Source organism: Phyllostomus discolor, chromosome 4, assembly GCF_004126475.2.
Source record: "Phyllostomus discolor isolate MPI-MPIP mPhyDis1 chromosome 4, mPhyDis1.pri.v3, whole genome shotgun sequence".
In the NCBI taxonomy this organism is placed as follows: Eukaryota; Metazoa; Chordata; class Mammalia; order Chiroptera; family Phyllostomidae; genus Phyllostomus; species Phyllostomus discolor.
The window spans coordinates 106599009-106731117 of NC_040906.2; the positions used below are offsets into that span (position 1 = coordinate 106599009).

Here is a 132109-nt window from a genome sequence, read left to right on the forward strand (position 1 = left end):
TCTCTCTGCTCTTAGCCGCCTCAGCCCCCCCCCCCGCCCCCCCTCTTCTTCCTTCAGTTTTTCAGTCCCCTCCTCCCTTTCTCCCAGGGACAAGCCTCCCCTTTGCCAGGAAGTCGGGTGAGGAGGAGGTGGTTCAGAAGGAAGTGTGATGGAATGCGGGTGGCAGTGGGCACTCCATGCCACGACTTCAATAAATGTACTAGGAAGCAAACACCCGAGCACCCGAGAACTGGTCAGAGAGTAGGCGAGCTGGGACTGTGAGTCTGAAGGTAGGACTTCATGAGCGAGTTTGGCGGCGACAGCGCGGCGGGCCACTTTTAGAGGCCAGCAGCGGCCTTGTCATTGTTGGCGAGGTGCGCTATTAACTAGCGAAGGTAGCTTTCTCCCCCGCCTCCTCCTTTTTTAAAGAAGTCGGAAAGAGCCAAGAGTTTTGGAGCCAACTTCTCGGGAGGGAGCGGCTGAACTGATTCGGAAGTTGGATCTCTTTGTACACAGGAATGCGGAGAGAAAAAACAAAACCCACCCCATTGCTTCATTTCCCCTCCAAGCCCGAGCACTTTCTATTGTGCAATGAAAAGGCTGTTCACGTTGAGAAAAATGAATCCCAATTTGCGAAGGAATGAGAGCGCCTCTGGGTGCGAGACGGCACTCTGCTGGGTGCAAAGACGGCGAGGTGGCCGGGCGGGGAGCGGGGCGGCCGCAGCCAGGGCGCTCTCCCGGGTCCTCCAGTGTCGGCTCGAGGGCGGACTGGCTGCCCTTTCCCCGGGCGCCCACACTGGCTCTCAGTGACCTGAGGACGGAAAAGTAGATGGTCCAGGGAACCGAGAGGGCGGGCTGCCCCGGCAAAGGCTGGGTCTCGAGAGGTGGCGGTTCCGCGAGTCTGTTTGGGGACTTTCTGGAGCTGAAGATCATCCCGGAGACGCTGCTGGAAGCCAACACGCCTCGGAGTTTCGCCGATCCGAGGGGTGCAGGGCGCGGGAGGCCGGCCGGCGCACGTGGGTGTCGGGGGCGGGCCGCGGTGGGGGGGGGGGGTCCGGGGTGTGGTTTCCCCGCCTCCCGGGCGGGATTTGCATGTGTGTGTGTGGCGGCCCCAGACTTCCTGCTCCTTCTACGGCGCAGGTACGCGCCGGCCGGTCGGCGGGCGGGCGGGCAGTCGGCGGGCGCGCCAAGACCCGGCACCTCCTCACCCGGACGCCACCGCCGGCTCCCGGCCACGCCGCGCCGCCTTCCGCTCCGGTGGCCGCTAGCCCGCCCCGGCCGCGCGGAGCTCCCTGCTCCTAGGTGGGGACGCGCCGTTCCCCTCCCTGCTGGTCATCTCTGCCCTCCACGCAGAGCCTCGCCTCGCGCCCTTGGGCCCCTCGCACTGCTTCGGCTACCCCGAGGGCCGCAGCCATGAGCGAGATGTCCAGCTTTCTCCACATAGGCGACATCGTCTCTCTGTACGCCGAGGGCTCTGTCAATGGCTTCATCAGCACTTTGGGGTGAGTTCGAGGGGCCACGGACGGGGAGGTGGCGCGGCTGGCCCTAGTGCCAGTTGCCTGCGTCCTGCCTCCGGCCTCCGACAAACCCCCCGGACGTCCCCAGCTTCAAAGAGCAGGGGAACGACTCGCCTCCTGCTTTTAGAGAAAGGAAGTTAAATGTTTGCCCAGGTAGGAGTCAGTGCCCTGCCGGAGTTGGCAGGAGGCGCCATCCTGCGTGAAGCCTCCACCCACCCTCGAGCGCTCGCAGCTTCTCTGACAGGGCGGAGAAACTTCCTCTGCAGGTGGTCCTGGGGTGGGGGCTGGTGGGTGCCTGGGGCCTGAGTTGGGGAAAGGCATCCGGGCTGGACGTGACTGGCGCTGGACGTGACTGGCCCTGGGCGTAAGGCGGGACTGTGGGGGTGGGGGGCTCTGCCTGGAGCCTGTAATTCTCTACTTCGGGACCTATTGCACCTTTGAGAAATCGTACCTTTTCTTCGTAGCTCTCTCCTGCCCTGCCCCCTTCAGTAGGAGTGTCTTCTCGGTCCTCCCCTTCCAGGCGTAGAGGCCGGCTGCCCCCCTCTCTCCGCCTCTCCCTGTCAATTTCCTGCGCAGCTCATCTGGCGCCCCTGGGTCCCTGGTCCCAGGATCTCTGGAGCACTTTACAAATATTAATTAGTCCTGACTGCCACCCCCCAGGGTCTGGGATGGATAAGCAAGAAATCAATTCAAGCGCCCCGGAGAGGGTCAGGCCTGAAGCAGGCCAAGGGAGGGAGAAGTAGGCAGAGGGAAGGAGTCACTGCAGAGAGCAGTTGGGTGAGTCGGGGGTGGGGGTGGGGTGGAGGAATGTATTCTCCCCCTCTCCCGCCAGGCCCTAGGTCAGGGTCTCCTACCTTTGTCCCATTTTTAGTCAGGAGACCTGTGTTGTCGCATGCTCCCCACCACCCCCAGCTCCCCTTTAGGATAAACCCACTCTCCTTTGCTAACCCTGCTTCTCTGGACACCAGCCAGCTACCAGGTGCCTCCTCTCTGGGGGCTTTGGAGGACAGCCATAGCACCTCAGCCCACTGGCTCCCCGGGCCTGGCCTTGTTCACCCTGAGCTGGGGGGTGGGAGTCACCTGGCCACCTTGGTGTCTCCCGGGGTTGTTGGGAGTTTAGCTTCAGTCCAGTAGCAAAGGGAGTCAAACAGGACCGAGGGGTTGGAGGGCTGGCTCTGTTGGCAGGGAACCGACTAGGAGTTCCCGCAGATCCTGCTCTCCTTATCTCAGCACACTCCCGGACTCTCTCGGTCCCCTCCCTCTCTAGGTCTGACTTCTTTTGCTCAGTTCCCCTGAGAATGAGGATGGAGGCACACCTGGGCCTGTGCCTCCCAGCCCCCTGCAATGACCAGGTTGCCCCTCAGGTCAGCACTGCTGATTGAGGCCAAGGCCTGCCCCTTGGTAGGCACACAGGAAACACCCCTGCTAGTGCTAAGAGGAGGGGAGAGGGTGGGGGCTGTCGGGGGCATGGGGCAGATGGAAGTCCTCATCCTAGTGTCTAAAAAGCACTGGAGGCTTTGGGGAAATGCCCATATTCCATCTTCTCTTTTGCTTTGGGCCTGGCTCAGGGCTGAGCACCCAGTGGGTGATTTTTTTTTTAATCCTCACTTGAGGATATGTCCATTGATTTTAGAGAGAGAGGAAAGAGGAAGAGGGTGGGGGGGGGAGAGAGAGATATGAGAGAGAGAGAGAGATATCAATTGGTTGCCTCCCATACATGTCCCGACAGGCATCAGACCAGAAACCTAGGTATATGTTCTGACTGGGAATCAAACCCACAACCTTTCGGTGTATGGGATGACATTCCAACTAACTGAGCCACCCGGGCAAGGCATACAGTGGGTGTTTTTAAATACCTCTGAGATCTAGCAGAATCATCTTCTGCCCTCCCTGCAGGTTTCTTCCCCTTACAAGGGATTCTCCGTTGCTTCCTAATAGTTCCCTCTTGCCTTGGTCCTTCCTGTCTAGGAGCCTGCTTTCTCCGGTCCACTTTGAGCTTGGGCAGGGCCTGGTGACTTGCAAGAGCCCCTGTACTCTAGGGCGCAGGTACCCTCTGCAAACACCTCCTATAACTCCCAACTTTCTACTGATGGATGCCCACCTTCCCGGCCTGGCATTCCAGCACCAGCATATGCTAGCACCAACCTAGTTTTCTGGCTTTATTCACTTACCCCTCAGGCCTTCCCAGAGGTGTACCACACTGCTCCCAGGACCTGGAACCTACCCCGTGGTCTCTTTACCTTTGTTCTGTGTGGCCCCACCTTCAGCAAGTCTCCACATGGGTAAATCTGACCCACCCTCTAAGATCTAGTGCAAAGTGGCCTCTTGAGAGACCCATCTCCTCTGCCCCAAACCAGTAGAATTACCCCTTTTTCCTCTGTGCTTTGCACTGCTTTGTACAAACTTCTGTCTGATGTTAATTGTTTTATTTTGCAATTAGTTGGAGGTTTCTTTGTCAGGTCACCTAATGCTGGGCACTTTGCCAGGATTAACTGATAAATTACACCGTTTGTCCACTCAGCATGCCCACAGGCACTGTGCTGGGCACCGGGGACGCGTGTCTGATGAGGGAGCTGTGTGTCTCACGTTCTTGGAACTTGGCGTCAATAAATGAATATTTGTAAGCACTGTAAGTCATTGCTACTCAATCTACTCCTTGGTCAAGCTGCATCAGCATCACCTAGAAGCTTGTTAGAAAAACAGAATCTCAGACCTCTGCCTGTCCTGCTAAATCACAATCCGCATGCTGGTCACCAGGAGATTTGGTGCCTTACAGTGTGAGAAGCGCACTAAAGTGAGTCTGCTCCATCCTCACCAGGACCTTTCTGCCTCTGCCCTCAGCTCTGGCCCCCTTTTCCCTCCACTCTGCCTGTGGGCGCCCATGTCTGTGAACCCTGGAGGCCGATTTGACTAGTTCCCAGGCCAGCCCACTGCTTGATGTCCAAGAGGTGCCCACGAAGGGCTAGATGAGATGAATTTTTTGGAGATGGGGTGGCCTTGGAGGGGAGAGGGGCTGGCTCCGCTGGGAGATGAGAAGGGGGGAAGTGTTACATGAGGTAGTTTGGGGCAGCCTTCAGATTGCAGCCAGACTCTGCAGGGTCAAGTGGAGGAAGCCAGTTAGATCTGCTTGGATAATTAGAGCTTCCAGTGAAAACTGTACATTAACTCTCAGGAGGGAGCATGGGAGGGGTCTGGGGAGTGGATACTCCGTCAGGGCCTTGGCTGGGAGGGGAAAGCAGGCCCAGGCCTGTTCCGGGCAGGAGGGCATGGCCAGGGCCACTGTCTCCCTCCTCACCCCTGGTGTGGCAGCAGACACCGGGGCTGGAGAGGCTGACTGGGGCTGGTGAAGGTGAAGGATTTAACATGGCTTCTGGTCAGTGGCTGCGGGGAACTGGCCCTGAGTGTGCAGTATGGGCCCCTTGGAGTCGTAACATCTGAAGGCCTTGAAGACCTCATTTGATTGCTCCGAGGTGTGGCCCGCAGACCACAGGGGGGTGCAGGTGAACTGTTCTTGAGGCTGAGCTCCCAACACTTGTCACAGTGCCTCTGCGTACCCACACCTGGGTGCTGGAGCACAATTTGGAGGCTCTCAGGGCTCCTGGACCTGTGTCACCAGGGCCAGATGATCACAGGGAGTAGGGTCATAAGGGTCCCCACTTGGGGCTCCCTGTCCGCCTTGTAGCCTGTTCCACTTCCCCAGGAGGGTTGGCACTGGAGGTCAGGACCCAGAAAATGTGGAGGAGGCAGGGTTCTTTGGAAAAGACAATGGTGCTGGGAGAATGGGAGGCAGCTGGAAAAGGGGAAGACGGACTATGAGATGGGCTGACTGCATAAAAGCCATGGACATGGGTCTGCAGGAGCTGAGCAGGGCTGCAGAGGACAGGGCAGTGTGAACACCTCATTCATAGTCTTTTCAGGGCTCATTGACTCAGTGTGAGAAAACCTCAGCAAATGTGGAGAAAGCCCCAGGTCAGCAGTGTTGGGACCCTTGAGTCTGGAGCCCAAGGGCATGGCTCTCCTGCCCTTTTTCACTAGCTCTGGGTGATTTCGGTAAGGCTCTGCTTTCTCAGAGTGTGTTTCCTTCAGCCTGGATGTCCTCTGTGGTGCTTTGTTTGCATCTGAGAATCCCCTGGGGGTATTTAGAAAAAGTCCGGCTCCCAAGTCCCATTTCACACCAACTATATTGCCACTTCCAGGGCTGGGGTGTGAGGGTTGGATTGTTAAAGTCTCCTCAGGTGGTTTTAATGCTTACCAGAGGCTGGGATCCCTAATCTGAGGCCCCCCCTAGGCTACAGGCTGTGAGGAAGTCTACATGTTGGGTGTGCCTGCCTCTTGGTCCAAAGAATCCATCTCTTAGCCTTCATCAGACTTCATTAAGTCATTCAGCAAACATGTATTGAGCACCTACTATGTGTTGGGGCACTGTTCTAGTCACCAGGGGATTGGTAGTAACCGTGCCAGAGTTCCAGCCTGTTCTAGTCTGCACAGTGGGGAGATGGTCCTTAAGAGCCCTTTGAGCCTTCTGTCTCCGAGACCACGTAATTCCAATTGGGGGCACCGCCCTCCGCAGCAGACCACATTCCTATGGGGCAGATGCCAGACCTGTCCTTGGCTTTCACGTAACGGTGATTTCACTGGAACGAGATGATTTACCCTGTCCTGTGCACTAAGGCAAGGGGGGCTTGGCCTCAGCCGGGCCAATCCATGCAACGAGTTTTTTGAAAATACCTATGTTTTCTGATGAAAATGTAATATATGCTCCATGGAGTAAATCTGAAAAACTCAAAAATTATCTGTAATAATACCACTGCGTCTGATGTTCACATTCTGTATATGGACCCAGCCTTTTCCCCTACACAAATAAACAGTTACAAAATGATATGAAACGGCACATAGGTCTTCATACCTGTCTTTCTGGGGACACATTAAGGTGTGTTTTCCCAGCCAGCACACCATCATTAGGGCTGCATGGCATCCCGTGGTATGATGAACCTGAATTTATTTAAGTAACTGAGTGTTGGGCATTGAGGTCTGAAGCCAGGAAAGTTGGCCTGTCACCACCAGAACCAATAAGCAGAGACAGGGATTCAGTCTCTGTGGGCGCTTTATTCAGATGGCTGGAGATCTGTGAAAATGGCGGGTTTGTTCGCTAACGGACTGTCTTAAATTCCATTTTAAACCAACCCTTTTTATAAGGAGAAGAAAAGTGTAGGAAAAGGGTTTGGAATTCAAGGGAAAAAAGCATAGGTAAGAGATTTGGGATTCGGGAAAGAGGTTAATCAGATAAAAGCTGCAGCCCAGCAGTTTCCCTGACATCCCTTCAGCTGTTGACCGGAGATTTTCTTCATCCATGTCCTGGGCGGTGGACTGGCTCGGACCCCACCTGGATCGCTGTGGTCTCCTGGAGTCAGGGTGGGCCGTGCTTGCAGTTCTTGAATCAACAGCTTTTCACATGCATTGACTACTAGGCTTATTAACTATTAACTTAAACTAAAATTTCCCAATCTTGAGTGCCCCATCAGGTTGCTTCTCAGTTTTTGCCATTACAGACAGTCAGCCCTGAACATCTCAGTCCAAACATGCCAGAACACTTGTCCAAGTGTTCTCTCGGGATAAATTCCTAGAAGTGGAATTCTGAGACTGAAGGGAAGGCACATCCCTTACCCCAGAGGCTGTCTCTGGTGGTAGGGTGTGGAAATGGGGGCTCTGTGCTCACGGGGTGTAACTCGGGGTGGGGTGTGACTCGCTTCACGTCTCAAGTTTGAGAATCTTGTACTGGGGGTGTGGAGAGTAAGACCAGCTTCTGCCCTGGAGGTTGGGTGTGGTGGCTGTGGCGGGGAGGGGCCTCGCAGGACAAAATCAGGCCCATTTCCACCGTGGGGCTTTAGGGACCCAGGCCTGTACGACTCCTTGGCCTAAGCAACGCCGCTGTTGGCCTCTTGCTCACGCTGCCCTGCTCTGACTTCCTGAGCCCACATCCCATCCTGGCTCAGTGCAGTTGGGCTGTGGGGTGGGTGGGCAAACGCCTGGGATTGGGGGTGGGATGAGGAGCCCATGTCTGGAGTCCCTGTGGTCCACCCCTGGGCCTGCTCTCCCTACTTCATCCCCTGTGGAGCTGGGGGTTCCTCTCAGGGACCAGGGCTGTGAGAGAGGGTGGGAAGAAGGCCCGGTGGAAGGGGAGGAGAGCCGAGCCCAAATCTCCAGTAAGCTCATCACATGTGAGCCCTGAGCCCTGACACCCTGAAGGTGTCATGCTGGTCATGCCAGGAGTGGCAACGGTACCCAGCATTTTACCCACAGTGAGGACCCCTGCCGTAGTGAGGCTAGGTGAGCAGGGTCACAGAGCAGGCGTCTTTAGAGTGAAGGCTTAGGGCCTTTACACCCAGGGCCGTGGGTGCAGAAATGAGGCTGGGCCTTGACACCGCAGTGAGCCCAGGGTGTGGGCTGGGCTGGGTGAAGACACTGCAGAGCGGTGCCCGCTTGGGCAGACAGGCCAGAGCAACTTCTTGCAGGGGACCGAGTGGGGGAGTAGAATGATTACAGTGGGCCGTGAAGGTGTGTAAGGTATTTTTTTGGCTGGCAGGTGGGCAGAGCTGGGAGAGGCAGGGATCACAAATCTCAGCCTGGGGCAGCTGCAGGTGCTCTGGGTGACACCTGTGCACGTTTGGTTTGCAAATCACTGCCAGCCAGCCAGCCATCGCCCCTCACTTCAGCCTGAGCGAGAGCCTTCTCCTCCGGGAGGCGGTTCTACAAATGGGTGATACAGGTCACCGGAAGGAGAGTTAAGTCTGGGTCGCAAGGGATGCTGCTGCTGGCAATGGGCAGAACTCACAGAGCTTTTACAGTTGGTGGCTTGGGCCTTCACTGTCACTTTGGCTCCTCACCACCAGCCTTGAGGCATGAATATAATTCAAGAAAAGGAGTGAGAACAATCTATTTTTTAAATGATTTTAATTTATTTTTAGAGAGAGGGAAAGGGAAGGAGAAAGAGAGGGAGAGAAACATTGGTCAGTTGCCTCAGTTGCCTCTCGGCTGTGAGCCCTGGCCTGCAACCCAGGCATGTGCCTTGCTGGGGGGTTGAACCCAGTTCTCAGGCCAGTGCTCAGTCCACTGCAATATTCTTTGAGCCAGAGGATAGAAAGGACAATTTAGAACCCCTGTATACTCACATCTTAGACTTAAAAATAAAAATTGTCTATAATTTGGCATGTTTGCTGCATCTCTTTTTTGCTGAAGTATTTTATGGTAAATCACACACATTGCATGTTTTCACCTCTAAATACTTCACTGTATATCCCTAAGAAATGAGGATATAATCCCACTTCGTTTTTTTATTGTTGTTCGTTCCTATTTATGTTGTCCCAGCAATCCATAACTCCCTAACAGCACCCATGTGCAGTCCACGGGCAGATGTGCCCCCTCGTCCTCTGTCTTTGACCCCTGGTTCCTTTAATTCTGGGTCCGGTCAAGGTCTACATGTTACGTTTAACTCTTATGCCTCGTAAATCTCCTTTCATCTAAAAGAGTGTACTGACCGTCACCTCTTTTTTTTTTAATCATCACCTGAGGACATGTTTGTTGACTTTAGAGAGAGAGAAAGGGAGAGAGAGAGAAAGAGAGAAACATCGATGTGAGAGAAAAAAAAATCGATCGTTTGCTATCTGAATGCGCCAACCGATGGAACATGGTAACCTAGTGACCTGATCAGGATCGAACCCGCAACCTTTTGGTGGATGGGGACAACGTTCCAACCAATTGAGCCACCCGACCAGGGCCCCACCTCTTTTTTCCCCTACCAAGATACCGACTTCCTGAGACAGGCTGGTTGTGCTGTAGACTGTCTCACATTCTGGGTTTGTCGGGGCTGCTTTGCTGCCTGTCGCCGAGAGCTCTGTGGAGGTCTGGAGTTGGACGGGGCACGCCCCAGTCTACCGGGACTGGCTGAGTCCGGTTCCTGCTAGTGGAGAGCAGGAGACAGAAAGGCCCTGGCCCAGAGGCTATTGTGTGAGGGGGCAGAGTTGGGGGGCTGGCTGGATGGCTACTTGCTGCACCCCTTCTCTGTCTCAGCTTTCCCTCTTGTCTCTGCAGCTCCCTGTCCCTCTTCTCCTTCGCCTAACAGATAGGTGTTTCCACACTCCCAGCAGCCCTGTTGAGACCCCAGAACTTGCCAGAGCCCACGAGTCAGAAATCTGGCCTCAAGTGGAAGCAGCACCCCGAAGACTTGCATACTAGCCAGGGAACTTTATTTCTATTGGGCAAACTTTAGTCATTTGTGCTACCTCTGTTCCTCACTGGCAAGACTCTTGGGGTTCTCTGCACGGGTGGCTTTCTGTCCTTTCTAGGCTTAAGCGCTTTGAAGGGCTGAGGCATGCTTGTGTTGAAGTTGCACATACAGTCAGGGGGGCACAGGGTGGATCCTCAGTAAAGCAAGATAGTAGCGGTTAAGTAAATGGATGTTTGTGCAGGGCGATAGACTTCAGTTTCTTTTCTCTGATGAGCCAGGGACCGTAGCCAGTGAACCTGAGCTCCTGACCCAACATTCCTCCCCACTCCCACCTATGGGTGTGACTTTGGGTATCCGGAGAAGGGGCCCCCAAGACTCCTCATCCACCACCAGCCAATCCCAGTATTCTGACAGTGCCTGCAGAAGGAGTGGCCTTCCTTGGCTCTGGCCTAGACCTGGGGGTGGTGGCCAGTGCCCTGGACTGACAGTCAAGAGACCTGGGGTCTGGAGCTGGCTGTTCCCTTTGCTTGTCGTGTGGCCTGCACTACTCAGTGCCCCTCCATGCCTCAGGCTCTGAGCTGGATTGGAGAGGGGCTGTCTAGGGTCCCTCAGGCCTTTGCCCAGTCTGTAATTCCTCCTCCAGTGGTTGTTTGGTCAGGGCCTTGGCAGGCAGGGCTTTGATTCAGGCCTCTGGGACAACCCCCCACCCCACTCCTAGCTATTCCTTCCTCCTCCTTATCTAATCTTTCCAGTTAGCACTGACCCGCCCCACTGCCTTTTCCATGGCTCCTACCTGGATCTCAAAGTCCACCTCGGGCAGAATGGGGCCACCTAGGTCCCTGCATACATCTACCTTCCTCTCGCCCCATGCGCGTTCTGGGGACGGTGCCCTCCTTCATGCTTTTGTAGAACAGAATTGTCAACCAGCTCTGAGGGTCCTGCAAGGGGTGGGGGCAGTGCAAAGGTGTGGGATGTGGCTCCGGTCTTCAGGGCACTGACTTGGTGGGTAAGAGCTTCTTGAGTGTAAGGACCACACCCAGTGCATAATCTGCTCCCAGTGAGGTTTTAATGAATGAATGGGGGCCTGAGTTGTGTATGTGGCCTGGGGGCCCTCTTCTCTGTGAACCTCACACTGGATGGTGGTAAGAATGGTAAGAATGCCATGAGGTATTAGATGTAAAAATGACTTCTAAATTAGAATGTGTTCTGCACTCGGAGGAACAGTTTTTCTAACATGATTGAGGCTGGGGTGCCACCTGCCTGTCTTTAGATGAGGGGCAATATCTGTGGTAGGAATGGGCCTGGATCTCTGCAGGAACTTTAAGTGCAGCCTTGAAACTGGCCAGACTGGACCGGGCTTCTGCGGGCAGGTGGGACAATTTGATCAGTGGGCTGGCGGAGGGTGGGAGTAGGCCCTTCCCAGGACTTTCAGTGCAGCGCTCCGGAGTGGGATGATGGAGCGACGGGGTCTCCTCCCCCTAGAGAGCTCGTCTCTGATCACAGCGCTAAGTGCGTACGGGAAGCCCGACACCTGTGACGAACTCGTTTAATAAACACAAATGCCCCTGTGAAATCGGGTGCCACCAGAATGGGGAGGGGCCCCTCAAGGCGGCCCTCGGTAGCCAGCCGAGGGCGGGAGGGAAGGAAAGCGCGAGCGCAGACGGGCGCATCGCCCGCCTGGGCGCGCGCCGGGCGGAGGCCCAGCGTCCTGGCTGCAACTTGCAGTCAGAGGCAGGCTGTCTGGCGGCGAGTTTCGCTCGGTTGTAGGGGGCTGGGGCGAGGGCGGGACTCGGAGGCCTCTGCGCGCGCTAGTGTGTGTTAGGGGGCGGGGCCTGGTGGAGACCTCGTGCACAGCGACTCCCACGAAGCTGCTCCCTGCATTTGGGTCCGCCTTGCACTCTGAATCAGCTCTTCTTCAAAAACATACCCGTCTGGTGTCCCCGGCACGGGCCTCCGGCCACACTCAGGGCTCTCTGCAGCCCATCTGATAAGGACTTTCCTGCTTACTAGTTAAATGGCTTCACGCGACACCCTTCTGGCCCACTCTACCCCCTCCACCGCGCACCACCCAATAGCACCTCCATAGGAAGCCTCAGCCCTAGTGAGGGGTGGAGGGGAGGAGGCCCTGCTGGGGTGCTTGGGGACTTTTGGGACTTTCTCAACCTGTTGCAGACGGTGGCATTTTTTTGCCTGCAGGCTAGGTCGGGGGCTGCCCTAAGTATCGAATGAAAAATGAAAAGATGAGGAGTGCAAGGTGCCACCCTTAGAGGTTCCTGGGAAGGGGTGCAGAGCAGTAGTCCAGAGTTCCCAGGCCATGTTGATTCTGTGAGTCTGGGACCCACACGGGAAGGAGTGAAGGCTGGAGTGTGGAATGTCAGAGCTGGGAGGAACCTCTGAAAGTCCCACCTGCTGACCTTGTTTTCCTGATGCCTTAGGGAGTCCCCACATGGCTTGCTTCTCGGCTTGGTCCCTCTTACAGACCATTTCTGTGCAGGTTTGGGATGTTCCCAACCTTGTTTGAGATTCTTCTCCTGCCCAGTCCCTCCCCTTCTCTAAATGGCTTCGGCATGTACTCCCAAAATGCGTTCTAGACCCCTGGGCTCTGGGGAGGGGCTGAGTTGGAGACATCAGGGCTTCAGAAGCTATGCCAGAGTGGGTGGGGACAGATGTACACCCACATAATGGCCAGGTGGATTTGTGCCAGGGAGATTACAAAAAGCAAGCTGAGCATCTGAATTTGTATGTCTTTTTTCAGGGCATATGTGAGCCAGACAGGGAGCTCCCAGGGGAGGAGAGGGTCCATGGTGAGGATGGGGTTCTCTGACAGGGAGTCTCTGGGAGGGACCTCCACAAGGCTCGTGCACTGGTCAAGATGGGGGCTGTGGGGTGCCACCCCAGCCTCTCCATTCTTCCCTGGGGCCACTCAGCACCCCTGGCAGTGCCAGGTCCCAGGCCCTGGCCAGCGCTCTTTCCCCTCCCCCACCAAAGTTTATCTTCCTATGTCCCCTCCCCTCAGGGCTTTGCTAAGAGACAACCAGCTAATCTGATTCACTAATGTCTTAACAAGAAATTCTATGAATTATTCAAGGCTCTGCACAGTTCCTGCCTGTTTTTTCATACCTTCACTGATTGGCCAGGCTCTGACCTCTTCCTTCCCCGAATTCCCACAAAGTCCACAGCTGGTCCCACCAGTTGGCACCTATGCATTATTCCTTCTATCATTAACTTTTCTGAGTATGTGACTTGTCTTCCTAATAAGATTTAAACTCCCTGAGTCAAGGACCCTATTTTTTTGCTTTTTATGTACTTCCCTCAGCAGCTAGTAAAACAAATTAATTCACTCTGTGTGTACTTCATGTGTACCTGGTCCCTGCCGGGCAGTGGTCTAGATGCTGGGGTATGGAAAGGAGCAAAATGGGCACATCCTTGTCCTCATGTACGTTCCACCCTCATGTATGAGGCTGGGGTGACAGTAACCAAAATAAGTAAGTACTGCATATAGCAGGTCCATGGTGATGAATGCTGTGGAGAACAGTGAGGCAGGGAGGTGGATGAGGAGCATAGAAAAGAGCCATTTACAATTTTAAAAAGGATGGGAAGGGAGGGCGTGCAGGGCCATTTGAGCCAAGCTGTGAAGGATGTGAGGGAGGGAGCCAGCAGGTTACCTGGGGGCAGTGGGTTTCAGGCAGAGGGAAGAGGCAGTGCCAGATGTCTGGGAAAGTTTGAGGGGCCTGGAGGAGGGCTGTGGCTGGAGCAGGGAGGGCAAATGGGAAGCAGGAGGGGATGAAGTCAGAGAGGTGGGAGGGGTCTTTCAGGCCATTGTGAATTCTTGGCTTTATTCTGAGATGAGTGGGTCTAGAGTTCTGAGCAGAGGACTGCCCTGATTTTGACCTACCTTTTAAAAATATATATATTATATTGATTATGTTATTACAGTTGTCCCATTTCCCCCCTCCACTCCCCTCTACCCTGCACACCCTCTCCCACCCACATTCCCCTCCTTTACTTCATGTCCATGTGTCATACTTACAAGTTCTTTAGCTTCTACATTTCCCATACTATTCTTACCTTCCCCCTGTCTATTTTCTACCTACCATCTATGCTACTTATTCTCTGCACCTTTTCCCCTTCTCTCCTCCTCCCACTCCCCTGTTGCTAACCCTCCATGTGATCTCTATTTCTATGGTTCTGTTCCTGTTCTAGTTGTTTGCTTAGCTTGTTTTTGTTTTAGGTGTGGTTGTTAATAATTGTGAGTTTGCTGCATTTTACTATACATGTTTTTTATCTCCTTTTTCTTAGATAAGTCCCTTTAACATTTCATATAATAAGGGCTTGGTGATGATGAAGTCCTTTAACTTGACCTTATCTGAGAAGCACTTTATCTGCCCTTCCGATTCTAAATGAAAGCTTTGCTGGATAGAGCAATCTTGGATGTAGGTCCTTGCCTTTCATGACTTGGAATACTTCTTTCCAGCCCCTTCTTGCCTGCAAGATCTCTTTTGAGAAATCTGCTGACAGTCTGATGGGAACTTCTTTGTAGGTGACTGTCTCCTCTTCTCTTGCTGCTTCTAGGATATTCTCCTTCATTTTAATCTTCGCTAAGGTAATTATAATGTGCCTTGGTGTGTTCCTCCTTGGTCCAACTTCTTTGGGACTCTCTGAGCTTCCTGGACTTCCTGGAAGTCTAATTCCTTTGCCAGATTGGGGAAATTCTCCTTTATTATTTGTTCAAATAACTTTTCCACTTGTTGCTCTTCCTTTTCTCCTTCTAGTACCCCTATATTTGGATTTTGGAACATTTAAAGATGTCCTGGATGTTCCTAAGCCTGTCCTTATTTTTTTGAATTGTTGTTTCTTCATTCTGTTCTGGTTGGGTGTTTCTTTCTTCCTTCTGGTCCACTCCATTGGTTTGAGTCCCAGTTTGCTTCCCATCACTGTTGGTTCCCTGTGCATTTCCCTTTATTTCACTTAGCATAGCCTTCATTTTTTTCACCTAACTTGCGACCAGATTCAGCCAATTCTGTGAGCATCCTGATCAGCAGTGCTTTGAACTGTGCATCTGATAGGTTGGCTATCTCTTCATCACTTAATTGTATTTTTTCTGGAGCTTTGATCTGTTCTTTCATTTGGCCTCTTTTTTTGTCTTGTCACACCTGTTACATATAATGGGCGGATCCTTAGGTGTTCACTGGGGCGGGGCAACCCATGTCACTGGGTTGTGACACTGTATGTGGGGAAGGGGTCTGAGAGGGAACAATGGCGCTTGCTCAGCTCTCTGCTGGATTTCAGTCTCTTCTGCCGCTACCCCCAAGCAAACTGGGCCCTTCTGGTGCTGATTCCCAGGTGGGTTGGCTTGTGTACATTCTAGGACCCCGTGGGTCTCTCCAGCAAACTCTCTTGTGAGGCTGGGAGTCTCTCCCGGCACCTCATCCCCCACAGATGTTTTCAGTTGGTGTTTTTGAGGCTTTATTTCCCCCACGCTGGAGCCCTGGGTTACATGGTCTGTCTTGCTTCCCAGTTTCGCCAGGTTTATCGGTCTGGATGAGTGTGTCTATTTTAACTCCTTGGTTGTCAGACTTCCATATAGTTCAATTTTCTGTCAGTACTGGTTTTTTCATTTCTAAATTTTTGTTGTCCTTATTTTGGTTGTGTGAGGAGGCACAGTGTGTCTACCTATGCCTCCATCTTGGCCGGAAGTCCTTCCTTGACCTACCTTTTAAAGGGATCCCTCTGCAGCTGGGTGGGGAACAGGCTGGGGAGGGGGGGAGGTGAGAGGATGCAGCAGGAGACCAAGGAAGGGGCAGTTACAGAAATCCAGGTGAGGGCTGGTGGGGGCCTGGATGTGGTGGTGGTGACAGTGAGAAGAGGTCAGGTTATGCACATATCTTGCAGAGCCCACAGGGCTTCCTGACAGTGGGTGCGGGTGGAAGATAGGAGCCAAGGACTGGCCCTCGGTTCTTGGCTCAAGTGAGGAAGGAAGGACGGGCCGGGATGGGGAGGACTTTAAGAGGAGCACGTTTAGGTGGAAGACCAGGGGGCTCAGTGTGGAACTACCTAGCTTGCGATGCCCGTGGATGTCCAAGTGGAGACGCAAAGTAGGCAGTGAGATTTCCAAGTCTGGACTTAGGGAAAGAGGAGCGGGTGGGGGCCGGGGTTGTGGGGAGTCATCAGTGAGTGTGAGTGGTGCCTGGAACCCATAAGTGTGGCTGAAATGACCAAGGGTGTAAGTTCAGATGGAGAAGGGGCGAGAGCCAAGGGCTGAGCCCATGCTGGAGGCTGGGGACAGGGAGGGACACCTAGAGTGTCCTTCCAGTGCAAGCCGCCCTCTCACTGTGACTTCCCCACACAGTACCCAGGTCCCACACAGTATCCAGAAAAATAAACATGATTTGTAGTACCTGGCCCTAAAGTACACAGAGGTTTATACCATGCCCATTCTGCATATTCAACGTTCAAACCCGGTTTCCTCCTCTGTGAAATGGGGCAAGTCTTGTGGGGAAGTTGTTGAGAATTCAGAGGTACCAGTTGTGAGGTGCTGAGATAGAGCTGGCCTTTGAAATGGTGGGTTATCATCATTACTTTATTCTTGAGGCTGGGGTGGCATTGAAGACTATTAAATGTAGAAGCGAATGGATGAATGGGTGTGTGGGTGGGTGTCCTCCAGAGAGTCGGGATTGACCCCAGCCATGGCTGTAAGCGGGTAAAGGAGAGGGTGTGAAACGGGGCCTGACTGAGGTTGGGAAAGTACGAGGTCTGTTGTCCTGTCTTTGAGACCCAAAGGCTTGTCCCCCTAGTGTGGTGTCTCATCTGTCCATCTGCCTCTGGTCTCTCTCTGCCTCTGTTTCTTGTCTTTATCTTTTTCTCTCTTTTTGTCTTTTCCTTCTCTCTCTGTCTCTCCCTCCCTCCCTCCCTTGTTCTCTGTTTCTCTTTCTGATTTTGTCTTCATCTCTCTTGGTTCCTTTCTCTCTCCCTCCTGCATCGCCCACTGCCCTTTCAGATCTGGAAACCAGGGTGTCCAGGTTATGGCAAGAGTTGCACCCCAGAGTGTGACAGCCTGGACTGGCAGCAGACCTCACAGAGCAGCTCTAGCTCCAGCGGGGGTAGAGGGGCTGCGTGTGTCTCTGTGCTTTTTCCTGGGGGCTCTCCCACCCCCACTCCAAGAGATCTTGCCTTTTCACCAGGAAAGAGAATGACTTGCTGGTGAGGGGTTGTCTGTGATGGAGAGGTTTCTTTGGAGGCCTCCCTGGTGCCCTGGAATCCCCTGCACTGAGGGAGGGATGCTGTGGGGAGATGGGCTTCTTTTCTCCCATTGACCCAGCTGCCTTGTCCCCCAGGCTGGTGGATGACCGCTGTGTGGTGGAGCCTGCGGCTGGGGACCTGGACAACCCTCCCAAGAAGTTTCGAGGTAAGACCTCTACCCCTGCTGCAAACTCGCCTCCCAGGCTGCCGAGTCAGGGACCTGGGACTGAGTCATTCAGCCTTATTCAGCCCCTACTGCCGGTCAGAGGAGGCTGCCTGAGGCCTCCCGCTGCTGTCTGAGGAGCCCCAGGGCCTGTACTGCTGCCCTCTCCGCCTTGCCACTTCTTCTCTTTCCGGGGCCACGCCCGCTTCTCAGAGCACACCCACTCTTGGCGAGGTCTGCCCCTCCACCTCCAGCTCCCCACCAGCCACAGGGCTTTCTTTGTCTGCTTGGCTGGGCGTTTTCTGGGGGAAAAGGGGAGGGAGAGCGAATTTCCCCAGGCGTTAGGAGGCCCAGGGCGAGAGCTCTTCTCTGTGCTGAGTCTCCTCATCTCATTGGACCTGATAGTCTCCAGGTCCCTTCTCCTGACCCTGGCTATGTCCTCAGCTCCCTGTGGTGTGGATGACTCCTGCCCCAAGGAGCTTGTGGAGCCCAGACCCTGCCCTGCTGAGTGACCCTGGGCGCTGCCTTCCCTCTAGGCCTCTGTGTGCTTGGTGGTCAGTGGGCTCCTGAGCTCCGCCCCGAAGGCCCTAGGGCCCTTGTGAGGATAAAAAGAAATCCTGCTGTCACTGTGCCCAGCCAGGGTAAGGTGTTCTTGTGAGTATCTGTGAGGCGGAGACAGCCAGACAGATGCATCCTGGGCATGAAGGGCAGGGTGGGAGCAGGTAGGAACATGCCAGGCCACGGCCGCCTCATCTGCCCACGTGGCTTCTCCTCTGGGGAGAGATTAGCTGCAATTGTCCTGGGGAGGGATGCTGGGGCGGGGCATGCAGGATTCAGGGTAATCCTGTGGCATCCTTGGCTGTCTGCCTTGGGCCTTGCCCGTCCACTGTAGTGCAGAGAAGATTGGGAGGGGGTTCCTTCCAACCTGCAGAGGGTTCCCATGTCTTCCCTTCAGCTCCTGCTTCCAACGTGGGCCTGTGAGTGGGAGCTCTTTGCTTGGGGGGGTCTTACTTAGGGGCATGCCTGGATATGTAGGAACTGCCTGTGGCACTGGACTTTTCTCACCACCATAGACCCCTCTGCCTGCGTCCTCTCCCCCTCGTTGCTCTTATTTCTTCCAGTCACACCAGCCTCTGCTGTTCCTCACGTGTACCAGGCATGCCCCCACCTCTGCACCTTTGCACCTGCTATTCCCTCTGCCTGCAAGGTTCTTACCCAAATACCCACGTGGCTCATGCCCTCTGCAGCGTCAGGTCTCATATCCTCAGTGGGGCATTCTCTGACCACTCAGTATAAAATTGGTCCTCCTTCCCAATCTCCTTTCTCTGCTTTTTTTTTCTCCATAGCATGAATCTGACATACTCCATGTATTTTAATGATTTGTTTATCATCTGTCTCCTCCACTAGAATGTCAGCTCCACCAGGGCAGGGATTTCTGTCTGTTTTATTCACTGTTTTATCTGCAGTGTCTGCCACGTAGTGAGTGCCCAGTGCACATGTGAGGAATAACATCATGTCCTAGCCACTCCTCTGGCTGCTGCCTCTGCCTGTGCCACCTCTCTCAGGCCTGGCTGCTCTGGGTCCTGTAGACATGACCCACCAGAGTCCCTGGTTGAGCCCAAAAGGCACTGGGCCCAGGCTTGGCGGGCTAAGGGGTACTGGTGAAAGCCTGTGGCTTGAGGTGTGACTCTGACCACACTGCCCCTGGGTCCTGAAGGTTATGAGTGGATAGAGCAGGGGCTCGGGAGTCTCCTGCAGCCAGAATCAGGAGGGCTTTGAAGCTGCCGCTGGAGGGGGCAGATGCCCTCTCCAGCTGAGGGTCTTAGGTAAATCTGGGGAAGAACTTAGTAAGGGAGAGAGTGGTGAGGGCCCTGAGGGTGAACTCCCCCCAGGTCAGAGACGGACTGGAGCTGAGAGGAGAATGTGTGTGCAGTCAACTTTGTGGTGTGACAGCTGGTGACAGAAGTTGATGTGGCACAGGAGGATTTCCCCTTTGGTTTCAGTGGATAGAGGTTGGGGTCAGTTTCTGATGACGAAAATGCCGCTTAGCAGGAGAAATGCTTCTTTGACTCCCTGCCCTTCTCCTATCACTCCTTCCTGCTCCTGCCTTTCTCTTCCTCTCCCTTTTCCCAAAGTCTGTGAGCAGGGCCCTTCCTACAGTCCAGAAGCGGCACCAACGCATTGGGCCCAGCCAGCTCCCTGACTCAGTCTCCTGCCTCCTCCTGCGTCTCAGCCCCAGACCCTGGCCTGTGGTGCTGGAGGGAAGCAGGCAGAGGTTCCTCCTGGCTGGTGGGTCCAAGTTGGAGCATTAGAACTTGGGACGAGAGATGGAATCCAGCCTCTTCAGTTTTGACACTGAAGCCCAGAGAAGAGAAAGGTGGAGAGACAAAAGCTGCTCTCTTTGTCCCCTGACTCCTGGGGCCCTGGGGAGGTCCCAGCAAGGACGTGGGGCGGTGGCAGGCATTTAAGAAGTTGGCTAGAGGTGGTCAGGAACGGCTGTGTTGCAAGGCCACCCTGGGGTGGCCTGGCCATTGTTGGGACTGTGGGCTGTCCCTCTTCCCTCATTGCCCTCCAGCAGTTCTAGGCTGACTCTCCTTTTCCTGCTGAGGGAAGCCCCCACCCAGCCTCCATCTGCCCCTAATTGGCGCCTTGTTTGTGGTTTCAGTGCTAGCCATCTTTCAAGGCTGTCCCAAGCCCCAGCACGTTCTGGGAATTCTTTCCAGAGCCTGCAGAGCCCTGGGAGGCCCAGGCTGCTGGTGTCCCAGTGTGCAGAGCACCCGAATCCAGCCTAGGCTCCTGGACCTCTGGTTTGCTGCCGGGGTCTTGGGGTTGTGGCTACTCTGAATTGTGCGCTGCTGGCTGGCCCAGGGTCTGGGTATGTTCCTCCCATGAGCCCTTTCTTTTTGTCCGACTCCAGGCTGGGGCCTCAGGTGACCCGCACCTCCGCCTCTACCTAGGGGAAGTCCGAGCTCACAGCCTCAGCTACAGCAAGACCAGAAAAATGTGCAGGGGTCACTTGCCCTCCTAGACTGGTGGGGGTGAGTGCTGGGGAGGGGTTGATGAGGTGGCCTCCCTGTGCAGGGGTCCCCCCCGCCCTGCCGCATCCTTATGCCTCTGGTCTACCTGTCCACCTTCCAAGCCTGGTTTATTGGTATTTGTATTATTATTTATTAAGACATCAACTCGACACAAAAGAGAAAAATAACACATACCTATGTACCTACCACTGTGCTCTATCAAATTCTTTTAACCATGTTTATTTCAGATCTTTGCACCTTTAAAAATATAACCGTCGTGCCAATGGCCTAAACCTTCTGTGTCGTCCCCCTGACCCTCTCCCCGCCCTCCCTCTCCGCAGGCAAACCCTCTCAGACACCGGTGCGTCACTCAGCGGCCTGTTTTCTGCTTTTGCTGATAATACATAGGGCTGTGTCCTAGACTGTTATGGGGACTGCTTTCTGCTTTTACACCGCTGAATGATAAAGGTAGCCGTCTGTCCAGTCTTTCCTCACTTTTTCATTTTGTACTCTTTTTGAGGTTTATCTGTGTTGAGGAGTGTGGTTCTAGTTTATCTGTTTAGTTGTTATGTAATAATATTCCACTGATGAGCAAACTACAATCCATTTATCGGTTCTCCTACTGATGGCCACTCAGCTCATTTCCAGTTTTGGTCATTGTCCACTCTGCTGCGGCGATTGAGTGTCCGCGAACGTGTGTGTATCCTCTCGGGCTCACGCGTCTGCGGGTGGGGGGTCCTGGGTGGGAGGAACGGCCCTGCTGCCTTCCATGCGGGCTGTGTCCACTCACCCCTCACCCTGCCCGCTGCCTCCCTCACCCCGAAGCCTGACAGCTAAGTGGCTTTGGCCGCTTGCTCCGCCTCCACTCGCTCACTCTCCTTTGTCCCGCTTGTGCTTCTTCCAGCCCTCTGGGTGTGAAGCGCCATCTGACTGTGGTTTTAATTTCTATTCCTCTGACTGCTAGTGAGATGGAGCATCTTTTCATATGTTTATTGGCCACTTAAAATTTGTTCTTCATCTTTTTTCCATTAAAATTTTTAAAAATTTTTATTTTTAGAGAAAGGGGAAGGGAGGGAGAAAGAGAGGAAGAGAAACATTGATGTGAGAGACAAACATCCATCAGTTGCCTCAACTGGCAACCCAGGCTTGTGCCCTGACCAGGAACTGAACCAGCAACCTTTTGCTTTTTGGCATGATGCCCAAGCAACTGAGCCACGCCGGTCAGGGCTTCCCCCCACCCCCTTTTATGAAAGTAACACAAAGACCAGTTCTGGGATGGAGATGGAAGCAATGGTGCCCCACCCCAGCCTCACTCGCCTCCCTCCTGTCCTGTCTCCTGGGACAACCATGTCAGAAAATCTGGCTAGGCAATTTATTCATACAGTTAAAACCTCAAAACATCATGCAAATATAGGTAAAGAGTCTGCTCCCTCTCTATTGTCCCTTCAGGTAACCACTTCCCTTGGTTTCTCCTGTGTCCCCCAGTGGTCCTTTATGCAAATACAAACGTGTAGTCAGATGGTCCCTCTCTCCTTACACAGAGGTAGCATTCTGTGTGCACTGTTCTATTCTTTGCTGTTTTTACTTTATGAACTATGCATGTGTTCTATTGGAGAGATTTCTATATTTGCATATAGAAATCTTGAACTCTTCCTCTTTTTTTTTTTTTACACAATTTATTGCTTTGTGGTAGGTCAGAAGTTCGACACAGGTCTCACTGGGCTTAATGCATGGTCCTCGCAGGACTGCACGTCTGTATTTTTTTTAACCCTCACCTGGGGATGTATTTACTGATTTTAGAGAGGGTGGGGGAGAGAGAGAAAGAAACATTGATCGGTTGCCTCCCGTACATGCCCTGACTGGGAATTGAACCCACAACCTAGGTATGTGCCCTGACCGGGGATTGAACCCACAGCCACCTGAGCCACCTGGTCAGAGCTCCTCCTCTTTTTTTTCCTTTAAGAACTCATTTTTGTTCCACATCTTGGACAAATTGAAACTAGTATTCCTATCGATTATAGTTTTAAGCATTTAAAAAATGTTCCTTTTTAGAATTGTGGTAAATATTCTTAATATAAAGTACCATCTTGACCATTTTTAAGTGTACAGTTGAGTGGCATTAAGCACATTCTCCTTGCTGCGCAGCCGTCACCACCACCCATCTCCATAAAACTGAAACTCCGTATCCATGAAGTAGTAACTCCCTGTCTGTTCCCTCCACCCCTGCCCTGGCACCCACCATCCTACTTGTCACCTCTATGAACTGTACTCTTCTACGAACGTCATGTGAGCAGAATCATGCAGTATTTGCCCTTCTGTGACTGGCGTCTTCCCGGTAGCATGAGGGCCTCAGGCTTGCACGTGCTGCACCCGCATCTCTTCCTGGCCGAGCTCTCACAGCCCCAGAGCATTCCCCTACCTGGCGGTGCCGTGAGACGTAACCTGCCCCTCTGAGGGACACCTGGGCTATTGCTAATCTTTATCGTTCCTGCCAGTGCTGCATGGAGGACCCTTGTCCTGCGTCATTTTGTACGAATGCAGGTGTGCTCTTAGAAAGGAGGCTGCTGAGTCCGAGGGTGGGAGCCCCAGTGATATCGAGCGAGCCCGCCAGTTGCCCCTGCCGGGGCTGCATGGTTTTTGCAGCCCTCGGGCAGTGCGGCAGCTGGGGGAGCAGTTCCCCTGGGCTCTTTCCACTGTTTCTTCTGCCAGCTGTGTCCGGGTCTCCACGTGTTCGGATTATTCCAGAACTTTGCTCCCTTGGCCTGCTCCTCCACTCTTCTTTCCCCTGCCCTCCCAACAGCCACCGTTGCTGTTGTAGCATCTCCACTGTCACCTCTGTAGACCCGAGTGTCATAGTTCACCTGTTTCTCATTCTGTGCACTCCACAAGCATGCTGCCCTTGTCTCCTTCCTGTCACTGCTGCACACACACTCAGTTTTATGGCATCGAGACAGAATAAGCTTCACGTTCTCTTCCATAACCACCCTGGAGCCTGGTTGTCTTGTTCTATAAGTGGAGTCTAAATGGTGAAAAAATTAAAAACTGCTGTTTGCATGATTTGTACAGGCTTACACATTATTGTGACTGTGGAACTGCATTCTCTGTGCTGTTCTGGTCTTGAAAGCTCCTATTGGTGCTTTTCAAACTTTCCTGAATATCAGAACCATTTTGTGTTTTGGGGGGGGTGGGGTGGGGGTAATGCCTTTAAATGCGTGTTCCCAGGCCTCACCCAGATCTGCCAACCACCCCCCCTCACCCCTCCCAGGACCTAGGACTTCCTGCCAGATGATTTATGCAGTAGCAGCAGTGGCTTTTGGAGTATTCGCTACCTTAGTCAGTTTCAGGGCATGGCACTTGATTTTCTTTAGTAAATGAAGATCCTCTTGTCTGTAGCCTTGCAAGCCAGGTGCCCCTCTCACCCACGGGCATGTGCCCTCCAGCATGCACAGTCTTTGCCATAGGAGCCCCTGGGCCCAGACTTTTCTCCTGGCCTTTGATGCTGGGCTCTTGTGTGGGCTCAGCCCTCCTCTCTGCCGCTGCCCTGCGGTTTGGTGAGAAGGAAGATCTGGCCCCTGTGCGGTTCTGACACGGCTGCTTTTGGGTAAAAAGCACAGCACAGTAAAAGCATGGAGATGTGTGTGGGCTGGTCCACAAACATTTCAGAGGGCTCTAATTATTTATCCACTCAACAAGCATTTTCTGACACGTTTGTGGGTAGGGCTTTAAGGGAGGGGTATGTGAGAGGAAAAGATGAATTGGACAAGCTAGTGAGTTTCCAAGAGAGCTAGAGAGGAGTCAGGAGCAGGGAGGGATCACATCTGGCTTCAGTGCTCTTGTGAGATCCCGGTGCGATGTGTTTCTTTCAGACACGGCTTCCGGCGCAGCGCACTGTTGGGCTGCAAAGTCCCTCTGGCGGGGCTCAACCATCTTTTAAAAAATTGGGTAGAATAGAATTAGAATGCATCAACCATAGTAAGGGTTGTTAGCATTTTATTAATTCTTTCTTAAGCTCTGTCTATGTTGTTAAATACGTTCAGTGAGTTTTAGATTTGGTTATTGAAGTTTTTTATTTATAGAAATCCCATCTGGTTCTTTTTCAGTCTGCTGTGTCACTCTGTGTAGTTTCCTATTCTCTCCAGGGATCCTCAAATGTTTTTTTTTTTTTTTTTTTAATTGATTTAAGCAGAGTAGGCATTTCTGGTTTACCAATGTCTGTCTGATGTCTCTTCACGTCTGGTTCTGGTGTCTGTGTTGTGAGTTTGTTCTCTCTTGTGGCATCTAGTTCTCTGGTTGTCTTTGACTGCAGACTTGCTGCATTTGAAACATTGGTACTGCGTGATTGTGGAGTGGCAGGAAGTACCCTCTTCCAGAGAGGGCGTGCTGCCAGATTCCTAGGGGCACCCCCGGTTCAAGACCATCAAAGCCAAGCTCAAGTCTGGGGTTTTGCACCACCCGGGGGTTCCAGCAGGGCTGAAGGGACTGTTCTGAGGGGAGGATTTCCCACCTTCTGTGGGTGTAGGCTCAGATTTCTGTCCCTGTCACTGGTGAAGCTGTCCTAATAAAAATTAATGTCTTCTGGAGTCAGCAAATACTCTCAGGGTGAAAGTAGCTTAGGGGTGTATCTCCCTGGTTTCCCCTTTGATCTTCTGTCCTGGCTGGATGGTTCCTTACTGTCTCACCAGTTCTTTAAGAAGTCTTCAAGTAACATCTGTTTGAAAAATCCGGTTGTCAAGTTGTTTTCCGTGTCATGATGGCATGTAACAAGCCCCACATTGTTCCATGAAGTGGTGACCTGCGTATGTGTTTCCTAGGTCAGCTGAGCAACCCGGGGCGTCATCTATCTTTCCTCCTTTTGTCTGGTCTGGGCCGGGAGTGCAGGGGGGTGGGCTGTGGGAGACCAGGGAGCTCGGATCGCCAGGGCCTGTGGGCCGCCGCTGGCTCCAGGCTCCAGGCTCCAGGCTCCCTGTGGGCCTGACAGCTGCTCCCCTCAGCCTCAGCGAGAAGACCTGATTGAGGCTGCGCGTCTCACCACCTCTCCACCCTCTCTTGCCTTCTCCTCCACTCGCTTTATCCTTTTCCTCCCTTCAAGGCTAAGTTCAAGCCCCTCATCGCACATGAGGGAGTCGTTCTGTGCTCCATTCTTATATTTTTGTTGCTGTTGTGAGGGAGTCATTCTGGATTCCTGTGTTCATGTGGCAGATGCCCCTGAGCCCTGGTCCTGGGGCTGGGGACACAGTCTTGGGCTCCACTCAGCCCTGCCCCTCTGAGCCTGCCGAGGGCGGCAGACACAAGAAGAGCGGCTGTCAGGCCCAGAGCTGGCTCCTTTAATATTATGAAGTGGAATCCAAAAGTAACGCAGTCTACCCATATCCATATTTATATAATATAAAGTGGGGCGGGGTCCAGGGGCTGAGTGAGCCTGGAGCTGGGGGAGGTGGTAGGGCCAGCGTTGTGCCCTAAGTGTGACAGGGAAAGACATAAAAGGAAAGCAGCGTATGACATGGTCCCCCTCCTCTCTCTCTATATGTCTCTATATATTTATATACAGTAAAATAAGCAAAACTACAGTGTAGATGCGTGTTTTGGAAGTAAATGTTGGGCCAACCAGAAGGCCCAGGGAAGCCGGCCCCCGAGCCACGAGCTCACAGCCACAAATGCAGCACTGGTGCTCGGTGTGGCCGTGAGCGGTGCATGTTCTGAAACAGGAAAAATCTCCTGGTAAAGTTTGAACAATACAAAGTATGATGGTCCTCCCTCAGTTTATATCGGAGTTGCATCCTGGGAAAATTCCATGCAAAAACGACCGTGTGTGTGTGTGCATGCACACACACCACTGTGCGCCCAGGGCACTGCCTGCAGCTGTCCACCTGCAGGTGCACAGAGGGCAGTCCAGCAGGTGTCACACCGGATGGTCTTTATGCCAAAGGCATCTAGCAACTCTGTCCTGACCACTCAATGCCAGCTGTGACCTTATCACTGGGACAATCAAAATCACACCCCTCACCCCACTATTTTCAAACTCCCCCTGGTATGGCCCCACTCCCCCAGCTCCCGCTGGAGGCCAGTGGTCTCCGACAAGGCAGTGAGATCTCCGGGGGTCCTAGGAGCTCCAACTCAGCCAGAAGAAGCGGGAGGACCTCCTGGAGTGGGAACACCCCAGCTTTTTCTTGAGGGCTCAGCAGAACCGCATAAAGACACACTGTCTCTAACAAACTGAGTGGGTGTTTCTGGAAGTGAGGCCCACTTGTGCTGGTCATGCCGGGGTGGGCGGGGCAGCGCAGCCCTGGGCGGCCCCATCTGCTTTCGGAATGGCCATTTCTCCCTCCCTTCACAGAAGTTCTGTCTTCTCTGAGCTTTGACTCACTCGGTTTCTCCTCCTGATGGCACTAGGGGGCCTCTGCCTGCTCATGGGCTAGACAGAAAATCCGGTTTCACTTTTAGTTCCCAGGGGCTGGATGACCAGTTTATCAGAGCAGGGACATAGCCCTCCTTGTAGAGGGTAGGTGAGTGGGGCTGCAGGAGAGGGCTCCCTGCATCTGATCTGCTCCCATAGTGGCCCCCTTCCAGGTCCCGGCACACCATCTCTGTCCTGTGTTCCACGCTGCTGGAGCACTGTGCCACTGAGGAGGCACAGCCTCCAGGTGGTGAGCCCACCCCCTTGCCCAGGGTGTGATTCCTTCCTGTGACGGGGAGCTCACTGCCTCAGAGCACGGCCTATGCTCTCATCAGAGAGGCGCTGTCTCCTGTGCCAGCATTTCGCCACAGCCCCGAGTCCTCCATCCCCTCCCACCACACTTTAATATAGGGTTATCCAGCTCATGCCTCCTTTTGATAAGTAGAAAAACCTGACACCCTTCCTAGAGTTTGGGCTTATGAAAGCCATTTAGTGTTTAGTGTGCTTTCCAAAATAAAAATTGTAGTGGTGAATTTGTTCCTGGAATTTTTTTTTTTTGGTAGGAAAGGAAAGAGGTCTTTATTAAAATGTTGCACAGTTTGAGAGGCTCATCTCTTCTGCAAAACACAAACAAAAACCAGCTCTTCCCCCAAACGCCAAAGCCCAAAACAGTGCCCAGAATTCCCGCCCCATCCTTATCTGTCCTCCGGAGCCTGAGGCTGCTAAGTGGGCAGCTTCCCGGGTTGTTTCTGGAAGCTTGATTGACCCTGTCTTAGGTCAAGTTCCCCAGGACGGGAGAATTGTTGAGGAGAGGTCTCCGGAGAGTGAAGGAGCCTCGCTCACCCAGGGCAGGGGATAACAGAGGAAAGGGGTGGTTTCAGGGGAAGAGAAACCTCAGCCTGACCCCACTGGGAGCTAGGGGCAACTGGCACACACAGTCTCCCCAAGGCTGGGCTGTGACCTCCCTGCCTCAGCCCCTGGGTGGGCTGCCCCTTGTGGGGGGGCTGGAGGATGTAACTTCTCAGTCATCTGTGGGCAGGATGGCAGCTGGCCAGAGAAAGACGCAGGTGTGAGCTGTCAGCTGCCAGTGTCCACAAAAGCTGGGCACAGACAGGCCAAGGGATGGGGGCCCAAAAGCTTCTGATAATCTCCTGTGGGGCAGAGGGCAGGTGTCCACATCCCAGCTGAGACCCTGCTTTCAAACCTGCACCTGGGACTTTCCATTCTCCTCAATACAGGAGGCTCCAGGTTCTTGGGGGTCCTGCCTCTTCTGCCTCCCCACCAGGGAGCTGAGGTGGGGTTTGAGGGCGGAGCTGTAGGTCGGGGTTTCCCGAGGGGGAGCCCTGAGCCCGGCATGAACCCGCCTGCCCTGCTCTTGCCCTGCCACAGACTGCCTCTTCAAGGTGTGTCCCATGAACCGCTATTCGGCCCAGAAGCAGTACTGGAAGGCCAAGCAGACCAAGCAGGACAAGGAGAAGATTGCCGATGTGGTGCTGCTGCAGAAGTTGCAGGTATGTGAGCTGGTGTGTGTGCAGGTGTGTGCCCGCGCGTGCATCAGGACCCAGGGTGCACACACAGGGCCTCTGCTCACCAGAGCTGATGGGCCCCATGGCGGAGTTCAGTGGTTTTAAAGCCCCAACACACAAGAGATAGGTGTTTGCAGCCAGGTGAGGTGGGGGGTGGGCAGTAGTGTCCTCTCAGTGACCCGCTCATCTACGTGACCCCTTTGTGCCACTTGGAAGAAGGTGCCCCCACCTTCAGGCTGGCACAGCCCTGTTCCAGGGCACGTGGTTCAGCGAGGCTGGAGCTCAGCTTACACCAGCCCTTCAGCCGGACGCCGCCGTGCAGCGAACAGCCTGTGCTGCTGGGCACGGAGCTCCACCGGCTCCAGGGAACCTGATTTGAGAACTAGCCTTAACTCCTCCCCTTGTTTTACAGAGTTGGGGCCTGGGGTCCTTAGAAGGGCCTGGGCTGTCCATGGTCATTTTGTGATTTTGCAATAGGGACTAGACAGCACCTGGGTCTCTGAGCCACCTTGGGTTTCTTGGACACTCGGACGGTGCCTGGTGCGAGGGCCTGTGGTTGCTCATGGGCCTCTCGGGGCAGTGACCCAGTCCATAGTCTGGGCAGTCCTCTCTGGACAGAGCTCAGGGCCCAGAGTCTAGGCCCTGTGGAACAGAGAGCAAGAGGCTTTGTCTGGGTCAGCACCTTAGCAGCTTGCTTTTGGGCTTGCCCTTTGCCCTGGTGCCTCCACCCTCATGCAGACCTTGCTTACCTGTGTCCCTTGTCCTGAGGAGTAGGTACGAGATGTGGGAAGGGTGGCCCTGCCCCACAGCTGTGAACTGGGCTGGGCACGGGTGCTGGTGTGGGCTGCCTGAGCTCTGTTATAAGCACCCCCATCTCCCTCCCTGAACTGGGGGCTGTCACAGGGTCCTCACATGTGCACCAACACACATTCAGAGCCACACATGGTCACAGCCACACACTGGGTCTTCGGAAAGTCGCATGTGCACAGCAAGGCTCCCCAGCAGCCGCCCTCTCCCCAGCCTCGGTTGTGAGAACTGGGTAGTGGGACTGAGAAGAAAGGGGCAGAGGGGCCAGAGCTCTTGGTGAGTGCCAGTCCAGTGGGGGAGACAGAGCCCCTGCCTCCAGGAACCCCATCAGATGGAGGCGACAGAGCCTGTCCTCGAGCAGCTTCAGTCGAATGTGACAAGTGCCTAAAAAGGTGTCCTTAGTGGGATGCAAACCAACTCCTCAAGGCCGTCAGAGCTGGATCCATCCGGGTTGGTTGCAGCCGGTCTGGGAAGGCTCCCTGGAGGCAGTGGCCTGGGAGCACACACAAGTTTTGGGTGGGAGGGTCACAGTGGAGGAGGAAGAAGCAGTGGCATTAAACATGCCTGCCAGCACTTGGGCTGGGGTGGGGGTCTCGTGTTGGGGCATCAGGAGTCTGGTGAGGTGGGGGTAGTGAGGCTCAGCTTTGGTGTCTGCCGGGGTAGCGGGGCTCCGGGGCTGGCCGGCATGCCCTCTCTGGAGGGAGGTGATGGCAGACCCTAGGCTGCCGGCTGTATGGCCTCAGGCTGCCCCTCCACACTGGGAGCCTCACTCGCTCTCGGCAGTGGGAGGGGATGGGCCAGGCGGCCTCTGTGCATCACTCTGGGTGCAGTGCCAGGGGCTGCGTGTGTCCACCGTGTATGTCTGTGCAGCACGCAGCCCAAATGGAGCAGAAGCAGAACGACACTGAGAACAAGAAGGTGCACGGGGACATTGTCAAGTATGGCAGCGTGATCCAGGTGAGACCCCTGCATCTCCCCTGGGGATGCCTGGGCTGCTCTTGGGTGCGGGGTGCCCGCCAACATGCCTTCTGGGGGTTTTGTCCCCAGTGGGTGGCTCTGGGACCGTCTCTGTGACTGCACATCTGCTTCTGTGCGAGGTGTGCGTGGCTGTGTCCAAGGCTGCGTTTTCAGTGCGGCGGCCACCAGCACAGACTTTGGAGCCACGTGGTCTGGGTTCAGATTGTGGCCCTGTGACTTGGGCAAGTTCCTGAACTTCCCGGTGCCTCTGTTTCTCCATCTGCACAGTCAGGCCAGGGACAGCACTCCCTGCTTGGTTGCTGTAAGATCGTATGCATTAACACTTGTTAGGTGTTTAGGACAGTGCTAGCTTCTGTCTTTGTGACTGCCCGGGTGCCCAACTGGTGTGCGTTTGTGTGTGTGACTGCGTGTGTCTCGGTCTCTCTGTGTGTCTGACACTGTGTGCATCCAGCTATGCCCGAGGATCCAGCGGGTCCCTCGGGGCCTGCTCTCTGATGGGCTGGCCTCACCTGCCTCCAGCTCCTGCACATGAAGAGCAACAAGTACTTGACGGTGAACAAGCGGCTGCCGGCCCTGCTGGAGAAGAATGCCATGCGGGTGACGCTGGATGCCACGGGCAATGAGGGCTCCTGGCTCTTCATCCAGCCCTTCTGGAAGCTGCGGAGCAATGGGGACAATGTGAGGATGGTGCTGGGCTGGGGGGCCCGGCGGGAGGAGCAGGCCACAGCTCCAGAAAGGCTTCTGTAGGGTCTTTGATGTGGGAAGTGAATAAGGTCATGTGCATTTCTTAGAAGGGCAGACTGAGACCATAGAGAGGCCTGGAGGCCTGGCCCTTCCCACTCTCACCCAGGCCCACCTGTCCCCATAGGTGGTCGTGGGGGACAAGGTGATCCTGAATCCTGTCAACGCTGGGCAGCCTCTGCACGCCAGCAATTATGAGCTCAGTGACAATGCTGGCTGCAAGGAGGTGAGTGGGGTAGTGGGACCAGCCCTGCAGGGGAGAGGTGACCCCACACCTCTGAGGGTACAGCCCCCCTTCCCCACCTCTCTCCTGGCATTGCCCCCATTCTTCACCCCACAGGTTGGTAGCCCCAGGGCAGCTAGGCTGCGGTCTAAGGGCCCTGGCTGGGAGAAGACACCAGCTCCTGTGCTCTAGTGGGGGCGGGCTGGGCTGGTCTTCTCACCCCTCCCCAGGTCTTCAGTGCTGCTCACTCCCCAAAGGCTGGAAGTCTGTCTGACGTCAGGAGTCTCTCTGCCCTTCCCCAGGTCAACTCTGTAAATTGCAACACCAGCTGGAAGATCAACTTGTTTATGCAGTTCCGAGACCACCTGGATGAGGTGTTGAAAGGGGTAAGAACGGGGAGCCCCCACCACTGCTGCCCTGCCTGCCGGCTGCCCAGCCCCTGCCCCACAGGTCCTGCCTCCTACCCTGTACCCAGCTGCTCCCTGTCTCCTCCTCCTCTCCGTGTGCCCCTGCTCCCCTGCAGCCTCCCCCCACACCAGGGGCCTGCCCACCAGCCCCACCTAGACCGCCCCTTTTCTTGTCTCTGGCTGTACAACGGCCTCTGCACTCTCTAAGTCCTGCCTGGCCTCCGTTTGCTGTCTTGCTAAGAGGGTGTCAGCAGACTGGGCTCCCCATCACCCACATTGGGGTTGGCCAGATCCTTTGAGCACTCTGTCTCCTCCCCATACTTGCTCCATGGATCTGCTCCAGGCCCCCTGCCCTTTGCCCTGTGCCCTGGTTCCAGACCTGCTGGTGTGGGTGCTGGAACATAAGGGGTTGGCAGGCTGGGAGGGGATGAGCTTTCAGGGGGGACTGTACTGGGAAACACTGCAGTAAAAACTTTGGGAGGGACCAGGGCCGAGGTTGGAAGGAGGGCTGGAAAGACCATTAGAGTAACCCTGAAAACCAGACGTGGGGCCTGAAAGGGGAGGGTCCAGAGGCTGCTCAGGGGTTGTAGGGGACAGAACCAGGCCATTGGGGTGTGGGCAGTGTGTGGAGGGGAAGGTGGGAGGGGCAGATTTAGAGGTAGCAGAGAGGGTTGAGCTCCTCAGGGTACACGTGGCAGCGATACCTGTTAAAGAGACAGGTGACAGGCCTTGTAGCAGTTCTCTCAGGAGGCCACCCTGAAGCCTGCACCGCTCCCGTTGCCCTCCTGCCCCCGCCAGGCTGCTCTGTCAGACTTTCCTGCCCTCTCAGGCTGTCTCACCCTCCTCCTCCCTCACATCTCCCAGGCTGTTTCCCATCTGCCCTTGCTCTGTGCCTTTCCCTCCCTTAAACCTGCACATCATCCACACACATTAATCAAGGCTCAGCCTGTGTGCCACCTCCTCCCAGAAGCCTTTCCTGATTATACATTCCAGCTCTAAATCTGTGCAGAAAAGGAAACAGCACTGGGCTGAACCCTGAGGTGCTGGCCTGAGTGGTTTCAGTGAGTCTGTCTCGGCTCTGATGGCAGATGCCAGGCAACTTGGAAGCGGGACCTGGGCTAGCAAAGCCCGCCCCTTGTTTGCTGCCAGCGTGTGCTGCCTGGGCACGGAAGTCACCAGGTCTGCCATGGTAACGGACCCGATCTTCGTATATGCGTTCGTCCCTTCGTCGACCCACTCATGCGTTCACACCACAGATGCTGGCTGGGAACGATGTCCAGCGCAGAGTGGGGAAGACAGAGAACGCCACTTAGTGGTGACAGTAGGAGGGGCGGCCGCGCCCTGAGAGCCTTCTGGGTGGCGGGGGCTCTGTGGGAGGAAGCACGGTGGAGAGATGAGGGCACGGATTCATGTCCCATTTGTCACTGGCACGTGGCCGGCGACAGGACACTTACCTTCTGTGTGCCTGAGTTTCTCCAGCTGTAAACTGGGGATGGTGATGGACGTGCTCGGGGTTGGTGTGTGCATGAGGTGGGAAGTTCCTGTGAGGCGCTCGCACAATAGCTGGCACGTGATAAGAGTGTGTGTTACTTCGCTACACAAACTAGAATCCTTAACAAATTCCTCAAGGAAGTCATAGTATTCCCATCTTACAAAAGAGGGAACTGAGGCCCAGAGATAGGAAGGAACTTACCCAAGGTCACACAGCAGAGCCAGGACCCAAACTTGGTCACAGTGTCCAAGGTCATGGAGGTGGAGGGGAACAGGCCACGGTCCCTGCACTCCAGCTGCTTCAGTCCAGCAGGGAACAAAAGAAGTGGGCACGATGTACCAATAGCCAGGCAGAAGGGGCTCAGGGGGGTGCCTCCAGACCTGGGAGATCCCTCCTGCCTTCTTGGGGGGAGACTTGAGACTGGCCCTCAGAGTGCAGATGGGGTTTCTAGAGGTGCTGACGGGGGAGGGCAGGTTTGAACGGGGAAGGCTGGGAGGGCTCAGGGGGAGAGCGTGTCCACCCAGCTGTCTGGGGCTCTGCATTTGGGGTCTGGCTGAGGATCCTGGCTGCCTTCTTCTTGATGGCTCTGCGAGGAACAGGTGGGGCTCAACCACCTGGGCCTGCCCCTGGGCAAGGTGGCGTTGGCCCTGGGAGGGTGCTTCTCCCTGCTGAGCCTGCACTCCGCTGTCTGCAGGGAGACGTGGTGCGGCTGTTCCACGCGGAGCAGGAGAAGTTCCTGACATGTGACGAGTACAAGGGCAAGCTACAGGTGTTTCTGCGCACCACGCTGCGCCAGTCTGCCACCTCGGCCACCAGCTCCAACGCCCTCTGGGAGGTGGAGGTCAGAGCCCTGCTTCTGGTGCCCGGCCCGGTCCTCCTCTCCAGCTCTGGGCCTCACCCCTCCCTCTTCCTCCATCCCTGGGGGCGTGTGGTGGGCGGTTGCCCCCATCTGTCCTCTGAGCCCCTCTGGAGCCAAGGGGCCAGGAAAGGCCCAGGAGCTCTCCAGGTCCCCCGTCCATGCTTCCCCCTTTGAGCACCCCCTTCCTGGGTAGCCTCACCCCTGCACCCCCTCAGGTGGTCCACCATGACCCTTGCCGGGGAGGAGCTGGTCACTGGAATGGTCTGTACCGCTTCAAGCACCTGGCCACAGGCAACTACCTGGCTGCTGAGGTGAGTAGGGAGGAAGGTGGCATCCTGGGAGCTCAGGCTGTGTGTGCTCCTGGGCACACATGAGCATGTGCCCCTGGTGCATGCACGTGTCTGTAGACCCGGGCTTATCTGCAGTCATGCATTGATTTAACAAATATTATCAAATAAATGCGTGACTGTAAATAAGCCTAATAAATATGACTGTCCCTACTACGTGCCAGGAACTATTCCAGGCACTGGGATGCAGCAGTGAGCACAATTCCCAGTCCTTGGGGCACTTCGACGTCCGTGTCTGTCCATAGTGCACAGGCACGTATGTGTTGGGGCTTCGCACGTGTGTGTGTGTGTGTGTGTGTGTGTGCCCGTCTGTGGGTGTGTGGAGAGGGCAGGGTGGGCTGTCTGCCCCGACCCAGCTCCATACGTGGACTTCACCTTGGGGTGGGGGTCATGCGGGTATAGCCTGGTGTCTAATAGCTCCCCCATTTTGTTTCTCTTCCTAGGAGAACCCCAGCTACAAGGGCGATGCCTCTGACCCCAAGGCAGCAGGAGTGGTGAGGCCCAGAGCTCCAGGGCCAGGGGAAGCGTGGGTGTGCATCGCCTTGGGGGTGGGGGCAGTAAGGGGCTGTGGAACCCTGGGAAGTGGGCTGGAGGGAGAAGGCCTCCCGAGTGGGATGCCGGAGGCTTCAGGGAGCCTGAGAGGTGGGAGGAGCTCCTGCCTGAGTCAGCGTCTTCACCTCAGGGTGCACAAGGCCGCACAGGTCGCCGCAATGCTGGGGAGAAGATCAAGTACCGCCTTGTGGCCGTGCCCCACGGCAATGACATCGCCTCGCTCTTTGAGCTGGACCCCACCACGCTGCAGAAAACTGACTCCTTCGTGCCCCGGTGGGTAGGCACCATGTGCCTTTGGCCTTAAGACCTGCGTGACCTGTCCCTCTGGGATGGAGCTCTGAGACGTGTAGTCAGCTAACCACTGCTGAACCCTTGCTGTGTGCCCAGCCCTGGGTGCCGCCTCCTCTCCGGGTTTTTTTTTTAATATATTTTATTGGTTATGCTATTACAGTTGTCCCATTTCCTCCCTTCACTCCCCTTCACCCTGCACACCCCCTCCCACCCACACTCCCCCTAGTTCATGTCGCTGTATCATATTTATAAGTTCTCTAGCTTCTACATTTCCCATACTATTCTTGCCTTCCCCCTGTCTATTTGCTACCTCCCCTCTATGGTACTTATTCTCTGTATCTTTTCCCCCTCCCCACCCCCCCCCACTCGCCTGTTGCTAACCCTCCATGTGATCTCCATTTCTGTAGTTCTGTTCCTGTTCTAGTTGTTTGCTTATTTTGTTTTTGTTTTAGGTGTGGTTGTTAATAATTGTGAGTTTGCTGTCATTTTACCGTAATATGTAAAAAACATGTACAAGCATGTTTGGTACAAACACGTACCAAAACATGTAAAAAAACATTTTACATGTTTTTTATCCTCTTTTTCTTAGATAAGTCCCTTTAACAGTTCATATAATAAGGGCTTGGTGATGATGTACCCCTTTATCTTGACCTTATCTGAGAAGCACTTTATCTGCCCTTCCAATTCTAAATAAAAGCTTTGCTGGATAGAGCAATCTGGGATGTAGGTCCTTGCCTTTCATGACTTGGAAGCCTTCTTTCCAGCCCCTTCTTGCCTGCAAGATTTCTTTTGAGAAATCAGCTGACAGTCTGATGGGAATTCTTTTGTAGGTGACTGTCTCCTTTTGTCTTGCTGCTTTTAAGAGTCTCTCCTTTATTTTAATCTTGAGTAATTATGATGTGCCTTGGTGTGTTCCTTCTTGGGTCCAACATCTTTGGGACTCTGATCTTCCTGGACTTCCTGGAAGTCTAATTCCTTTGCCAGAATGGGGAAGTTCTCCTTAATTATTTGTTCAAATAACTTTTCCACTTGTTGCTCTTCCTCTTCCCCTTCTGGTACCCCTATAATCTGGATGTTGGAACGTTTAAAGATGTCCTGGAGGTTTCTAAGCCTCTCCTCATTTTTTTGAATTGTTGTTTCTTCATTCTGTTCTGGTTGGGTGTTTCTTTCTTCCTTCTGGTCCACTCTATTGATTTGAGTCCCAGTTTGCTTCCCATCACTGTTGCTTCCCTGTGCATTTTCCTTTATTTCACTTAGCATAGCCTTCATTTTTTTCACCTAACTTGCGACCAGATTCAACCAATTCTGTGAGCATCCTGATCAGCAGTGCTTTGAACTGTGCATCTGATAGGTTGGCTATCTCTTCATCGCTTAATTGTATTTTTTCTGGAGCTTTGATCTGTTCTTTCATTTGGCCTCTTTTTTTTGTCTCGTCACACCATTTACATATAATGGGCGGATCCTTAGGTGTTCACTAGGGTGGGGCAACCCACATCGCTGGGTTGTGATGCTGTATGTGGGGGAGGGGTCTGAGAGGGCACAGTGACGCTTGCTGTGCTCTCTGCGGGATTTCAGTCACTTCCCTGCTTCGCACAAGCAAACTGGGCCCTTTTGGTGCTGATTCCCATGTGGGTGGGTTTGTGTATGTTCTAGGACCCTGTGGGTCTCCTTAATGAACTCCCCTGTGAGGCTGGGAGTTTCTCGTGGTACTTCAACCCCCACAGGTGTTTTCAGTTGGTGTTTTGAGGCTTTATTTCCTGGTGCTGGGAGCCTGGGTTGCTTGGTCTGTTTTGCTCCCCAGTTATACCTGGTTTGTCTGCCCGCAAATGTCGGACCACTCGGTCCACCAGCTGCTTTGTGCGTTGTGCCCCGTCCCACAATCCATCGCCTTGCTGGGTCTGCCAGCTGCTGCTTTGCAGTCCGGGGTCCACCAGCCACCGTTTTCTTTTTGGCCATGACTCCTTTCTACTCAGCCGCCGGACTCTCCCCCTCCTACTAGTCTGGATGAATGTGTCTACTTTAACTCCTTGGTTGTCGGACTGCCATACAGTTCAATTTTCTGTCAGTACTGTTTGTTTTTTGTTTCTAAATTGTCGTTGTCCTTCTTTTGGTTATGGGAGGAGGCACAGTGTGTCTGTCTACCTACGCCCCCATCTTGGCCGGAAGTTTCCAGGGTTCTTTATCAGCTGCTTGCCCCAGCAGGTCTGGGTGCTCAGGCACAGGCCACAGGAGTTTGTCCAGGGTACACTGGGTGGAGGGCTGGGGTCCCTGACCTGTAAGACCCTTAGCCCTGAGATGCTACGAGGCAAGTAACATGAGGAAACTCCCCAGGTGCCAATCAGGCATCAACTTTTGACCTTGGGCAGCTGAATTAACCTTGGTCAATTATTATGCCCTGTCAAGTGGGAATATCAAGTCCACCCATCACCTTGCTGATGGGAGAATAAATTGAGTCACTATAGGCCCATAATCCCTTACCTGAAACTCTTGGGGCCAGATATATTTGGAGATTCACATTGCCTTTCATTTCATAAAGGTAACTGTATTTCACAATCATTTCTGCTGTGAACTGTGTGCACGTTAACACTGAGCGGGATAAGTAGTCTAGACAGCCTCATTTGTCCAAAAGAATTTTGGTCCCAAGTTTACAAACAAGTCTTGGCTTTGGGAGTGCTTTGGATTTGGGGAGTGTGGGTGGGAAACAGCGCTGTTAGCACAGTGCCTGGGGTGTTGGCTGGTCTCTCCTCTCTGGCTTCTCACCTGGAGGGCACACACCCCTGTCCTGAGGTTGCGGGGTGTGGAGTCAGCTGGGAGATGTGAAGCCGATGGGGGCTGGAGGGCAGGTGGCCAGGACGTCCTCTGCCTGCAGGAACTCGTATGTCCGGCTGCGGCACCTCTGCACCAACACGTGGATCCAGAGCACCAACGTGCCCATTGACGTTGAGGAGGAGCGGCCCATTCGGCTCATGGTGAGGGCCACCTAGGGCGGGGGGCCTGGGGCTGGGCCCAGGCTTGTCCCCGAGTGCCCTAGCTGACCTCTGTCCTGGCAGCTGGGCACCTGCCCCACCAAGGAGGACAAGGAGGCCTTCGCCATCGTGTCAGTTCCTGTGTCTGAGATCCGGGACCTGGACTTTGCCAATGATGCCAGCTCCATGCTGGCCAGTGCTGTGGAGAAAATGAACGAAGGCTTCATCAGCCAGAATGACCGCAGGTGGGCCATGGGAGAGGGTTACTGAGCCTTTCCAAGAGGACCGAAAATCTTTGTTCAGGACAGGGTCTGCATTTCATGAACAAAGGAGTCACAAAGCAGCAGCTAGGCAGGCTGGGTTGGGATGGGGGAGACAGAGGTGAGGGCTGGTCCTTGTGGGGTCCTGACTGGCCCCGTGCCCCTGCTTACTGTTTATGTGCTCCTAAAACTGACCCTGTGATGGACCTATCATTACCTCTGTTTCACTGATGGTGGGACTGAGATTCAGAGAAGTTAAGAGACTTGTCCAAGGTCACACAGCTAGTAAGTGGCAGAATGGAGATGCAGGGCCCCTCGCACCAAACACCACACCTTGTGCCCTGTTGTTTCCTTTCAGGTTGGTGTGTACTGAGATCTCAGTCTTATGGGGCACCTTGGACTCCTGGGTGGGTGGGGTGAGGGGTGTGTTTTGAGAGCAGGTCAGGGTGAAGCTGGGGAGACAAGTCGAAGGCCAGCGACAGGCTCTGTGCTTTGGAGAGCTGTGTTTGGGGAAGGGCTGGTTGCCCATGGAGGTAGGGAAGAGGGCACGAGATGGGTGGGTCCGGGGAGCTCTCACAGGGTCGGCACCTCACGCTTGTTCCCTCTCATATCCTTTTGCGAAGGTTTGTCATCCAGCTGCTGGAGGACCTGGTGTTCTTTGTCAGCGACGTCCCCAACAATGGGCAGAATGTCCTGGACATCATGGTCGCCAAGCCCAACCGGGAAAGGCAGAAGCTGATGAGGGAGCAGAATATCCTTAAGCAGGTGGCGGTGACCACGCGTGGGACCTGCAGCAGCAGGCGTTGGGGATGGGGCTGGGTGACAGGAAACACGGCCTTTTTACCACGAATCTGCCATTGCCCGTCTCTAGTTGAGCTGCAATCTCCCTGCAGTTTCTCATTACCCCCTTTTATTTTTTCATTTTATTTATTAGTTAGAGAGAGAGAGAGAAACATCAATTTGTTGTTCCACTTATTTATGTACTCATTGGTTGTTTCTTGTATGTGCCCTGACTGGGGATCAAACCTGTAACCTTGGCGTATTGGGATGACGCTTTAACCACTTCTTCCCATGTCCTTCCCCACCACGTCCATCCCCCCCACATCCTTCCTCCCCACATCCATTCCCCCAACGTCCATTCTCCATGCATGAATTTCGAAATCAGTGCACCTCGCCCCTGAAATTTTCAGTGTGTACCTCCTGAGAAAGGACACAGTACTGTTATAACACCTAAGAAAATTAGCAGTAATACCAAATCCGTAACAATTTTTTTTTCCCAAAATGTCTTTAAAGCTTGTGAGGTTTTTTTGGTTTTTGGTGTTTTGTTTTGTTTTCTAAACCAGGATATCCAACTAAGGTTTCCTCACTCCATTCAGTTCTGTCTCTTCGGTCTCTATGCTAAGAACAGCTTTTTACCCCGACCTTTTAAAATGTTTATAATTACATTTTTTAAAAAATGAGATAGGCCTATGTCTCATCTTTTAGGCCCTGGCCTGCCTTCTCCCTTCGCCTCAGCCCCCCGTGCAGGCAGTGAGCTGGGCCCAGGGTCAGAACTGGGGCTAGAATGCTCATGGGCGCGGGGCGGGCTGAGGCCAGGAGGAGAGAGTGAGGGCCAGAACTGGGGCTGGTGGTGGGTGGGCTGAGAATCATCTTCCTGTAAATGTGGAGTGGCTTTGGGGCAGGGTCAATTTGGGGGTTAGGGTTCCTGGGATAATTAGGGGTGCAGGCAGGTGTGAGGTGCCCCTCCTCACTCTCCCTGCTTCCCCAGATCTTTGGCATTCTGAAGGCTCCCTTCTGTGACAAGGGGGGTGAGGGCCCCCTGGTGCGGCTGGAGGAGCTGTCGGACCAGAAGAACGGCCCCTACCAGCACATGTTCCGCCTGTGCTACCGGGTGCTGCGGCATTCCCAGGAGGACTACCGCAAAAACCAGGTGCCCGCCGCCCTCCGTGCTGGCTCGAGCCCTCCAATGCCCCTGCACCGCTGGCTGGCTTGCTCACTCCCTCGCTGTCCCTTTCCTTCACTCAGCACATACTTGCCGAGGCGCACACTGTGTGCTGGGCACTGCATCAGGCTCGGGCTGTGATGGGGCGGCTCCATGGGCACGTGACCTGGCCCTGTTCGGAGGGCCTCGCGCTGGCTTTAGTGCTCTTGCTGCCTGAAATTCTTATTTTTTAACAGTTGAAACCAACCCCGCTTTTTTTCTTTAAAAAAAGATTTTACTTATTTGTTAGAGAGAGGAGAAGGGAGGAAGAGAGGGAGGGAAAGGTCGATTGACTGCGTCTTGCATGCTCCCAAGTGGGGACCTGGCCCACAACCCAGGCATGTGCCCTGACTGGGAATCGAACCACAGCCTTTCAGTTCACAGGCCAGAGCTCAATCCGCAGAGCCACACCAGCCAGGGCGCTGTCTTGAAATTCTTAATTTTTGAACAGGGGTCCTGCTGTTTAATTTGGCACTGGGCCCCACAAATTATGTAGCCAGTTCTGCCAGACAGGCGAGGTCCCTCCTTGTGGAGGTTTCACTCTGGCAAGGAGACAGACCGTGCACTGAGTAGCTATACCGTACAACCCCCTCTTCTGCCCAATGGGGGCTTCCTCTCCAGGACCCCCACCTTTCTAGGGCCAGGTCCCCCGCCAGTGCCGGGGGTCTGGAGGAGAGCCATACCCCCTGATGCCAGCGGGTCTGCCCCACAGGAGCACATCGCCAAGCAGTTTGGGATGATGCAGTCCCAGATCGGCTACGACATCCTGGCCGAGGACACCATCACCGCCCTGCTGCACAACAACCGGAAGCTCCTGGAGAAGCACATCACTAAGACCGAGGTGGAGACCTTTGTCAGCCTGGTGCGCAAGAACCGGGAGCCCAGGTGGGCCTGCTGTCCTTCCCTGCTGCACCCACTGCCTCCACCCAGCCCAGGGCAGAAAGTCAGCCTCTGCTGGTTGTTAAAATACTGACATCTGCCTCTGTTGGTAAATTGCCTCCTTTCTGAGGCCCTGGCCTCCCCAGCCTCTCCCAGAACCCTCCCAAATTGGGCCCAGTCTGGCTGCAAGAGGGTTGCTGCCTGGGGTGGCCCGAGGCCCTCAGACCATCCTCTGGTTGCAAAGTCAGTGCCGGTATTGAATCAGTTGTTAAATATTTTGAATATCACTCCTGTCCCCGTGCCTCCTTTATCCTGGTTCCCTGAACCCTGCCTAGCCTCCCTGCTCCCCAGGGTGGTGCCCCTGGCTGTCCCTGACAGCCCATCTCCAAGCTTTGGGGAGGAAGCCTGTAGCCAGGTGGGGAAGGGGAGGGTGGGCTCCGTCCTCCGGGCCAGCCTCTTGAGGTCCCTCCCCTACCCCTGCTGTCACCACCCCAGGTTCCTGGACTACCTATCCGACCTGTGTGTGTCCAACCACATCGCCATCCCCGTCACCCAGGAGCTCATCTGCAAGTGTGTGCTGGACCCCAAGAACAGTGACATTCTCATCCAGACCGAGTGAGCAGGCGTGATGTCTCCCGCCCACGCCCAGTGTCCTACAGCCGGGCTTGCACCCTGCCTTGCTCCCCAGCTGCCTCAGAGCTTGGGCCCCATCTGGGTTCAGGATAGAATTGGCACCCACACTCTCCTCAGATATGTACCCAGTACTTGCTATGTGCCTAGCCCTGTGCTGGCGTGGGATCGGGGAGGAGGGGGCACAGGAGAAGTAGCCAAGGCCCCCAGCCCTTGAGAAGCTCGTGGTTTCTTTGGGGTTCTGAACTGCACATGGGTCCCCAGGCAGCACAGGAGTCTGACTGGCTCTCCGTCAAGCTCCAGGAGGTCAGGATGATGTGGCTGGGCATGCTTGGGAGGGCTCTGGGCCTGGAGTTCTGCCCTGGCCCTGCTGCCTGTGACGGGTGGCCTTGGTCTGTAGGCTTCGGCCGGTGAAGGAGATGGCCCAGGCCCACGAGTACCTGACCATCGAGTACTCAGAGGAGGAAGTGTGGCTCACTTGGACCGACAAGAATAATGAGCACCACGAGAAGAGTGTGAGGCAGCTGGCCCAGGAGGCACGGGCCGGCAATGCCCACGACGAGAACGTGCTCAGCTACTACAGGTGCCCTGCCCTGCCCCCCACCCCCCCAGTGCTTCTGTGCCCTGTGGTCTTCTCAGGAGCTTCAGCCAGTCCCTGCTGAGCTATGAGCTTCGCAGCCTCAGTGGCGCTCCAGCCTCCACCAGCCCGCAGCACAGCCTTCACCAGGGAGGCTCCCTGAAGGATAACCTTGGGGCTGAGGAGCACTGGGCAGCCTTGAGGCCAGGCTTAGCTCAGTGACAGGCCTGAAGCAGACCCAAACCTGTCTCCACACACATATTTCACAAACAAGAATGCTCCATAACACTTATCAAATATTCACTGTATACCAGGCACTGTTCAAAGCCCTTCACCCCATCACGCACCTAAGCCTCAACAACCCTGAGAGGTAGGGACTGTCATGGCCCTGTGTGAAGTTGAGCAGATGGGTGTAGGCAGGTAAAGGAACTGGCCTGAGGTTACAGAGCTATGAGTGGTGAGCTGTGGTTCTGGGGTTCTGGCTCCGGAGCCCGTGGCAGGGAATGCCGGGCTGTGCTGGAAGTGGAGGGCGTGACGTCACTGGGTGCAGAACAGAGCTGCTCACAGCCCGCATCTCCCCAGCCCCTCCACCCCCGCCCCCACTCTCCGGGTCCTGCCCTCACTCCTGCCTGTGGCTGGCTCCCCTCATTGCACTCTCCTTTTCTCGTCCCTACTTTCCTCTCAGCCACCTGTCTTCCCATGAAGATCTGCCCTGGCTATGCCAGAAAGCACTTTTATCCTTAGCAAATTGGGAGAAATTTGCAAATACTCATAAATCTAGACTGCTTTTCCTTTTATCTCTCTTACTCATAATTGTGTCCTTTCTGTGACGGTGGCCTGTGCAGTTTAGCCTGAGTCCCTTTGCCACTTTCTTGACTGCTCAACAAGCTCAGGCTGTGCTAATAGCTCTTGAGCCCACTTGCCAGGTCCTCACCATCCTCCCTGCCCCAAAGGTACCAGCTGAAGCTCTTTGCCCGCATGTGCCTGGACCGGCAGTACCTGGCCATCCACGAGATCTCCCAGCAGCTAGGCGTTGACCTGATCTTCCTGTGCATGGCGGATGAGATGCTGCCCTTTGACCTGCGTGCCTCCTTCTGCCACCTGATGCTGCACGTGCACGTGGACCGTGACCCCCAGGAGCTGGTCACACCTGTCAAGTTTGCCCGCCTCTGGACTGAGATCCCCACAGCCATCACCATCAAGGAGTGAGAGGGGTGGGGGAGGGTGGGTCGGGCAAGGCCGAGGTGGGAGGGTCCCAGGGATTCTCACGCCTCACTGCCCCCACCCCCAGCTATGATTCTAACCTCAACGCCGCCCGAGATGACAAGAAGAACAAATTTGCCAGCACTATGGAGTTCGTGGAAGACTACCTCAACAACGTGGTCAGCGAGGCTGTGCCTTTTGCCAATGAAGACAAGAACAAGCTCACCTATGAGGTACGTGGGACGCGTGGGACTTGTGGGGCTCCAGCTTGCTCCCTCACTGGGCTTCAGATGCTCCCTGGGGTGGGGGGTGGGGTCCAGGACCTCACTTCGCCCAGTTGCCCAGTCGCCGCAGCCAGTGCAGGGGGTTAGGCTGCTGAGACTCGCTGAGAGGGAGGCGTCTCTCCCGACCCTGGAGAGCTCTGCCTCCCCCTTGTCCTCTCACCTCATCTGCCCCCTGACCCCCCAATAGGTCACAGGCCACTGCTGGGAGCCACCCTACTCTTTCCGAATTTCTGTTCCATCTCCTCCACAGTAACCTCCTTTGCAGGCCTTTCTTCCTCAGTAACCCACTAGGGACAGGCAGTCCTTGTCTGGGACCCTCGGTTCCATGTCCACGCAGCCCCACCGTCTTAGAGGAACCCCCACCGTCTTAGAGGAACCTTACCCTCATTACACCTTCTTAGCCCTAGTTCTGCAGCGGCCTGGCCTGTCATGAGGCCCCGCCTGTCACGCTTTTGCCATGCCCACTCTCATCCGGCCCCGCCCCTTCTCCGCAGGTGGTCAGCCTGGCGCACAATCTCATCTACTTCGGCTTCTACAGCTTCAGCGAGCTGCTGCGGCTCACACGCACGCTGCTCAGCATCATTGACTGCGTGCAGGGCCCCCCGGCCATGCTGCAGGCCTACGAGGACTCAGGTGGTGAGGCTTTGCCGCCCCTGCCATCCACTGAGCCCCCTCAGTTTCTCCCTCACCTCTTTGTGCTCTCTGATCACACCCTGTGCAGCCTGCCTCCTGGCTCTGCTGTGAGAGGGTGTCTTTCAGCCCAATCCCCTTCAGCCTAGGCTGAAGCCCCCTACCCAGGCGCTGTGGAGACCCCAGGGTCTGGAAGAGATGTCTTCCAATGCAGCTTTGTCTTGAGGGAGGGAGGAGGGAGGAGGGGAGGCACAGGCCCTGCCTGGGGAGCTCCTGGCTTGAAGGGGAGACATAGTCCTACCACTGGGGAGTGTGAGGAGGAAGAGGGGGCAGCCTGAGGGGTGGAGCCACAGCCCTGCTCTTCGGGACACCTCCAGGTGGCATCAGTTTGTCTAAACAAAAAGTGCATAGAGACTGACACCTGGCTTTCAGTGCTCTCACCCAGTGTCCCTCAGCACCCCATGCTCTGTAGCGGCTGTCATGATGTCCCACGTGAGAAATCTCACTGCTTTCCCCACACACTTCACCTTTGCCCTGGCCCCCCCTTTTCCTAGGTTTGGCTGAAAGCTCACCACCCCCAGAAAACCTTCCTGGGTTAGCCTTGTTTCTGAGTGTGGCTGTGCCCTGCAGCTGAGGAGGACAGGGTCAGACTGGGGTCCCTGCTGTGCACCTGCTGTGACCCCCACCCCTGCTCTCCCTCCTCAGGCAAGAACGTGCGGCGGTCCATCCAGGGCGTGGGCCACATGATGTCCACCATGGTCCTGAACCGCAAACAGTCTGTCTTCGGTGGCCCCAGCCTGCCGGCCGATGCAGGAGCCGCCGAGCCGCTGGACAGAAACAAGTTCGAGGAGAATGAAGACATCGTGGTGATGGAGACCAAGCTGAAGATCCTGGAAATCCTGCAGGTGGCTGGGCCAGGAGCACGGTGGGGTGTTGGGGACAGGGCGGGAGAGTGGGTGGGCGTGGGGAGCTTGGGTGGGGGGTTCTTCAAGACCGCAGTCGTTGGGGCTGGAGGCTCCGTGGTGGTTGGCAGTTCAGTCCAGCGGTTCTCAGTGTGGGGCCCTCCGACCGGCATAGACGTGCATGTTGGTGGGCCCTGCCCCGCACTCACGGAGAGCAAACACTGGAGGTGGGGCCCAGTCTGTGCTGTGACAAGCCCTGCTGGTGATTCTGGCTCCATCCCCCCACTGTCCAGGTGAGGAGAGGGACAGGGGAGGGGGCTTTCTCATGGACACAGACTTCGAAGCAGAGCTAGGGATCTGAGAGCCGTTTTCCTGGCAGGGCAGATGCAGTCTTTCCTCTTCTGGGTCTCTTCTGAGTCCCCCAGCAACTCTTGGGGAAGGGGCTGGTAGGGTCTTGAGGAGGGATGAGGACCCTTGCTTTTGCCTTGCTGCAGTGACTTCCTCCAGAGGAGGGGGCTTCTGACTCATTCCCAGGCCTGGGGTAGCAGGTCTGAGTCCTGGGTGTGGTCAGAGGCTCTGTGCCCCATGAGGATGCAGGCCAGTCAAGGGTGTGTGCAAACCCTGTGTCCTTGCTTCTGACCCACAATGGCCTCACAGTCTGCACAGCCCTCGGTTTCTTCCCTCCCGCCCCTGGGGGCCTTAGGATCCATTAGGCAGGACAGGATGGGAGGGTAAGCCTGGGCCTTTGGATCTGGGGAGCTTCCCTTTTCTGTCAGCATCCAGCCTGGGAAAGGGGCTAGTGGTCTTTGTTGGGAGTGGTCTCGCTTCATTCTGAGAGGAGGTACAGGAGCTGGGGGAGGGCACCCTAGACCTCCCTGGGGAGAAGGGTCTTGGATGTTTTGGTTATGATGTCCCGGAGTACCCCAAAGAGCTGTGCTGAATGCCGGAGCTCCTGCAGCATACCTGTCGCCACCCCCACCCCCGCAGGGGCAGGACTGGTTTCCTGTCTTCAGACCAGTCCTGACCCCATCCCCCCCTTCTCCAGTTCATCCTCAACGTCCGCCTGGATTACCGCATCTCCTACCTGCTGTCCGTCTTCAAGAAGGAGTTTGTGGAGGTGTTTCCCATGCAGGACAGTGGGGCCGACGGCACAGCCCCTGCCTTCGACTCCACCAGTGAGCACCCCCCCCCCCCGGCTTCACCCTGCCTGAGGCTGAGGCTGACTCACCTGGGGGGACAATAGCTGTGGAGGAGGCTGGGGGGACAGTTGGGCTTCCTTCCCTGTTTCCCAGCCTGCAAAGGCCTTTCCTCTCCATTGTCTCACTTAGTTGCCATAGTGAGAGGGGAAGGGCAGGAATCATTCCCTTCATTTCCTAAATGGGGAAACTGAGGCCCATGGAGGGGCAAGGATCTGCCCAAGGTCCTTGTGCCCATCTGCCCATCTTGCTCCCCACAGCTGCCAACATGAACCTGGATCGCATCGGGGAGCAGGCAGAGGCCATGTTTGGAGTGGGGTAAGGGTTGAGGTGGGGCTTTGTGTGGGGTTGGGTAGCTGGTACCGACATAGGCTTGCGACCCCCTCAGGATGGCCCACATTTCCCAAGGCGGGGCTGGCCTCTGCCTCCTCTGTCATTCCCCAGCTGTGTGCTCTGAACCTCCCTTGTCCAGTGATGTAGGGGACACTTGGGCCCCAGAGACATCATGGCCATTCCCCAGCTTCCATGCAGGGCGTTTGTGCCTCTGTGCTTCAGGACTTGGCCAGGTGGCTGGAAGAATGTCCCCCACCCCCTCCTTGGGTCCGTGCCGCCTGCTCTTTGGAGGGCTGGAGTGGGGAGAGGGCCAGGAGCTGGGGGCTCACCACTTCTGCGGCACACCCTTGCCTCACGTGAGAGCTTTGGACCCCTTCTGAGATGGCATTTTAAAATTCAGAACATAAATTACATAAAAGTTACAAAGGAAACCTGTGGCTTGAGATACAGTTACCAAAATATTGAAGAAAACAAATTTGGAGTGACTGTTTATTAGCACATTAAGTAACGAGTTGTGCCAGGGTGTGATTAGTACCATGACTTTGAAGTAGTGATGGATGTAAACAGTGTTTCACAATTTCTGTAACGACTCTAAAGTGATGTGAAAACATCTGTGATGTTTCAGTGTCACAGGTACTGCTAATTTTTTCTCATTGAAGAAAGTGCTACATTTTGGTTAGAGGCTGATAAAAATAAAGATGTAGCTCTTTCTCCTACGTGTTCATGGCCCCAGCTCTGTCCATGAGTCCTCTTGAATCTTTACTTCAGCTGCTTAATCAAGGGGAGTCCTGTGGGACCCGAAGGAGTGTGGGGGTCACTTTGGGAGCTCAGGGCCGGGCTATTTATAAACTGGTGAGAAAATGTCAGTAGTTTTAGTACATGTCACACTGGGCACTGGGTCTGCTGAGTGGGTGTCAGGGAGTGCAGCGTCCTCGCCCGCCCCGGTGCCGCAGGAAGACGAGCAGCATGCTGGAGGTGGACGACGAGGGCGGCCGCATGTTCCTGCGAGTGCTCATCCACCTCACCATGCACGACTACGCGCCGCTGGTCTCGGGGGCCCTGCAGCTGCTCTTCAAGCACTTCAGCCAGCGCCAGGAAGCCATGCACACCTTCAAGCAGGTGCTGCCCCCACCTCAGCACCCTGGCCCTCGCGGAGTGGGGAGGGAGTCCCGAGCACCACCTGGCCCCTCCACTGAGCAGGCAGGCTGCCCTGGCCACACACTGGCCTGCACTGGGGGTTTGCAGTGATGGAGGAGCTCACACTCACAGCACATTTGGGGTTCTTGGCCTTGCTGAGCTCTTTAGAGGTGAGGGCCAAGTCTTGGGTACTTTTATCTCTTTGCATTCTGGCTCAAGACTTCTCATTTCTTATGATGTGGACGGCCCTTGACAGTTTGCAAGCTCTATCCCGCACACCTCTGCTAAGTGCTTCAAATCACGCCTGGCATGCAGTCAGTCCTCGCTAGGCTTTTGTTATTGTGATGTCATATGGTCTTGGTGGCTCCCTGTGAAATCGGACTGGCATTTAACAAGGGCTTGCTGTGTACCAGGCACTGAGCATTGCACTTGCATCTGTGGAGTTCCTGCAGCAGCCCTGACCACGTGGTTACTGCTCACTGCTGTCTTACAGAGCGGCAGGGTGAGGGAGTCGGGGTCCAGGCCCCTCTTTCAGCCAGCTCTCAGTGGTGCCAGTATGTTCTGCCCTGCCCTGGTTAGGGTCCAAGTGAACAAGTGACAGGCCATAGCAGCATGTGACATGAGGCAGTGAGTGACTGAAGCCAGGTGATGAGGCCCTCATGGCAGGGAGTGCAAGGAGGGCTACAGCCATGAGAGAGGGTTTCCTGGAGGTGCTAGACTTACAAACGTTGAGCTGGATTTGACTCAGTGCAGAGGAATGGTGGAGTGGAGATGCCAGGAGCAGAGGCCAGAGCAGAACAGGCTCTGGGACTCTCTGAGGCAGGGGTCCTCGCGTGCCTGTTTCCCCAGGCAAATCCATCCTCCACCTTCAGGTGCAGCTGCTGATCTCAGCCCAGGACGTGGAGAACTACAAGGTGATCAAGTCGGAGTTGGACCGGCTGCGGACCATGGTGGAGAAGTCAGAGCTGTGGGTGGACAAGAAGGGCAGCGGCAAGGGCGAGGAGGTGGAGGCTGGCACTGCCAAAGACAAGAAGGAGGTGTGTGGGGTTGTGGAGAAGTGGGAGGGCCCTGGGGTGGGGAGCGGCTGGGCCTGGCTGACTCCAACCCCCTGTGTCCCCAGCGGCCCACTGACGAGGAAAGCTTTCTGCCCCCACCTGGGGAGAAGAGCAGTGAGAACTATCAGATCGTCAAGGGCGTGAGTGCTGGGGGTCGTCAGGGTTGGGTCTGCCTGCCCAGAGGCTTCCGGGGCCTGGCCTCTTCCTCCTCCCAGCTCTGCCGGCCACTGGCCCTTGCAATAGACATCTTCCAGCTTTCCCCGAAAGTGGAAAGCAGCCCTGCCAAGGTCCAGATGGAATTATTTTAGGGCTGAAGGAATTTAATGAAATTCCATTTCACAGTCATATTGTTCTACTTTCACGGGTGGAATTGGGTTTTTCGTGCTTCCCCTGCCTTGTTAGGGAGATCTGACTCGGTGGCCTCGGCTCCTTCCCCCGTCCTGTCCCCGTGTGAGCTGGAGCCAGGCTCTGGGGGCTGGGGGCAGGGGAAGCTGACGAGGAGGGAGGGAGCTCTGGGCTCACCGCTGTCCCCCCAGATCCTGGAGCGGCTGAACAAGATGTGTGGCGTTGGGGAACAGATGAGGAAGAAGCAGCAGCGGCTGCTCAAGAACATGGATGCCCACAAGGTCATGCTGGACCTGCTGCAGATCCCCTATGACAAGGTGACCTCTGACTGCTGACCTCTGGCTGCCCAGAGCAGCCTCACCCAGAACCTGAACTCCACCCAAACCACTATTACCTAATGCTGACCTGACCCATGCTCACCCTGACCTTTTGCCCTGACCTGTCCCCAGGCACACCCTGACCCCTCAATACAATCTTAGTATCTCAATCTCAACCTTTGATCCTCTGCCCACCATCCTGACCCACTTGGACCTGTATTTGACCCCAGCCGCACTCGCATTCTTGACCCAGATCCCAGCTTCTGTCTTCTTCTGTGCTCTAATCCTGATAGGTTCAGCTTCATCTTAACTGTTGACTCTCGCCTCTCCCTGACCTGTAATGTCAACTCTGGCCTCATCCTGACCCCTGACTTTAGTTCCTCACCTGGCCTCTGATTCCAAACTTAGCCTCATCTCAACCTCTGACCTTTTCACCCCTCACCTTGGCTGACCTTGGTTGGTATTGAAATGTCCCAATCTTCACCCTGACTCTTGACCCTGACATCATCCCAATGCTTGCAGGACCCCGACCCCTAACCTGTGCTCTCCCACTCCAGCTTCATCTTGTCCTCTGACCCTCAGCCCTTCACACTTCCATATCCTGGCCTGGAGGTGCAGCTTTTACCTTGAACCCAAGCCCTGATCCACCCCCACACCTTGCTTCCTGTGGGGAGCCCAGCACCTTCTCCCCTCTGTGCCCAGGGCGATGCCAAGATGATGGAGATCCTACGCTACACGCACCAGTTCCTGCAGAAGTTCTGTGCAGGGAACCCCGGCAACCAGGCCCTGCTGCACAAGCACCTGCACCTCTTCCTCACGCCAGGGGTGAGGGGTGGTATGGGGCGTGGGGCGGGCGGGTGGCCGGTGGGGTGGCCCAGACCCCCTCTCTGATGGACGCCTGCTACCCAGCTGCTGGAGGCAGAGACCATGCAGCACATCTTCCTGAACAACTACCAGCTCTGCTCCGAGGTCGGCGAGCCCGTGCTGCAGCACTTCGTGCACCTGCTGGCCACCCACGGGCGCCACGTGCAGTACCTGGACTTCCTGCACACCGTCATCAAGGCCGAGGGCAAGTACGTCAAGAAGTGCCAGGACATGATCATGACTGAGGTGAGGGCGGGGCCGGGAGTCTCATGGGACTCGGGTGGTGGCCACAGAGGGGGTCTTGGGTGGCAGGACACAGAACCTGGGTGGCCAGGCCCAGAGTTAGCGGGCCACGGAAGGAGTACTGGGCTGTGGAGGGGCTGCAGCCTAACAGAACTCAGACAAGGGCCTGGAAGAACTCAGACATGCATTTTATCACTTATCCTTTATCCTTTATCCTTCATTTATCATTTATTGTCACTGATTTAAAAGTACCTGCCTGGTGCTGACAACCTTGTGTACTTGGGAAAGTCAGTCGGGTGTAAGCTTGGGGGTGGGGGATATAGGGACCATATTCTTTGTGCTCATTGCCAAGCCCCTGGCATGTGGCACATAGTAGGTGCTCAGTAAACACCTGATGACCGAAGGCATGAAGGGTGGGGGCCGAGTTTCATTCGGAGCAAAGGTGGTCTCTGCCTGGGCGGCTTGCAGCACGGGGCGGGCAGGAGAGGAAGGAGCCAGCACTGACGTGAGGCGAGGGGCTCACAAACGACGCGCCGTGGGCTGGAAGCGCTGTGCCATGCTGGCCGCTCACTGCTGCCATGTTATGTGGACAGCACAGTCGCTGACCGGAGGAGATGCCCTGGTGCCCCTTGATGGTTCAAATCACACACTGTGGGAACACAGGAGGGAGGGGGTCAGCTGGGTGGAGCTAGGATTGGAAAGGGCTCCTTGGAGGAGGTGTCTCTGAGACAAGCCCAAGTGGGACTTCTTTTCCTAGTGGAAGAGGGGGTACTTTCTGGGTCCGGGGTTTGGTGTCTCTGATGGCAGAGGGCCCTGAGGGCCAGGAAACCCCAAAAACTCAGGTAGGGGAGGGTCTCCTGAGTGTCGGGTGAGGGCAGGGGTCAGAGTCCCACTCTCTCCCTGGGAAGCGCAGGAGAGGGGTGGGGCCCAGGGCCTGCTCGGCCGAGGGGCCCGACATGTGTCCCCTCCTGCCTGCAGCTGACCAACGCAGGCGACGACGTGGTCGTGTTCTACAATGACAAGGCCTCGCTGGCCCACCTGCTGGACATGATGAAGGCTGCCCGGGAGGGCGTGGAGGACCACAGCCCCCTCATGTACCACATCTCCCTGGTGGACCTGCTGGCTGCCTGCGCCGAGGGCAAGAATGTCTACACTGAGATCAAGTGCACCTCCCTGCTGCCCCTGGAGGACGTGGTGTCCGTGGTGACACATGAGGACTGCATCACTGAGGTGGGCCGTGTCCACGCGGGGACAGTGGGGCTGGGAGAAGTGGCTGCATGTGGAGGAAGGCTGTGGGGGATGGGTGCCTGATCCAGGCTGAGCAGCCTTTCTGCCCTGGGAGGGGAGGGAGGTGTGGCAGTGGATGGGGCTTGGGAGGGTGGTGGGGTTGTGGGCAGAAAACAAGGGGGAGACTGGGGTTCGGTGGAGTGCAGAGACAGAGCCTGGGTGGGTGGGGGGCCCTGTGTGTGCCCCTGACCTCCCGCCCGGCCTCCCAGGTGAAAATGGCCTATGTGAACTTCGTGAACCACTGCTACGTGGACACAGAGGTGGAGATGAAGGAGATCTACACGAGCAACCACATCTGGACACTCTTTGAGAACTTCACCCTGGACATGGCTCGGGTCCGTCCCTGTGGTGGCTGGTGGCCCAGGAAGCCTTCCAGGGGTGGCCGTGGAGGGGCCTGTGTGCTGGACAACAGACCCAGGCATCTGTCTGTCCTGCCCCAGGTCTGCAGTAAGCGGGAGAAACGCGGGGCTGACCCCACTCTGGAGAAGTATGTGCTGACCGTCGTGCTGGACACCGTGAACGCCTTCTTCAGCTCCCCATTTTCTGAGAACAGCACCTCCCTGCAGGTGAGCTTTCCTGTCCCTGAGAGCTTTGCACAGGGAAGGGGGGAAATCAGAATGCATGTTCGTATTTGCTGGTCATGCATAAAGACATTGCAGAAGGCCATACAAGAGCATTAGTTAGCTGCACAGTTTCTGTGATCAGGACAGAGGTGGGAGCTGTACTGTACCACAGAGCAGGAATTCCTAAGTTCACCTGGTGTGATGGGTCTGGGGTGGCCGGGGATGCCTGGCTGCACTGGCTCACCAAAGTCAAGGTGGGCATGCTCACCATGGTGGACAGCAGAGCCAAAACCAAAATCGGGAAAGTGGCACACAGAGAAGCTCAGTGTTGGTCTCGGTGTCCCTAGGACAGAAACGGGCAGGCTGGACGGTGAGCGGGGCTCTGACTCCACTCACCAAAGGGGTCACAGCCTCTCAGCCGATGCTCAGACTTCACAGCCCCAAAGCCCCGGAATGAAAGAGCCAGGTTCCCTTAGGCGAGGAGCCGCACCTGCTGCAGGAAACCAGTGGAAGGGGCTGCCTACAGGTGGAGGGATGGGGGCACAGGGGGGATAGTGTGGCTGAGAGAGAGCAGGAGAATGTGGGTCCCCTCACAGCAAGGGTGGGTTTATTTTGATACCCATGTGTTTGGGCCCTGGGACCTCTTTGGGACTGTGGGACTCTGGTCATTTGTATCAGCATTCCCTACTTCTCATCCGCCCCAGAGGCAGAATGTGGGAGAATGATTGTGGGGTCGAATGACAGGGGTGAGACTTCTTAAAGTGTGCCTTTTTTTTAAAAGATTTTATTTATTTATTTCTAGGGAGGGGAAGGTACGGAAAAAAGAGAGGGAGAGAAACATCTATGTGTGGTTGCCTTTTGCACACCCCATATTGGGGACCTGGCCTGCAACCCAGGCATATACCCTAATTGGGAATCAAACTGGTGACCCTTTAGTTCACAGGCTGGTGCTCAATCTACTGAGCCACACCAGCCAGGGCTACCTTTTGGTTTTTGAACCATGTAAATATATCACTTTTCCACAACATTAATTTATTTAAAAATCTTTTAAAGGAAGACAATGTCAGCAGTAGAGCTGGAAGCCCCAGAGCTGGACCTTGGGAGCTCTCCCAGGGCTGCTGTGGACACTTGGAGGGTTGGGCACAGAGAGGGGCACCTTTTTCCAGCTGGCACCAAGCACGTGGTAGCTGTTGGAGGCTGCCCCTCCACCCGTGCCCTTCTCAGTGGGCTCTGGTCCCTGGGCCGCTGCCCAGGGTGGAGGGTGGGCCGGGCTGCAGCAGCTGTCCCTTCTCGCAGACACACCAGACGATCGTGGTACAGCTGCTGCAGTCCACTGCGCGGCTGCTCGACTGTCCGTGGCTGCAGCAGCAGCACAAGGGCTCGGTGGAGGCCTGCATCCGGACCCTCGCCATGGTGGGTGAGTGTGCCGGGGCGCCGGCTGGCTCCCACCGCCCCTCCTGGCCCTGCTCCACGGGGACACCTGCCTCACAGCAGTTACCCCTAAGCTCGCCCATCCTCTGCTCCCAGGTGCTTCTCAGTAAGTCCTTCTTGGTGTCTAACTGGCATCTTGGCAATTGAGAAGCTCTTTTCTCCCCTGAGTCAGTTGCCTGGAGGAGAGTGCTGTGCTGGCCCGTGGCCTCAGGCAGGAGGGGGGACTGCCAGTTATTAGGGAGAGTGGGGAAGCGGAGGGGTCAGGGTGGATCCAGCATGAAATTGAAGAGGCAGAAACTCCCTCTTTTTACCCCAAAAGGGGAAGAGGGTGCCTCAGTCCAAGTGGGGCCAGGATGGGGGTCCCTACACCTGCACCCAGAGCCTTGGCGTAGTTCACCTTGTTCCCCAGTGTGGCAGCCCTGGGCCTGCTCCTCCGGCTGCCTGAGCCTCCCCACCCTCTCCCCAACCAGCCAAGGGCCGGGGCATCTCGCTGCCCATGGACTTGGACGCGCACATTAGCTTGCTGCTCAGCAGTGGTGCCAGCTCTGTGGCCGCCACCCAGCGGAACACTACCAACTACAAGGCGGCCACGCGGACCTTCCCTCGGGTCACCCCTGCTGCCAACCAGTGGGACTACAAGAACATCATCGAGAAGCTACAGGTGGGCGTGGACTGTCCAGCACAGGGGCGGCTGTGGAAGGGCGAGCACCCCTTCCTGTGCTGCCCACACTCCCTGGGAAAGGGCTGTTCAGCTTGGCCCCTCCTCCGGGGCTGCTAAGCGCAGGCCCGGGCAGAGTCATTCTAGGGGAACCAGGAGAACCCGGGGATCCGCTAGTGGCGCTGGCACTCAGAGAGGGTTAGGACACCCCACAGTCCTGGCAGCACCTTGTGTGTGTGCCATGCACCTGTGGCCACTCTCTCATTGGCCGGTAGAGGGTGTGGTGGCTTATCCCCATGTGGCAGGAGACAAGCCCAGAGAGGGCAAGGGGTTTGCCCAAAGTCACAGGCTAGAGGACAGGTTGCCACTCCCAAGCCGTGGGCCCTGGAGCAGACAGATGTCATGCTTTATGCAGGGTGGCTGTGTGGGCCTGGGACCCCCAGACCTGCGTGGGTCATTCTGTGGGGCTATTTAGTGTTGGGGCATAGGAATGGCAGTCAAGCTGCCATCATCTCTTGGGCCTGGGGGTGTGCATCTTGTGAGGTGGTGACCCAATCTGGCCCACCGCAGGACATCATCACGGCCCTGGAGGAGCGCCTGAGGCCCCTGGTGCAGGCGGAGCTGTCTGTGCTGGTGGACGTCCTGCACTTGCCTGAGCTGCTCTTCCTGGAGGGCAGTGAGGCCTACCAGCGCTGCGAGAGCGGGGGCTTCCTGTCCAAGTGAGGGGGACGCCTGGGGTGATGTGGGGCGGGAGCTGAGACAGGGCGGGGCCAGGCAGGGACCAGAATGGGGCGGGGGCTGTGTCTGGATGGAGGCATTGGGGATGCCCCAGCGTGCCCTCCTTCCTGCTGCCAGGCTGATCCAGCACACCCAGGACCTCATGGTGTCGGAGGAGAAGCTGTGCGTCAAGGTGCTGCGGACCCTGCAGCAGATGCTGCTCAAGAAGGCCAAGTACGGGGACCGGGTGAGTGCCAGGTAGCCCACAGCAGGGTACAGGGGCCAGGACTGTCGAGCCAGTGGTTCAAAGGCACGAAGTACACTGCGGGGCCTTGCTCCTCCCCCCAGGGCAACCAGCTACGCAAGATGCTGCTGCAAAACTACCTCCAGCACCGCAAGTCCAGCTCTCGGGGGGACCTTCCCGACCCCATGGGCATCGGTCAGTGCTGCCGCCTCTGCTGTGCCTCTGGGTGGCCTGTTTGCTCAGCCCTGGGCCCTCCCACCCATTAGCTCCCCCTCAAGCAAGTCTCCCCATTCCAGGCCTAGACCAAGACTGGTCAGCAATCGCGTCCACCCAGTGCCGGCTGGACAAGGAGGGGGCCACCAAGTTGGTGTGTGACCTCATCACCAGCACCAAGAACGAGAAGATCTTCCAGGAGAGCATCGGCCTGGCCATCCGCCTGCTGGATGGCGGCAACACCGAGATCCAGGTGTGGGGTGGGCGGGTGTGGAGTGCCAGGGGCTTACCGCCAAAGGGCGGGAGGAGGACAGTGTGCCAAGTTGCTTATTTATGGGGTCTTGGCTGCTGGGCTGAGTGCCTGTGGGCAGCTCCACCACCCACATCTGCCCCCTGTGTCACATGGTCGCTTTTCTCTGCTCCAGCCAGGTCTGAGCCTGTCTCCCCACCATCCTGCCCTCTATCATATCCACCGTTCTTGCCTCTCAGCCTCTGCCCAGGCCTCCATCCCACCTCTCCCACGTCCTCCTCAGCTTTTGGTGCCCAGCTAGAGGCCTACCTCTTCCGAAAAGCCCTCCCGGGTTGCTTTATCCCCAGTCATTCTTCCATTCTTTCAGTAAGTCTGCACCCAGTGCCTTCTGTGTGCCTGGAAGCGTCTGAGGCACTAAATATTCCGTAGTGAACAAAAGACAAAACCCACGTGCTCTTGGCACTTACATCCCAGTGGTGACAATAGTCAATGACTGTGATCCCTGCATAACACGGAGGGCGTGTCAGACGGAGATCATTCGGGCAGGGGTATCTTAGCAGGGTACTCAGGCAGGCCCCGGAGGTGAGCGTGTGGACAGTGGGCAGGGTGTGCCAGGCAGAGCGGGCAGCTGGCACAAAGGTCGTGAATAGGAGGTGGCATGTGTGGCTGGAAGGGGTGGAGGAGGTGTGCGTGGGAGAGCCTGGGGTCAGAGAGGTGGCCGGCCGTCACGCGGCCTCGAGGGCACTGGGAGGCATGGCTTTTCCTTTGAGTAAGGTGAGGCTGCTGTGTGGGCACAGACGAGGGCCAAGGGCAGAGACAGAAGGTGGTCAGGAGGCTAGCGCCAGCTTCCAGCATCACAGTTACAGCAGTTACAGGCCCTTGCCCTTCCACCATCTCTCGCCCAGCCTTAGTCTCAGGGTGCAGGGGTGTCTCTGGCTCCCCATCCTCAGTCTGGTTGGGGCATGTCTGGGGGGCCTATCTGTGCCCCATCCCTGTCCCTGCAGCACAGGACAGAGGCCTCCAGGGCTTCACTAGGAGTTGCTTACAGTCAGGCTCAGTGCTGGGCCTGCCCCCAACCGCCGCCATGTAACCATCCACCCCTAGAAATCCTTCTACAACCTGATGACAAGCGACAAGAAATCAGAGCGCTTCTTCAAGGTGCTGCATGACCGCATGAAGCGCGCCCAGCAGGAGACCAAGTCCACAGTGGCTGTCAACATGAGTGACCTGGGTAGCCAGCCCCGGGAGGACCGGGAGCCAGCAGACCCCACCACCAAAGGTCAGGGTTGGGCCAGGGACACATGGACAGGTGGGAGGTGCGGGGGTGGGGTCACAGGGTACAGGGGCAGGGCATCACAGGCAGGGATAAGGGCTCAGGGTGGGAACACAGGGTGAGGGTGAGGGTCTGGCGCTCCAGCAGCCCCAGCCTCACCAGGCCTTGCCCTGCAGGCCGTGTGGCCTCCTTCTCCATGCCTGGCTCCTCATCCCGCTATTCGCTGGGCCCCAGCCTGCGCCGGGGGCACGAGGTGGGCGAGCGTGCGCAGAGCAATGAGATGGGTACGTCCGTACTCATCATGCAGCCCATCCTGCGCTTTCTGCAGCTGCTGTGTGAGAACCACAACCGGGACCTGCAGGTGAGCCCCTTGTCACACAACCGCCCCTTCCCCGCTGCCCAGCCAGCCCGGTCCCCAGCTGTGCCACGCCCACCTCGTCTGCTCCACAGAACTTCCTGCGCTGTCAGAACAACAAGACCAACTACAACCTGGTGTGTGAGACGCTGCAGTTCCTGGACATCATGTGCGGAAGCACCACCGGAGGCCTGGGGCTGCTGGGGCTCTACATCAATGAGGACAACGTGGGCCTCGTCATTCAGACCCTGGAAACCCTCACTGAGTACTGCCAGGGCCCCTGCCACGAAAACCAGGTGAGCAGCAGCCGGTGGCCTCATGGACGTGTGGGAGGATGGAGCAGGCCGGGCAGGGGAGGGGCTGTGGCCCTGGAGCCACCACGGTTCTGAGGGGCCTGGGCCCTGTGTCCCCACACTGCTTCTGCCAGACCTGCATTGTGACGCATGAGTCCAACGGCATAGACATCATCACCGCGCTGATTCTCAACGATATCAGTCCCCTGTGCAAGTACCGAATGGACCTGGTGCTGCAGCTCAAGGTGGGGCTCATGGCAGCCCACGTGAGTGTGTAGGTGTGCACGAGGCGCGTGTTCACACATGCCTGTGACATGTAACATGCATGCTGGCATGTGTAGTGTGAGTACCGCATGTATAAGCATGTGGTGGTGTGTGCAGTTTGTACCTGTATAATACGTGCATGTTTATTTGGACATTCGAGTGAATGTGTGAGCAGTTACTCTAGAAGCAAACATATTCATGGTTTATCCGAAGGCCTCCTGTGTATGTGCATGCTGCCTGGGGTGGCTGAGTGAGCCTGCCATAGTGTGGGGGTGAAGGTGGCCTGTGGGTGGCCTGAATATGCAGAACACCTCTCAGCAAGCTTCGGGGATAGGGAGGCTGGGAGGGGCTGCTACAGAGTACTCAGCAGTGGGGGTGGGGCCTCAGACTGTGTCCTGTCTCCCTCCTCCCCCTAGGACAATGCCTCCAAGCTGCTTCTGGCTCTGATGGAGAGTCGGCATGACAGTGAGAATGCTGAGCGCATCCTGATCAGCCTGCGGCCCCAGGAGCTGGTGAGCCTGGGCAGGTGGGAAGGGGCCCTGCTGGGGTATATGGGCATGGGGATTAGGGTCTAGCCTGCCCTAAACCCCAGGAAGAGAGCATTCGAGCAGCCACTGCCCCGCCAGGTGGACGTCATCAAGAAGGCCTACCTGCAGGAGGAGGAGCGTGAGAATTCAGAGGTGAGCCCACGTGAAGTGGGCCACAACATCTACATCCTGGCGCTGCAGGTACCAGCCCCACCCCGTGGACCCAGTCCCACCCTGCAGGCCCAGTCCCTGGTGACCCTGTCTCCCAGCAACTACGCTGGGAGTGATTGTGCACTGCCTTCTCACTCAGCTCTCCAGACACAACAAACAGCTGCAGCATCTGCTGAAGCCTGTGAAGCGCATCCAAGAGGAGGAGGCTGAGGGCATCTCTTCCATGGTGGGGGTCTAGACAGGGCTGGGTGTGGGGGCGGGGCTTAGGTCTAGGGGCGGGGCTGGCAGGAGAGTGGGTGGGCAGTTATGGGGATGGGAGGGTGGGATTTGAGGGCGGGGCCATGCCCCAGGGAGGCTCTGGCTGGGGGATGAGGTAGGCAGGACCAAGAACTCAGGGTGGAGCTGTGGCCAGGGGACGTGGCCTGGATCTAAGTTAAAAGTAAGGATCTGTGAACCAAGCTAGAACTGGGGGCCTGAGGCTCAGGGGTGAAACCAGGACTTAGAAAGAGGAACAAGGCTGGAGTGGATGGGTGGGTCTGTGCAGGGTCTGCAAGCCCAGAGCAGGACTGAGGGCACACCTGGGCAGCACTGAGGGCACTATCATAGGATTGTCTGGACGTGGCTCTCCCACTCCCTGCTACCCCTTTGGGGCTGGGGCTGGGGCTGGGCTCAGGCCTTGTGGGCCCTGCCTGACGTCAGTGCCTTCACCACCCCCAGCTCAGCCTCAACAATAAGCAGCTGTCGCAAATGCTCAAGTCCTCAGCACCTATGCAGGAGGAGGAGGAGGACCCACTGGCCTACTACGAGAACCACACGTCCCAGATTGAGGTGGAGACTAACGGTGGCAGGGGCGCGGGGGGCGGTGAGGGCCATGAGCTCGGCCCTGGAGGCCTCAGCCCAGGTGCGACCATGTGCCTATATGTGCCAGATCGTGCGGCAGGACCGCAGCATGGAGCAGATTGTGTTCCCGGTGCCTGGCATCTGCCAGTTCCTGACAGAGGAGACCAAGCACCGGCTCTTCACCACCACAGAACAGGATGAGCAGGGCAGCAAAGTGAGCGACTTCTTCGACCAGTCCTCCTTCCTGCACAACGAGATGGAGTGGCAGCGGAAGCTCCGCAGTGAGGACCCCAGCGGGGCGGGAGGGCAGGGCTGGGCCCGATGCTGCTCCCCATTGCCTCCCTTATCTGCTGGTGGTTGCCCCACCCTCACTCCTAGGAGGGCTCCAGTGCTTTCCTCTGGAGGGGGGGCTGGGGCTTGTGTGTGCAGTGGGCCCATGATGGGTGAGCAGATGGTGTTGATCGGGGCCCCTCTCACACCAGCCTCCTCCTTCAGGCATGCCGCTGATCTACTGGTTCTCTCGCCGCATGACCCTGTGGGGCAGCATCTCCTTCAACTTGGCCGTGTTTATCAATATCATCATCGCCTTCTTTTACCCCTACGTGGAGGGTGCATCCACAGGTCAGGATAGGGGGCTGGCAGGCAGGGACCTTGGAGCTCACAGGCCTCCTCCCCTGGACTGGGGAGAGCCTGGGGACCAGCTAAGCTATGAGGGGACCAGGTGCAGACTGAAGAGGAGCACTTCCGTACATTGCCCGCTGGGCTGCACGCCCCATTGTGGGGAGACACAGGTGTGGTCCAGTGGGACGGACAGGGTCCTTGACCTCTGGAGACAGCACACACATTGTACACGCACACGAGCCAGAGACCACATTTGATGCCAGTAGCTGGAGACTATCTCCCACCTTAGGCCTAGTGATGCAGGTGTGATGGGGTTCCCTAAAACCAGGTGACTAGGCACTTAGTAGGGAAGGCTTCCAGGAAGAGGTGTTTCTTGGGGCCCATTGGGGTGTGGGGGGCTCGAGCACGTCATGCTTAGCCCTGCTTCCGGCCCCAGGAGTGCTGGACTCCCCACTCATCTCGCTGCTCTTCTGGATTCTCATCTGCTTCTCCATCACTGCCCTGTTCACCAATCGCTACAGCGTCCGTCCGCTCATCGTGGCGCTCATCCTGCGCTCCATCTATTACCTGGGCATTGGGCCCACGCTCAACATCCTGGGTGCCCTCAATGTGAGTGCCAGGGGAGCCCCCACCCCAAACCAACCAGCCACCTCCCAGCGGGCACTGCTCTGCCCCACCCCCTTGTCCCTGGGTTGGGGATCCCAAATTCATTATGGACCTGCAGTGGGGACCCCTCCATGCCTGCTCTGTCTCCCTAGACAACCTGGAAAGCTGGCACTAGAGATAGCCATCCAGCCAGGAGTCATTTTAGAGCCCCAGCTTCAGGGCTGCTGTGTACACGGTGTGAGCTGCCCCGCCCACATGCACTGTTCCCATTGAGGACAGCAAAGATTTATATACAGCAAAGATTTGTATGTTATGGCAATTTCCTGACAGATGCTGAGCACGGGGGCTGTCTTTTCCTAACTTAGTCACTGTGAAGGCTGAGGGTGATCTTGTCCTTTTACTTATATTACTTTCTTCCTGGAACTAGGGGACCCAGGTAGCTTCTCCTTTATTTTAGTCCCAGGAGCCCAGGTGCATTTCTGAAAGCATTTTCATTAATGCCGTGTCTGCTAGGCTGAGCAGGAGCAGCTCAGATCCACTCCACAGAAGGCGTGGCCTCTGAGCTGGACAGTGGGCAGGGTTGTGGGGGTGGAGATTCAGGGTGGGCAGTGGGGCCTGACCCCCATGCCCTCTACTCGCCCCCAGCTGACCAACAAGATTGTGTTCGTGGTGAGCTTCGTGGGCAACCGTGGCACCTTCATCCGGGGCTATAAGGCCATGGTCATGGACATGGAGTTCCTCTACCACGTGGGCTACATCCTGACTAGTGTCCTGGGCCTCTTTGCGCATGAGCTCTTCTACAGCATCCTGGTGAGACCTGCGGAGGGGTCAGGCGGCAGTTGGGGCCGTGTAGGGTGAGTCGCTCGTGGTTCTATAGCACCAGTCTCTGTCATGTCCTCCTGCTGCTGGGCCTGAAGGAGTGGATTTCCAGTCCTTAGCTTGACCCCAAACGGGCCTTCAAGGCTCTGATGGCCACTCCTGGCCTCTGTCTGACCCATCACCCCTGCATGGTGCTGGTTTAAGCCTGGACTCTGGCACCAGACCATCCTGGTTTAGCTACTACTAGCTATGTGACTTTGGACAGGATTCTTCGCAGCTATATGCCTCAGTGTCCCCATCTGTAAAATGGATATTTAACAGCGTCCACCTTCTAGAATAACTGAGGATGAAACGAGCTAAGGCACATCGATCACACGTAGCAAGCGCACCATCAGAGTTGGCCGTCCCCTCCCTCTGTGTGTGGCACCTGCCTGCCCCTTGGTCCATCCCTTTCCTCAGACTGAGAACCCCAGGTTCCTTCCAGAAGCTTCCATACCGGGCCTGCAGGCGGGGCTATGCCTGCCCAAGCACAGACCACTGGGGAGACCTTGGGAAACCACGGGCAGCCATGCAGCCCTTGGGCCCAGCGGCATCCCCAGGCCCTCAAGGCCTCGTCTCTGCCCTGCAGCTCTTTGACCTCATTTACCGTGAGGAGACTCTGTTCAATGTCATCAAGAGCGTGACCCGCAACGGCCGCTCCATCCTGCTGACCGCCCTGCTGGCCCTCATTCTCGTCTACCTCTTCTCCATCGTCGGCTTCCTTTTCCTCAAGGATGACTTCATCCTCGAGGTTGACCGGCTGCCCAGCAACCATTCCAGAGGTCTGGGGCCCCTTGCTGGGTGGTGTGGGATGAGAGGGCCTTTCCAAGTGACTGACACCAGGACCAGGGCCAGGGCCTGGGACTGCTTAACCCCCTGCCTCAGTTTCTTGTACTGGATTCTGGGGGGTTCTATCTCATACCTCCCTCTTCCCTGGTACAGACTGCGGGGTGGGAGAGCCTTGGGTGTCCGGCTACCAGAGGAGCCACTTGGCTCGCAGACCTTATCATTCATGTTAAACTCAGTATTTGCAGGGGCTGCCCATGTGCCAGGCCTGGGGTTGCACAACCTGACGGGGGCAGGCAGGGGCATGAAGACCCTTCTGTTGTAGCCAGACATAGTGGGGAGCTGGCAGGATCGGGGAAGGCTTCCTGGGGATTGTGATGCTGGGGAGGTTGTGAACCAGGGAGAGGATAAGACTAGGCATTTGACCTCATTCATGTCCCCTGTAGCCAGCCCCCTGGGGATGCCACATGGAGCTGCCACATTTATGGACACGTGCAGTGGGGACGGTGTAGGCTGTGTCTCAGAGGTCACAGTGCCCGAGGGTCTGGAAGGTGAGGGCAGTGCGTTGGCATTCTGGGTGGGGTGGGGTGGGGTGGGGTGGGGTGGGGTGGAGGCAAGTGGCCTGGCCTGAGCATGAGCACGCACGCTCTGCTTACAGAGGACGGGGAGCTGGACCCTACAGAGCGAGCCTGTGACACCCTGCTGATGTGCATCGTCACTGTCATGAACCATGGGCTGCGCAACGGTGGCGGCGTCGGTGACATTCTCCGCAAGCCCTCCAAAGATGTGAGCACCACCCACCCCACTTCCAAATCCAATTGGCTTAAGCCCTGGCCAGGTCAGCAGCTGTGAGCGTCCCACCCTCAGGCCACAGCCAGACAGAGCAGCTTGGCCCTTCAGTCTTCGGTGTCATAAGCCCCCTGTTTGTACCCTCCTTTCTGCGCTTTCCCACTCAGTCCATATGCTGTTACACTGTTGGGCCGTCCTCACCCCGGTCTGTGCAGACACCCTGCCAGCTAGCTCCCCGTGGATGCTGTGAGGGGAGACCTCGGTAACCAAGCCTCGCCCAGACTGGGGAAGGCCTGAGTCCGCCGGTGGGCGTGTCTCTGGGCCGCACTGGCTTCCTCTGCGAGGTAGAGCCCCAGCCCACAGCAGGGGCCTCATAGAGAGGCCTCAGGGTTTGGCTTGGGCAGCCCAGCCTTCCCAGAACAGCAGACTGTCCCCAGTCTCATAGGGGTGGGAAGCCCTCTCCCTGGTCAGACAGAGGGTTTCTAGAACATGTGAGGCCTGGTGTACTGAGGGTGGGGCAGAGGGGTTCAACTTGGACCCTTCCCCTAACCAGAAGTTGGGGGCAGGCACAGGCCTAGCCTCTAGCTCAGCTCCTTCTCCAGGGCTTTGTCTCAGCTGGCCTCCTTTCTGAGTCTGCTGTTTAATCCACTTTTGCCATCTTCCCTCTGCTGTGGGCTGGGCCCCTCTATCACAGCCCTGACCCCACTACAGCCCTGTCTGCCAGGTGACCTGGGGACTACTGGGCTCAGCCTCTATGCCCTGCCCTGCAGGAGTCTCTGTTCCCAGCCCGAGTGGTCTACGACCTCCTCTTCTTCTTCATTGTCATCATCATTGTGCTGAACCTCATCTTTGGGGTGATCATTGACACATTTGCTGACCTGCGCAGTGAGAAGCAGAAGAAGGAGGAGATTCTCAAGACCACGTGCTTCATCTGTGGTGAGGCCTTGTTCCTTTCCTGCAGAGGTCACGGCAGGCTGGGGTACCTATGGGCTGGGCCATTATCTGGGCCGGTGGCAGCCTCAGTTTGGCCCTTCCCCAGGTTCTGGTGGCCACTGGGGCTGCCCTGGGGCTGATGGCTTGATGGCTGCTCAACGCAGAATTGGGACAATAGGACCCTGCCTGAACTTGGAGTAATAGAGGGAGTGGGAAAGGTCCTCGAACCATCCCTTTATACCCACTATTGAAGAGGACACCAAAGCCCAGTCAGCAGCCTCAGCCTCTGGTTTCAGTCCAGGGCTTTTCCCATCCCTGGTATGAAGTGCTAGTCCCCTCTCCATCCACCTCACGCTAAGGAATGGGTGTCACCTATAGGACAAGTCCTGCTTCTCTGGGTTTAAGGAACTCTGATGCTTGCTCCCATAGTCCTTAGCTGCCGTTTTGGAGGGCTGCAGCTGAGGCAGGGCAGAATCTCCACACTAAGTGGCTAACAGAAGTGACCTAAATGGCCTAGAGAGGGCTGTTGCCTGCACTCGTGCAGTCAGACCTAGCGTGAGAACAGATGTGCCTGCCGCAGAGGTGGTGTGTGCGGCCCTGCCGGCCCACAGGGATTCTTGGGGGCGGGTGGTTTCATCCTCACTCTCTACATCCTCAGGTCTGGAGAGAGACAAGTTTGATAACAAGACGGTGTCATTTGAGGAGCACATCAAGTTTGAGCACAACATGTGGAACTACTTGTACTTCATCGTGCTGGTCCGTGTGAAAAACAAGACAGACTACACGGGGCCTGAGAGCTACGTGGCCCAGATGATCAAGGTGTGGGCCCTGGGAGGGGTGGCTACGGCCAGCTGCACTGACCGGGGAGGCCCGGGGGTGATGCGGGACAGCAGTGGACACTTGTTGAAAGGCCAGGAGGGGAGCAGAGCAGCTGCTGGAGCCAGCCCCTGGGGACTCGGAGCCCGGCCAGCTACCTGTACTACAGACGGTGCTGTTTGGGCTCTGTTGTCAAGAAAAGGCCATGGCAAACCCATCAGCCCCAGAGGACGGGTGTGGTGGCCCTGGGCATGGGTGCATGATGCTGTGGTGGCATGGGAGCAGGACAGACTCTGCTCTGGCTGCCGCTGTGGACCACCCCGAGGGAATATATATATTGCTTTTGGGTAACTGATGTGGCATATCTTCAAGTTGCTGCACAGCACATACATTGCAGGCTCAAAGACATATTTAGTGGGAAGAAAAGAGTTCCCTGTGTTTAAGTCTGTAATTTGAACTGATCTTTGAGTACAGGTTTATCAGTTGGTCTGAGAATTCACAGCTTGCCACAAGGAACCAGAAAGCTGCCTGGTACCCCTCCCATCCCTTCCGTCCTGGGGACCATGGCTTTGCCTCTCAGTCATGTGTCAGATCCAGCATCCTCAGCAGGCCTCCTGCTCCCCGGTCGTGCCATCTGTTTGACTCGAATCTTCCTGGGGTGTGGGGCATTCGTGTCAGGGGGCAGAGCGAAGGGAAGGAAAGAGGTTTGGGGTCTGGTGCAGAGCGCCCCCCGCCCAGGGGTGTTGTGAGAGTGAACAGATGGTGCCAATAGCAGTGACAGACCGAGGCAGCCTAACGGAAGTCAGCCTGTCACCGTGCTGGGCCTTCACTGCAGCGGGTTCACTGCCAGCTCGCTCTGGCCCTGGGAAGGACCCGGTCAGTTCAGACTTTCCCGTGACGCTTCCCTGAGGAGTGCTTTGTCGAGGGTGGGGTAGCACTGCTCTCAACATGGCTTTTCTGGCTGGGCCCAAGCTTGCTCACCCCACTGGTGATCTTTTTCAGAACAAGAACCTGGACTGGTTCCCCCGGATGAGGGCTATGTCCCTGGTGAGCAACGAAGGGGAGGGGGAGCAGAATGAGATCCGGATCCTTCAGGACAAGCTTAATTCCACCATGAAGCTGGTGTCCCACCTCACCGCTCAGCTCAACGAGCTCAAAGAGCAGGTACACCCCCAGCCTGACCCAGGAACCGCCCTCAGGGTCCCACCAGGCAGCCTCCGACTGTCACCGAGAGGGCACAGTCCAGCCTGCCATGGGGGCGGAGGGAGTAGGTACTGGGGCCCTCACGTCTCTTTCTCCCTGGCCCCCATTCTTGGGTCTCAAAGGTCTCATATCCACACTCCCCTCCGAGGAAAGCTAGAGTGGGGGTAGCCGGCTCCCATCCTTGAGCCTCTGAAAGATATAGCCAAGCAGAACCTTGGCGCGTCCTCCTCTCCATCTGGCAGTGACAGTGAGGTTAGGCAGCCCCTTTTAGGTGGGGTGGTTTCCCAGCTGCACCGCATCAGGGGTTTGTGGCATGCTAATTGAGGACAAGTGTTTGGGGCTGACATCCTCACTGCACCCTGAGGGTCCTGACCTGCCACCTGTGCTGAAAGGCAGCTGGGCCCACAGTAGGAGGGTGGGCACAGGCCCCTCGGCAGTGCCTGTGGAGAGGGCGTTGGGTGGCCTGACCTGTTGGCATCTGTTTAACCATAGATGACGGAACAGCGGAAACGCAGGCAACGCCTGGGCTTCGTGGATGTCCAGAACTGCATGAGCCGCTGAGGAGAGCCACGAAGGCCCCATCAGAGGCCCAGACAGGTGCTGCTTGTACCTAGAGCTGTGACTGGAAATACTGCCCCTTCCCTTGGGCTGGGAGGCCCAGCCAGCCCACCAGCTCTCAAGGCTAGGTGCCCACCCAGCCTCTAGCTCCTACTCCTGCCAGACAAGGCAACCTGGGCTCTGACCAGCATGGAGAGGGGAGCCACAGAGCTGAAAGCCCTGCCTAGAGCCCTTAAGATTCAGAAACTCACCAGGAGAGAGTTTACCTTAATGTTTTAAAGAAAGATAAGTCCTCTTAAAGGACCGTTGCTTTGTCTTTTAAAGCAGTAACTGACATTCCTTTATATTTCTCCTGTGGGTGATTAGGACTGGGGTCACCTCTGTATTCCAAGCACTACATAATGGTTGCTGCCACCTCTGGGGGAGGTACAGTAATGCTGTTGCTAGGGATTCTAGGGCTTTGTTACTTAACTTATTCCCAGGCTGTGCACAGCCCTGCCCCCGCAGCTCCCTCTGTGCCTCAGATCTGCTGCAGACGGTGTAGACACGGTGTAGACCTCACTATGTGTCCGGGCCACCCCTCAGCACAGCCCCAGGTGGACTGCTGACTTGAGGATGGCGAGCCTTGCTCCTGGGAGAGGCACAGGCCCCAGTGACAGGGCTGGGGTGCAACCGAGTGGCTGGTTTTTGACCGCTTGTTTTTTTTCTTTTGGTGTAATGTTTTACAAATCTTTGGCCTGAGAACTAATATGTTAATTGCCTTAATAAATTAATAAAACTATAGAAAGGGATGCTGTTTCCTATACCCCTGGGACTGTGGTGGCTAATGTGGCCTGCTGGCCGGGCCTCACCTTGGGCTGCTTGGAGAAGGTGAGTGACAATGTCTCACAGTGATTCCTCGCAGGGGTCCCTGGACAGACAGAACTAGAACTGTATTGCAGTATAACTGGGTTTGGTCATAATCCTATGCATTTTATTGTGTGCATTCCAAAACACATCGAGGAGTCCAGGTGCAAACGTGCTAAAGAACTCACTTCCACATCCCCACAAGGGTGCCGGTCCTGCCCTAACCCTTCTCAGCTTGCTAACAGAAGAAAGCTCAGGCATGAAGGCTGCTAGTAAGAGTTAAGGTTCCATGAGCTATAAAGTGACTGATGAGTGTGTGTCCCTGCCAGGGTGCCCCTGCCCTGTGGCCTCCCACAGAACCCGCCCAGAGGGCTGAAGCCACCACAACCCAAGACCCCGCTGGCCAAGGCCTCAAGCTCCACTCTGTCCCTCACACCAACTTGGAACATGGGCTTTCTGCGAGGCCGGTGGCAGAGGACCACGCTCCATCTTTCTGAGTCATGGAAACCGGGGCCGAGCAGGCTATTCTCATCTCTGCTGACCACTTCCTGCCATTTGCGACAGGGTGCCTTCGTCCACGTTTACTGCTATTTTTGGCTATCTACCAGAAGCTCCTAGAACAGAAGGGAACCCGAGAACCTTGCCAGAAACCAGCCAGACCCCCGTTGACAGGTGGGGCTCCTATGGCTGCACGGGAAGCACCTTGCCCAGAGGCCCTGTCACCTTCCCTTCTCAGGCCCTAACGGGGTCCCTCGTTTCCTCTTTCCCAGACACCTCCCTACCCTGACCCTGACCATGGGCGGGGCAGATGCTCAAGGGCATCCCCCTTAGGCTGAAAGTTTCTCCGGAACCATAGGGTATCCTCTCTGTGGAGGCTAGATGAGACCCCCAAGAAGTGAGGGGAACCAGGGCAGTTTTATTTATGATGGCAACATACAAGACTCCATGCTTAGGTTCGAGGGCGAGATAAAGCCTGTGCCCAGGCCTTATGCTTCTCCTCAGGACTCCTGGAGGTGAACTTCTCCTGTAGTTTCTTCCATATGCCTTTATTCATTTCCTTGAATTCTCCCAGGGTGTCTGCAAAAGGGCAAGCCCAAACAGAAAAGTGACTGAATTTAAAATCTGATTACATACGTTGGCCCCACAGGCCTTCACATGAGCATGCTTTGTCTTTTACACAGTGTACCCCTGAAAAAGGGAAGTGCGGACCCAGCTTCCGAAAAGCAAATCAGATAGGCCACAGGGAAATGTAACTGGCAGTGTGGACTGAGCACTTGCACACCAGGACTGCACCCAGCACACTGCACCCTCTATGTCCAGGCCCCACACATGTGGGCAAAGAAACACACTGCTGTCAGCTATGCAACTCACCGGTCCAGGAGCTCTGTCTCAAGACATGGCCTATGCCACACACGCTTTATTGTCTCCATTTTTCAGACATAGAGACTGAGGCAGAAGGACAGTTAAGTAAGTTGCTCAGGTCACACAGCTAGGAAGTGGCAGAGCTGGGACTTGAACCTGGGTGGTGTGGGTCCACCACATGCTGTGGAGTTGAGCCCACACCAGGGAAGGGGACGGACCTGAGCCATTATCCCCACCCATCATTCCCTGACTGGGTCCTCTGGAACAAATTACCCACTGAGCCTCAGGTTCCTCATTGGCAAGGTAGAGATAAAAATACCTGCCTCAAAAGTTGTAAGGAGTAAAGGAAATCATGGAGGTAGCTTGCCTGGCACCTGGCCTGCACCCAAGAAAAGGTGGCCATCTTCATAGCTATGAAGGCAGCAGGGGCTGGTAAAGGCGACGGGGCCCTTGTCTAAGCACGTGTGCGCACACAGCCCCGAACGACCCAAAGCTGGGTTCCTCCATCGTGGTGCTACTGACGTGGACCAGGTAATTCTTTGTTGCAGGGCTGTGGGATGTTTGGCAACATCTTGGCCTCTACTCACTAATGCCAGTAGCAGAACCCCGACCCCACTCCCAGCTGAAAACATGTCCAGACATTGCCACGTGTCCCTTGGGACATGCCCCCAGTTAAGAACCACCTGTCTAAAGTCTCTTGAGGGCTAAAATTCTATACCTAATTTTACCTGTATGTTAAACTTAGATTTTCCCATAATGTCTAAATTTCATAGCCTAGATTTTTATGTTAATAGAACTTCTAGAGAAAAGGAATAGCTTTTCTGAACAAAAAGGTGACTTGCCATTTATTAACTTGACTGTTAGTGGTCTCCTGACTAAATTAAGGCACACTCTCTCCCTCAGCCACGAGCCCAATGTCCCACCCTGGGACTTCCCACAAGTCCAGATGCCACTGTGGGAACAAAGTGGGATGCTGAGGGACGGACCCCTGACCACTTAACAAGCCACGAGGCCTTTTTAGCCTCCCGTGACCCCAAGCCCAGGACGGTCACACCTGGAACCCAGACCAAGGCTACTCCCCGGGCCTCATCCTCTCACTACACACACTGCCAGGTGTTGTCCTGGCTTGTCAGAGGAAACATTTGGTAAGCTTATTCCGCACAGTCACAACAGAAACATGAGGCCTGCTGTGAAGACGAATCATCAGCAAGTTTCCTGAAGCCAATCTCCAGGCCAGAACAAGTGGTGGCACAGGCCGGGGGTTGGGGTCTACAGCTCGTCTCCTGCACTGCGGCCCGGCCTCTCCCTACTCAGAGACGTCCCTCCAGAACTTATTTCCATTCTAATTTCAAGTTTAAACTTTGCTCAAACTCTTGAGTCCTCACAATGACACTGCATCAATGCTGGTAATTTCATGGGCCCAGGGACATAGGAATAAATTTATATATGTGTATATATTTTTGAAAAATTGACAATAAAGTGATCCTGCTGGGCAAAAATATCTTCATCCAGTTTTCCAGGTACTGTAATGAGAACAGGACCAGAGGTGACACGACAGCAGGTGACACCACCAGGTTTGCATCTGCTCAGCAGGTAAGAGTTTTCTGGAAGGCCAAAACCCTAATATGTGGTTGTTGAAGGCTGCCAGAGGAATAAGAAAGAGAAATTTCTAGAGTACCACCAGAAGGCGGAAGTTTCAGGGCCATGCCCTCTCAGAAAAGGTTAGCCTATTTTTGTATATCATATCCTTGGCAATAAAAATAGCAATTTTCCAGAACCTGCCTACTTCAACCCAGGCTCCCTTCGTCAGTGACAATGGAGATGGGAAGTAAAGAGGGGATGGGCTAGGCAGGGTATTTCCTTTCTGGTTTAATCATAGTTTATCAATGACTCCCAAACATACCTAGTTAAACCCACTTCTAACCCACAGACCACGTCCCCTGGGTCAGATAACTCAGTGGATATCCTCATACATGTTTATGGAATGGCTTTTTGTTTTGATTAAAACCCTCACTATTTATAAAGCCCCCTTAGGGTCATAAAAATAAAATTATTTTCCTTGCAGTCTGATTTCAACTACTTCCATTTGGCAAATACATATTCCCCTGTTTCCTGCTGCCCAGCCTTGAATTTAAAAGCTCTAAAAATGGGTTTTCTTTTTTCAAATAATGCCTTTGACCACCTCCATATTCTATGGCAGTATAGGCCCTGTAGCTTCAGAATTTCCTCTGGGCTATTCCACAAGTCTTTCCATCAGGCATATCTGTCTTATTACACAATTCCCTATGGCCTCTCAAAGAATCATTTGCAAACCAACCAGAAAGGAGAGCTGTGCTTTCAATACCTGTGGAGAGGATCAGTTTGTACTCTTCCAGTGACAGGCCACTGAAGCTGGTGTCTCTGGGGCGAGGGTACTGGTCACATGGGGCAGACAGGAAGAGAAGGGAGGAGAGAGAGGGTTAGTTCTGCAGCACAGCCTGCAACCAGGACAAGCCTGGCTCTCTAACAGCATTGCCAGGGCCTCCAGTGTCCAGAGACAAGAGGCCCGGTAAGGAGAAGAGCAGCGCCACCTGGAGGTCAAAGACGTGGACTCGCAAGAACCAGTATCACATGTGGCAAGTAGCCCCAACTTAAACATGCACAGGAATCCCTCTGGGGAAATGGTAGGCTATGACTCAGAAGGACGGGTGGGTCCATGACTCTCATTTCTAGCCAGCTCCTAGGCAATGCCCCACCACTGCTGTTGAACCACATTTGAGTTGTGTGGATTCAGAAGAAATCCTTTTCCATGTAGGATAGGCATTTGGCCATGTACAGGGTGGGGCCAAAGTAGGTTTCCAGTTGTTTGTATAGAAAATAATACGATAATTAATCAATAATCATGCAAGAATAAACTCTTTTGCGTACTCACAACTGTGAACCCACTTTGGCCCCACCCTGTGTGCTTGGGTAATTATTGAACACACTTTTTAAGTCTAGGATAAACTACATTTCATGGAATTTGTTCTGTCTTCCCCAGTCACCCCTTCTTTGTCACCAGCGTGTGGGGATATGCCACTTCCACCAGAGTAGATGGGAAAATCTAGGATCCAGCAGTTGTTGTCAGATACACCCAGAAGCACACATTTGGCACATATAATGCATGGCTTTTGTTCAAGATTATAAATAGCTTTTATTTAAATGACCTAAATGCCTCCACCAGGTCCCTTTGTTGGCTTGGTTGAAATTACTGGTTACATTTGAAAGGAGCAAAACCACAAGTCTTTACAAAACACTGTATAATCAGATTTTCACTTGTTCTTATAGGTCCTCTCCGGTCAGAAGGCTGGGGATATAAAAGACTGTGTCCCACTCACCTTGTGTTTGTAATAGTTTGAATGGATTCGTGCTAAACTCTGGTACATCTGCTCGCAGGCCTCAGGCTCTGCAATCTGAAAAACAGAGAACCCCCAGGCAGTGAGCAAACAAGCCCTGCCTCCCACACCAGACCACACCCCCGGGAAGCACCCTCCTACAACAAAGCAAGGCGTTCACCTGAAGCAGGGCGAGTGCTCAGCACCCGCCTCTCTGCTCCACAGGAAGCAAACTTGGCCTAAGCCCCCTAACTCCCCACTATTATTAAACAGAAATCACCTTTTTGGAATAATGGCTCCACCTCAAGTCTCTGACCTGCAGAAAAAGTCTTATCAATCAACTGGCAAAGAAACATTTGTTGAGCACGTCTGTTACTTGTGAAGCACCACATTGGCGGCAGTGGGAGATGCCACAGTGAAAATGCAATCCCGGAAGGGCACACCTCACATAAAGAATGCTAGGGGAGGTATGGGCTCCAAGGAGGAGGTGTCCCCATGTGCTCATGGTCAGCGTATGGCCGAAGTGAGACTAAGCTGGGTTAGGAAGGACACATGGGAGTCAGCCTTCCTGGCGGAGGGGCTGGCGTGAACAAGGCAGAGGAAGCAGGGATATTATCTATGATTCAGACCAGCGCATGTGGCCAAGGGCAAGAACCTGAGCTGGAGCAAAAGAAAAGAGCTTTTGAGCTAAGTTTTCAAATAATATGAAATGTATTATGAAATGTATTAAATATTCTTTTATGAAAGTCAAAAAATCATCCGAGCCTTCAACTGTGTAAGTGGAGAGCTCTTGTAACTTGCAAGGAAAGAACATGAAGAAGTACGTATGTTAGGATGAGACGAGTCGAGGAGAACCAAGAGTTCAGTTAGGTCCTGCTAAAAAGGACAAGGTCCCAAACACTGAGGCTGTGCGAAGAGAAACGGGGAAGTAGAGAAATATTCTGGGCGCCCAAGACACAGGTGTCTCTGCTGGAAATTCCAGGGAAGACACAGATGAGAGGAGGTTATTTACCTTTCATACCTCTTTTAGTTTCAACTCTAACCCTTCCCTCTGCCCTTGTTATAATTTATCTGTAGTCCCTCACATTATTCAGCCAAGATTCTGAACGCTCCCCAGAACAAAACTTTCTTTTATGTTTTTTTCCCCAGAATTTGAATGATGCATTTTTCCAACTTATTTGGGTTGGCTAAAAAGTTCATTTTGTTTTTTTGTTTTTTTTTGTAAGATGGCTCTAGTAGCACTTAGTTGTCTTTAATTTCATTTGAAACAATTTTGTTAGATTGTGACAGCTGTCATATCAGCATGTATTTAAAAAAACTTACTCAAACTGGTGAATTTTTGTGTAGCCATTTTAATACTGAAGATGGAAGAAAATATACATTTTCAGCATATTATGCTTTATTATTTCAAGAAGTGTTAAAAAAACTGAAATGTGAAAAAAAATATTTGTGCACTGTATGGAGAAGGTGCTGTGACCGATCGAATGTGTCAAAAGTGGTTTGTGAAATTTCGTGCTGGATACTTCTTGCTGGATGGTCAGGTAGACCAGTTGAAGTTGACAGCAATTAAATTAAGACATTAACTGAGAACAATCAACGTTATACCACATGGGAGACAGCCATACTCAAAATATCCAAATCAATAAAGTTATTGGTAAAAATGAAAAATGTGTCTTTTATAGACAAAACTAAACAGACTTTTTGGCCAACCCAGTAAATCCTTTCTTGAAGAAGGCAGAGCACAAATAAATCAGTTAAGCATTTTACCAAGGCAGCTCTGCTTCTGCCTCTCTGTATGTGTCAAATGAGGGTCCCACTTCACAGCAAACAAAAAGATCATTTAGTTCATTTAGTTCTACTTGATCCATCCCTGGGTTCGGGCCACTCATCAGAATAGCCTGGGAGCACATCAGAAGAGAAGGGATTATGGGCTGAGGAGGTAGCCAGGGTTTGCTGAATAATAATCAAAGGCATTATCTGAGCAGACTGGGGATAAGGGATGGAAACAAAGAACTGATGGAAAACTGTGAGACTGTGACTGAGTTCAGAGTCCCTGCCAGGCAGGATGCATTTCCAGGGAAAGCCCAGCTGGGACAGAATTCTGCAGTGCCCACTCGGGAAGAGCAGAGTGAACATTATGTCTTCAGCAGGGCATGTGTAACCAGGAGCTTCCGTGGAAGATAGAGGAACAGAAGGTACAAGACAAAATGGAAAAAGAGAACACCAGCACAAAGTTTTAAAGACTATTATGTGAGATTATCAAAAGATAATTGTGCATTTCATCTGTTGCTTGCTCTCTACATACCTGTAGAAATGTGTTTGCTTATAAATTTCAGAGACATGCCCTGAGGACCTACAGTATGCTGGTCCCCAGAGTTAGCGGTCTCCATGGCTGTGGAGAGCAGTGGTGTCAGACCACCCGGGTCTGAATCTTGGCATCACCACCAACCAGCTCTGGAATGTTGGGCAAATCCCTCAATTTCCTCCTGCCCCCAACTCTCAAAAAAATTTGCCACATTTGCTTTATCATTCGGTATATGTGCATATACATATTTTTCTCCTGATGCATTTGATAATAAGGTAAAACACAAGGCCCCTTTGCTCCAATAAGATTTCAGCATGTTTCCTAAGAACAAGGACATTCTCTTATATAAGCACAGTTCAATGATCAACTTCAGGAAATTTCACATTGATACACTTTCATCTAGTCCATCATCTATTCTCCAATTCTGTCTCAGTAAGAATCTTTACAGGACAAAAAAATCCCTCTTGGCCCAGGGTCCCCTGTTGCATTTATCTGTCACGTACAAACAATTCTGGGGCCTTTCTTTGTCTTTCAAGTACTGACATTTTTGAAGCTACTGGCCAACTTAACCTTTCTTTTAACACAAAAGTTAATAATAGCCCCTATTTCTGAGAGCAGTGTGAGGGTAACTGAGGTAATGCCTGGGCTGCTCTGAACTTGGGACCAGGAACAATGATGAGTGTGAGGAACCAGTTTTGTTACTATTATTAGTAGGAAATGGTTGTATAAGCACAGGCCTCTACCTCACAAACTGCAAGGGGAAAGAGAGCAGTTCAGGATGATCGGGGTGATGGTGGAATGAAGGGTGCTGCGGGCGCACGGAGGTGCCGACGCTGCCCAGGGGCCGGGAGGATGTGTCATAGGGTCCCAACGGAGAATGAGTGGGGGTTACTAGGACAAAGCAGGGCTCTCCAGGCACAGAACCAGTGCAAGCACATGCCCAGGGAACAGCAGTTAGGACGTGATTGGGGGATCAATGCTGCCTCTGTGACTGCTGGGGTGTGGCTGGAAATGAAAGTGAGGAAGGGATGGAAAGTCACTGATGCTTGCTCTGTACCTGCCCACACCTGCAGCCCACACCGTGAGAGCTCTCAGTGGTCAGCAAGTATTCCAGGGCCGGTGCAGCGGGGCTCACACACTGACCTCTGATCTCTGCCAAGCGAGCAGCTGTCAGCGGCACCTGTTTTCACCTGCTCACTGCTCTTCTGGACCACCCCCTCCTACCCCATCCGACCATGCTCTTAGGAAAGGCATCACAAGGCTGACCTGCCTTCCTCCCAGCATCTCTCTCCAGGGGTCCTGCTGCTGGATCACTGAGACAGCACTTCCTCATCAACCCCACATTCCCACCAGATCTTTACCCTCAGAAATCTTGCCAATGCAACTTCCCCTCCTGCTTCTTCTCTTAATTTCTCTAACGGTGAGAATTAGTTTCTCAGAGGGCTGCTCAGCCCCCTCCTACAGTACCCTCAGCGTGTGAGCAGGACAGTGAGAAGGGAGCAAGGAGGGGCAGAGAGGGCGGGTCACCCTTACAGAGCATTTCTCCCAGAAGGGCAAAGAGCAGAGGTCTTGAGTGAAAAACAAAAAACAAAACAAAACAAAACAAAACAAACAAACAGTAACCCTCTGGGTTTCCTCAACCTTTTAAAATACCTTCAGTGACAGAGACAGTGCTACATATTCACATAATGCCTAGAGCTCAATTAACAATCCCAGAAGGAACGAAGGAACTGAACACCTAAACATCCATAAATAACCAATCACCAAAAAATGAACTTGTCACCCAACTTCCCATTTGAGGTCAGAAGGCACCTCTATGGGGCTGTGGAAACGGTTCTGTGGAGGTGATGAGAGCTGCGCACGCCGACATCTAGAAAGTCACTGCTGCCTAAGGAGACCAAGCCCCAGCCGCTCACGGTTAACACCCAGAGCCCCACAATTAAAAAACAGTCGTTTACTGCACTTTATTCAGACACTGGCATGAGCATTCCTGAATTTTGAAATATTTACAGTTTTCCTGATGAAATGTACCATGCACTTAAAGAAATGTTCTTTTTTTAAAAAAAAGAAATGTTCTTATATACAAGCTTTAAATTACCTGATTTTGCATTCACACCTAATGAGATTACAGACGTTTGAGGACTAACCGTGATGCTGGATCTGAAAAATGCAGCAGTGGGACGTTATGAAAAATTCAGCTCTGCTCTCTAAATATGAATAAAATAGATGTTCAACTGACAAAGTGTCCTTTATGGCCCTACTTTTGCTCCTTTGCATTTCGCCTGCTCAGCCATCAGTAAATTTCTTTTCCTTATTAAACTTTTATACATATACATCTATGTTGGTGCCGCAGGCACTGACTCCGATTTTCAAAATTGAATTTTGGGTGGTGACAGCAATTGGTACAGTGGCCCCTATTTTAGTCACACAAAGGGACCCATAGCACTTTTGGGAAAGGGTGTTGCAAATTGCTTTGCTAATTAAGGTAGAGCTGGATTCAGTCCAGGAGGATCTCTGAAAAAAGGCTTTCATGACTTGGTAATGAACTTCTGAAATGAATTCATTCTGTTAGGGAAATCAATTCCCTTAATTCAAAAGAAAATGTATTCTTGAGCAGCTACTATGTACAGTGCTCTGCTAGGAGGCTGTGGGAGGATATAAAGACCCAGCCTCAGCCCTGGAGAAGCTGGCAATTGCTGAGACAAGACAGGATCGAAATAAAATCAGACATGGCCCAGCGCAGCATGCAATTGAGTGCCAGTTACAAGACATCACAGGGGGGACCTGGTCACCAGGCCTGGCTAGCAGGACAGGTGCAGCGGGAAAGGTCTTGAGTTCCCTGTGTCTTGATTCTCGTATTAAGTTCTTGGTACTGCAGGGAACACAGGTTCTCTTAAGGAAGCTGTATGCAAACGGGGCAAACCCCATAAACACCACTGCACAACAGGACAGCAGGTGTAAGAGGTGTCAGGGGCGTTCCTGCTTCCCACCACACCCTCCCTCTTGTTGGGTTTGGCGGGGACTGTGACTCTCCAAAGTGCAACTTGAGGTGGAATAAATGGAGGCAGTGGTGTTTGGACTCTGGTTTTGCATCTGAATGATGAACTTGGTTCCTGGTGAGTCTGGCTTTTTGCCCTGTGTCCCACCTGAGGACCATCTTTCTTCCCATCCTCCCCAGGGAAGACAGTAGCTGGGCCCAAAAAAGGTAGGTGGGTAAACACAGGAGATGTTTAATACTTTGCCCAGACTGTCTATGGTCAAAAAGGGTTGGACATGGAATGAGGGGAAGAGTGGCTTCAAGAAAAGAGTGGCTTCAAGTTCATGGAACATGAGGCCCTTCTAACAAGAAGAAATAACTCGGGTGGACTAGCAGCTAAGGAAAGGTCAGGTACCAAGGAGGCCACACCAGATGGGGCAGGACAGAGTGGGGCTTGTCTCTACTTATCTTAACACCCAGAGGAACCTAAGTAAGTTGTGTTAGTTTCCTCACCTATAAAATGGAACAGTGATGGCTACTTCACTCAGCTGCATGAAGGATTAAATGAGATCATGCGACCAAAAGTGTGCGAGCATGTGTTCAGTGTTACTGTCAATGTGTAGGAGGCCATGCGGCTGCTTGCCCCTCTCCTCTAGAGGAACAAAAAGGCTGTGGAGCAGAGCTGCCTCCCCTCCAGTCCTTTCTTTCTGGCAACTGGCATAACCAAGGGGGAGCTCTACACTAATCAGCCAGCCGGGTCTAATGCCTGCTGCTGGCTTAATAGAGTCTACCAGACCACCTTTCAAGGTCCTTTCAAGGATATCAGGATGATGTACTGTGACAGTGGTCCTGAGTAATGTGCCTGCTGCGACCATGATGCCCTGGTTCACCCTACCAGGGATGCATGTATTGGCTGCTCTGCAGCCGGCCACTAAGCCATCGACTGAGTCAGGACTTGCATCTGCGGTCATGACTCAAACCTGTGTGGCCTTCTACCGATCAGAACTGTCTCCCTAGGTGATGACTAAGGATGACAACTCCAAAAGAGAAAGCTCTACCCTCCTTTTCTGGCTTGTCTTACACTTACAGTTAAGTAGGTGAATGTCATACTCTCTTACTCCCCAAGGAACTAGCCTATGTTGGCCTCTCTGCTGGCTGGATTCACCATTTGAATTTCATTAGAGTAAGTCATGTGTTTGCTCAACTGTCCGCTTCTTGGTGGTTAAGGGCCAGGTTCTGACCCTCATCTGTGGTTCCTGCAACTCCCTACACAGTGAGCTGTCATATCATTTCTCACCATTCTACTTCACAGAACACACAAATATTCCCTTCTCACTCCCTCCATCTAGTTCCCCTACACATGCAACTAGACTCCAATGTGTCTCATGAACCACAACCAACCATTTCTTTTGTCTATTCATTCAGACATTTACCCAATGTCTTTTATGTGGGGTGGGTAAAATGGCAACATCTCTATTCTCAGGAAGCTCTCACCAAAACTATGTAGGAAGCAGAGCCTTAGAGGTTTGCAGAGTTGGGATATGATTCTTGCCTTAAAGATCTTTATGCTTTGGGCCAGTGAAGACCAAGAGGTGAGAGGGCCCTCAGTGTAGTGTAACCCCCGCCCCTCAAAGCTCTAAGCCAGACACTCCATCCATGCCCACCACCCACTCAGTGATCAGATTCAGTGATGCCACTGGGCATGTTCTTGCTCCAGCAGATGGGCTGGCTTGGTTCTGTATTGGGATCTGTATCTGTATTAAGTTGCAAAAAACCAAGTTCCTGCTTTGACAGGTTATGGCTAAATCGAGCAAAAGTCATTTCTTCAGGCTGTGTGTGTGTGTATTACATTTCATATCTCTGACCTCTTGCCTGCACCCCAAGCTCAAGTATCACATTGTCTACTTGACATTTCCCCTTGGAAGTGCAATCAACATCTCCAGTTTAATATGTCTAACACTAAACTCAAGATGTTTGTTCCATACCCCACCTATTCCTCACCTAGTGTTTCCCACCTCAGTAGGTGGTACCACCTTCCAACTAGTTGCTCAGGCCAAAAAAACCCTAGGTGTTAGACTTGGTTCTTCTCTCTTTATCCACATCCAACATACCAGCAAGTTCTGTGATGCACCCTCTCCATCACAACCCAAATGCAGCCCACTCCATCTGTGCTGCCAACCCCATTCAAGCCACCTCCTTTCCTTGCCTGAGCTACCATGATGGCCTTTCTCATCATTTTATTCTTGTCCCTTGTAATCCATTCACCACATGCAACTGGAGTAATTGTTTTTAAAAATTAAATCAGGTTGCATCAATCCTGACTAAAACACCCAATGGCTTTACACTGGTCTTATAATAAAATCTAACTCCCAACCAGTGCCTATAAGACCCACCTGTGCCTGGCTCCTCTATCCTCTTCTGACCTCAGTTCTTAGCAAACTCCATTTCATGCACTACTCTCCAGTCACTATCGCTTTCTTTTTGTCCTCTAACATGCTAATTGGCTTCCTGCCTCAGGACCTTTGCACGGCCTGGAATGCCTTTCCCACCAAATGTACACTGTTGACTATTCTTTCCTTAGGTCTCATCTATGTATCACCTCCTCAGTAACTTACCTATTGTAACTACTATTACCCCTTTATTATGTTATTCTATTTTACATCTATCATAGTACAGATGACCCTTGAACACCACAGTCTGAACTGCATGGTCCACTTATACACAGATTTGTTTCAATAAACACGTACAGTACTGTAAATGTATTTTCTCTTCCTCATGACTTTTTCTTTTATCTAGCTTACTTTATTGCAAGAACACAGTATATAATACATGACATATAGGCAAAACTATGTTACATATGTCCATGCTACATGTAGACAAAGTATGTTGATTATGTTATTAGTAAGGCTTCTAGGCAACAGTAAGCTACTAGTTTTTTTGAGGGGAGGAGTCAAAAGCTATATATGGATTTTTGACTGCTGGGGGTAGTTTCTGTGTCCCTAACCCCCAAATTGTTCAAGGGCCAAATGTACTTACCTGTACAGTCTTATGTATGTCTACTTGCTTATTGTGTCCTGAACTAAAATGTGAACTTAATCTTCATGTGGTAAAACCTCAACTGTCTAATTCATTGCTGTCTCCCCAGCACCTAGCCCAGTTCCTGGAACATGGTGGGTGCCAAAAAAAATACATCATGTACAAATGAATGAATCCTAGCACTGAACCACCCTGAGGAGGAAAAGAACATTAAGTCTAGGACTCACACACAGAGGTATGGGTGAGGACCCAAATCTGCTACATGGACTCACAGGGGCCTAGGGAGCACGTAAAAGCATAGCGGGAGTCCTGCAGAGGTTCTTAGGGATCAGCTTAGTCAGTGCCCAACACTGGGAGGTAATGGGATCGTGTCAGGGAAGAAATAAGCTTAGAAATGTCACTATCTATGACTGTGTGGTGTTAGATCACCAACCCTGGCGGGACCTTGAATCATCATGAGAGCTTTTTAAAAAATTAGGGCCGAGGCACCACTTCCAGATACTCTGATTTAATAAGGCGGAATGGTCCAGACAGCCATGTTTTAAAAAGGTTTCTCCAATAACTCCAACGTGCAGCTAGATGAGAGCATCGAATATAACGTAGGGTCATCGCTCCATGAGGTTCCCCAGGGGAGAGTAGGGTCCACACGTGCAGGAAGGGAAGGAGCACGCATGCGCAGCGTCGCCACTAGCCCACTAGTTGACTCCGCCCATGCCTCGTTTTTTTTTTTCCTTCCCCCTTTTCCCAACCGCCTCCCCGCCGAAGGCGGACCCCACAGCCCGGTCACCTGGGTGTTCTCTCCCTCCCGAAATGCCTGTGCTACCCGCTGCCGAAGGTAAGCGCCCAAGTCTCGGCCCCGTTTGGTGTCGTCCACAGGCCATTCCTCACAGAGTTTAAGAAAACGCCGGTAGCGGCCGGCCGCCATTTTGAGCCCTGCTTCTGCCCGCCCTTGAGGGAGGAGTCAGCTGGGCCTGTGGCGCTTGCGCAGTAAGGCTCCCAGGCTTCCTGTGGAGGGGCGAGGGGGAGGAGTGGGCATGCGCAACTTTGCGGGCGCCCCCGTCGCTCCCCGAATAGGGGCGCTGCTGCCCTGTCTCTGAGGGAAGCAGATTTAGCCGCGGTTGTCCTGGAACCCGTTAAGCAACCAGCGCTAGTCCGACGTGGAAACCCCAGGGGCAGCTTTACTTACTTATCTTTTTCAATGACCGTACAAGCTCTGGACTAGAAAACCCTCCCCGGAGAACTGTGTATGGTAATTTGTATACATGAATACATTGGCATGTAAATACTGGTTGATATTTGGTGAAAATGTATTTGAACTTAATCACGTAGCGCGCGCACGTGGTTCGCACCCTATCCCATGCTTCATTCTCTCTCTTCACAGCCGGGCACCTGTCACCACCACTGGGTGCTCTGCTACGGTTCCTCCTTCAGTGCTCTTCAACGGTCTCCCCAGCCTTTCTGAGTGCCTCTTCCTCAAGCCACTTTTCCTGGGGAGGCACAGATTTCCTAACTGGGGCAAAAATATTTGGAAAAACATTTTTTAATTTTAATTTCTATTAATTATTTTTTATTGATTATGCTATTATAGTTGTCCTGATTTTTTCCCTCTTTGTCCCCCTCCACCCAGCACCCCCCACTCTGTGAGGCAATCTCCTCACCATTGTTAATGTCCATGGGCCATGCTTGTAAGTTCTTTGGCTATTCTGTTTCGTTTCGTATGCTGTACTTTATATCCCCATTGCTATTCTGTAACTACCTAATTGGGAAGTTACCTCTTAGGTAACCTTAGGAAGGTTACCCATTCAACTCTTTACCCATTCCCCCATACTCCCCTCCCATCGGCAACCATCAAACACTCTGTATCCATGATTCTGTCTCTGTTCTTGTTTGCTTAATTTGTATATTTATTTATTTATAATTATTGTATAAACTTTTAAATTATATTTTATTAATTATGCTATTACAGTTGTCTTCATTTCCCCCCTTTTGTTCCTTTCCACCCAGTACCCACCACTCCCTCAGATAATCTCCCCACCACTGCTCATGTCCATGGGTCAGTGTCTTTCACCAAATTAGGTAAATTTTCTTTCATTATTTTTTGAAACATTTCCAATTTCTTGCTCTTTCTCTTCTCCCTCTGGCACCCCATGGAGCAAATGTTGGAATGCTTAAAGTTGTCCCACGGGCTGCTTACACTATCCTCGGTTTTTTTTTTTTTTTTTGAATTCTCTTTTCTTCTTGTTCTTATTGGTTGTTTTTTCCTTCTTTATGTTCCAAATCATTGACTTGATTCTTGCTTTCATCCACTCAACTGTTGTTTCCCTGTAAATTGTTGTTTATTTCAATTAGTGTATCCTTCATTTCTGACTGGGTCTTTTTTATGCTGCTGAGGTCCTCACTAAGTTCCTTGAACATCCTTATAACCAGTGTTTTGAACTCTGCATCTGATAGATTGCTTACTTCCATTTTGTTCAGTTCTTTTTCTGGAGTTTTGATCTGTTCTTTCATTTGGCCCATGTTTCTTTGTCTCCTCATTTTGGCAGCCTTCCTGTGTTTGTTTCTGTGTATTAAATAGAGCTGCTATGACTCTGTGTCTTGGCAGCATGGCCTGACATAGCAGGTGTCCTGTAGGGTCCAATGGCTCAACCTCCCCTGTCACCCAAGCTGGGTACTTGAGGTACACCCTTCGTATCGGCTGAGTACACCCTCCTCTTGTAGTTGAACTTTGGTTGCTGTTGGCAGATCAATGGTAGGAATTTACCCAGGCCAGTCAGCTGCAAGGATTGGCTGGAACCACTTACTACCAACCTCTGCCCTCCGTGGAGGATCAGCTGTGCAGGGGCAGGGTGGTGGTGCTCCAACATGGTCTCTAGCTGTCCACTGAGTGCACTGGCCCTGGGGTTTCCTGGGTGGTGGAGGCCAATGTCAGCTCCCACCTATGTTTTGCCCGGGCCACCCCGCCTGAGTTATAAAGCAATCTGAGATGGCTACTACTTATGCTGTGGGCTTGGAGATTCCCAGGCCAGGCCAAGCTGTGAATCTAGGCTGGCTGCTGCTAGTTCTGTGTTTGAGAGGACTTAAGAAGTTGTGAAGCATGAGCCAAGACCAGCCATTCATATGGAAAACCAGCTTGAATGGGCCTGTAAGTTGAGGGCGTAGAGCCTCTGGGAATCTCCAAGGCAGGTCAACAGTGTTAGCCAGGTTGGTGGATTCTCAGACATGGCACCAGCTTGCTGGCTCTGTGGTGGGAGATTTAAAACTGGACAATGGTCTCTGCTCCCTTTGATGTCAGACACTTCAGTTTCTCCCCGTATGCCACTGGTGCCTTTCAAGCTGCTCCTTGGTGCTAGAGCTCAGAGGGAGTGAGTCTGAGTAGGTGAGTCTGTGGGTTCTTTAAGAGGAACTGCTTGGGGCTCCAACAGTTCCTTCCACTGACTCAATCCCCACTGATTTTTGCAGCCAGAAGTTGTGGGGACTTATCTTCCTGGTACTGGAATGCTGGACTGCAGGGCCTGGTGTGGGTTTGGGATTCCTCACTCCTGAGATAACCCTCTGAATTTTTATTCACCACACATGTGACGGACAAGCCTGTTGCGTGTCTGTGCCCCTCCTACCGTTCTGGGTGGTTGTAGTTTTTTTAATTCTGTAGTTGTCAGAGTTCCATTCATCTCAATTTCTGATGTTCCTGAGTGATGGTGGTTCTATATTTCAGTTGTAATTTTGGTGTGGTTGTGTGAAGAGGTGAGCCATATCTCCCTTATGCCACTGTCTTGATCAGAAGTTCCTTTTCTTTTAAACCAATCCTTCACTTACACATGTCCATCTGCATCATTATGTGGAGTGTCCTGATTTTTCTTTTCAAAAGATACCCTCACCTTCCAAATTTTCCTTAAGAAAACCTCAGTCCCCTCTGCATCTTCACTGACCTGCATTTAGCCCAGACCGTCCCGTGCAGACTACACTTGACTGCCTCCAAACTTCTTTTTTCCTGCCCCACCTACTTTGTCAAGGGTTGTCCAGGAAACTCTTACATTGAGTAGGAAAGTGAATACACAACCAAAACACAAGGTTAAAAGCAACAATGGCTTATATTGAAGTGTTAGAGAATGCTAGGGAGTTTGGAGAAAGAAACAGTACTTCTAGCTGTTCAGAGGAGCGAGGAAGAAAGATCGGGGGTGGCATCTGAAGGCAATGACATTTGGCTGGGCCTTGAAGAATGGTTAGGATTTGGGTAAGTGGGAGTGCAAGGACGCTGAGCCTCAAGAGCCAGGACTGGTGCAGGAATGGGACAGAGAGAAAGAGGGTGGAGACTAATATGAGTAAAGATCAATGGGTAGTTTTAATACAGACCAGCTTTGAACTATTTTGGAGGTGTTAAGAGTGAAGATCTATTGAACACTCTGGGGACCCAGGGTGTTCAATGTCCACTTGAAGTAAGTGAATTTGGGGTGGGGAGTGCCCACTTGAGATGAGCATTCAGGGGGAGTGGAAAACGCACTTGAGGGCATCCCCACCATGTTCCAACCCAATATTACCTCCCTGCTCCATCCTCATTGTATTTGCAGAGATAGTTTTGATAGCTGCCCCACGCCCAAAAGGCCAGGGTTTTATCTATTTACTGTCAAGCTCCAGATACCTAGGGATGTGGTGGGTGCTCTGAGGACTTGTCATTCTGCCACAGCTGTGACTTTGAAGAGTACTTGGCTAGTGGAAGACAGCTATCCGGGGAGGCAGTAACTGAGGTCCTTCTGTGTTCAGCAAGAGGAAGAGTAACAGCAGCAAATAGTTTTCACCCTACTTGAGCACAAGTGCAATGACAGGTTGAGAAGAAAAACTGGATGCCAGGGGGAACCCAGATCTCCTTTGAAGGCTCTCCCTTCCCCAGCACAGCATCTTCTGGGGCAGGTTGGGGTTGTCCCTGGTCCAGACTCCCCTACCCAATGCTCTTTCCCTCACTGGAGGCAAGTTTTTGTTTTGGTGGTTCACTAGTGAGGCTTTGGAATCTGACAGACCTGGGTTGGAATGTGGGCTTGCTCATTCATTCATTCGTCTAGGACCAAACTATATAATTGGAGGGGGGCCCATGCAAAATGAAAATGTGAAGCTCTGCATTAAAAAATTATTAGGAATTTCAGGACAGTAACAGCAGAACATTAAACCAAATGTAGCATGTGACTGCACAGGTCACACACCCAGGAAGCCAGCCCTCAGCTGCAGTGGACAAGACTGCTGCGGGCCCTGGTCCTGGGAGTTTTAACTTTAAGTGCTGGGAGGCAGATAACAACCAAGCAAACATATAGTAACAATAGTACTAGTGTTGTCTGTGTATGAAGTCATACACTAAATGAACAAAATAGTTTCAGGTGTGATAAGTGCCAGAGAGAGATCAAGTTGGGGTACTGGGTCCACCACGACTGGGCTGGGAGTGGGGTCTGGGTAGCCTAGAGGGGCTTGTGTTTAAGAGAGATCTGAGTCACCTAAGGGGCAAGGGTGGCTTTCAGGCAGAGGGGAAGCCAGTGTTGGGTGGGTGGGTTTAATTGCTTCAAGCTTCAGTTCTTCATCTTAAGATGGAATCATAGTGATAAATTAACACTGAGTATTTGCTGTGTGCCAGGCACTGTTCTAAATGCCTTATGCACATTGACTCATTTAGTCCTCACAGTGGCTCTCTGAGATAAGTACCACTACTATCCCCATTTTACAGAAATGGAAACTGAGGCACAGAGATGATAAGGATTTACCAAGGTTACCTGCTCGTAAGTGGTAGAGCCTGGACTTGATCCCCAGCTGACTGGCTTCAGAGTCCGTGCTTTTGCCTATTTGATGCATCTTCTGGCCTTGAAGTGTTATGGTTGTGAACTGTGTGCATGATGTGTTTCTGTACATGTTGGAGTTTCCTGAGAGGCTCTACAGTCCTCTCTGGCTTGTTATACCTAGCCTCCCTATTCCCTGTGCCCCTGTGCCTCTGGGTGGTTGGAGCCAGAGTCTGTGCTCACTGGCTTGGGGGTCACCCAGTGCCATTCTGGGCACATTAATAGGCATTGCTTGGGATGTGGCTTGGCCAGTGCCATTCCCCAAGGTGTTGATGACCATCTTACCTCCCACCTGCCAGCTGTCACTCATTCTACACCAAATGAAGATTGCAGCAGCCCTCACAGCTGCTTGAAAACCCCACCAGGGCCTCACCCCTGAGCCATTTGGGATGGGTATTTGGGCTTTCTGGAGCTCTTTGCAGATCACTCTTTGTAGAATCTTTATGTAAAGGAGGCACTGTTAGGGGGAGGAGGAAGGAGGAAGAGTGGCTTCAGTTTTTCAGTTTCAGTGACCCCAGTAATTGAGATGCTGAATTGCACATTTAAATTGCTTGAAAGTAAAAATATTGTTTTGAAATGCTGGTGTTAATAATGCAAACATTAAAAAGGAATTAAATACTTAGCAGTATTGTAGGGCAAGGTTGCCTCATTTTTCTTCTTTTAACTTACCCAGAGGAAATGATTGGCTGCAATACCCATGCATTACCATAAAAAGTGGGTCTGGACCTGCGTCATAGCTGTCGGTCATATGATGCCCCCTGTAAAGGTGACTGCTAGCTTAGCTGGAGGTGAGCTCTTTTTCAAGACACGCAAGTGTTTGAGGTGTGTCAGGATAGGCCTCAGGGGTCCTGTACTGCACCCTAATGTTCCAGAGCCCCTCAGCTCTGTTGACACACCTTGTCATCTGACTCATGGACCTGCCTCCCTCCCTTCACTCTGCTCTCTGGTCATGTCACCCCAGGGAAGCCTCTGTGGCCCCTGGCCCACAGCTAAAGTAGCAGCCCCACCACTCCTGGTTCCCTTTTGCCTCACAGTGCTAGCCACTGTTTGACAACAGACCCTGGCCCATGGTAGTCTCTAACTAAAAGAATTGGAAGAGAACATCAGAATATAAAGCCAGGTCTCCTCACCCATTTGTCCCCCGCCCACATCCCTGTCCCTATAAGATACTCATCTTTGAAGTAGTGAAGATGAGGATCAAGCAGGAGTGGGTAGGGTAGACTTCTGGGTTTTGTTCTTGCATGTCAAACTTCACGTCCCATTTCAGGGCAGTTTAGTGACGGAAGGGAGAAGTTCTGAGCAATGCATAATGAGAAGGATCCAGCCTGGCTGCAGGTCAGCCTACTTGGCTGGTGCTCCATTTGGTATTGTCCGTCCCTCCCTCTCCTCTAATTCTTGGTACCCGTGCCATCATTTTAGTTTTTCCTTCATCTTGTGTTTTATGTTTTTTGGCCACATAGGATGCAGATTTAAATAAAAAGTCAGAAATTTAGATCATTTTGAAGAGCTGCAGATGCGTGGTCTTGCCTTGCCATTTGTTTTATTAGACTGCTTCCTGCCCTTTCCAGCATGGTCTAAATTTAAATTTAAGGCTCCATGCAGCTGGGAAGAGTGATGGGGCTGCCAGGGTGCTGCACAGAGGCCCAGGGCTTCCTGATGATATTGCAGTATGGAGAAGCTATAATAACATTCTGTTCTTCAATCGCACAGGGGACACCAGAGGGATAGAGGTGGGGCTGAGTGACTGTGTCCCAGGCTGCAGCCTGCCCTTGTCTCCCCCTGCAGTGGGGAGATCAGGAGTAGGCCGCTCTTCAACATCACCTGTCTTAAGGACCAAATTACAGTTCCTATGGGACAGGTAAGGAAACTGAGGTAGGGGACGTGCTGTTGATCTACCGGCACTCTGGGCACACTCGATGTATGAAGACGTGACTGGAGGAAGGATCTAGATCAGAACCTGCAGCTCTGGCACTGCCAGGCCCCTGCTGTTGCCTCATGCTCCCCACTTGCTCTTTTCGTCTCTGTTTCTCCCTTCTTAAGTTAGGTATCACTTTAACATGAGGGTTATGGATATAGAGGTTATACTAGAAGCTGGGTTCTCATCAAACCCACTTCTTCCTAGGCACACAAATAAATTTAGCCCCTTGGCTTCCAGGTAAGGTCATATGACTAGTTCTCGCCCATGGGATGTAGGTGTGCCTTCTCCATGCTGTCATCTAATTTTACGCCTGTGGTTGAAGATGGTGGTGTCACGAAAAGGAAGGAGCTTGGATCCCTGTGACTGTGTAGAGTAGAGGCTCTCTGCCAGCTACATTGGATTGCAATGTTAAGCTGATGATATTTGGGGATTATTTGTTATAACAGTTAGCCTACCCTGATATCTGTGTGATTTTCAGTTGAAAAAGAAGAGACCTCTCCAGTCTGAGTAAGGAAGGCCAGCCAGAAGGCTCTTAATGGTGTTACAGGCATGAGGGAGCTGTAAACGTGGAAGGTTCTAAGGTTCTTTCTGTTCTCATGTTCTGGGGTTTCTCCATTGCCATCTTACTGTCTCTTGGTGCCCTGTAGCTCAACCTTCTATGGCCAACACAGACCACATGCTTGAACAGAATGTTGGATTCCCCTTCCATGCTTATAAATCCTTTTCCTGGACCATTTGCCTTTCTTTATCACTTTTCAGACTTGACTCTCTTTTAAGGCACCACTCAAAAACCACTTCTATGATCACTCCATGTGCCAGTGAGCCTCCAGGTAGCACTCAGCATAGCTGAGCAAACAGCCCCTACACCCTGGGGAAGCACCCATGATACTATTTTCATATGAGGGTCTTTACTCTCACATTAAGTCATGAGGTGCTTAAGGGAAAACATCTTTTTTTAAAAAAAAGATTTTATTTATTTATTTTTAGACAGAGGGGAGGGAGGGAGAAGGAGAGGGGGTGAAACATCAGTGTGAAAAAGACATTAATTGGTTGCCTCTTGTGGACTGAACCCACAACCTAGGCATGTGCCCTGACTGGGAATTGAATCAGTGACCTTTCGTTTTGCAGGATGACACCCAACCAACTGAGCCACGCCAGCCAGGGTAAGCAAAACATCTTGATCTTTGCACTTCCTTGTTTCCTACACAGGCCCTAGCTGTATGTACCAGGCACTCAGAAAATATTTGTTGGATGGGTGAAAAGGAAAAACAGATTAATGAAATCATAAATGAATGAGCTCCTTGACTAGATTTTTAAGTGTCTCCACCCATTAGGTTCACTCCATTTTTCTACTCTTCATTTCTACTACCCCCAACCACAAAAATCCCATGCTGAATGGGTTGGTCTGTCCATAGACTCATAAATATGCCAGACTTTTCTGTCCCTTCACTCCCCACCCCTACCAATCCCCCAGCCCCTTCCCCACCCCTGTCGCCCTTCAGGGTCCAGATGAAGTCTAACCTCCTCCAACAGTTTCTGTGACAACTCTGCTCTCAGCAAACACCTTCAACTTTAAATTTTAGGGTTTCTCATCTGTACCACACAGATCCATCCTCTGTGCACTGAAGACTGTCTTGTGTACTTGTTATCAGTTCATGTGTGTGATTCTTATTTCTTCAACTACAATCCAAGCTCCCAAGAGCTGGATCTTCCACAGTGCTGAGCAAAGAGATCAGCAGGAAATAGCTGTTCTACCCAAGGACACTTGCTGATGGCGGGATATCTGGGATTTCTCATCCCTTTTGTCATTTTTAAGTAAAGTCAGATTGGAGGTCAAATACATGCACACCAATTGTCTCTTCTTTCTGTATCTTTCTGTTGTTCCCCCTCTGTCCTGATTTGCAATAATTGGGTGGGCTGCTAATGGTGGTGGAATCAGAAGCTAAGCCAGGGAACTTTGGACTTGGTTGATGTGGGACCAGGTTCTCAAGCAAGAAAGTGGCGCAAGCCCTGGCTGCTGTGCCTCAGTAGATTGAGCACCAGCCTGAAAACTGAAAGGTTGCCGGTTTGATTCCTAGTCCAGGCACATGCCTGGGTTGTGGGCCAGGTCCCCATTGGGGGCATGTGAGAGGCAACCGAATCTCTTACACATTGATGTTTCTCTTCCTCTCTTTCTCCCTCCCTTTCCCCTTCTCTAAAAGTAAAAAGAAGAAGAAGAAGAAACAAACAAACAAACTCAGAAAAAGCAATATTTAGGGCTCCATTTTGTTTTTGGCAAATACTTATTTTTCAACTGACTCCCTTTTGCCACCCAGCAGTCTTTGACTTAGCTCTCCCACCAGGGGCACAGAGCATGCAAATTAATTGTGTTGTTACCTTGGCCAAACATTATTAGGGAAGTTAACTTGCTTTGAAATCCATATAATGTATTGCAAAATTAAACAAAAGTTTTTTGTTATCCAGGTAACTCTTTCCAATAGTGTGGATTTTGGAAAGTTGATGGTTTAGCCATGGGAATCCAGAAATTGTATAAGGCTCAAATGAAAGGACTACTGACTTCTCAGGTCTGGTGCCTGCCTTGTAGATACATGCAAATATTTTATTTGCCACCATTCCCCACTGGGTTCCCTGAAGAATTGCAGGAAATTGGTGCACTGTTCTTACTGTATTCTCTACTCACCCATCAATTGGAGCTACTGTACAGCATGATGTGCAGAATAAATAAACAGAAAGGGTAATAAGGCACACCAAATAATCACTGTTGACCTCAGCAATTTTATTAACAAATTTATTTCCCTAATTGGGTAACGTATCTCAGTGCTTAACTCAAGGGCATTGTAATAGGTTTCCGCACTGTAGAACAAGGAATTAATTAGAACCATTTGCTCTTTGTTCCATACTTACTCTTGTCTCCTGGTCTTGTAAACATTGCACCTGGTTTCCTCAGTCCTCCAGGCTCCTTCCTCACTTCTGAGCCCCCCCACCCCCCAATAAATAAATAGAAAACTGAGAGTGTAGTTTAACATCAGTGGCTCCTCCTCATGCACATTCCACCTCCACTGGAAATTGCATTTCATGGTTAGATTCAGAGCCTTTTCGAGGTCAGGTTCTGGCAGAATCATTGCTTCAGCAGGTACATGGAAGTCTGTAAAGAGACCTTTCTCTCCACGGGCAAAAATTGAGAACCTGGGGTATTGGTTTGCCAGTGCTGTGTCTGGGATTGTCCTTGCTCTCTCCGAACCTGGGTACAAAGCTGGTGAGATGATAGGTCTGTCCTACTTCATCCTGTCCCACCTACAGTGCCTCTTAGGGAGGTAAGTGCCATTCATTACCCCTATCTTCCCTGCCCTGGGAGCAGGCAGTTCTCTTCAACTTTTCAAGTAAGGTTTTTTGCCTTACAGCTAGGAAGGACTGCAGCATGACAGCAAGAAAGCATTTTTAAATGCAAACACTGCAGGGTCTCACTGTAATGCTGCCTCTGACTCATGCACCCCTGCAATCTGCTCCAAGGTGCTGTCCTTTCACACTGACTGTCCAGTCTGCAGTGGCCAGCATTAGCACAAGATGCCAGGTTGTGTGAATTATCTCCAGAGCTGATTTCTTTAGCAGCTGTTAACATAGCTTGCCATGGATAGTGATGGCCTTTGGATATAGATGTGGTTATTACAAAGACATCTAAAGGGTGTCTAGACTACCCTCACTATCAGTGGGTCCCTTTTAAGATTTGTACTGCAGAAAAATCTGGATGGGCCCAATAAGTCTCATTCTCACTCCTGTATATCCTGCAGGATCTGGATGAGGTTTTCCAGGCCAAAAATATAGCCTGGATCTGGTCCGTCATAGGTGGTATGCTCATTCCGGGAGCCCTTGTATGTTGTGTGAGCAAAGTCGATCATCCGGATGTCAACCTTGGGGAAACCTCTGGGAGAGCTGCCGTGCGCAGTCTGAGGAGCCTCCTGAGAATGCAGTCCACTTGGGGCTCTTTCCAGTGGCTCCTGCCCGTCGTAGATGATGAGGAGGGAGCTGGAGTAGAAGCGGTATGAAGTCTGGCTCCTGATGACCAAGAGGAGGGCCCGGAGCTGGTGCTGGATGGGCCCCAGCAGCTCTGTCCGAAGGCGGGTGCCGTCGTGCAGGAACTGATAGAGGGCTTGTCTGAACCCCTCAACTGAGAGTTTTCTCCCATAGTACTTGTCTTTGCAGAGAAAGTGCTTCTTATCCTTTTGATAAACCTTACATTAAGGAGAGGAAAGAGAAAATGCAAAGAATTACAAACAAAAACCTGGGGCAGTTGCAGAGACACAAGCTAACATATTTATAGACAGTTGCAGGGATGCAGGATAAGAAGGGCTGAAACAAACAGACAATGTGCTTCCAACCGTGCACTATTTAGTTTTGCATCTAACATGCTTTCTGTGTGAGCCTCTAATAAGAGTCCGAGGTCCAAAGAACCCTCACCCTACAGAGGTGACCCTCCCCCCATGCAGAAAAGGACTGGATCTCCTTTCTTGTGAATTTCCAATGTCAACCTCCAAACCATGACTTAAATCCTGGCTTCCGGCCTCTCTTCAAATATTAGCAAAACCCAAGCTGGAAAGCTTTAATAGGAATCTGAAATCACAGCCAATGGCCTTAGAAAGCCAATTAGATGAAATTTTCCCCAACAAAGTTTATAAAGTCCTTTCTCTGCAGATTCTAAGGAAACAATAACAGCCTTTGGGGTACAATGGGGTGAATCTTTTGAAGATAAAGGATAGGCTAGATCAAGTGTGGGTAGGGTTTGGGGGCAGCCGTGCAGCTGAGGGGAGCCTGGCTAGAGGAGGGTGGTTCATAGCGGCTCTGTGGAGCTTGGTGGCTCCTCTCCTTGGTACCACCTCTTCTCCCCTCCCCTTTCCTGTCACATCTTGACCACCAGAGGGAGCAGATGGAAGAGAGATACTGATGGGGGATTGTGGCAGCCACCCCCCCTCCCCCATTTCATTCAGATGGCACAGGCTGCTGCAGTGGCTGAACTGAGGCCACCATCTGGCATGGCTAGAGAATGACTTAGCATGCCCCTGCCTGGCACACCTGGGAAGGGCTGCAGCACCTGGCCAGGACAGTGTCTTGGGCCTGTCCTGCCTTCAGATTACCTGGTATGTTTACAGAAAACCAGTGATAGATATGATAGACTTGGTGCTGCCTTTGGAGAGTTAGAGATCAACCGCTAAATTAACCATCATAAATACATGACAGGCATCACTTTCCAAATAAATCAGATCAATTTCAGAAGGTTTGAGGTCCAGAGAGAGATTCCATTTACACCACAAATCATCACACACCATTCTCTTGAGAACTGCATTCCAAGCCTTTCAAGGGACATCTGTGCAACAAATTTATAGACTCAACTTGCAGCTTCAAGGGGTGGCAGTTTCAATTAAGGAAAGCTATAACATTTACCAACGAATCAGTGTCTGGTTTTACTTTGAGTAGCTAGGCTATGAGAGAGAGTTTATTTCCTCCTGCTCTGCAGCCTCTGCCATGAGCCACATAAGAGCAGCAAAAATGAAGCGAGGAGTCTGGGCAATAAAAATTTAACTGTTCATTTGCTTGGGTTTAGCAGGTTATAACCTTCCCACTTTGTTAACCAGAACAGGTAGAAAGAAGCAGAAGAGATAGAGTAAGAAGAGAGAATGGCTAATAATGCAGAGACAGACTGCCTTATAGCGTTGGAGAAGGAAGTTCATCTTTATCACTCAGAGAAAGGGGGTTGTCAGAGAGCACAGAGAAGCTCTCCTGAGTTCTTTGCCCAGCCCTTGCTCACATGCTGTCATCAGAGTTCTGCTGTCAACATGGGAAGGTCACGTGGCTGCTGTGGAAACTTTCAATTGCCAAAGACCCTGAGAGCAATTGAAAAAATGGTGGAATTTTGACACCACTATCCTGAAAGGTGCTCTTTAAAAGACCCAGCATGTCATAGACCAGAATGTGCATTTCCTTGGGGGAAGAGGGGTACCTAGCTGCCTCCTCTGATGCTCCCCCAAAGCGAGGAGCTCTGCAGGGGGCAATGGTGTCTGGATGGGAGGCATCCTGCCCCACAGTGGACGTGCCGAGATGCAGGGTGGGCCCTCTGCCACCCACCTGCATGCCGCAGACACGTACACCCAGGCAGGCTGAGGTGCTCTGTGCACACTTCGTCATCTGGCGGGCCGCCTTCTCCTCAGATGCATCGTCCCCGTGCTGCCGGGTCCCCATCTTCAGGTCCAAGACACAGGGATGCTTGTACTGTGACACGACATTTTCCAGCAAGAGGAACCCTGGTCACTCTAAGTTAAGGAAGAGTCTGAGGACATTAGATTGCAGCCTCACCAGAGGCGGGCAGCACCCCCCAGAAGCTGGCTGGAGATTCCCTGCCCTGAGTGCTGTTCTTGCATTCCAGACAAGCCCACCTCACCAGTAAGAATTCCAGGTGGTAGCTTTGCAGCTGCTTTATTAAGTCCTTTTATTTAGAGGGAGTTTACGAGCATGCAAGCTGCTTTTCCTTTTTGCTCTGAGGTTGAAATGTATTATTTTTTAAATTGTTTTTTAATTACAGTTGTCTCCATTTCCCCCCCATTACTCTCCCCTGCCCTACCCATCACCCACCTCCCACATTCAGTCTCTCCCAACCCCCACCCATTCCCCATGAGGTTGAAATTTAAATGCAGATCTGAAATCCCTGGCAGGCCTTGCTCAGTTTAGATTTTATAGCAGAAAATCATAAGGCTAAAACCTCTAGTCACTAAATGGGCCTATACCTTTTGGGAAAAGTGGGTTGATGCTAGCTTTGGAGATGAGTTGCAGGAATATTAATTTCAGTGGAGTAATTATCCTGCAAAAGCTTCTTAGGGATTAGGATTGCAGATGTGTCTTAGTAAATACTGTGAGAACAGCCGCCCTTTGCAGGAAGGAGCCAGTGGTGATGAAGGGACATTTCAAACCTGAATTTGCTCCCTGAGAACATGACAGCCTAAGGGGGAAGGGAACTACCTCCCCTGGGGTCTACCAGTGGGCACTTCCCTAAGGGAGTGCCCCTCCCTCCCTCCCCAGCAGCTCGGTGGGAAGACTCCTGTGGGGTGAATTTGGAGGGATAGAAGCATGGCACTCAGTATTCCTATCCTCCCACAGAGGCCCAGCCCCTGTGGTAGAGAGACAGCAGTGGCCCCCTAGGGGCAGTGTGTTCAGTTTCATTCCCAGTCTGGCTCTCCCATAATCTCTGAGTTCTCTTTTGGAGAAAACTGATTTCTTCTATGTCCTAAGTTTGAGGGCTCCTGCCTCCAACTCTCCTTCACTCCCCCCTCACTTGACCCTCCCGCTCCCATCCCTGCCCCTGCCCCGAATAGGTGAATCCCTGCCCTTGGGACTATGTGGTGGAGAAGCTGGCAAGGATACGGTGCCGCTTGTTCTCTGGGTACTCGGTGCAGAGGCGGGTCAGGTGGGCCTGATGGCAGTGCAGACCCCATGGGTTAAAGCTCCTCTTCTCAGCCTGGTTCTCTTTAGCATCTTCCACCAAGGAGGACACGTGGGTGCTGAGGTGGAACTCGGACCTCAGGTGCCCAGTGGCCGGGCTGCAGGTGAGGGAAGCACAAGACAGTCAGGGCAGCCAGTCCACAGGTCTGGGACGAGGGGCCCTTTTCTATGACTGACTGCATTCTCCTGAGCTGAACTCTGACACAGACTGTCCCTGGCTACTCTCTAGGACACTGCAGGGCCTCAGAATGCCCTTCCTGCCCATCAGTCCCTAGCACCAGGTCTGGCCACACTGTAGCCCTCCTGCAGGGACTCTACAGTCACATTAACTCATTAGAACATGTCACCCCCTCGGAGGAGTAAGGTAGTTTAAAGTCACTTGTCAGTGATCTGGATTATTATTATCCCACTATTGAGGCCCTACACTGTGGGTGCAACAACCCCACAGGGAATCGGAAGTTGGGGGTTAGTTTATTACCCTTGAGACCCCAAAGTGCCATAGGGGGTGGGAATCCTTGCGTCCTTAGTACCTCTCTCCTGTCCTCTGCGTCTCAGCTTCCCCATCTGTGAAGTGGAGATAATGGGCACCCACTTCCTGATGCTGAGCCAAGAGACTTAATTAGATCTGTGCTCCTTGGGGAAGGGAGGTACTTTCATTGTATTAGCTCCCTTTTGTTTTCCCATAGATGTTAAAAAAATCCCCAGGGATCCTTCTCATCGGAGAAAGGTGAGCTGATGTTATCAGAATTTTTTGGAGACCTCTCCAGGGACCTTGGTGCCCCGAACCACCTGCGCCTCCGAGCCCCACTGAGTGTTGTGTTGACTTCTCATCCCTTCTCGACTGGTAAGGAAAGGTGATTTCTGAGAGACATTAGCCACACTTTTCCTTCATGTCAACTACTCTGGGGTTTCTGCTCTGCACATTTCCCCCCAAGACTTCATGGTCTCAGTGAAACAGGTATTTAATAAACAAATATGTGCTGAATGCCTGCTCTATATAGGGCTCTGCCACGTTCATCTGCATCTGAGATGAAGGCTTTGCATCCCTCCCTCTGGGAGTGGCATGAAGAGGATATATTCCTCTCTCTGTTCACATTAGTTATTCTAGACAGAACCTTCATCTGAATTTCTCATTTTCCCCGCTCTGGCCTTCACGGGGAGCCATTGGCCTTGGCCCCAGTGGGAGTAGTGCTGGTCCCTGCTAGGGATGAGCTCCAGTTTCTGTCATCCTGCCAAGTGGCCCTCACCTGTCCTTGAGGGAGTGTGCCAGCTCGGTGTGCTGCCACTGGGAGAGGGGACCTGCGCCACCACTGCTGCTCGTGGTCTGCTGGAGCTTCTGCCACATCGCCACCGCTGCTGACCCTGAGGGGATGTTTAAGGGCCCCTGGTTCTCCTTCAGTGGGTTGGCAACCAAGCTGAGATGGCCTAGGCTGTCTTTCCGGAGGTGAACTGTGATGGTACCTGTGGAACACATGAGGGAGGGCAAGGGGTGGAGATACCAGGTGGAATTTACCTGAGTGGATACGTTGCAATGGGTGACACCCTTCTGAAGTATAGTTTAATGGCAATGGTCAACCTTTCCTTTCCCCCAACTCCTCTCTCAAGGAAGCTGTGGGGACTGTCCTGGCTTAGCCTGAACCCGACCTGTTTCAGAATGAGCCCAGAGCTGTGGAGCCTGCAGAAGATAGCCTTGGGCTGATCTTGGCACAGCCTCTTCTTTATGGCACTTCTCTGCCCCTTCATGCTTTAACAAAGCCTGCCTGTACATTGTGTCCTCGCATTCCAGTTCCTTTGTGCACAGTCACACCTTCCCAGTCACACCACAGCTGCCCCAACTGGGTCAAGCTTGGGGCATCAGAACTGATCTACAAAGAGGGGTCCCCTCCCAGAGTAGCAGTTACGGAAGTGGGGGCCCATGCGTTCCTGCCCTTGTCTGCCTCCACTGTCATGCTTGCTCTCCCCTCCATTTGTCTCTATCTGACCAGCCTCTCCCAGAAAGCCTCCTCAAGACAGGCTGAAGGGGCTCAGGACTCCCGTCACGCCTGTGTCCACCCTCCCCAGCTCTGGCTTTGACAATGATGCTCGCTGTCTGCTTTGGTTAGACACACAGCACATGAAGACTATTGGCGGAATGTGGCTCTTTGACAAAAAAAAAGACTTGTGAGAATACTTCCAGGACCTCCTTCTCCACAGTAAAAGGGAAGAGTGCAAGGACACCCCATTGCACGTGCTACTTGGGCTCCTCCTCCAGGACGGCAGCCAGACCTGGTATCAGTCCTGGCACGTATATTCACTGCTCTGTGGCTGCTCCCTTTGTATTCCTTACTCGGGGTGCATGAGGAAGGCAGAGTCCAGGCCTTCCTCTCTGGGCTGGGCAGCCAGTGGGGACCCTGTCTCCCCAGAATCCTGGCGAAGAGGGAACAATCCTCCTGGCAGTAGCACAGGAGACCAGTTCACAAATATTCTTCGAGAACCAGGTTTCCGAGTGCTTGTGACTTCCCTCTTGCCCTGTCACTTCCACCGTCCCCTCACATTGGCCCTTCAGGCCTGGGGGGTGGGAGCTTTTCAGTGCTGCTGGTCCCTGGTGCCTCGGGTCCCCAGTTGTTTCCTCAACCCTTATGCTAACAGGTCCTTTAAAAAGAGCTCTTCAGTTGAACCTGTCTGCTGGGCCCCCAACTGAGAGGGTGGGTTGCATGTGATTCTGTCCTCCAAGATATTTATTTCCTTCCCTGGCCACTTGGTCACCTTCTCAGCATAAGTGGTAATTTCTGCTGAATAAGCTCTAAGGCAGCTGAGTTCCTCCCTGCATTCCGGCTGGCCCTCTGGGGCTGGTTGGTGCAGACACGCATTTTCGGCCCACTCTGTAATTCAGCAAGCTGCTGTTCAGAGCCATCTGTGCCTAGCTCAGCGGTCTCCCCAGGCCAGTCCTGTCATCTCAGATTCCCAGTGCCCTAATTTTGTAGCCTGAGAGTGACATTCAGTTTTCACCAGCTCCTAGAACTCTGCATTTCCTCAGCTCATGACAGGGACCTGTACCCTGTAAAGTAACAATGATACATCTACAATGCCGTGCCCGGGCCTGACATTTTTGGTTTATCTGAAGACCAGCGTGCATCCCCAAAGCAAGCCCATCGCAGCAGCCTGCTCATGAGAGCAGGGTTGGGGGCAGGCCAGGGAGGTGACTGCACAGTGATCGTCACCTCCATGACCTCCATGCCTAGTGGTGCGCCAGCACCGTGTGCTTTTCACTTGTTATCATTGTGCTGTAGCAGCCTGACTCTGGGCACTGGGATTTAGAGAGAACGAATACCATGCCCCAGGTCACACAGGTGTAGCGCTCTGAAAAGGCCACACCAGAACTAGATGTGGAAGAAGGAACAAGTTGTGACATGGAGCTGAGGACTTCATAGGGAGACCGTGTATTGTCACACTGTGTTTACCCACGTGTGTATGAGAACACTTTTGCTGTGTCCTCAGTTGTGTTTGTTTTGGTCATTCTGTTCTGTGGAGCAAACACAGAAGCTGTGACCCCACCATCCTGCGGGGGCCATCAGTGCAGGAGCTGGGAGCCCAGGAAGCCCACGGACGTGGGGTTTATATTGCCAGCCCTATTTCCTGGGGGGTGAGGGCAGGGTCACTGTGCTTGTTCTAGGCAGGGGCACTGACCTGGAAACCACCTCAGGGCTCCAGGCCCACCTTCCCTGTGTGAGAAGGGGAGACCTCAGTGGCCTCCGCGATCGTCCTTGGGCTGCTCAGGACCCCCTGGCTTTCTGGGTCCTTCTGCATCTCGTAAAGTCCAAGTTACTGTCTGATGGCCCCAGGCCTTTCCCACTCCTGAGGCTGTGGTGATGGCCATGCCAGAAACCACACTTGTAGGGAGCCTGGGTCTGAGAGGCAAGAAATGTGATCTTCACCCACTTTTCCAGGCTCTAGCTCTTGTCTAATCTCCTCCATTTTGAGTGTTTAAATAATTGGAGGTGAGTGGAGGTACAGAAAACCCAAAACCAATAAAATCCAAAAGTCATTTCTTTTTCTCATATGTCATAGCTACACAGTCAGGCTCCATGTCCCTGCTTTCTTGCTCCATCTTCCTACACCTCTGACTGGCTCTGTCTCTGTTTATCTGTCTTTTCTCTCTCCCGAACACCCCTCTGTGGTTTAGCCCAGCCCTTCGGAAGCCTGGGATCCAGCACATATAGGGCCTTGCAAAGTCTCGAGCACCCCACCCAGTGGAATCCAGACTGCTAGGGACTTGGATTGTCCTTACCTGGCCTCCAGCTCACTGTGTGTGTCCAAGGGGACTAGGCCTCAGAGGCTCACGGGTTCCCAGAACCCCAATGCCCCTGCCTGTAGAGTGGGAGCCCCAGCTGCCTGCTCGCCAGCCCTCCCAGGCACCTTGACCTGCCACTGTGCCAGCTAGGCAGACACGAGCACTTACTGCCACGATTGACACACCCAGAACATCTCAGCAATTTTAGCTTGGCCGAGCAGCTTCCTTAGCCTCTGAATATTCTGTTATGTGCTTATTTTTAAGCTCATGAGAGTGTTTATCTGTTGCTGTCTGTAATATGCATTTGGCTCCTCCATTAACCCATTAGACCTAGGAGCATATCCTTACTCACCCAAAGCCAACAGGCAGGCAGACTGGGAGGCAGAGGGGTATAGCCCAAGATGCTGCCATACCTGAGCAGCCCAGCAGAAAGTCCAGGTGAACTCCTGGCTCAGGGAGGTTGCCCTTGGGAATGATATCACTGCCCAGCACCCCCTGAGGCCATCCCAGTGCTGGGCAGTGACAGGGAGAGAGAAGTGTGCACCCTGGCGTGCAGTGACCACTTCAGATACAGCTCTGGAGCTGTTCCCATGCGGAGAAAAAGGGAGACCCCTGTGTCAGCCTTGTAGGCATTCGAGTGCTCCTGACCTGAGTTCTCCAGCTCAGTGGCCCTTCCGCACTGGCCTAGATGACCCCCTGGGCACTGGCATCCAAGGAGTCCACCTCCAGTATGAGTAGCTGGTGGAGCCAAAAGCCACACTTGGGACTCAGAGCTGGGAGCTTTGAATTCTAGCTCTGCCCCTCACTGGCTGTGTGCCCTGACAAGTTAGGTAACCTCTCTCTGCCTCAGTTTCCTTACCTGTGAAATGGGGATAATAATAGTCCCCATCTCAGAGGGCTGTGGCACCTGCAAACTACTTACAGGCATTTGGGCAGTGAGGGAGGTCTAAGGGTTAGGTGATGTTACTTTTCTTACCATGTGAGACCAGGTGGCTGCACAGCCTGAGGGCCCTTCAAGGGTCTCTTTCCCACTAAAACCTGACCTCAGCTTCCTGCCCCAAGCATCTGAGAGTGAGTGTCCTGCCCTGGTGTCTGATATTCCAGTGTCTCTGTAGACTTGTATTCCTTAGTGGGCCTGCACTGTGGCTAGCGAGTGGATGCGTTTCTGCGTCATTGGAACCTCATGTTTGGAGGTCAACCGAGCCCAGGGACTCTGCCTCACCCTCACCCTCAGCAGGACTACATGGTCTCACCTGGGGGTATCTGCAGTACCCTGATGCAGTTTGTAAACACCACCTCCTGAGTGAAGTCCAAGGTAGAGACTGAAGCATTCCCCATGGCCAGTGATGTGTGTAGCTATGAGCCTCAGTTCAAATTAATCTTAGCAGATCCCTGAGGTGGTTGGTTCTGGGGATGGGCCCATCCTGAAGGGGGAAGTAGGGCAGAGGAAGGGTCTAGACTGTAAGCCCGTGCCTGAGAGGGCCTGAGAGTGGTGCAGTCCTGCCCTGGTAGGAATGGGCACGTGCAGACAGGGTGTAGGGGAGCAGCAGGATCGGATCTGGGGACCGAGCAGCCTCCCTCACTTTCCTGCTTTGCCTGTGCCTGCCCTGGCAGTCTCTTAGCTCCAGAGCTGTGTCAGGGAAGCATGAAATGCCACAGGCAGGCGGCCACTCCACACAAGGACCTGCCACCCCTTTGCCAGGTTGAGATCAGTTTTGAAAGGACAGATACTAATTCCAGTGGGTACTCTGACAAGATGAGCAGTGACCCAGAAGCCATGGTCAGTACTGTCTGGGCCCCAGAGGGCCCCAGGGGAGTCCTGTCCAGGCTGCATTCCAGCTGTGCACCCCTGTCTTGGTGACTAATGCTCATCCATCCTGTCTCAGACTCTCGGGGGGGGGGCCCCAACAGGCCAGGACTGAAGAATGCCTCCTAGGGTTCAGGCCTTGACCCCATACCAGTGGTTCTTAATTTGGAACATGCTGAATACCGATTCCTGAGCCTTAAACCCAGGGATTCTGATTCCCAGGTCTAGGATGGGGCCTGGGAACCTGCATATAGGTACACACAAACACACACATTCACACACTCTCCAGTGAGTCTGGTAAAGTTGATCGGTCTCAGATCACACTGAGAAACGCTGATGTAGACAAGCTCCAGCCTTCCCAGTTATGTCAGTCATTGCAGTGCAAGTGCGTTTTTGACTGACTGCTTCAGGTGTTATCATTGCTTTCACTACAGATACTTGGGCAAGGAAGACAGAAGTCTTCCTTGCAGTCACAACATCTAAAATCCTTTAGAGGAGGTCTTTGAACACCCATGCCACTGTAGGCTTGTGCCTGAGCCATGCCCTGAGCCCTGCAGACCACACCCATAGAAGGCTGGGCGTGGACAGAACAGCTCAGAGGCCCTGACTGGAGGCCCGGAATAGGTGGCCTCCCCACAGCCTTCTTCCTCCAGAACCCCCCTTGAGCTCAGATCAGGATGCACACTGTTTCATGCCCGATTTCCCCAGGTCCCCCTGCAAGGCAGCCGATGCCTCTGGCTGTGCCCCTGGGTGAGACAGCAGGAATTCTGGTTTCCTAAACCTGGTGTGGCCCAGCTCTTCTGTGTCATGTCCTAGGCCCGAGGCTCCTACCACCCACCGGAGTCTCTAGCATGAGGTAAAGGAAACCTCCGCTTGTCCTGTGGTTACCAGCCGTGGCCACAGGACCCAGCCATGTGCTCCTAAAGCACAGGCCAGGATGCCCCATTTTATTCCGTTCTTATTTCCTCGAAGCTGGGTGGCTTGAGCTAATTTGGAAGGACTCCAAATGCTATTATACTCCAGACCTGGGGACGTGAAGAGTTCAGAGAAACTAGGACAGCAAAGGCCAGCTGGGCTGCAGGAGAGGGGCATGTCTCCATGGCAACCGCCACACATACCACAGTGCTTAAGGAAGCAGTGGGTGCGTGCAGATGAGCCTGGCCTTATGTGGCAGCCTGGGTCACACCTGCCCCCTGGACACTCACCTTTGTACTGTGGGGTGAACCGCTTCATGGCCAGTGGCAGGGATTCATAGAACCTCTGCTCCTGGGACACGAGGGGCTTGCACACCGTGTCTTCATCATACTTCATCACACTCAGGTGTCCCCCAACCTGGTGCAGGAAGGGCTCCAGTTGCACACCCATCCTGGTGTCCCCACCTTCCACACTGTTCTGCACAACCATGGCCTGAGGTAGACAAGTAGCAGCTCCAGGGCAGAGGCAGAGCTGTCAGAGGTCCTCAAGTTTCTCTTTGTTGTTTGTCGTTGTTATAGCATAATTTTCTTCCCAGCTGTGGGCTCTCAGCAGGGACCCTGGAAAGCAGAGGAGGGTGGAAATGATGTGAGCGAGGCAGTGGTGGCAGCAGTGCTCAGACACACCCATGGTCCCCAGCCCCCAGGCTCGGGGAGCTAAATCAGACAGTAAACAGGCATGGATCACTGCTGCAGTGTCTGTTACAAGAAACTACTAACAGTGGTTGCCTCCAGGGAGCAGGGCTGAAAGGAAGACTTCTCTAAGTAGAGTTTTGTACCTTTTGCATTTAAATATTCAAACACTGCTTTAAAAATCAAACAATACACACAAATATAGGCTTCCAGGGTGGGGGGTTGTGTCCCAAATTCTCATGTCATGTTGTCTGCCTGCCTTGGGGAACCTGGATTCCAGGCCCAAGAAGAGAGCAGTCTTTGCCGTTGGGTCGCTCAGCAGCTAGTAGGGGTTGGGGTACAAGAGTGCTTCCCTTCTGTATAGCATAGCTGTGTACCACTGATTCTCATCACAGCTGTGTGACCTTGGGGAGCTCCTGAACCTCTTTGGCCTTAGCGTTCCCATCTGTGGAATGAGACAATAAGGGTGCCTGCCTTGTGGAGTTAAGGACAGAATTGAGGTAAAGCCTGTGAAAAGGTTAGCCCAGGGCCCAGAGCTGAGTGCTCAATAAATGTGACTAATCGTGATCATTTCTGGCATTATTGCCCTGGTGGGTCACACTTTCCCACCTGGGTTATGGGGAAGGCAGGCTTTCTTACCACCACCTTGCAAATGAGGAAAGCGAGGCCTGAAACGCCTTGCCTGGGGGCCGGTGGGGTCCAGGAGATCCCCGTCTCTGGGCCTCATCCCCCACCACCTGCTGTCACTCTTCCTCCCAAGGGCAAGCTTGCTGGACATCAGGCAAATGCTAGGACTCTGGGCTGGAAACCCAGCGCCTAAAGATGTCCTGACTTTGTGTCAGGAGAGTGCCGAAGAGACACTTTGAGAGAGGCTTTTCTGGCCATATCGTGTCTGAGAGGACATTCTCACAGCAGTGCTTGTCACTGCTGAGTTATTAATACTCTCCTCTGCTGGACTCCCGGTGGAGGATGTGACCAGGCTGGGCAGCACCAGACATGATGAACCCTCTATATGACCTTCAGTCCAGACCACGGACATAGTTGTCTGGCCCCAGGCACAGCAGTGCCTGTCAATTTGTTCAGGATCCTGGCTCAGAGAGGCTCCTGCCACCAGCCCAGACCTCCAGCACCAGGGGGCATTGAAATCCTCAGTCCAACTCATCCATTCTCCACCAGGCAGCCTCTCCCACTTTGCCTGCTTCTGCAGGCCACAGAGTGCTCTGCCCTTCAGGAAGGGGAAGGGGTTTTCCTCCTGGTTTGTGCATTTGCTTTGAGGGGTGCAGGGTATGGCTCCAGCTGCCTGTGTGGCTGGAGCCTGGCTGGGGAGGGTGGGGTTGCCGAGGCCCGGTGGTACAGGGCTGTGCCTGAAACCACAGCCCCAGCCTTTCCCAGCTCTGCTCCAAGACTGTGCAGAGGTGAGCCCTCCTGGGAGCCTGTTCTGGGTGCTGAGAAAAGAAGCTGGTGGGAGACATCTAGGTGGGGAGGGAAATCAGCAATTGGCCCAGGGATAAGTTGATGTTCCCAGTGCTTGGCAAATCCAGTCCTCCTTGCAAATTTGGTGAAGGCCAGAAGGAAGAAAGAAAAATCAAGGTGGCCCAACATGGCTCCTCTCCCTGGGTTCGCTTATATGCCATTGTTTGCCAGCTGACCTGTCCCTGGAGAAAGGGAGGCAGAGACTCTCCCGGTAACCAGAGGGACAGCCACGATGTAAACTTCATTTATATCCACTCCTGGAAGGAGCCTGGGCCCTGTCTCTCACACCAGCTCCCTGGGCCGGGCACAGAGCTGACTCAGCTCAGTGCGCCCTGCTCCCCGAGCACCCACGCAGTCCCAGCAGCAGCACGTGTCCCATGCTGGGCAGTCCACTGCCTTCCTCTCCCCATGCCTTCATCTCCCTAAGGAGCTCTGAGGACATGAATGTTGCCTCACAGTGGCAGCATAAGAAGGAATTAATAATAAATACTAACACATGTGGCACTTGCCACGTGCCAGGCAGTGTTCTAGGTGTTTTATATAGATGAACCCAGTAAGGCTTCCCACCTACTCTAGGATGTAGTGTTGTCAGTCCATTTTACAGATGAGGAAGATGCACAGAGAGGTTAAGTAACTTGCCTGTGTGCACCCAGCTAATGTGGGGAGAGCAGGGATTCGAACATTAGTCCCAGAGTGCTCTTGCCTGCCACATTGTGGGGAGCCTGAGGGCTCTTGTTTATCTACTTTGAGAGTCAGGAATTTGAGCCCCAAGGAAGCTGGGACAAGTCACTCACTGGCTGTGCTGGGACAGGACCCAGGTTTTCTTGTCCCCCAGCCCTGGTCTCTCCGACCCTAACAATAGTGAGCACATGCTCTGGGGCTCTGCACCTCAGAAACCATCAGGAGGGGTCAGTCCACGTAGAGCTGGGCGTGGTATTGACCACCTTGGGGCTTCTGGCTGGAGGTGTCAACCAGACCTGAGAGACACTGTCATTCCCATTCTCAGGAGCCCTGGCTGAACCTTCTCGGAGAGCACAGACTGAGCCAGGATGGCCCCGGGGCCTCCAAGACAGCCCACGGCATGAGACACAAACTTTCGCCTCTAGACTTGGGTGGGTTGGTAGCAATGGGAGGTCTGTTGTGTAGTCATCTGAACTTTTCAAAAAGCTGGGCTTGACAGGTCAAGAAACTGAGGCTCTTTCCTTAAAGGGTCATCTTAGAGGCTATATTAGGTGACATCTCCTCAGACTCTCCCTGCTCCTGGGCTGTGTGGCTGTGGTTCTGACAGTTTGCTGGGAAGGGGTGGGGGGAAGGCAGATGGGCAGGGACATCAGCACCAGAGCACCTGCCTGAGCTGGGCAGGTGGGCTTTGCTGCTGCTCGGGGAGGCATTCTGTGGCCTCGAGTTGGCACCGATGCCGACCTTGAGTTCCCAAGGAAGCTTGAGATTTCCCGTCTCTGTGCAGTCTCCCACTCCATGGGACAAAGCTAGGGAGCTCCATTCTTCTGTTCCTCCCTCAGAAGCCCTGCATAAGTAATTCAACCTCACAGACTTTTCTCGGCCCAGATCTTCCTTTTGCCACATGCAGGCACTTCTGTCACTGGCATGGACCTTGGCCTCTGGGTCCGTGTCTATTTCTTAACAGCACCGGGCAAGGAGACAGGAACCCGGCTCTGTTGCAGGTGTTCCCACCAGCTTGCCGAGGCCCCTGGGACACACCGAATAAGGACCCTGAGCTTGGTTTCCCACCCACTGCCTCAGGCTTGTCATGATACTTAGAAGACAAAAGACACAGCATTCCTTTGTGGAGGCCTCTTCCCAAGCATCTCCCCCACCAGGTTTGTCACTGCGTGGGTGATCCTCAAGACTGACTCAGCTTGGGTGCTGGGGAGGCAGGTGAGGTTCTTGCCTGAGGTAGGACCTCACGCCCCCTCTGACACACTTGCTGAATACCCTGGGCTCTCTTTATTGCTTCCAAGGGAGACAAATGTCCCTCTCTCCAGCCCATGCCCCCTCTCACAGTCCCACTGCCCAGATGCGGTAGTGCCCACTATCCGCCTTGTGTTCCTTCGGGAGGGACAAGAAGGAGTTAGGATGAGGGAGGGAAGTAAGAAGCGAGATGCCCCAGCCAGAGAGTTCAGCTTAAAGCCCCCTGTGCCCACGAAAGATGGACAGATGGCTCCAGGTTGGTGTCCTCCTGGCCTGTCACTGGGTCATGTCCTGAGTGACATAACTCTGGGCCTTACTCCAGGAGATTCAAGGGCTAATTTCTCTGGGGGCCCGGTCATTGAGCTGGCTGTTAAAAGAGTTCCTGGGCTGCCTGTGTCAGCAGAGCCTGCGAGGCCTGAGTGACAGCCAGTCTGCCACGGGGTCATAGGACACTCTGTGGTCTGAAAGGAGGGCCATGAGCAGCAGGCCTGCAGTTGTAGTTGGCTGCCAGCAGGGGACACATGACAACACCAAGGGTGCCAGGCACAATGACAGATGCCGCCGTCATGCTGAGGCGAGTGAGTGTGTCATGGCTGCACGACCGGCTTGGCACACCTTCCTTTCTGAGGGCCTGTGTGCACGCGACCCCTACCCACATGCTAGACCCGAGTCCATTGAACCTGCAGAACATTTTCTGGTTTCTGTTTCAAACTCGCCATTCCCATTTTAGGAAAGATGGCAGGCAAAACCACAAATCAAGCTTGTCAAGGTTTAAACTGGGACTAAATCAGCCATGGATTGTCTCTTATCAAAGCCTGTCAGCTCTGGGAACAACGTGGATGACTGTGGCCATTGTCAGGGCTCCTCACAAAAGCCTGGTTCCTGGTGTCCCTCACAGGAACATGGCCCCACTGTGCTTCCCTTGCACACAGAAGGTGAGTGCAGCCACACGATCTGCTCTGGCTGGCCTGGTGTGTGCGGGAGCGATGGGTCACTTCTGGTGGGAGCTCTTAAGAGCAAGCAGTTCCTACCTTCTTCTTCCCTGGCTGTGGTCACCCCGGAAGCACAGTGGCTCCCTGAGGGACTGCATGTTGGATATGTAGCATGACAGAGAACTCGGTCTCTGTCTTGCCTGGCCACTGAGATTTGGGGGTGGTTTGTTATGCAGCACAGCCTGGTCTGTCACCAGCTTACAGCCACATACCCAGTACAGGGTCCTTAGGTTGAAAGCAACCTCACTTGAGTGAGACACTCAGAGATTTCATTGCACAAAGACATCTGTACAATAATGGCCACTCCTGTTGAGCATCCACTGTGGACCACTGGCTTAGTTCCCACCTCCATTTTTCAAGAGAATCCTTTTCAGGCAGAGAAGAGTGAAGAGCTTTCCCAAGGTTCAGAGCTTGAGCACTGGAGCCAGGATTCTCTCAGGCTGCTGCTGGGTCTGCCCCACAGCACAATCTTCCTCTGGGTCTTGAGACCCATGTCAGACTCTCAGGCCAGGGTCCTGGGCCTCAGCCAGGCCGTGAGGGCGCCACAGCCAGGGGCAGCATGCTGCAGTGGCAGCTCAACCAGGTGCTGGGCAGGAGGTGGGTGCCAGTGCCCTGGGTGAAGGGTGTCCTCACAGGCTGCTGGAGACCTTACCCAGACCACACCACCACCAGCATTCTCTGCAGACTCCAAACATAACACCCACGGAACACAATCATTTCTCAAGTGTATGCAGACGCTTTGGTGGTTACTGAAAACAGATCCATTTAAAGGCATTACTTGTGTTCCTAGTAGTTTTTATCATCGTCTGTTTTCTCAATCAACAGATACTAAAAATATAATGAGTATCACAGGGAGATTCATAGGGAAAAATTGTGTCAAAAAATGGGTTCTAGTTGAAAAGGTGAGGAAAAATAGTGCTGTCACTGAGTTGGTGGTGGTATGAGGGGGCTGGCAGGGGGTGTGAGGGGGGAGGGGTGGCGGCCTGGCCTGGGGGACCCTGCGGAGGGCCTGCTTGGGGAGTGTGTGTGAGGGAGCCATGGGCAAGAGGGAGGGCAGCATGGGGAGGCAGAGGCAGGATGCTGCGTGGGCCTGGCCCAGGGTCATGCCCCCACACTGGGCTGGGGCCTCGGCATGAAGGGGACAGAGAGGGCACCTGGCCACACTGATTGGAGGTGACTGCCTGGTTACAGCTCACTGTAGGGAGGAGGGAGTCACCTGAGATCACTGGGGTGTGGAAGCCTTTGGGGCCACCTCCCAGTAAGTCTAGTGAGAGCAGGCATTCTGGGAAGGAGATAATCAAAAGAGGCCCGATACAAAACATGTCAGGCTGCAGACTGCAGATTCAAGGGCAGCATGGAGATGGCCTGCCCTCTCGCCTCTGAAGCTCTAACGTCCATTGGCAGGCCCTCGGGGCCACAGGCCTGGCACAAGTATCCTTCTATGTCTTTGCAAGGCCTGAGGGAGCATTGTTTCAATCTGTTAGAGAAGAAGGGACCAGAAACCATTTAAAGCCACTTAGGTCATTATGGGCAGGATTTTGGTGTTTCTCATGTGGTGGAGGGTTGTGTATCACCTGGGGCCATCCAGGCTGGGAAAACACAAGGTTATTTTCCGGAGGAAAAAAACCACATGTTAAAATCCATTCTAAAATGACTCAAGGTGTGTCCTGCGTCTGCATGGCCCCCAGCCCGGTGGGATCAATACTGAATGCTGGGGGACTGGACACACCACCTCCCAGCCGTGGCTGGGAGTGTCCATTTCCTGGGAAGACTCGAGCTCCAGAATCACAGAGCAATACTTCATATTCCTCAGTTGCAGCAACTTATTTAGAGGCTGATTTTATCCTTTGAGGGAAGATTTTTTCCCCTGTTCTTTTCTCTTAACATTTAAAATCTCCCAACGTTCCTCTGGCTTGAGGACCAAATGTGATTTTAATACAGTGATTATTAGTTTAGAAGCTATTTGACCACAGCCAAATGTCCTCAGCAGCAGCAGCAGTGTTCTGAGCGTGCTGTCAGGGCAGGAGACACGTGGGGCGGAGGTGACTCAGAAAGCCGAGCTGCTGGAAAGGCTGCTCAGTGGAGGGCAGAGGCTGGCAGGGATTCCAGCCTTCCCGGGCCCTGACGTATCCCGACCTCAGGACAGTGCCCTGGCGCCTCGGGCACCCTGGGCAAGACCAGTAACCATCCTACCAGCCCCTCCAAGGCACTCCCCTTGAGGCTGCAGCCAGGATCTTAGACATCGCCAAACCCAGACCCACACATGTCCCAACCTCAGACACCCTGCCCCACACCTTCCCCTTTCTCCGAGGAATATGACTAGTTACTTGCCTTGTGGAAGAGACTTATGAGCCAGGAATGGAAGGTCTGGCCCCTGGTTAGTATGGCAACTTTATGACTGCAAGAAGAAAAAGTTCTTTCAGGGTCAAAACAAAATAGTTGGATGGAGCAAGCATGTGGGTGAGTGTGTAAATGAGGGTGTGTGTGTGTGTGTGTGTGTGGTGTCATGGTTCTTGAGGCCACTGAGCAGAACTGGCCAACTGAAGAGGAAGGGTCTTCTGGAAGAATGGGAGTGAGCAAGCCAGTCTTTCCCCGGCAGAGGGCAGCAGCAGATGCACCCAGCCACCCAGGGGGCCAAAACCTACAGCCAGCAAGCACCTCCTGGCCTGGCACCTAGGGGATACACACTCCTGAGCCAGCATGGGTTTGCCAGGCCTGTCCTCGGCCCAGAGAGCGAAGGGTCCCTGCCTTTGCAGATGACTGATTTTGTCTCAGAAATTATCAAGATTGATCACCCCACGTTCCCTTCTGGCCACCCTCTGCTTTTTCTAAAGGTTGTCTCGCTGGGAAGCTTCTTGCCCTGGATGAGGCACATTCTGAGGAGTGTAGCGCCTGGCTAGATTCATGGGGGAGGGACCCCTAAACCTGGGACGGGGAGGGTGGTGAGGGTGGGGTGGGCTGAGGGTGCTGGAGACACATGTGAGCAGAGCAGATTGTGGTCTTCAGCACCTCCACCCAACAGGCCTCTCCTGGGCCAGGTGGGCCCAGGGGTGGAAGAGGAAGAGAAACTAGCATGAGGTAGGGGCTGCCAATGTGGTGCTGGTGTGGGCCGCCCTGCCCTCCCCACCTCTTGCTGCAGCCGCTGCCCTGAACACCCTTGTGCATCAGTGCTCACACTGTAAAGCTGATGCTCCTGTGGTGGCCAGTCAGCAAGGCAGCAACCACCAGGTTCCTGCCTGGGAGGGTCTGTTCCTGTGCCCTGCTCAGAGTGGGAGAAAGTAGGGGCAAGCTGCTGGCTGCCAGCTGGGCTCAGTCTGGCTTGCACCCCCCAGAGTGCCCTGAGGAGGAAGACCGGGAGGGTCCCAGGGGCCACAGGCACTTTGCAGGAGTTTCCCAGATCACTGATGAGGAGCTGGCTCTGGGGGAGCGCAATGGGGGTGGGGGGCCAGGAGACCTCTTCTGCCCTAGAGTCCCAGCCCTTTCTTCTCTGGGCCTCAGTTTCCCTATCTGTACTGAGAGTTGTCTGACTCAGCCATGTTCTTACTCTCCTATGGGACAACTGGCCCCTCAATTCACCAAGTGAATGTGGTGGGGAAAATCGGGTAGAGATGGCTGGCAGAGATCCTTCCAGATTGAAAGAGACTCAGAAGGCATACTGACCAGATGCACCTTGACTGGTCCTGGTCTAAACAAAGCCTTAAAAACATTCAGAGGGCAACTGGGGGAATGTGAGTATGGGCTGGATATAGACATTCTCAGAGAGTCGTTAATTCTGTCAGTGGAATGACAGAGCTAGGGCTCTGTAAGAACTGCCTGGGGTGGGGAATGCAGGGACGCCTGAGCATAGCAGACCTCAAACAACTGCTTAAACCCAGATGCAGGCTTATATCAGTCCCTCTGCCTTTTCCTATAGGCTGAAAGTTTTTCATAGTATCAGATCAAAAATAAAAGCTTTTAAGAGCTATAGATGCTTGGGTCCTGTCCCCCTGGTCCGAATCTCTGGGGAAGGGGCTTGGCATGGATGTGCTTAGGTCCCCAGAGATTGTGAGGAATGTGGCAGACTCAGGTTCAGGTCTCAGGTGCATGGAGAGCCCAGTAGAGCCGAGGGGAGAGGGGAGCCAAAGACTTTGCCACTGTCCGGGACAGGGGGCCCTGGTGGCAACACGTCTCTGATGCCCAGGGCCCACTGCACCCCGCTCCATGGGGCACCCTGCACCCAGTGCCCAGGCCACTGCCCACAGGCGCTGATGTCATTCTAGTCCTGTGGTCCCGCTAGGTGGAAGGCGAGGCTGCTGGGACAGGACATGCCGGGACACGACATTTCTGGGCTCGGGGTGGGGCCCACTTGTCTTGGGACAGCTAGTTCTCCTGGGACAGTGTGGAGTATGAAGCATCAGCTCCGACGCCTGCACCTGCCCCTACAGCTTCCTCTGTCGTCCCAGCTCAGCCCAGCACCCCTAGCACCCTGCCTTCCTTCAGGGGCTGTGAGGAACAGAGGGGTGGAATTCCTCTACTGCAAGGAAGAGAAGCAAATGACAGAATTTCTATGTTGCTGAACTGTTGTGACTTGCCCCTCATACATATGCAGACAGACACCCCCCCCCCCCCCCCCCCCCCCCCCGCCTCCCCAGGAAGGTCCTTAACCAGCCCGGGATGGAGATGGGGCCCACCCCTCCGGCTCTGTGGCACCACTGAGGGTTCAGCAAGCCCACCGCCATCCCTGTCCCCCAGGGCAGCACTCACCAGGGCCTCCTCCCTCGTGGGTCCCAGGGAGTGTGTAGACGGGAGGGTCCAGGGGGAAGTAACCCTCTCTCAGTGTCTGCCAACCTCAGGTGCTGGGCGAAGACCTCTCTGGAGTCCTGGTGTGGAGAAGTCACTGTGCACTGTGGCACTGCGTGGAGGGCTGCCCAGAGGGCCAGGCTATAGTGGCCGGGGGAGGGTAGGTCACCTGACCCTGGGGACAGGCTGGCAGGGGCTGTCCTGTCCAGCTGTCTGTTGGTATTTGCTGCTCTGGGTAGGGAGGGGGAGGAAGAAGAGGAAGAGGAGGAGTGGACCAGGAGGGAAGAGTTCTGCACTGTGCCTGGACAGAGGTCAGGCCCTGGCAACCAAGGGCCGTTGCCAAAGGCACCTGGTTATTTTTTGATCCCTTGTTCACGGGGTAAGGCTGTGGGCAGTTCATATTCCCCTTCCTCTAGTCTCCCTGCCCCCACCCCATTCTCCACCACCTCACGCTCCGTTTTCCCCAAGCTGTGGCCGCCTGAGGGAGGGAAAGTCGAGCAACAAGACAGTCAGCTGATCAACAATCCGCTTGAAGATGGGCTGACCCAGGGACCTGAGGGACCAGTGCCTGCTGTCAGGGATCTGCAGTTGTGGGGGGTGGGGTGAGGGTGTTCAGCAAGTCAAAGGATAATTTCAGTGTGTTGGCAGGAGAACATTGGGCTCAGGGGGTCTCCTCAGCTGCTCAGAGGGGAGCAGAGAAGGCATCCTGAAGGAAACACACCCCCATTTGGTTTGGGTGGGGGAGGGTGAGAAGAGTGGTCCAGGTAAAGGAAGAGCTCCCAAAGGCCCAGAGGCAGTGATGGGGGGCGGGGCAGAGAGGCATAGGCACTCAGAGCAGCTGGAGCCCGTGAGGAGTGGGCAGTGATGACAGACAAGGGTGGGGTGGAGGGGAGGTGGGGTGCGGGAAGGCGGGCCTCCCAGAACCCTCCTCAGCTCTTTCTGCCAGGAAGCTCCAGGCCTACTCAGGTTTGCATTCAGAGCTCCCTGCTTGGAGGGGAGCAGATTGGGTAACATGGATCAGGCAGGCTGTGAGGCCCCAGGTCCTGACCTCCAGGTGAATCTGGCCTGAGGGGGAGAGAAGGCAGTGGGGTGGGAGGGAGATATTGAGGAGTCAGCCTCGATTAGGTCTGGTGACACTGGACAGGGACAGATGGAATAGATGCAAAGGACAGGGGTTGTCCAGAGTCAGACTTCAGGTCTGAGTGAGCCTGGATGTACACTAGGAAGGTCTGAAGTCTGCCCTTTAGGAAACTCAAGGCACCTGGGCCTATGGCTGCAGTTCCCCTTGGCACTGGGCACCCTGCTTGCCTGGGGCCCAGTTGTCCCTTCCTGGGCTTCTGTGTGTGGGCAATCGGCCCCCAGAGGCTCAGCTTCCTTTTGCCTCCTGTTCTGGCCCAGCCTCTGACTCTGGGCCACACCCCCATGTCCTTGATTTCTTCAGGGTCCACTTCGCCATCTGCTTGTTCTAACAGGGTCCCCCAGACCTGTTGCTTCAGCACCGAGTCATACTGCAATTTCCATGTCCCCCTTTTGGCATTTCCACGTGTCCATGGAGAGCTCACTTCACAGACAGCCTCTCCCCCTCTCTGTTCATAGTGGAGCAGGGAGCCTGGGCTCTGAGTGCAGGACAAGTACGCAGTTCTCCTGGCCCTCATCCCAGAGGTCCGCTCTGATGCTATCTGCTTGGCATGCCCTGCACACCGCACCCCCCACCCCCCCCCGCTGTCATAGTGGCAAAGTACAAGGTGTCCTGGGGTGGCCACAGCAAATTTGAAGTCCACCCACCTGCCAGCCCAGCTCCCTTCCTGTGGCAGACATCCTGTCCCCTCCCCATACCCAGATAGGGCAGAGTCTGCAGGCATGACAGGGATTCCTTGGTGTCCAGAGGTCTGGTTTAAAGTGGGTTGAGGATCCCATGCATGGTTCCTCTCTCACTCCCCAGCCCTGGGCAGAGGATCGAGTTTCACCGGGAAGGCAGAGGCCAGGCTGCCCTGGGAGCCTCCAGCCTGCTTGGCCCCTCACACTGCCCAGCCTGTGCTGGGCTCCGGTTACCTGGCCCTGGAAAAGAAGGTGTGACCTCCTTTCCCCCAGCCATCACCCACTTACCTCCTCTTTCCCACCCGGCTAGGAAAGTTGCTGACCTGGGAGCCCTAGAACCGCCTCTGGGCTGAGCTGCGAGGCCTTTAGGGGTGCAGGGGGGCCGGGACCTCCACCTGAGCTGGGTGCCCAGTGAGGGGCTGAGCCTGGGTGAACCAGGGTTCAGGGAGGATCAGTCCACATACCAGTACCTGGTTTCTGGTTTTGTTTGGTGGTTGTGAGGAGCAAGATTCCATACTGACTTCTTATTCATCCATTTATTTATCAACAGTACTGAGCCCCCAGTCTGTGACCCGTGATGCACGGCAGTAAATAAAACACACAGGCCCCGCTGCCCCGGAGCCGGGATCTCATGTTTCTCCTTACGCAAACAGGACACTTTATTTCTGTTTCCCGGCTGCAGCCAAGTTCCCTCCACGGTCATTTTCCGAAACTCAGCTTCATGTGCAAGATGCCTGCTGTGAAGCCTCTTTCCACAGCCATGTCTTTGACCCTCCTCTGCCTCGTGACCACTCGAGGCCCACCTGGGCCTGGCCCCTGTCCCTCCACCGGGAAATCAGCCCTGACCAGCTTGGCTCTTCTGTGGGCAGCATTTCAGACCAGCTCTTAGATACACCACTCGGAGGCAGAAAATGCTTGGGGTTCATAAGCACACCAGCTACTTGAGGATGAGGGGTGGGCTAGTTCCCCCCTGGGTCTCCCCTTTACCTCTCCCACTCCAGCTTGACTGACCCTCCAGGACCTGCCCCTTCACTGAAGCCTTCCCTGGCAGTTCATCCGTCACTACATCCACCCTGTGGATTTCATGCTCCAAATGTTCTCCATCCCACGGCCACCACCCTGGCCCACCGCCTCCACCTCCTGCACCATGGGTGATTTCCCATGGTGTCCTCCCTTCTCCTCACACCCCTGCTCCTACCCTCCATTCTCCCCAGAGTGATGTTTTCAAACAATTTGGGTCACGTCACTTACCTACTTAATATTCTTCAGTGACTCCTTGTCCTTAGAATATCATCCAAAGCCCTCCCCAGGGGTGAGCCCTGCCCACCTCACTAGATGTCTCCTTGCCTCTGTGGTCCAGCCACAGCTTGCACTGGGCCTTTGTGCTCACTGTCCCTTCTGCCTGGGATGCCTTGTCCTCACCCCTCCACCTGGCTAATTCCTTTTCATCTTTCAGATGCCAGCTCAAGCATCACCTCCTTCAAGAAGTCCTCCTTGATTTTACTGGCATGTCTGCTCCCAGCACCCTTCTTTAGAAGCACCTACCCCCAGACACAGTTGCATTATTTGCTCCTTGCATGTTTTGCTTCCTCAAGGACGGTGACTTGCTTATTTTGCTCCACAGTGTATCCCCAGCATGTAGCACAAAGCCAGCCTCCCAGTACCTGTTTGGTGAATGAATGAATGTGTGGACTCATTCTGGGCTTCTGGCTTCCCTTCCCATCATCTCCATGCTGTGGCTTTGGCAACCAAGGGTATATGGAGTCAGAAGCTGCCCATAGCTGGGGTCCTCAAATTTCCTTCCCTCTTCCAGACCCCTGGCACAGAAGACTTGGCCTGATTTCGGCCACCCTGTGAAACCTTCTTAGCTGCTCCCCTCCCCCCCAACTGCCCTCATAACCCTGTTTTTCCACGCCAGAGACCACAACAACCCTCCATGTTCCAGGACATGTCATCACCCGCTTCCCCTGGTGTAAACAGTGTGGCCGCCCTGCTGCTGCCAAACCTCCCAGGTTCCAGCACAAGCCCCTCCTTCCCTGGCGGGGCCCCCTCTTGCTGCACCCCAGCTGGGCATACAGCCCTCCCCTTTCTTTTCCCTAGCCATGTAAACACCTGCAAGACCAGTGTGCAGAGGGGCCCGTCTACCACTCCTCCACTCGGACGGCTCAAAGGGAAAGCACCGTCCAGCGACGCCCAGCCATTCTCTCTGCCCCTCCTTCCCTGCCTGGTCATTATGTCCTCTGCAGTCCTGGCTTTTCTCTGATTGCTCTTCTCTCTCTCACATTCTCTTGTTATCTTTTCTGTTGTTGCTGATGCTTCTTGTTCTCATTCTGCTGTGTCCATCCATGCGTGAGTGTGGTTTGAGCATGCATGTGTACACGAGTGCCAGTATGCACATGTATGCAAGTGTGCCTGTATGCATGTAGTTGTGTGCATGCATATGTATGCAAGTGTGAGTGTATGTGGGTGGATGTGAATGCAAGTGTGTGTGAGTGTGCACGTGTATGTGAATGTGCATGTGTGCACAAGTGCCAAGACTGAGTGTGCGTTGAATTGTGTGAGTGCCTTGATGCAGGGAGTATGTTGAGTTGAACAGGAGTGTCCTAATTAGTGGGCCCATGGGGACCAGGACTCTGGGGAGGCAGGGCATGCGGTACTGCCCAGGGACTTGGGCACTGAGGGACCTCACACAAGCACTAGGTGCCCCAAACTGACTCCCAGAGCAAGGTCCAAGAAATGGGTGACACACTGATCTTACTCACCTGCCTTCCCAGTTCCCCCTGAGGCTCTCCCTGGTTGGCAGTGCCCTGGGCCATCTGGTGGTCAGCCACCTCCTCCACTGGCTGCTACCCCCTCTCTAGAAAGCCAGGATGGAGCATAGGCTGCGGGAGGTCGCCGTCCAGCCCCTTGCAGTCAGAGGAGGCTCTCGGCCTGGCAGCTGGCAGCTGTCCAGAATCGTGGCTGTGCCAGCCTGACCCGGCTTCCAGTTCCTGACCCCGCCTAGGAACTTCTGGCCTGGATCCCAGCCAGGGTTCTGCCCCAGAGCCAGTGGGCTCCCATTGGGCTCCTCCTGGGGGAGGAGGGGCCCCAGACTATGGAAGCCACTCCCCACTCCTCAGCCTCAGCCTGCCCCACAACCTGAGGAGACTGTGCCCAGGGGCCGTGTTAGGCCCTCTGTAAATGGGCAGGGCTCCCTTGACTAGGAAGCAGCAGGATGTCATCAACCGGCCCTGGGAGCGAAGTCAGGGGCACCCGGCACGCTGGCCAGGTGCTGGTGGGACTGGGTGGGGGTGGGGCCAGGGAGGCACTTGGAGCCAGCACGGCCACCATCCAGCAGGGACTCTTCACACGCACACAATCCCTGATTTGGTCCTGACTCTAATGTGAGGTTGGGGCACTACCCTCGTATTATAGCTGAGAAACGGAGGCCACGAGAGGCCTCATGTCACACATCTAGTAAGTGGCAGAGCTGGGATTAGAACCTGGACCCCCTCTCAACCACTCTCATTCACCAGGCAGTGCTCCCGCCCCAGGTTACACGCCAGTGCAAGAACACATCCATGCCAGGGGAAAGCGGGGATCACCCCTCCCTTCCCCAGCCAAGCCCAGGGGCGAGGGATGCGTGGAGGGGGGGTGTTGGCTGGTCCCCACATGTGAAATGAACATAGGGAGGAGACTTGGCACGGGCTGGTTCTCCCAGCAGTGCTGAGTTCTGAGCCCCGTCCCCCAGCTCACCTCTGGCTAAAGCCTAGGGAGGGCACCACCCCAACACGGCTCTCAGGAGGGCAGGCGTCTGCAGCTGCTAATCCGAGGAAGAGCCAGTGTGCAGACTGAGACCCCAGTCACAGGCTATCCGTCTTGCAGTGTGCGTCTCTTTCAGTGATCCATGGGTGACATTTCCGAGGGCTCCCCTGTGGCTGACAATCAAGGCCATGAGAGGAAGGCCCTGCCTGTGAATCCCCAGAGGACACAGCTACCCTGACCTCCTCAAGGGAACGGGCTGCCACCTGTCTTTCTGGCATGAGGGTCGAGGCATGGGGAGGGCCCTGTCCCAGAGCATCTGCCCAGGGGAGCAACCCACTGCTCCTGTCTCTAGTTTTTACCGCTTGGCCAGTCCCGCTGGTCAGAGCAGGGCTTTCCAGAAAGAAAGAAATCCCAGAATGTCAGAGTAGAGGGTCTCTCAGAGGCTGCCTGCTACAATCTTTTCATTTTAAAGGAAAGGAGAGACCAACAAGGCTGCAAAGAGAGGAAAAGATCTACTCAGCTTGGCACAGCTCCTGTGGAAGAGCTGCACTTGAACCCAAGTCCTGGACTGCTGGTCTTTCTGCAGCACGGGACGGAGGCTGGCGAAGGTGTGGGTCCTGGGTGTGGGCACACCTGGTTTGAGGCCCAGCCCTGCCATTTCCTGGTGCTGTGACTTTGGACAAGCATCTTAACCTCACTGAGCTTCAGTTTCCTCATCTATAAGATGGGGATAATTTTCTCAGAGTTATTGTGACATTCCAATGACATAATGCAAGTTAAAACCATTTAGCACAGTGTCTGACACAGGACTTCAAAATGTTGGCTGCTGTTGTGATAGCTGTCAGTGGGTAGCAAGGCCTCACGGGATGGGTCTCAGGCTAGGAGGGAGCCACAGTGGCTGCTACCCTCGCCAACCCTGAACTCAGATTCAGGCCTTCACGTGGCTATGGCGACAGTGACCCACAGGATTTGAGTCTGGGATGTCCCCCCGATGCAGGACACTCAGCTACCACAGAGGCACATGCAGGGCTCAGTGGGAACATAAAGAGGGAGAGGTCAATCTGCCTGCCATGGGGGCTGGGCTGCGGGCTTCGCAGGGGAGGTGGCTTCCAGGGTGGGCCTTGAAGGTGCAGAGGAGTCCCCGGGCAGAGGAGTGAACGAAGGGAACAGCATCTTGACAGCACGGGGGCACAGGAGGACATGGCATTTATGGAAATGCAGGTGGCTGCAGAAGGGGTGGGTGTGCAGGCAGGTGGGGAGGGGACACTCATCTGTCCTCCCTTAATGCTCACATTTTGACCGTGAAGCCAGGACCACGGCCTCTTACAAGAGCAACACCTGATAGCTCACACAGACTTTCCTGTCGTTCCACAGAGGAGGAACCACAGGCCTGCAGAGGGGTGGCTCCCCAGACACCCCCGGTGGGGCAGGTAGAGCCAGCTGGGGGCCCACACCTGCTGACTCTCAGGCTGGAGACTGACCAGGCGCGGGTGGTGGGAGCCAGGGAGGGTTCCGTGGGGAACTGGATACACAGGCGGTGGTCCTGTGCTCACAGGAAGCTCTGGGCAGGGCCTGGGGGAGGGGTGGGCAGGGATGACAGCCTGGAGGCGCTGACGCCTGTTATTTATGCCTGCTTCTCTGTGAGTCCTTCAGGGCCAAAAAGGTAATTGAATAAGTGAGTGTGAGCAAATGCAGACGATCATTTAATTGTGGCAGAAAATGAAGTTGGTTGCAGCTGGGGGCTGCCAGCCCATTACCGCTGGCCCCGGTTTCTGCTGAGCTGGGTGATCGGTTGCTGGAGTGGCCATCTGTCTTTGGCCCGCCCCACCCTGTCCCCAGACAGCCCTTCCGGTGCTGGCAGGGCCCGAAGAGGTTAGTGGTCAGGGAGTTTGTTCTCTGGCCCCATGCCCCATTCTCTGCTCCAGGAAGGCCCCTGGGGGCTGTACCGGACATTGAGGGCACTAGGAGGAACCTGGGGTGCAGGGGGTGTCCAGGGCCTGACCACAGAGACGGGGGCTCAGGTCACGAAGATTGGAACGGGACACATAAAAGCCCTTCATGTGCCAGGTGCTGTTCTAGTCACTGTATCAGCTCAGTGACCTTCCAGTCACCCTGTGAGCGGATGCTGTTATTACCTCCAGTTTCACAGACAGAGAAAATGAGGTAGGGCTCTAACTCCTCATGCTGGGTTGAGAAGGCCAGGGAAGGTGGAGCATCTGTCGGGCTGGCCAGGGGCTGCAGCAGCGAGACGTGGTTAGGACCTGGCCCTGTAAGCATCCTCGCCTCCTGTCCTGTTTCAGCCTCACTGGCACCACTGCCTGCCCTCCAGGCAAGACCTAAGTTCAGAGGTGGGAGGAGGCCCTTCAGGCCTGTCCACCTCGGTCTCCAGAGCTCTGGCCCTGGCTCCTCTGGTGCCCTTTACAGTCCCTCTGAGGAGGCAGATAAAATTAGGCCTGGAATGTGAGAAGCCAGTTCATCTTCCCAGGCTGGGCAGTCACAGTGGCCCCGGGGCAATGCCATGCCGGGAAGGCTGACTCGAGGGGCCAGAGTGAGGCTGGGGCTGGGTCCAGACCCAAACTGCAGGTGAGCTTGGGCACTTCCCGAGTTTCCTGTACTTCATCTGACAGTGCTTCCTGTGGCCCTGGGCCACCTTTGTGCTGTCACACTGGATGTGAATGCCCCCTGACACACTTCACGGGGTGCTCCGTAGGGAGGAGCTACAGAGGCAAGAGGGGCTCCTCTTTTTGGAGCACCCACTGCATGCCGAGTGTGCTGGGTCTGTAACCCCGACAAAGGCTCACGAGGGGCTGATGGGCTGTGGTTCGATCAGTTCTTCAGATCAGTTCTTCATTCCGCACAAGTTCACTGAACTGCTTCTCGGTGCCAGGCACAGATCTGGGCGGTGGGGACTGAGCAGGGAACACACACGACAAGACTCCCTTGTGTTACCTGGGGGACAGACAGGTAAAATAAGTAAACCAAGTAGAGCACAGAGGCAAACACAAGGTTGGGGGCCGAATCCGGCCCTCCACCTTGTTTTATCCGGCCCGGCACCTTGTTTCTACCAGGCGGCAGCACTGGGCTCTCGCTTATCTGTGAAGGATTAGTTACCTTTACACAGTTCCAAAATTACATTTGGCCTTTTGAAGGCAACTGTGAGGCTGATGTGGCCCCTGGTGAAAATGAGTTTGACATCCCTAAAGTAGAGGGTAGAAAAAAAACAGCAGGGACAGCTGGGGAGTTCCCATTTTAAATGCGGAGATTAGGGAAGGACTCACTGAGAAGGTGTCTTCTGAGCAGAGACTTGAGGAGGTGAGATTGCTGGAGTGTGGCCCAGGGGAGGAGGGTGCTCTGGAGAGGCAGGGCAGGTGCAAAGGCCCTGGGGCAGGAAGGAGAAGGCCAGGCAGAGGGAAGAGGGGAGTGGTAGGAAATGTGGTCAGAAGTGTGCTTATGTGAGAGAGAGAGGGAGAGAGAGAGAAATTTGACTTCTGCTTTGGGTAGATAGAAGGCCATCCTAATCCCAGAAGGGATGTGGTCTGACTTTCGTTTTAACAAGATTGCTTTTGTGACTGAGTAGGGAACCAATAGTTGGGGGCAGGACCAGCTACATAATTTGCAAAGCCTAGTGCAAAATGAAATAGTGGGATCCTTGTTCAAAAATTGTTAGGAATTTCAAGACGGAGCCCTGGCTGGTGAGTCTCAGCAGGTTGGAGCGTTGTCCTGTAGTGGACAGGTTGTGGGCTGATCCCAGGCCCAGGCGCATACGGGAGGCAACCAATTGCTGTTTCTCTCTCACATCGATGTTTCCCTGTTTCCTTTCCTCTCTTCCTTCCTCTCTCTCCTAAAAAAGGCAGTGGAAGATGTCCTTGGGTGAGGATTAAATAAAGGAAAACAGAATTTCAAGACAGCAATGACAGAGCATTAGGCCAGGCACAGGACTCCGCGCCACCGGCTGCTCAGGGTGTGTAGTTGGCCCCTGGGTCTCGGGCAGAAGCAGGGCAGTGAGGAGGTTTCATTGTTGTCAGGCTGCAGGTGACAGGGGTGCAGACAGTGGAGGTGGAGAGAGGTGGCCAAGTTATCCCCATTTTGTAGGTGGGGAAACTGAGCCTGAGGAACTGTAAGTAACCAGCCCAAGACTGAACAGCCAGTAAGAGGCCAAGCCAAGAGGAGAACCCAGTCAAAGGTGGGCGCCCTGCTCTGCTCCGCACAGGTCTCCAGCCTGCCAGCCCACTGCAGGGTGCCGTGGGCTCCTGCTGGCTCTTTTGCCCCAGCACAGGGGCCACTAGTATCTGGAGCTGTCGGAGCTGTCGGAGCTGAAAGCCACTGCAGACCTCCCATCTTAACCTCTGTCCTGGTTTTCACCACACTGCTCTGGCCAGCTGCCGGAACCTCTGACTGCTGCCTCCTCCCCGTGCCTGGCTGAACCTGCACCCCCACACTGGCATTGGCCCTCACCTCTCACGTGGAGGACACCCCCTTCCTGTCTGTGCACCTGGCCTCCCTGAGACACAGCCTGCCTCACAGCCCCACCTGGGCTGCGGTGGGGCCCCGGGGTCTGTGGGGGCAGCAGGTGCAGCTCCAGTCTCCACCTCGCACTGGAACTCCACCGGCAGGCACTGTTCCCGCATGGCCCAGACAGCCTGTGCAGCCTTCCGCTGCCCCCTGCCTGTGTCCCCTCCCTGCTTGTGCTCATCCTGGCGTGTTGGCTGCCCTGCTGCCGTCTGCATTGCCTCATTCAGAGTTCTGATGCAGGTATCTGCATATTTGCTTTCTTTTCCCTCCAACCAGCAGCCTCCACCCACCTGGGCTGTGAGCCCTCTGATGGGAGAGGATCGTGTCTCCTTGTCTTTCCTGCCTCCATTTATGCACACGGCACCTGCCACATACCAGGCCCTGGACTGGGTCTGACGTGATTTATAAAAATGAGTCGGAGACAGGCTTCCAGTTAACCCACATGGTAGAGTGAACACTGTGTCTGATCCCCCTGGGTCACAGGTGTGAGTCCACAGGACAGAGGGAGAGGAGGGCACTGCAGGCAAGACACTCGGTTTCGGGAGATGCACAGTGGTAGCCCCCTGACGCCCAGCTGCCTCTGCCTGGGGGAGGGCCTGCAGTCGGGGATTCTGGGAGAGGGGGAGGTGTGGGACCCTGACCGAGGGGGAGGGGGTACAGGCACACCTGCCCCAGGCTGGCACTGTCCTGTTTCTGCGTTGGGCAGTCAGTGGACAGGCCACTGTCTACAGGCCAAGGCTGCTCGTAAGTCCATTCTCCTGCAGACAGAAGAAGGGAGTGCCAGAGGCCTAGTCTGGATAGCACAACTGTCACTTTCACACATATTTCAAGGACACGCTCTTGTCCAACGCCACTCTTAACTGTCCAGGGAGGTGAGGAATACAGCCCAGCTAGGCAGCCACTCCAGCACAGGGAAGAAGGGGGAGTGGATCTTAGTGGCTGCTTTGCTGCAAAGGTGTCAAAAGATCTAATTCCCAGGCAGCTTCAGTCAGAAAGCTCTGAAAGGGTGACCTCCCCCAAAGTGAGGGTGTAAACTATGGGAGACAGTGACAAGGCACATGGCAAGCAGGGACTCCAGCGTCGGGGGGGTGACCCAGTACCACCAGGACTGGTCAGCCGGCAGGGGCTGTGCCAGGCATGGGAGGAGGTGTGCAGCCTTGTCCTGGAGTCTGGGGGCAGGCTGACGGTGGTGCACAGAAGTCTCAGGACACAGGCGAGCCCCGAGAGGCAAGTGGATTAACTTCAAGAAAAAGAAAGTTTTGTAGGGGGGAGAAAACTGTACTTGAACAATGATTGAAATAAAAAAAAAAAAGTCAAAAAAAAAAGAAAAAGAAAAAGAAAGTTTTGTGGGAAATAAATGTAACCCTGGAGCCCTGGATGACTCACCTGGAATAACATTTACATGCCGGAACAGTGATGTGAACACGGGGTGCCGACTTAGTAACAGTAGTGATGTAAGTACACAGCAGGGTGGAGGAGGGGAACGGGCGGTGGGAGTTAAATCTTAATGGGCAGTTAAATTCTAACCTTCTACAGTAAATCAACAGGTCAAACCTAGACTAGAAAACCACGAGTGTGTAGTATGTGCACGTTATGCAGACGCTGGAGGTGAGCGGCAAAGGCCGCGGCGAGAAAGCTGGCCTGGGGGTGGGGCATGGACAGCTGCTCGCTCTTAACAAGCCATGAAATACGCTTTGGTTTTAAAAATTATTTCCATGTGTTATTTTTATAAAAATGAAAGTTACCTAAAAATAAGGGGAGGATATTTCACCACGATTAAGGAAGAAGAAACCAGAGGCCTGAGTCTGTGGGTGGGTGCACCAAGGAGCGCCTTGCTCAGCTGTGGCTCGCGGAGAAAGAACTGCGCAGGCGCACTGCGCAGGCGGGACGGGCTGTGGGCACTGTGGGAGGTTGGAGGCAGATGTCACTGTGAGAAACTCATCTTTAATAATGGGTTAATCTCTCCACCTCTTAGATGTTGCAGGGCACTTCTGCAGCCTCCTGCAGACTCTTCATAAATATTCACAAGTGGAAGCAGAGACCCTCAGTCAGAGAGCGTTTCATGCTGGTTGCAGCTCAGGGCCACGGCTTGGAGAGGTGCTGGGTCAGGGGCAGTGGAGGCAGCTCCCTGTCTTCCCCTGGGTTATCTGGGCCCAGAGTCGTCTGTTTCCTGGATGCCATGTCTGTGCAGCCCCTGCAGGGTGAGAGTGGTGGTGGCTGCATGTTTGCCTGTGTAGTTTCTCATACATGTGTGCACAGGTATACACAGGTTTACATGTGTGTGGTGGCTTGTGCATCTGTGAATGTTGTCCTTGGGTGGGGGGTGCTGAATCAGTCAGGTCCAGTGCTCCCTGCACACAGGAATGATCTCCTTCCCCTCCCCCACGCCCCCAGGTCCTTAGAGCTGCCCCTTGGCCAGAGCTGTTGTAGCCAGAAGAGTCAATCCTGGGAAGCCTCCCCATCCCCCAACTCAGACTCCTCCCGCTTTTCTTCAGCAGGGCGCTCTGTGCTCTCTCCTTTCCTTTCACAAATCTACTCCTGGGTGAGGCTTTGATAGGTTTGCATCTTCACATACCCTTGAGCCCTCCCCTCCCTGCACAGGCATCTCTCCACAGGGTCCTGGTGCTTGAATGCTTCTGGGGATAGGGGGCTTACCACCTCACTCAGCAGCCTGCTCCAAGAACAGATGCTTCTGCCTCTTAGAGAAGTTCTTTGAAATTAGCCGAAGTCTGAATGCCGGTCACTTCCATCCGTTTATTCATAGTCGTACCCTCAGGGGTCACACGTTTCCTTCATTATCCAATGCTGCCCATGTACCAGGCAACATGCATTATGTCATTCAGTCCTCTCAACACCTGTGAGGCTGATGCCTGTGTCGTTCCATTTACACAGGTGGGGAGCCTGGGGTCCAAAGGGAGAGTGTGTCACACAGGCAGGAAGTTTCAGAACCTGGGAAGTTTCAAATTCAGAGCCCACTTTGAGGGGAACTTGGAGACCCAGACCTGTCCCTGTCTCTTGCTGGTAGAGGTTTTTTTTTTAATCTTCACCCAAGGAGATTTTTTTCATTGCTTTTAGAGAAAGAGAGAAACATCAATGTGAAAGAGAAACATCAATTGGTCACCTTCTCATGCGCACCCTGGGCAGGAACTGAACCTGCGACCCTTTGGTCCACGGGCGACACTCCAGTCAACTAAGCCGCACCAGCCGAGGCATTGCCGGGACATGGTTAGAGGGAGAGGCTGCCCGGGAGCACCCTGGCCATCCCAGGGGGACCGGGCAGGGGGCTGGGCTTCGGTGCCTGGAAGTTCCCTGTCCGAAAGGACAGCCTGGCTGTAAGGGCTTCCGACTTCAGTGCTGGCCTCCCTGGTCTCCAGCTGTCCTCCTCAACCTATGTGGGGTGCCTCTACTGATACAGCACAGGCCCACCCCCTTGCTGCTCATAGTACTGACCGTCTTCCCGTGACCCCCAAGCCCCTGCTGGAGCTCAGCCCCTGGAACCCTCCCCACCCCTGGGCCTGCGCATGCGGGTCACGGCCCCAAGTGCCGAGTTTCACTTCCTTCCTCCTGTGAGCTGCTGCTCCTGCCCCATCTCTCCAGCCGTGGAGGCAGGGCACAGATAAATAAAAACAAAATAAACACGATTGTCGCTGTTAAGTTTCATCTAATTTGATCCACCCCATCGCTACAGCCTGTCAACTTCTGTTTAGATTCCAGCTCTGTCATCTGGCATATTTGCCATTGTGCCCCACAGCTGTGTGGCATCTGCAAATTTGATAAAGTACATGGAGTGTGTTTGTCTTAAAGGAAGCCCCCTCCCCACACTGGGTTGCTGGAGCACACGCACACACACCCCTCCCTCAGCCCAAGGCTTGTCAGCCTCGTCCAGCCACCTGCAGGACCCTGACCGTGATCCTGGGACTCTGTGCCACAGAGGGGCTGGGGCTCAGCAGCTACTGGTTTTGCACATGTGACCCTGTGGGGGGCGGGACACTAAAGGGACATCCACACCTCACCTCCACTGACTGCTGTTTTAACAGCCTCTGACCTGGCTGTGCCCTGTAGGCCTCTTTAGCCAAGCCCGGGGCACAGCGGGTCAGCTAGCCTGGGCCTGGGCTCTCCGGGACAGCTGTGCGGCCTCCCTCCACTCCAAACATGCCGCATGCATCCTTCTCTGTGTGGCCCGGCCTCAGGGACGGGCCCAGTGCAGCGATGTGGGGCGAGGACTCCCGGCTCATGTGCTTGTGGCTTGCCGTTTCTCCAGTCCTTCTTTCCCGGTGACCTGAGAGCTCGTCTTCACAGTAGCCACATGGCAGGGAAAGATCCAGGTCCTCACTACAGAGCCCACTGGACACCGCCTGAACAGGACGAAAAGATCCCAGAGCCTGGGCAGAACTCCCAGGGCCTTCTAGTCCATTTCCAGCCCCCAGGAAGGTGCTGGAGCGTGGAGGGCCTGGGCGTGTTCCTGCACCTGCCCCACTGCGGTGTAGTCTGGCCACAGGGAAGGTGGTTTCCTGTATTGCCTGTTTCAGGCAGCTGATGCCAGTAACGAACACTCCCAGATTCCTGGTGGCCTGTACCAGCATACGTGGATTTCTTGCTCATACTACTGCATTGTGAGTCAGCTGGGAGTGCTGGTCCCAGCCATCGTCACTCTGGGACCCAGGCTGAGGCGGCGGCAGAAGAAGAGGCAGGTGTTGTGCCAGCTCTTAGCGTTTCTGCCTCTAAGTGCCACTTGCCACTTCCATTCACATTCCATTGGCTGAAGCCAGTCAGTCATGTGGTCATGCTTAATTTGAAAGGAGGAGGGAAGTCTAATCTTTTCTTGCACAAGGAATTTTGGAAAATGGCCCCAATGACTACTCTACATATCAGCTGTCCCTGACCCTCAGGCTACCAAGTTCCCACCACACCACTCAAATGCTTGTCTGTCTCCAGGTCTTGTGTGGAATGTTTTTCCACTTCCCCCCCTGGAGCAGGTGCCCAGGTTTGGCCCTTGTCTCTCACCTGTTTTCCTGCAGTGCCTGGCCTTCCTCACCTTTTCGTCGCAGTGCTCCACCCCTCCTTTGAGAGGTGCTCCCCCTCCTCCCTTCAGGACAGGGAGACCTGGGTTTGGTTCTGACCACCTGCTCTATGCCCGGCAACTGGCCTTCAGGTGGAGGCCCCCTCTCTTCCTCTCCCCTCCCTTGGATGTCCTCAGCCCAGGGCAGCCAGGTGCAGGAGCTTCCCCTGCCTGATGGGGCTGCTCTGGGGCCCACTTGCCCCTGCCTCTCATTTCTTGATTCATGTGACCCAGTGCAGGCACCTGGGGCTGAAGTTGTCTGCGCTGTGTGTCCGTCACTTCCAGCTGAGGAGTACGCACCCTGGGGATCTCACCCATGCTTGCGTCAGTCATCTATCACAAGTAATGGGCCACCCCGAAATGTGGTGGCTTTGTGGGATAAAATTTCATAGAACCACACACACACAGACACACACACCATGATGTGCATGTAGAATGGTAAAACCTAAATAAGGTCTCCACCTAAGTTAATAATATTACATCAGGTCCACTTCCTGGTTTTGACAACATGCCACGATGATGTGGAATACCCACTGGTGGGGAGCTAGGTGAAGGGGACATGAGAAATCTCTACTGTTTTCTCATCTTCTGTGAGTTGTAAAGTATTTCAAATTAAAAAGTTATAATAACAGGACCTCCAGCCTAGATGGAGGGATAGATAGATACACTTTGCTTCCTCACACAACCAAAAGAAGGACAACAAATTTAAAAATTAAAAATAACCAGAAGTGACAGAAAAATCACACTGTATGAAAATCTAACAGCCAAGGAGTTAAAGAAGAAATATTCATTCAGACCAGCAGGAGGGGTGGAGATGGGCAGCCGGGTTGGAGAGGACGTGCGGCAAGGTGGTGGCTAGAAGACCAGTGGTCCCACATTTGCATGCAGATAAACTGGGAGGAACAACTAGGGAACAAGACAGACTGTGCAACCCAGGGTTCCAGCGTGGGAAAAGAAAGCCTCAAAACCTCTGGCTGTAAAAATCTGTGGGGGTGTGTTGGAAGAGAAACTCCCAGCTTCACAAGAGAGCTCGTTGGAGAGACCCACAGGGTCTTAGAACCTACACAAACCCTCCCACCCAGGAATCAGCACTGGAAGGGCACAATTTGCTTGTGGGAAGTGGGGGTAGTAACTGAAAGCTGGCTGAGAGCCAAGCAAGTGGCATTGTTCCCTCTCTGACCCCTTCCCCACATACAGCACCACAACCCCCAGCGGCTTGGGTTTCCCCACCCTGGTGAATACCTAAGACTCCACCCCTAAATATGAAACAGCTGTGTGGAGACAAAAACTATGGCCCAAATGAAAGAACAGATCAAAACTCCAAAAATAGAACTAAGCCATGAAAAGACAGCCAACCTATCAGATACAGAGTTCAAAACACTGTTAATGAAGATGCTCACAAAAATGGTTGAGTATTGTTGCAAAATAGAGGAAGAAATGCAGGCTATGAAAAGTGAAATAAAGGAAAATGTACAAGGAACCAACAGTGAAGGGAAGAAAACTAGGACTCAAATCAGCAATTTGAATCAAAAGTATGAAATGAACATTCAATCAGAAACAGAATGAAGAAACATGAATTCGAAAAAATGAGAAGCTTAGGAACCTCTGGGACAACTTTAAACATTCCAACATCTGAATCATAGGGGTGCAAGAAGGAGAAGAGGAAGAGCAACAAATGGAAAACTTATTTGAAAAAATAATGAAGGAGAACTTCCCCAATCTGGCAAAAGAAATAGACTTCCAGAAAGTCCAGGAAGCTCAGAGAGTCCCAAAGAAGTTGGACCCAAGGAAGCACACACCAAGGTACATCATAATTATACTACTCAAGTTTAAAGATAAGGAGAAACTCTTAAAAGCAGTAAGAGGAAAGGAGACAGTTACCTATAAAGGAGTTCCCCTAAGACTGTCAGCTGATTTCTCAAAAGAAACCTTGCAGACAACAAGGGACTGGAAAGAAGTATTCCAAGTCATGAAAAGCAAGGACATACATCCAAGATTACTTTATCCAGCAAAGCTATCATTTAGAATGGAAGGGCAGATAAAGTGCTTCCCAGACAAGGTCAAGTTAAAGGAGTTCATCATCACCAAGCCCTCAGTAAATGAAATGTTAAAAGGACTTACCTGAGAAAAAGAAGATCAAAACTATGAACAGTAAAATGACAACAAACTCACAACTATCAACAACTGAACCTAAAAAAATGCAACAAAACAAAAACAAAGTAAGCAAATGACTAGAACAGGAACAGAATCACAGAAATGGAGATCACATGGAGGGTTATCAGTGGGGAGAGGGAGGTGGAGAGAGGGGGAAAAGGTACAGAGAATAAGAAGCATAAATGGTAGGTACAAAATAGACAGGGGGAGGTTAAGAAGAGTATGGGAAATGGAGAAGCCAAAGAACTTATGGACCCATGGACATGAACTAAGGGGGGAATGCTGCTGGGAGGGCGTGTGCAGGGTGGGGGGAATCAAGGGGAGAAAAAATGGGACAACTCTAATAGCATAATCAATAAAATATACCTTTAAAAAAGCTATAACAATATGGACTAAATGGCTTAACACCCCACTGTGTGTTGTTACTCATGCTTTTGCTGTTTGGGCAGGTCTTGGCAGGGACAGCTCATCTGTTCGCACGGGGCCAGCACCAGCGGCTTCAGTCTTACCTGTGGTGCGCCAGCTGGGGGCTGGCGGGCATCCATCTCCCCGCAGGGTCTCTCCAGCGGCGCAGCTGCTTCCTCTTTCCATGGTGGCTCTGAGCCCAAGAGGATGAGAGTGGAAGTGAGAAGGCTCTAAGACCTTGGGCCAGAACTCACGGGTATCCCTCTGGCTAAATTCCACTGTCCAGACTCAAGGGAGAGGAAATAGACAGCACCTCTTGGTGACAGAGGGGCAGACTACATGTGGCATCTAACTCATGGCCATCACCAAGGTGTCAGAGGTTTCTAAACCTGCCTCTCGGGGTCCAGTGCAACCTCCACACCAGGATGTGGGATGGAGGCTCGAGGGGGCAGGAGGGATTGGCCACACGGAGGACAGCCGGCATGTGGATTTGGGGGCAGAGCTGGACTCCCAGCCCGGGACTCGTCTAGCTCACCCACGGGAGACTCGCCCCACGGCAGGGCCTACCCCTCCAGCCTGGCTGCTGCCTGGGCTTCTGTTTTGCATGCACTGGTGTTTGCAATCAGAAAGTTCAGCGGCCTTTCCAGTGTGCTTAAATTAGTCCCTGCGAAAACCAAATCACTTCATTTGCAGCGAAGGGCTTAATTGCAAGGGGAACTAGGCAAAGGGAATTCTGTTGCCTGTTTTCATTGAAGAAAATTACTGTACTTTCCCATCTCCTCACTAAACAGAAGCTGCTTAGAAATTGGACCATAATCCCCAGTCACACCTCTCTCCTCTTTCTTCTCCGAGCCGGTACAGCTCTTCCTCGTCCCTGAGACACTGCTCCACACTCCTCTTGCTCATCCGCCTGGCCAGCCAGACCAGTGCTGACCCGGAGCTGTGCAGTGCTCCCCTGGTTTGCTAGTCTCGCCACACCCCTGGGAGGTCAAAAGGATCACCCTCAACTTCATGAGGCCTCAGCCATGGGCTGGCCTACAATGTTGGCAGGAAAAAACATTATCCCTTTCTTACATAATCTGCTCAGAACCCTGATTCACCTCACCTGTGCCTCAGAGATGTCACATTGCAGACAAAGTGCCTTACACAATGCCTGCGGCTTGTCTGGTTCGGTGCCTGGCAGAGGGGAGGGGCCTGCTGTCACACAATGCTGCGGGCTGGCAGGTCCTCCAGTGTCCCACGTGAGGAAACCCGGGCAAAAAAACATCTCAGTCTGCGAAGGCTGGATCCCTCTGTGCTTTTCTGCCTGTGAGCCCTGCCCTGTTTCAGACAGTCCAGCCTGATTCCCTCTGTGGCCAGAATTTCCCTGGGCAGTGGGAGATGGACCCTTCAGAGAGACAGGTAGCAGGCTGGTGACCTGCGGGCAGAGGTACAAGTAGGGAGGTGAAATATGCAGCACATCTGGGGTTAGGAGAAAAACAAAGAAGGGCTGGGCCTTGGAGGCTGTGTGGGGTTGGGTGCAGGCATGTGGTCTGAAGGAGACGGGGGTGGGGGGAGAGGGAAACCAGCAGAGTGGGTGGAACAGCAAGTGCAAAAGCTCAGAGGCAGGAGTGGGCCTGGTGAGAGCAAGGGCAGTGAGGCGCGGGCTGAGCAG

At 53.8% G+C, this 132109-nt stretch overlaps 3 protein-coding genes and 1 long non-coding RNA gene across 5 annotated transcripts; 2 read left to right on the top strand and 2 right to left on the bottom strand.

Annotated features, from left to right (window-relative positions):
* Nucleotides 1-1042: 1042 nt before the first annotated feature.
* On the top strand, nt 1043-67955 carry ITPR3 (inositol 1,4,5-trisphosphate receptor type 3). 2 transcript variants are annotated; one of them, XM_028508447.2, is made up of 58 exons: nt 1043-1481; nt 17055-17125; nt 27923-28044; nt 29737-29823; nt 30364-30522; nt 30713-30811; nt 31111-31194; nt 33402-33548; nt 33782-33877; nt 34357-34407; nt 34596-34738; nt 37626-37725; nt 37807-37967; nt 38606-38747; nt 39751-39912; nt 40676-40848; nt 41338-41457; nt 41873-42055; nt 43003-43254; nt 43341-43485; nt 44031-44172; nt 44872-45071; nt 46114-46243; nt 46525-46582; nt 47551-47716; nt 48607-48771; nt 48855-48929; nt 49326-49451; nt 50154-50276; nt 50361-50561; nt 51537-51788; nt 52055-52180; nt 52286-52411; nt 53705-53825; nt 54310-54500; nt 55068-55216; nt 55353-55461; nt 55563-55653; nt 55755-55924; nt 57026-57200; nt 57371-57555; nt 57645-57845; nt 57977-58087; nt 58523-58618; nt 58733-58834; nt 58944-59030; nt 59522-59632; nt 59733-59925; nt 60140-60265; nt 60702-60874; nt 61517-61681; nt 62319-62511; nt 62962-63066; nt 63174-63301; nt 64075-64240; nt 64896-65056; nt 66056-66217; nt 66749-67955. In XM_028508447.2, the coding sequence occupies exons 1-58, from the start codon at nt 1393-1395 to the stop codon at nt 66815-66817; spliced, it is 8016 nt and encodes a 2671-aa protein (XP_028364248.1). In that variant the 5' UTR covers nt 1043-1392; the 3' UTR covers nt 66818-67955. The 2 variants fall into 2 exon arrangements, with proteins under 2 accessions (XP_028364248.1, XP_035879854.1); XM_036023961.1 differs by having other exon boundaries at nt 1333-1481; nt 44031-44169.
* A 459-nt stretch (nt 67956-68414) lies between these two features.
* Nucleotides 68415-81788, bottom strand: LOC114495584 (ubiquinol-cytochrome-c reductase complex assembly factor 2). The gene is made up of 4 exons (XM_028510897.2): nt 81481-81788; nt 72379-72453; nt 71367-71436; nt 68415-68737 (listed from the first exon to the last, which is right to left on the bottom strand). The coding sequence occupies exons 1-4, from the start codon at nt 81616-81618 to the stop codon at nt 68610-68612; spliced, it is 411 nt and encodes a 136-aa protein (XP_028366698.1). The 5' UTR covers nt 81619-81788; the 3' UTR covers nt 68415-68609.
* Nucleotides 81789-84376: 2588 nt separating this feature from the next.
* LOC118500167 lies at nt 84377-92149 on the top strand. Its single transcript, XR_004902713.1, has 3 exons — nt 84377-87294; nt 89553-89587; nt 90888-92149. It is a non-coding gene; the product is annotated as an uncharacterized LOC118500167 (long non-coding RNA).
* Nucleotides 92145-113135, bottom strand: IP6K3 (inositol hexakisphosphate kinase 3). The gene is made up of 6 exons (XM_028510896.2): nt 112728-113135; nt 103192-103518; nt 97157-97370; nt 95832-96007; nt 94542-94717; nt 92145-92653 (listed from the first exon to the last, which is right to left on the bottom strand). The coding sequence occupies exons 2-6, from the start codon at nt 103388-103390 to the stop codon at nt 92192-92194; spliced, it is 1227 nt and encodes a 408-aa protein (XP_028366697.1). The 5' UTR covers nt 103391-103518; nt 112728-113135; the 3' UTR covers nt 92145-92191.
* Nucleotides 113136-132109: the final 18974 nt, after the last annotated feature.

Bases quoted from the DNA above. Each gene is read 5' to 3' on its own strand.
- ITPR3 (XM_028508447.2), top strand. From the start codon at position 1,393: ATGAGCGAGATGTCCAGCTTTCTCCACATAGGCGACATCGTCTCTCTG. The intron at 43,255-43,340 runs GTGAGAGGGGTG...CCCCACCCCCAG, and splicing joins ACAGCCATCACCATCAAGGA to CTATGATTCTAACCTCAACG. The intron at 47,717-48,606 runs GTGCTGCCCCCA...CTCCACCTTCAG, and splicing joins CCATGCACACCTTCAAGCAG to GTGCAGCTGCTGATCTCAGC.
- LOC114495584 (XM_028510897.2), bottom strand. From the start codon at position 81,618: ATGGCGGCCGGCCGCTACCGGCGTTTTCTTAAACTCTGTGAGGAATGG. The intron at 72,454-81,480 runs GTGACCGGGCTG...TCTGTTTTTCAG, and splicing joins GGGAGGGAGAGAACACCCAG to ATTGCAGAGCCTGAGGCCTG. The intron at 71,437-72,378 runs GTGAGTGGGACA...CCATGTGACCAG, and splicing joins CAAACTATTACAAACACAAG to TACCCTCGCCCCAGAGACAC.
- IP6K3 (XM_028510896.2), bottom strand. From the start codon at position 103,390: ATGGTTGTGCAGAACAGTGTGGAAGGTGGGGACACCAGGATGGGTGTG. The intron at 97,371-103,191 runs GTGAGTGTCCAG...TGTGTTCCACAG, and splicing joins GTTCACCCCACAGTACAAAG to GTACCATCACAGTTCACCTC. The intron at 94,718-95,831 runs GTATCCTTGCCA...TAGAGTGACCAG, and splicing joins CCCAGAGAACAAGCGGCACC to GGTTCCTCTTGCTGGAAAAT.